Source organism: Ochotona curzoniae, unplaced genomic scaffold (genome assembly GCF_017591425.1).
Source record: "Ochotona curzoniae isolate NIBS_2020 unplaced genomic scaffold, NIBS_Ocur_1.0 contig_3037, whole genome shotgun sequence".
Classification (NCBI taxonomy): domain Eukaryota; kingdom Metazoa; phylum Chordata; class Mammalia; order Lagomorpha; family Ochotonidae; genus Ochotona; species Ochotona curzoniae.
In genome coordinates, this window is record NW_024465699.1 from 3,119,972 (window position 1) to 3,264,150 (window position 144,179).

General features: G+C 45.5%; 2 protein-coding genes across 2 annotated transcripts in view; one reads left to right on the top strand and one right to left on the bottom strand.

The window, feature by feature from the left end:
- LOC121155709 (5-hydroxytryptamine receptor 5B-like) overlaps positions 1-4,810 on the top strand; it is a 15,346-nt gene extending 10,536 nt beyond the window's left edge. The window contains exon 2 of the mRNA XM_040979170.1: positions 4,493-4,810. Coding sequence (XP_040835104.1) covers positions 4,493-4,810 — 318 coding nt within the window. The remainder of the gene's footprint in view (positions 1-4,492) is intronic.
- A 5,888-nt stretch (positions 4,811-10,698) lies between these two features.
- Positions 10,699-96,377, bottom strand: CCDC93 (coiled-coil domain containing 93). Its single transcript, XM_040979110.1, has 24 exons — positions 96,254-96,377; positions 90,274-90,387; positions 88,189-88,283; positions 81,065-81,176; positions 76,717-76,815; positions 75,587-75,643; positions 63,298-63,398; positions 55,270-55,306; positions 53,212-53,304; positions 52,978-53,028; positions 51,685-51,771; positions 39,057-39,173; positions 35,858-35,920; positions 32,840-32,913; positions 31,673-31,754; positions 30,730-30,795; positions 29,108-29,161; positions 27,724-27,786; positions 25,438-25,546; positions 23,743-23,825; positions 22,037-22,074; positions 20,757-20,841; positions 17,582-17,695; positions 10,699-13,614 (listed from the first exon to the last, which is right to left on the bottom strand). Exons 1-24 carry the CDS (start codon positions 96,293-96,295, stop codon positions 13,561-13,563), a joined length of 1,890 nt encoding a protein of 629 aa, XP_040835044.1. The 5' UTR covers positions 96,296-96,377; the 3' UTR covers positions 10,699-13,560.
- Between the last annotated feature and the right edge of the window lie 47,802 nt (positions 96,378-144,179).

Below are 144,179 nucleotides of genomic sequence, written 5' to 3' on the forward strand. Positions count from 1 at the left end.
ACAGGCAGGGAGCTGGAAGGGAAGCGGGGTTGCCAGGATTAGAACCGGCGCCCATATGGGATCCCGGGCATGCAAGGCGAGGACCTTAACCACTGTGCCACTGTGCCGGGCCCAATTTTTTTTCTTGCCTTATGTGTTTTGATGCTCTGATGTTAATAATATATACAATAGCAATTATTGAGTCTAAGCAAACTGGTAGCTTTATCATCATTCATTGTTCTTTACCCTTTATTCATTCATAAGCTTTCCTTAGGCTTTTTTTTTCCCAGAAATTGATCTAGTGCCTTTTTCTTTTTTATTGTGTGAGTATGGTATACCAACCTTCATTCCTTATTTTTTTCTTTTAGACTTTTTTTTTATTTATCAGAAATGTAGAGTTAGAGAGGGAGACAGGTAGATGAGAGATCCTCCATTTGGTGGTGCACTTTCCAAATGGTTGCAATGGCTAGGGCTGGAGCAGGCCACAGCCAGGAGTTTCAGCTGAGACTCCAGTGTGGATTCAGGAGCCCAAGCACTGAAACCGTCCTCCATTGCCTTCCCAGGCATGTTGGCAGGAAGGTGGATTAGAAGTTGAGTGGCCTGTGCTTGAGCAGGTGTCCACATGGAATGCTGACATGACAGGTGGTGGATTTCCCTGCTGTGCCACAGTGCCAGTCCTCATCCCGCTACTTTTAATTTTTTCGGGGGGCGGGGTGGTAGTGGTGGTGGTGGTAATTTATTCTTAATTTTTTAATTGTTGTTATTTTCCATGATACAGCTTTGCAGGTATAGGGATCCCTTCCACCCCGCCTCTTCCTTTCTCCTTGTATTCCCTTCCCACACATTTCGCCCGTGTTGTTACAGTTGTGTGGTCCTTTAGCAGCAGTTACAAGTGGAACATCCTGCTGTTTTAGTGTGTCCTGGAGTTGCAGTTACAGGCAATGGCGGAAAGTGGTTCCAGATGGTCAGAGTATATTTAACAGTCTCACCAGGAGTCCTTCTATCTGGGAGGGGAGATGCTTACTGAAGCGTAGCTTCACTGATACGCTGGTCTCCATGACACAGTTCATCTATGAGAATTTATATATATACTTGTTCACATGTATATCTGTTTTGCATTCTGCATAGCTGTCGCTTTGTATCAGAGAGAGTATATGGTATTTTTGTGTCCCTTCACTTTGAATCTCTGCGTGTCCTTAAGCTGACAGCGTATTTCTGGTAAACAGCATGTGGTTTGGTCTTGTTTTTGATACACTCTGACAGTCTCACTTAACTGGCATACTGAGCCCACCGGTATTCTGGGTGATTACATGGCATCGTTGCATTAACATCTACTGTGTTTATTATTTTCTATTCGCCTATCTTTATTTTCTTACACTTTTGGCCTTTTGTTTTGATAAGTTTATCATTATATTTTTCCTGTTGGGTATAATCCTTTAATTCAGAGAATATTCATGGGGAAGTGAGAGGAATGTAGAGAGAATATGAATGGGAAGGGACTCCTGGTCACTCCCCTAAAACAACAGTTGGGAAGCTGAAAGCTGGGCACGTGGTCTCGTTTGGCACGTGGGTGGCATCATCCAGCTACTTGTCCAATCAGCCCCACCCGCCTCCCCTGGATCTGCAGCAGGAAGGTGAAGTCAGGAGCTGGAGCCGGGGACTCCAATGGAGGATGCAGGTGTCTGAACTGGCTCATCTTCCAGGCCAAATGCCCATTTCTGTTTTCTTTAAAAAAAAAAAAATGTTTGGGCCCGGTGTGATAGCAAAGTGGTTAAAGTCCTCGCCTTGCATGTGCTGGGATCCCAAATGGGCGCTGTTTCTAATCCCAGCAGCTCTGCTTCCATCCAGCTCCCTGCTTGTGCCCTGGGAAAGCAGTCAAGGATGGCCCAAAGCCTTGGGACCCTGCACCCGCACAGGAGACCCAGAAGAGCTCCTGGCTCCTGGCTTCGGATTGGCTCAGTTCCGGCCGTTGTGGTCAATTGGGGAGTGAATCAGCGGACAGAAGATCTTCCTCTCTGTCTCTCCTCCTCTCTGTATATCTGCCTTTCCAATAAGAATAAATCTTTAAAAAGCATTTATTTTATTTGAAAGGCAGAATCAGAGAGGCCAAGACATAGATCTTTCATCCACTGGTTCACTCCCCAAAATGCCCCAACAGCTGAGGTGGCTATTCTGAAGCCAGGAGTTTCTTCCAGGTCTCCCACATGAGTGAAGGGGTCCAAGCCCTGGGTCATCTTCCTCTGCCTTCCCAGGAACATGAGCAGGGAGCCAAACCAGAAGTCGAGCAGCCAGGGGTTGCCCCAGTGTTCACACGGGATGCCAGCATCGCAGGCTGAGGCTTTACCTGCTGCGCCACAGCCTCCTGGTACCTGTTGTAATGCTTATATACAGTGCATTTAGAACTAATCTGAATCTACACTCAAATAACACTATACTTTGCATGGTGCTGAAGGTACCTTATAATAAAAAAAATTCTAATTTTTCTCACACTCCAATCTTTTATATCAGTGCTACCATTCTTTCTACTTATTTGTAAGGATTCCCAAGCACATACATATCATTAAATACATTCTTGCTGTAATTCATTTTGTATAAAATCATCCACAGATCAAGTTATAAAAAGGACTTATGCTGCCTATATCTGTTCATTCTCTGATCTTCCTCCTTTATGTAAATTTAAGTTTCTCACTTATGTCATTTCTTACTCAGCATCCTGCTGGCAATAAACTCTGTTTGAGAAAGTCTTCATTTCTTCTGAACTTTCAAAGGGTAATTTTGCACAGCATGGATCTTAGTTTTTTTTTTTTTTTTAACCATTAACTCAAAATATTCCAACTTACTTTTTTGTTTGTGTGGATTCTCGGGGGGGGGGGGGGAAATGGGTCTATTTCTTATCCTGTACTTCAATATATTTTTTCTCTTAATTTTCTGATGCGTAAATATGATATGCCTAGGGATAGGTTTTTGTTGATTTTCAACCTCTGTCCTCGGAGTTTTTGGGGTTCTTGGCTCTGTGGCTTGGTGGCTGGCATTAGCTGGGAGGCGATCTTCGGCATTTATTGTGTCTGTTCCTTTTGTGTTTTGGCTTCCCTTCTGGGGTTCTTCTTACTCGCAGCTTTCATAGGTCTTGGGCACTGCTTTCCTCTCTCGTCTTCTCTGTCTTTCAGCTTTGTGTCTGTTGTCATATCCTCTGCCCCAAGGATTCTGTCCAGTCAGCTAACGGGCCCAGCAGAGGCACCCTTCCTTTCTGTCGCAGGGATTTTGATTCCCAGCATTTCTTTATGGCTTTTAAGTTATCCTTTTCCATGCTAAACTTACTTGTCTGTTTCTGTAGGATATCTGTTTCCTCCACCAAAGCCCTTAGCGTATTCATGATAGTTTTTAAAAGAGATTTTTATTTATTAATTTTGATTGGAAATTCAGATTTACAGAAATAAGGAGCGACAGAGAGGAAGATCTTCCATCCACTGGTTCATTCCCCAAATGTCCGTAACGGCTGGAGCCAAACTGATCTGAAGCCAGGAGCTAGGAGCTGGCTATGTCTTTTCTCCCGGGGAACTAAAACTTCCACCTGATAAACACCTTAACAGGCTAGACTCTAGTGACCTAACTTCTCATGAAGACTTGTTAAGAGGAACAGAATGTTCTGGTGAATTTCCAAATGGATCCTCCTCACCTTCTCTCCATTTGCAGCTCTAGGAGTGTTTCTAAGTTCACTGTGAGGACCTGCTGGGGCTCCTGGAGGCAAGGGGAAAAAGGTGTGCACTTTACAGCTGTAGTTTGAACGTTATTTGGTTCCTGAAGTCATGCACACATTTTAAACTTCAAAGTCACAAGCTCATTGGGCCCGGGAGGAAGCTGTGGGCAGCTATGGGGCAGGCCCGTGGGTCAGCGGTGGTGTGGCCCCTCAGCAGGTAGTTCTCATGAAGCTGGTTATAAAGCCTGAGTTGGGTCTGGCCACTCTCCCTGGGTCTCGGCTCACGGGGTCTCGGCTCACGGGGTCTCGGCTCACGGGGTCTCGGCTCACCGGGTCTCCGCTCATGGGGTCATCCTTCGTCTGTGCTCTCCCCGATGCCACGTCAAAGGGATTGCCTGATGTAGGAAGTGAACTGCCAAGACGGGGAGCTAAATAAACTTTTTTCCCCCCCTTATAAAGTCAGCTGGCTCAAGTATTTCACTGTAATAATGAAGACTGGCTACCGCACTCTGAGGGGGGCATCCCGGTGACTGGGGGATGATCTCTGAGTGTTGCATCCTCGCGCCAGCCACACTGAGCCGCCCACAATCTGTCCAATCCAGTGTCAGCGTTCGCACCCCGACACCCGTATCTACTCTCATGTACACTGCGCTGCTTTGTGGTCCGTTTTTTTCTTCTCCCATTTTTTCCCCCCAAGCAGCATTTAGCCCTGTGACCTTACTGCGTGAGAGACACAGAGTGGTGGGGCTTTCAGCCTCTTTAGCCTTTTCCCTGTTGTGTTTCTTAATTGCTTTTCTGCTGTTTCGTTGTTCCAAGGTGAAGGAAGTGCCCAGGGAGGCCGAGGAGGTGTCGGCAGCCCGGGGCTGCAAAGCCAGGGCCTCGTGGCGGGAGCAGCAGGAGGAGCGGGCAGCCGTGATGGTGGGCATTCTGATTGGCGTGTTTGTGCTGTGCTGGACTCCCTTCTTTGCGGCGGAGCTCATCGGTCCCTTCTGTGCCTGCAGCCTCCCGCCCACCTGGAAAAGCGTTTTTCTGTGGCTCGGCTACTCCAACTCTTTCTTCAACCCTCTGATTTACACGGCTTTTAACAAGAACTACAATGATGCCTTCAAGAGCTTCTTTACCAAGCAGGAGTAAACACACGGGCTGGACAGACAAACTGGATGGCTGGGGTATGGTTAGGAGGAGGCAGGGAACTTGAGTGTCCCTTGTTCCTTAGCGTCCCTCCATTGTTGTCAAATGATGTTTTGAAGCCAGGCCATTGGGCCTGAACTTGGACAGCAGTGATGTCCCGACTCTCAGGAAAGACAGCAACTGTGTGGGTGGCTTGCAAACAAGTCTTTTCCCCATATTCATGCAGACACTGTGAAACAATCACGGCCCATTCCCCCTGCTATGTCTACGACTGCTAACGTGCTGGTTCCACTAACAGATTAGTGCTGACACATGAACTGAAGCTCAATTGCCTTCCTTTTGTTGACCAAAATGCCTCAGCGTGAGCCTGTCAGAGCAGGGACCCAGGGGTCGTTCCTGTGACCCAGTCAGGAAGTTGTCTCCTTTGCGAAAGAGCTCTCTCCAACCCCTTTCCCACTCAATTTAGCCTATTTTCTTCAGCCACTTTTGTCCCAGCAAGGTAGAGTGTTCCCAGAAAGTTTACCTGACATTTTTGAGAAAGCATTTAGTACAACCCAGACCTGTTCCCAAAGAAAAGGCTTGGTCATTCCTTTATATTTTCTGAACTGCTGAACGCTTAGATTTCTCTTTAAGTTGGCACTTTTGGGAGACAAGACCTTACCAAAACTTACTAGATGATTCCACTGTACAGATAGAGAATTCCCAGTGGGGTCTTAATGCAAGGGAGAGCAAGTGTAAAAATCTCCCATTACTTTCCCATACCGACTTGTATGTATAATAAACATTTTTGAGGTACTCATTTCTAGGCTCAGAACTGTCCTTGCTTGTGGTGCTTGCACAACTCTGCATGACCCCGAGATGGGGAAGACGATGCTTGTGGCAGGATTCATAAGTACCGACAGTCCCTCCCTCCCCAACAGCTACAGTGGTTCTTCCAGAAAATACTATGTGTGGCCTACATTTCGATATAAATCCAAGCATGTGGACGAGGGGAAACTGGAGTAAATCCAATCCTGAACTTGGAGCTGAAGTGGCTGCTCATCAATTGGGTTTTTAATTTGCACAAAAGTGTCCACTATGCTACTGGCTCATTTGATGTCTGACACATTCAACTGCGTACTTGTACCTTCAAACTAGAGGACCATGATACTCTTTATAAAACCTTTGTGACCAGATGGGTCTCAGAATCCAGAATTATAGTATTTGTTTTTAAATGTTAATTTAACTTACATGAAAACAAGGAGGTTAAGGGGAAAGTCAATAGAGATCTTCCATCTTCTGGATCACTCCTGAAATGGCCACAGTGGCCAGAGATGGGACGGTCTGAAGCCAAGAGTCAGGAGCTGCTTCTGTGTCTCCTACATGAGCATAGGAGGCTTTGGACCATCCTCTGCTGTTTCCCAGTCCATAAACAGGGAACTGGATCGGAAGTGGAAGAGTGGACATCTGCATCAGTATAAAGGACGCCAGCGCCATAAGGTAAAGGATTAGCCTGCTATGCCACTGTGTTGCCACCAGGTTCCAGACTCTATTTTAAGTTTTAGAAAGTTACTATGATGGATAGTCTGTAAGTCAAAGAACTACCTGGCCAAATCCAGGGCAGCAACCTGTAATGAATGCTTGAATGTTTTTGCAGTAAACGGCACCAATATGTGCAATGTGATAAATGGACTAAAAGTAGCTTCCCATCACTCAAGGTCATTTGGATGAAATCAATTTAATTGTAAAATGAGTTCCTACTAATGTTTGTTTCCTGAACTTTTCGTATTTCAGCTACAGTGATCAAGCGCCTGAAGACCAATACGACCTCAGACCATCCGCAGTCCCAACTTTGGCAGGGTGCAGCCTGGTAAGGAGAGGGGATCTGTAGAGTGGGAGAATACACAGTCCGATCCTCCCTTGCTGCCAGAGGTTCGGACACCAGGAGGGTTACCTGTTCCGTCCTTTGGACAGCTTGCCTCCTTGGGATTGTGGAATTTTGTTTTTCATTGACAGTGTGACAAGAGACAGGAAACTTAATATATTTCACATGCTATGTAGTCACAGTACACTCTTGGAAGGCATATTTTCTTATGATAGGATTTAAATTTCCATTTTTTTTATTAAGAGACACAAACACCCATGGTTCTGGATCAACACTGGAATCTGTAGGATTTTGTAATCTTATTTGGTATAGTGTCAAGCTAGCTAATAATTTCAAATTTTTATTTTATTTTTTTAAAGATTTATTTATTTTTATTGGAAAGCCAGATATACAGAGAGGAGGAGAGACAGGAAGATCTTCCGTCCGATGGTTCATTCCCCAAGCGGCTGCAAAGGCTGGAGCTGAGCTGGTCCGAAGCCAGGAGCCAGGAGCTCTTCCAGGTCTCTCGCATGGCTGCAGGGTCCCAAGGCTTTGGGCTGTCTTCGACTGCTTTCCCAGGCCACAAGCAGGGAACTGGATGGGAAGCAGGGTCGCCGGGATTAGAACCGGTGCCCATTTGGGATCCTAGCGTGTACAAGGCGAGGACTTTAACCACTACGCTATCACACCAGGCCCTAATTTCAAATTTTTAAAAGATTATTTGAAAGACAGAGTTAAGAGTCTTCATCTGCTGGTTCACTCCCTAAATGGCTGTAATAATTGGAAATAGACTGGTCTGAAACTAAGAGCCAGGAGCTCCTTCAGGGTCTCCCACACAGGAGCAGGGCCCAAGACTTGGGCCATCTTCTGCTACTTTCTGGGGGAACATTAGCAGGGATTTGGATTGGAAGTGCAGCAGCTGGGACTCGAACTGGTGTCTATGTCGGATGCTGGCACCACAGGTGGCAGCTTTACCTGCTATGCCTAATTACCAGGCCCAATAATTCCTATTTTTATTAAGTTTTTCCCTATTTCAGTGTTTCAGAGCCTATTTCTGTTTGACCATCTTCATTTTGCTTATGCCCTGCAGGCTACCTCAAGTCTTCCATGAACTACGGCAGGGCAGGGTGTACTAAGCAGATTGAAAACTCAGAAAAGGTGGAACAGGTAGGAATGGAATTACCCAGCAAATGGGAGCCTGACAGAATGTTGACGAGACTGCGTTTTGCCCTTGGTTTGCATTGTACAGCGTTAGGTCCTGCCTGCACGCATCCCTGCAGATGGTCCCCGGCAGATGGTCCCCGGCAGACGGTACCTGGCAGATGGTCCCTGGTAGACGGTACCCAGTGGGGTCTCTGGGATTATGCTGGCTTACACTCCAGGAAGAAGGCTTAGAGGAAGATAATCCAGGTATGTCTGCATGGAAACCTATGCAATTTGTTTGGTTCTTGCTATGAGAATGATTTTGTCGTTGTGTTTATTTGACCTGGGATAAGACTTAATAGAGTATCAGTGTGGAAGTATTCTAGGCAGATACTACTTAAGAGTCTTTCAGGGGCCCAGTGTGATAGCTTAGCGGCCAAAGTCCTCGCCTTGCACGTGCTGTGATCTCATATGGGTACTGGTTCTAATCCCAGCTGCTGTACTTCCCATCCAGCTCCCTGCTTGTGGCCTGGGAAAGCAGTCAAGGATGGCCCAAAGCCTTGGGATCCTGAACCCTTGTGGGAGACACACAAAGAAGCTTCTGGATCTTGGCTTTGGATTGGCGCAGCTCTGTTGTGGCTACTTGGGGAGTGAACCAGAGAATGGGAGATCTTCCTCTCTGTCTCTCCTCCTCTCTGTGTATCTGATATTCCCATAAAAAATAAATCATAAAGAAAAAAATAATCCTTCAAAACATGAAGTTGGTGGCCACTTCTGATGGATCTTTCAAACTTGAACCTTTCCTTCAGTTCCGAGGGCTCCCCTGAGCTCTCACTATCATGAAGAGATAGTGAGTTTCCAAAACAGATCTGCTCATGCCATCACTTTTTGCAAGAATGCACTGCGATTCTTTTTAATTCAACTGTAAGAGATAAAATTCTATTGGAGAAAATATTTTATCTACAACTAACACCCCAGGAACGGCATGGTAAATGCAGTATTTCTGCTCTGCTTCAAATACCTTTGCCTTCAGGAAATGATTAAGATTGGGTTGGGAGGCAGTAAGAATAATTCCTCTGCACTTTTTTTAAGAGGTCATGAAGGCTAATTTGCACGTAAATCCAATTCCACAAATTTTCAGGTCCACAGCATGGACATGGTTAACCTAAAATTTTACTAGTTTGATAGGCAGAGATGGAGAGGAGGACCCGTCATCCACTGGTTCACTTCCCAAATGGCCACAACGGGGCTAGGTCAGCTGGAGTCAGCAGCCTGGGAGGAGGGGCCCAAGTGCTTGAGCCTTCTTCTTTCAGCTAGAAGCTGGATCACAAGTATAGCAGTTAACAATTCAAATAGATGCTCTGATATGGGCTGCTGGCATCGTAGGCAGTGGCTTAACCCGCTGTGTCACAAGATCTCTCCCCCTTGACGTGAACTCTGGATTTGTTTAGGTGAGTCTGAAGGAAGTTTGATCCCATCATGATTTCTGTCCTTTGCGCACATCTATCCCACATGTGGGCACCACCCCCAGAAGCTTGTTCTGGCTCCTCAACCTAGTCCTTCCACACTAACGTGGGGTGGTATCCTGAGATGCCTTTTACACTTCAGGTTAGGACCCATCAAAGTCAGTCAGATTGTCTCAGCTTCATATTCAACCATCCTATGCAACCAAGTGCAACCTCCCCACCCATGATCTATAGCAATAAGCCTGTGTTTCTGGTTCAGATGCCAAGGAGGTGACTAGGATTTTATTTTCTCTTTGGCTCAGCAGGCTGTGTTCTTAGCAGGCCCAAGCACACAAATAGCTTCAAATGCCCATCCACTCACAGGCCAAAGCAAAATCCCATAGTCAAGGGATGGCGAGTTAGTCCTGTCGTGACAAAGCTATCTGCTTTAGGGGAGAGGCAACTGGAAACCACTAATGCAATGCTTAGTGTCTTAAGAATAGTAGTACAACACTGGGGTTGGGACGGGGAGGGGAGAGAGGCGGGGGGGGGGGGAGGGTGAGAGGGGGAGGGAGAAATTAGAGTGTGGTATTGACAGGGTTAAGTGTCATCAAGCTTACATCTTCATCGGGAATATTACAGTAATGTCAGCCAGCTTCCTGCCCTTGCCTCCCTGCAGTCATCCACACTGCTGAAATCCCATTGTATCACTTCATCTCTCTCTCCCCAGAACCCTTCAATGGCATGTCCCACAGGTCCCCTAGCTTCTTACCATAAAACTGCAACTGTCACCAACACAGCACCTCAGATATCTGAAACAGCTTCCTTACTTTAGTCAGTTATGTTGAAGCAATGTACAACTTACATTCCTATCTGGCTTTTGCTCCTGGGAAAGCTCTCTAGGAAAGCACGTTCTTTGGTCCCCTTTGTTCACTGCTGTAGTCCCAGGCCTGACACCTGATACAAGCTCAAGATATTTGTCATCTGAATGCAAACAATGACTCACTTTTCTCAGGGGACAAGAATAAGGAGGTAAGTGACCCCGGGTGCTCACAGCGCCTTGTGCCCCTTGGAGAACCTGGCTCTTTCCATCTCTTCAGTCCGCCAGGCCCAGTGTGTCAGACTCTGCCTTCTCATGGCCTCAAGGTGCTTGAAACTGCTCAGTGTTGTCTGTTCTTGACAACTTATCAGAAACAGTGCTTAGCGGTTTTATAACTGCCGTCTCCTGTTCCTAACAGCCCAGTAGGCCCACAGGGTCAGCCTCTTAGTGCCCCCTCTGCCCAGAGCTGTTCCGCCAGGAGACAGCTCCTCTCACACTGGCCCACAGCCTCCGCAGCCCAAGAAAAGGCTGGCGTCACTGCTTCTCACTCAAGGGTTTTGTCTTCCAGAGAAAATGCATCTGCTGAACCTGAATCTTTTTCCATCTTGGTTCTATTCGTTTTAAAGAAACATAAATCAGATTAAAATTTAAAAACTATTTATTTTTTTGAATAGATAGTACATGTACATGGTACAAAATTCAGAAGGTACAAAAGGTATACAATGAAAAGTCATTCCCGCCCCCGCGCAGAGGGGCAGCCGAGATGCCCGAGGCATGCGCAGGCAGCCCTGTGTCAGCCGCCCGGGTGGCGAAGTATGTACACATACACGTCAACCAACACACTTCGCTTCATTCCAAACACTTAGTGTCCTGCGAGCCTCCTCCCTTCGCATCCCCCCCGTCCCCGCAGCCAGCTGTGCATTTAGGGAGCATCTCACCGCTGTGCGCACACAGCGCAGCCCAATTCTTTAACATTTCTGCCAAATAGCCCACTATGTGGGGAGGTCATAACTGCTTTAGCCATTGCACTATGTGGGTAGTTTCCAGTATTTTTGCTATTACAAACAACGAACAATGCTCCAATAAAAGTCGTACACGGAGAGGTTTATGTATTTGCACTATGGATAGATCAAACAGGTGCAGTCCAGCTGCCCTCCAGGGAAGCTGTGCGGTCCGCACTTCTGCCGACACTGTCGCTTCCTCCCCCTGTGTGGGTGCATGTCGCAGTGTCACTCCTACCAGTTAAGTGATCCTTACGTTCATGACACATTTTGAGCCCAAACATATTCATGATCTTATCTCTAATGTTCGTATGCTCTCTCGCTCTCCTTTCCCCACCTCCGTACAGGAAGAAAAATCATCCTTTGAAAGGTTTGAAACCCACGACACCTTTTCCCATCCTGACCTTTCTGTCTAGACAATCACTGACAGCTGCCGACGCTACTGGACAGAAGCAGCTCCCTGCTCTCAGCCTGAGCTGCAGGAAAGAGGAAATGCCAATTGTGCTAATACAGGGACGTAAAGTGGCAATTTGGGGGAGGATGCTAAGGGTGCCATGGCTAGATGGGGAAGGCTCCTGCTGCTGTTGGCCCTCACTTTCCCTCGGGCAAGAGTGCGTGCAGGGGACAGACAGCAGGACAAGGGCAGAGTGAACAGGGCTGGAGGCATGTGAAGCTCAGGGCAAGCCATGACCCAGAGGCTGCGGCCTGTGCTCTGGGCACAGGGACCCCCGGGGCACGGTGTGAGGAGTGTGAGCTTTGTAAGTCTCCGGCATTGACTGAAAGCTGCCGAGGAGAACCAGCGGTTTCCCAGCTGCAATGCTGCAGGTCAGGGATGGAATCAGTCCCAGTGGTATCCCAGGGACTACGCCTACTGCCGGCAGAGGAAGGCTGCTGGGTCACTGCTCTTTATGTCTTGTTTTCAGCCTATCGCCATGTGTGGTGTGAAGGAATGTGCTGGACGTGGGGAAAGGACCACCATGGGTGGAGTCCTCACGATGCATCTGACAAGGTAGATCCCCCAGCAATACTCAAGCATAGACAACATCCCACAGGGCTTTGCGCCATACTGCTCTGTACACAGGGAGCACTCCTTCAGACACTGCTGCCCTGTCCAGGGCCGGGCACAGAGCTGAGTGCTGCTTGGTAACCTAGCATGGGAGGGTTTGGAAGTCTGTCTATGCCAGTCCCACATCACATTTATCAGGGAAACGGAAGAGAGCACAACACTTCTGTGACTTTAGAACGCCCACTCACCCGACACATTTGAGCCTCTGTGTCTTACGGTCCCAGCCTGCCCTGTGTTGTTGTGTACCCCACAGCATAAGCCTCCTGCTGGCTTCACCGAGTATGACTGAATTGCCAGACTCGGGGGGCCAGGAGAGGAGCCTCACACACCTGCTTTGGGCTCATTTCTAGAGGCAGAGTTCACCTCTCAGCTGTCCCGTGAGGCCTCCAGAGTCTGGTCCCGGCCTACCTTTCCAGCTTGGTCTCTGAATTTCAGTCACAGTGTACCTTTATCTAGCTTTCCTATCTATTTTTTCCCCAATATCCTTCAGGTCTAGCCCAAATGTTGCCTCTTCTCTGAAGTTTTCTGGGTCTCTACAAGCCCCATGGCTCCCTTGTCCTGATCCATGGCTCCTGCTCATTGTTTTTCCTTCTGCCCACTCTGGCTGCCATGGAGTCCACGTCTCTTTCCCTTTCACGGTGACCTGCTCTGCCTGGCCCATGTGCACCTGGACTGGGTCTTCAATGAGGGGGCTGTGCAAGCTTATCCGTACGTGCGCTCTGATTCAGTGACAACTTGGGCAGGGAAGGTGTCGTTTTTACTGAAGCATTCTCAGTAATGGGCCCAGGTTCAATTTTTCTGGTGCAGTCAACTTGTGTAGTATATGAAGATGAAATCAAAGCTTTCATGCCAGTCACCTGGCTGGCACCTTGCTGAGTCAGGAACAAAAGGCACCACAGGCAGGTGAAGAGTCCAAGTGACCAGCATTTACAAGGGCTGATCATTTGCAAACAACTTTCTATTCACTGAAGAAACAAAAAGTCTCAAGCTCTGGGCCAAGTGAGCTACATCTGTTCTCTGGCTACTAGGCGGATGCCTGAAGGGAAGGGACTGTGTGTCTTACGCTGCTCCGAGACTTGCTCGGTGGTTGTTCAGTTAAAAGAATTCTTCTTCATTCAAAGAGTCCATACACATACAGGTGCCTTCGTGAGTGCAACGTTACTGCAGAGTAAAAGCTGAATCAACACGCAGAGCAAGTACTGTCCACATTTCTTCCTAAGTCGATGGGTGTTATTCCAACCACAGTATTTACACTATTTGATGCCAGCAACAACCGACAGAGATGGAAGCAAACACAGAAAGAAAACATCCAGGGAGTTGAAATTGTTACACCTGCATCTCTCTGTTGTTTCATTCTGAACCACTCCAGGATTCTGTAGTTGGCATTTGGCGTTAAAAACACAATCCAATGACATACGGTAATGGCTAGGGATGTTCAGGACGCCTTGGCTCTCACCTTGGAAAGTAACACTTCATTCTTTCTTCCCTCCTAGGGAGGAAGAGTGTAGAGAGAGGGGAAAGTTACATGAGCTCCCCTGTGAGGCCCACACAGTCCCACTGCCTTTCCTGCAAGTCCTAGGGTAGACATTTTGATCAACATGGTTCCCAGCATGGTTCTACCATCAAGGACAAACTTCCTGCGACCTGTTGACCTTTAACACCACAGCAGCCTGGCGTCTCCAATTAAAGGAGATGCAGACCTGGTTTACACAGCAGGCAGGACACATGGAGCAGCTGCTGTTCTAACGGGAGAGAAGGCTGACAATTCTCAGCTTTAAGCAGCAAAGAAAACAGGGAGAGAGATCTGTCAAGATGTTCCCCGCCCCCTTAGGAATGGGGGCTGCCTGTGGTGAGGGCTGTTATGGAGGGAGACCACTGCTGCCTCAGGAATGCAGCCTTCCACGGAATGAGCCCCCTCTGCGAGAACCCCCATTCCCTCCTGTGGACAGCTTCAAAAGCTGCTCACCGTGCACCTTCCACTCCCCTTGTTGCCCTGGGCTCTGGCAAGCCACAGCATCTGTCTTCTCAAAGCCTCTAATTCCCACCATTCCCTTCCCTAGGCTGGGTCAGGACTCTGGCTGCCATACTTCGAGGAGAACTACTCATTGTGGGAGAAGAGTTTTTTCCTCTTGAGCCTTCTGAGTTCGAGCTTTCCCAAGCCAGTCGTTGCGCCTGCCTGTGTTGGTCGGGCCCAGGCCTTCCCAGCTCTCGGAGACGCTGTGTGCTTGTTGTGGCAGTGTCTAGGTGTAGGGCTGCAAGGACCTTGGCTTTACTAAGATGAATGCTGCTCATCTAGACGCCTGAGTCTGTCTTGCACTGGGGGAGTGAGAGGATGAAGTACGCTCCTGGCTTGGGGCAAGGACAGGCTCCTCTTTCAGGAGATCAGCCTGTTTTGATACTTTTTGAGCATATTTGGTTTTTGGAAGGGACGGCAGTTAATTTTTTCTGGAGTTGGAAAGAAAAGGTAAGCTTGGATTACATTTGTTCTATTGAAAAACTGAGGAAAATCAAAGTTTTTCGATTTGCTTGGGGGAGAAAATCTCCAGTCCAAAATGAGAGAAAAAGCACAGAGGGAGCTGGGCTGAAAGGAACAGGAAGTAGTGAAACTATACCACTCAGGTATTTTAAAAGATTTCAACAGTAAAAATGCCACATCAACTCCCTGCCCCTCTCCCCCCCCCCCCCCCCCCCCCCCCCCGCAATAAAAGACTAAGCACTTCCACTGTTACCTCACCTCTTACAGGAGGCAAACACAACTCAGAAACATTGGAACATTGCTGCTGTGCAGCCCTGGCTGTGGGTAATTCTGTAAACCACAGCACAAGGAAACACTGGGTGTTTCAGCAGATTGTCTCCTGTCACTCTGGAGTGAGTGAGCGCGGATTAAATTTCATGTAATCCACTGGAAGCCTTCTGAGAGCTTACAGGATGGTACTGTCTGTCTCTACATGCAAACAGAACCTCTTATGTATTTTTTTTTTTCTAGAAGGGGAAATGTCTCACCTTTTCCCTGCCAAGGACTGTATCCAGCCCACTACATGCCTGCTACAATACCTAGAGCAAGCCCGGGTCACACAAGTGTGCTACACGAAGCCAGCTCCACACACACACACGCAGAGCCGATGCTCAGCAGTGAGGGACTAGGGTTGAAGTTGTCTCCACGCCCTGGTAGAAAGCTGCGGCTGCCTGACAGGGTGCTGGTGTGAGCAAGGTGACCGCACAGGTATGCTGTTTCCCGGCGGACTTGCCTCTCAGCAGCTCTCCCAGGGGAAGAGGTGGAAGCCAATGAGATTTCAGAGGAAACCCAGTCTCTCTGAGCACTCTTTATCAGGAGCCTGGCATCTGAAGGTAAGGGTATGATTCTGTCCCTCAACTGGTGTCCCATCACCAGCACTCAATGAGGGGCAAACCAACCCCAGTAAAGGCAACTGCTAAGGTGAAAAATTATTCCATGCAGAATAATTACTGCTCAGTAGAAGCGTGGAGATGAGCATGGAGGGGAGACAGAGGATTCTGGGAGAAGAGTGCCTTTCTTCTGCTACAAAGTCAGTCTCACGTGGAACTGCAGTGTGTAAGGCAGAGCAAGGCAGAGTTACCGTGGGCCACCCCTTCACACCTCAGAGAAGCTGGAGCTTGTGGGAGAAAATTTTAAACACTTTAAGACTTTGGAATACCGAGATGTAGCTGTCAATTTAAAAATTTTGTCGAGGACTATCACCACTTTTTTTTTTGTAAGAGAAAGGCCATTTTAACATAAAAAAAAACCCACAAAACATGCTATTCTTTAAAATGATGAAATTATTTGGATGAAATATATAATATGAAAACCCCCTTTTTGCTATGCTTGTTTTGGACTGAAAAAACTTGGGCACAGGTAAGTATCTGGTCTAGGGGCCTTGTCTCTTGAGATGAGAGTAACTATGCCTATGGGGACGTGGGCATCTTAGCAGGACTGTCCTGGAAGAAACTGCTTCCTCCAGGGGTCACTTGGAGTGCCTGTGGTGCAGGTAGGAGCTTTGCCACTTCATTTTTTATTTGTTTTGATTTTTACAGCTTATGCTTTTTCTCCTCAACTTACTTGCTTTTTGTTTCTTTACTGTCAAAGGGCAGTTCTGGAGTGTCCAAGCAGCATTTTAAATGCTGATTCTTCTTGTTAGGGCCTGTTCTCTTTGGGAGTTACTCAGACTAGAGGGAGCAGTGGGATCCTGTGTTGCCTGCTAACTTACTCACTGGTGCTTCTCAAACTTCAGCTCATTGCAAAGGGTTCTGAGACGGCACCCTGCGCGGCCCCTGCCCATGCTGCCCATCCTCAGGGCCTTCCTGTGTGTGGCTCCATGGCCAAGTCCTACTCATTGTTCGGAAAACTTTCCTAACTGCACAATCTAAATAAGTCCCATCACATGAAAAGGTTCCAAGACTTGTTCACTAAGGATTCTGTTTGTCTCTTAGCTTGGTGTCTGTCTGCCCAACTACCATGCAAAGCCCTTGAAGAGAGCCAGTTCTTACAACCTGCTATGTGCCTGGGCCCGGGGAAGCCAGAACACCTGATAGCATGAAAGATTCAAGGCATGTGCTTCCCAAAAACTAAAACGGAAGGAGGAAGAAAAGCCTAAAAATACACAAGACCAAAATGACCGACCTGGAGGACTGCATTTTTCTATTCTGTAAATCAAACACGAGAAAACAACTGCCTTTAATACCTTTGAATGTTTGCCATTTTCTAAATCAGAATCCGTGAAAGCACATGGAGTTATGTTAGGACGAAGAGGGCATTTATGAAGGTGCAGAGACCTGGCAAGGGACAACATGAAGTCTCCTTTGCGGAGAATCTATTGAGAAAAGGGCACTTTTCTTTCTGGACCAACAGAGATTAACCCTGCCCAGACACAAGCAGAGAAAAAACCAGACAAAATATTTGGTGGAAAGTTGTATGTTATCAGGTGCCAGACATGATGCTTTCATCTGACCCAGCAGAAGCCACCTGATGAGAAAACTAAGCCTTGGGAGATTTACTTTGTGAAGTGCACAGTTGCCGAGTGGTAAGGGTAGCATTTGGACCCAGGCCTGCAACATGCTCCAAAGCTCTCCTTCCACCAATTTGATAAAGTCCCTGCTTATCCCAAGACGGGCAGAAAAAAGATTCTGTGTTTGCCCACTGCTGTGTCTGGGTGGTCCTTGATAAGGGTTGATGGTGCTAGATTCTGAGTTTAATGGGCTAACTATGTATTGGGAACAAGCACATAGAGCTGTGACATCTCTCAGAACATTTCATCAGAGCATCAGGGCAGCCTATGGAACAAGGCAATCTCCAAACACCTGCACGCCACACTAACAACCTGCAACTTCCCATCAGAAACGGGACGAAAGTAAAAAGTTGGTCTATTTTTTAAAGGCTCATTTTGAGATGCATATGCATGTCTTTAGCCTTAACTTGCTCTGCCCAAGCTTCCTCTTACCTCCTTGAACTCTTTCACAGTCTTAAAGTAGAGCCTCTGTTTTTCCAACAGTTCTAAGTACTGGTCATTCAACTGGTCTCTTCGCATTTTGTTCTCTTGTTTCTTCTTTTCCATCTGTTGAAACAATTTGGCAAATGGTGATCAAAGGGCATGTTCTGAGCAAGAGCTGCTGGCAATAGGTAAAAGACAACCATTCCTACAATTTTCATGAATTTCCTTTAGCAGGAATCAGGAACTGGAGGTGGGAATTTACCCTGGGCACTTTGACATCAGACACGGTATCTTAACTGCTAGGCGAATGATCTGCTTCCTACGCACCCTTCTGGTGATGGGTTTATTGGCATATTACATGGGAGGTTATATAACTGCAATGCTTCTATCGCTGGGCATAAACTGTTTCCATTTACGGTTACAGTTGGATGAGATTTTAGAACTAATAAGCACAAGTTACAGTTGAACTGGCTGTACTTTGTTTTCTGCACACAGCAACCCTTTGTTCACCTGATAGGTAAACTGCATCCTGGCATCCCCAGGCCTTATCCCAATGCTCTTTGGGGGAGTCTGCTCACTGTACATGGGGACTTATTTGCCTGGCTCAATCCTGACCTGTGTCTAGCTCCTGAGTCCTGACACTGTCTCCTCTTTACATAGGTCTGCATGCAGACTGTCCTGTGTCAGGAGTGTGGTAACCTGCCTGCGCCTGCGTTTCCCACAAGTGGGTAGCCCCTCCAGGAACATGCAGGTTCCTGCATTCAGGGTGCTGGGTTGGCAGCCTTGCCTTCTCCAGGCAGAATTCCTGCTGCCATCTTTCTGCATCTAACATCAGCTCACGGTCCCTGCCATAAGGATTCACCAAGCCACTGTAACTCCCACTGCTGTTCCATTTGGGGGTCCCCCTTGCCACAGCCACTGGAGACTTTCTCCTGAGCTACACAGTACCTCACACAGCCAGGGCCCTCCCTCTTAGCACAGCAGGCAGCTCTGCCACGGGCCTCTAGGGTGTGCAAAAGGATGTGGCCATGACTATGTCCCTAGTGATGCAGACTACAGGCTGATTTAGTTATGGACTTACCCAGGACCCACTCGAAGAGGCAGTGTGGCATGAGGCCACAGAGGCCTGGGTTCCAATCCTGGCTCTGCTTCCAAGGCAGAATGTGCACAGGCCACTCGCTGATTCTGAACGACAGCCCCTTGGCTGTTTCATAAGGCAGTATTGCCCACATCTCAGGTTGTGGTTTGAGGAATATTTGTGATGCCAAATGAAGGACACATCATTTGGCTCACATGAGCTACTAGGTAACAACAGCTTTCCTTGTTTTTGTTCAACACTCTGGAACAAATGAGGCAGTGACCAGGGCCCTGCTCACTCTCACAAGCTAGAGCTGACTAAGCTTCATCTTCACTCTGTTCTCAACATCCTTTCCCTACCCACACCATCCTGGGACAGCAGCTCTGGAAAGCTGCTGCCAAACACACACTCATGGAACTTCAGAGTCAAGGGCAGTGACGTCAAAGTCCTGCTAACATATAACTACCCCCCTGTACTCATAAACCTAGACAGGACAGACACGCATGCTACCACTATGCCCAAAGCTGGCAGTCCCGTGACACTCTGCCTCTGTCAGCTCTGGGGAATCTGCATGGGTGGCCACTGACGCCTCTGCTGTGTCCACGGAAGCAGTAGACAAATTCATCCAAATGAGCATTACGATGCAGACACACTGATGGCATGCAGGGTGCCAATCAGCCCTGTCTGGAAAACCCTTGGAATCTACTGCATGAATGCACTGATTTGACAAACAGTTGCTGAGCGCCTGTCCTGGGCCAGGGGCTCCAGTAACCGCTGGAGCTGTCCTGAGGAAGAGCCTACACTGCCCATCACTATCTAGTGGGTGGACAGGGACGAGCGACCTCCTTCACCTGCCTGCGCCAAGGCAGCAAGAGCATGAAGCCTGGGGCAGACTGGAGAGAACAGAGGGTTTAGGCCCATTTCTTCTCCCAAGAACGAGGAAGCCAAAGAGGACAGGATCCCAGTGAATCCTGTGGTTGTGTTCCCAAGGGTGAACACTGATGGGGGGCATTGTCCTGCACAAAGACTTGCACTGTGGAGCTGCGCTTCCCACCTCTCCCCCGCCTCACACCTCGGGGCAGAAAGGAGGGACTCCACCTGCTCTCCCCTGCCCTAGGTGAATGGACGTGCACCAGCTAAGCACCGGCATATGTTGGCTTTCATTTTTGAGGCTGAAAAAGAGAAATCACTTGTTGCTAGTGATACTTTCCAATTTTTTTTTTTTGGCTCCTCTGACATCCCGCTGAACTCTAGACATTAGGATCTGGAGCACTTCTATGCACGGCTCATCCCGTAAGATGAGGTTGTGGACAGTGTGAGGGTTCATTTAAGTGGGCCTTTTACAATGATGGGACCCTCAGGCAATTTATTCTTCAGTGTATTTATACTCTGGCCTCAGGCACTGGAGCAATTGGCCCTCCTGAGAAGAGACACTCCAGGGTCCCAGAAGACCGTATGGCTACATTCAAATACCACTCAAGAGTGGGATACATTCTGTTTTTTTTTTTTTTTTAACTGCAAGAGGTATTTGGAAATACTACTTAGGATTCTTCTAGGAATGGGTGCAGGAAATGGTAGTTGCAGCTCAGCCAGCCAGCAAAGTCACCTTCCTGCCTACAAAGGCCACAAGGGGGCGACACCCCTGCAGCCAGGTGTTTCTCTACAAAGATCTCTGTGCTGTCTCCCTGGTCTAGTCCCCTCTTTGGTGAGTTGTGTCCTCTCACAATGGCAGAACCCAGGGAATGTTTGCTTCTTCACAGCAGGTTTCTAAAAGCTAATGCTCTCAGGACTCTAAGGGGATGACCACCTCCTGGCAGAATGTCAAGAGCCACAAAGGGACACTGGGCAAGGTGGATGCCTGCTGAAGAGAGGCAGGCACCCCTATGGCCTGGGGTAGCGGCACTCAGGAGAACCTTCACGGATATTAGCACAGTGCTGGGCCTCTGAACTCCTGGGAGGAAGCCACAGGGCAGGCCCTGGCCGCTGCTGAGCAGACAGCAAAAGTGAGCATCTGAACTCTTGTGGTTCAGGAAGATGCCTCCCCCACACCTGCCCCATCTCCACCGGGGAAGCCTGGGTCACACTACCACACAGGAACCTGCTGACCTTCATTCTGCTTTGTTTGATTCCTTCTACAATCTGCTCCATCTGACGTAGAAACTGGTCCCGGGCAGCAGGTGAGGCCATGGCTCTGAAAGAAAAGGCAGCTGAGGTACAACCGGCACACAGCATCTGGGGAGGAGGAGACAACGCAGGAGCTGACGCCACACCCAGACTACAGCTCCACGAGGTGACGCCGTACCCAGACTACAGCTCCACGAGGTGACGCCGTACCCAGATTATTCCTCCACGAGGCTCTTGAGGATCCCAGGCCACTAAGAGCTCTAAACTCCCACGGAGAACATGGCAATCTAGTCCCTTGATACTCTGCCACAACTTGCTCGACTAACAGGTGTTTTCTTAAAGTAATATAAAAGTGACTAAAGCAAACAAAAACACTGCTTATGTTGATTTCAGCAAGTACTAAGAAATTGATTCCATATGGCTTTTTAAGAAAATACAGACTGGGAGCAGCTGCTCGTGACAACTAGACAAATTCTAATATGTACTGTTACATCTTCACACTCCGCTACCTCATATGCAAGGACTGTCTCAAGGAAAGGACCAAGAGGACAGCGCATCTCACCGCAACGCTCCACCTGCAGGCTCGCTCACCAGTTAGCCGTGTTAAAAGGCTCTAAGTCACTAACCCATTAAGTCTGAATTTTTGACAGGAACTATGGGAAGCTTGACATCTAGAGCCTGTAGTTCATTAAGATCTCAGTCTTCATGCTTCCCGTATCAGTGGTTTGTGTTAGACAACGGCTGCTGGGATGGGCTTCTGGGCGGCTGTGCTTGGGTCCAGCTGGGGCTTACCTCCAATAGTAAAACACATTCTGTCTGAACAAAGCAGTTTAAAGGATGCAAACAATCTGCCACAAGATGTATGTAATTTTTGAGATTAAAAAAATTTCTACATATAGAAGCATGTCTGCGTGTTCAAGGACAAGTAATATTAATCTCATTTTACCAAGAAAATATATATAGAAAAAAATATAGAAGAAATTAAGTAGGCATGGCTGAATGGTTTGAAGGTTTTTTGTTGTTGTCTTTTTCGTGAGCACCTCCTTGGTGTGTGTATATCAAGGATTCACTCCAGGAACTTGGGCAACAATGCAAAGCAGCATCCATGTCCACTGAGCAGAAGTGGTAAAATGGCAAGGGTCAGTGCCCAGCCATCACTCCATGCGCTCCTTTCCAGCCATGCTGCAGACAGAGCAGGTGGGCTGGATGGAAAGCACAGGGCAATAGGATCATTTATAGGACGGAAGGTGGGCAGCACTTACTGTGAGAAGTTCTCATGAATTGAGTTCAGCAGGCTAATCTGGAGAAGGAGAAAAACAACATAAAAACTTTAAGGAAAAGGCTGAGAGACCCCACACTGCCCCAAGTTTGGAATGCTGGCCTTGTCCCTGGACACTGCTTCAGAAGCAATGCATACCTTGCCTGTGGTGGCTAGGGTAACAGATGGAAAGACACAGAGTGATGGAGCCCACTGCTCACAGAACCCCGTTTCTAAACATGTCACCCCAGGAACACAGCAAGAGGGCTCTTTAGAGGGCTGAGAAGGTGCTCTGCCAACTCAGGGCTGTGGGCAAGCTGCTGCCATAGCCCCTTTCCATCTTGCCAAACACTGCATTTTCTCTTCAGGGCCATCAGCTCAGGGGAGTCACTCAGTGACGAGTCAGAAACGCAGCCCCCATCCTACTTCCCAAAGAATCTTCATCCCATGCAGCCAGCTCTGGGTGCCTTTCAGTCTCCCGTGGAAACTGCCTTAGCCCTGCAGCAGGACCCTCCCTCTGCCCCAGCGAGACAGTCCTGCGAAGGGCTGAGTGACAGTCCAGAAACCCGAGTCCTCTCTCTGGCTGTCATCTAATTTCTCAACCTGGGGCTGGGTGCCAAGCAATGGCCATCTCTGGACTTCAGGTTTATAGTCTGTAACATGGAAATGGCATTTTAACTCTTTAGTATGCCAAAGACGGGCTTTCAAGCTAAAATGCCACAGACACAAAATCATTAGGAATACACGGTGTATTTAATGCAGCGCTCTAACTGAAAATTAAAAGACTAGCCCCTCCCTCAACCTACTGTAATTCTAGTTATTACACAATGCTGAGGAAGGCAGGCCAATGGCATTTAAAGCCTTCTGACAAGAGTCTTGTCTGTTTCCAAGTTAGGGCTGGCAAGTCTTCCTCCTGTCAGGTAGGGAGGCAGCAAGGCCAGGGTGTGGGGTAGAGCTAACCCCCTCCCCGCTGACACAGATCCCACCACATGCACTCTAGACATCTAGGTTCCTGCTAGGTGCCGGACATCACGTAAGGCTCCGGATGGAAAGGAGAAAACAGCCCTTTCTCTAGGAGCGTTCTGCCCTCCAGGAGCACAGGGTTGCTTCTCCTTGGAGACAATAATGCAGAAGTTTTGATTTAGGCTCAGGCAGCACAGGCCACTGGTGATGATACGTATCCCCACTTTGTAGGTGACCAAAAAATGAAGTCAATGAGAATTCAAACCTGAGCTCTCTCTACTACACTGCACTACTGTCAAGACCAGGAGTGGTCTTCACCCCGTCCTGAATCCTGCCTGGCCTTGACCTGAGTTGAGTGATGAAGACAGGGGGGACCAGAGCCCATGGAAACCCTTTCTCACCCCACCTTGTGCTCAGCGGCCCCTTTGGGTCATGCCTGTGTCTGCCCTGATCATTAAACACCTACTTTTCTCCACACAGAGCCCACTGTCTTCCATCCCAGCTCTGGAGTTCACAGTGTTTCTCTTTATCACAGCATTTCTCTCTCAGGGCACTACTGTCAGTTTATCCCAGAGAAAAGGGAGCTCTCCAGGCATGCTGCACTTGGCATACAATAAAAAGGTATGTTTGCCATTTAAACCAAAGGCAACCATCCCAGACATCAAGTTCCTCTGCGCTTTCCAGAGTCCACTGTACTGCTAACTGTTCAGTTGATTAAGTTACTTTCTCTTATTTTTTTGTTGTTACCTCTTTTTCCAAATAGACTTTTTTGTCATCCAGGGTGTTATACAAAGTGAAGAACTGCTTGGTTTCTTTGTGCACTGCTGAAACTGTAAATGCACACACACAAAAAAGAGCACGTCAATAAGAATACATATCAAAGGACCTAGGTACCTTCCCCCGGACACACTACCAGGACTCTAGTCAGCCCAGATCTGGGTGCTTCCTTGCTATGGAAGCCCACAGTGTGTGATCACCTAGGCAGCTTTTGAACCTTCTCAAGACCAATTAAAAGGACATGTCTGTAGGTGGGACCCAGGAGATGACAAGGTGTGATCAAAGTTGAACATCACCATCATAAAGAAACCAGTCACCTCTCCACATCTGGCTTGAGAACTGAGCGGAGATTGAAGCTATTTGATAGTTAAAAAATGATGTATGCATTCTGATGCAACTGTCCAATGTATCCTGGGTGTAAAAATATCCTTTCCAAATGATTTTAGCATGTGGGAATTACTTCCCATAAAATACACTGATGGAAGATATTGCTAAAAGCTTTCAAGCAGGCAGGATAGAAAATTAAAATAAAAGATCTAGCCTAAGGCAGAAACTATTTTCTGGTCAAAATGGTCACTGTTGAGACCTGTGGTCATCGGATTTGAACACGAGGACTAACATCAAAGAGGTGGAACGCTGAGTGCTGGGGGCAAGGCAGGTGATGATGTGGTCCTGCCGAGTCCCCAGGACTCAGTACAGTGTGGCTGGGATTCTGAAGAGTAGATAACAAGGAGGTGTTGAGTCAAAGCTTTTAGAGCAAACATGTAAAATGGCCAAATTCACATGTGAGAATGCTATCTTGAGCAAGGGTAAAGAGCAGGCAAACGCAGAGAGGAGGCCACAACAGCAGCAGAGAGCCAGACGGGCAGCATAGGTCAGGCTCAGCTACAGGAAATGAGCTGGGGAGACCAAATCCAGCTTGGGACATTTTTTGGGACACGTGAGAGAGCCGAGAAGTGGGGCATTAGTTCCTGCACATGCAACAGCACATCAAGACTAGGATGCCAAGGCTATCAGGTGCATGTAAGCTGAATGAGGGTTCAGATCACGAAAGGGGCTGAGGCAGGCTATGGAGGCTGGGGAGAGTAAGGAGGCAGGGGCCTTCATCAGCAGGCCTGAGCAGCAACCAGCTGAAAGAAGTGATACAATCACAAGTAAGTGAGGCACTGGGAAGAGGCACCCCAGGCCAGCTGTGGCCATGCAGCTATGATGCAGTAAGAGCAGCGGGCAGGAGCTGGCAGCACAGCAACAACAGTCCTGTGGGCCAAGCTGAGATTACTGATTTAAGCAGAGCAAAACTGCTCATGGGTCCTGGATTCCTGGAGAAGTAAGAGGCTGCAAGGACACCAGCAAGAGTCTGCACAGAGGACGGAAGGCAGCTTCATGATGATGTTGCACGTAACAAGTGGAGCAGGAACTCAGAGGCAGGCCACACAGCTGACGAGGGGGAGGACTGGTTCAAGGCACTATTTGTAAGAGTTCATCTGGCTGAAGCAATTGGTGAGTGTATACCGCAGTGCTACAGGAAGAACTGCTCAGCAGACCTGATCAGGAAATGGATGTGGGAGTGACATTTGTGCAGTGTGCTCTGGTACAAGCTCTCCTAAAGTGGGATAGAACTCCTTGGCCCAGCCTTGAGAGCTCATGTGTGACTGATGCACCTACTCTGGCGGTAGAGTTCGATGAATCTCTTCTGATACTGTATTAGCTCGGCTCGGCTGGGCACTTCATCAATCTTCCGATGCAATATCGCGATTTCTCGATTTCTTCGAGCCTAAAGGCAAAAGGATAACACTATTTGGTAAAAGACCTCCTGTGCCTCTTGCGAACCACCTGGGCTCCTAATCCCACTCAAGCCCAACACCATGTCTTAGAAACTCAGGAGGAGAATTCTGTCATTGGCTTGAAGTCCCAATCTCAGCCACTGTCCAATATACGGGAGGAGGTGAAGCTGGGAGCTGAAGGCATTAGGTGAATGGACCAGGAAGGAAGGTTCTGGATGGGAAGAGAAGTCTGCAGCCAACCCAGCAGGCCCCAGAGAACTCTAGAGAAGCCAGCTTCCTCATTGCCAGGCAGGGACTGGGGAAATGCAGCATGCTTCTTAGCGTCTCTGCTGGTCCCGCACGATTACATTGCTGGGCACTCCTTGAATATCTTTCTAGCATCCGCCCCCTTCCATGGCCTGGAGAAATGGATCACTAACTCAATGCGGAAAAGCAAGCTTCCTAGGCCCAAACAGGGTCTCTGTAACTATCCCTAGAGGGAAAGCTGTATTCCTCCTTTAGGACAAGACTACACTCCCCACAGGTACTCATGCTTTAATTCCCGTCTCTTTCCAGTGAATCTCAATTTGCTCTTTTTACTGTATCTTTAACCTTCCCTATCTATGAGCTCCTTCTCATCAGTATGTGAGAATATTCAAATTCCTCACTCCTAAAACCCATCACCTTTCAGCAACTAGTTCTCTCACTCTCCCGTGGACAGCTGCCCCTCCACTCATCCCTCAGCCTGCTGTAGTCCGGCTTCTCCCCAGCGTCTCACCAAACTGCTCCTGCCAGAGTCACTGCTCAGGGTCACCTCTGGTGGGCAGTCCTCAGCTCCTGGTTCTCCTGACTTTCAGCAGCGTTCACCATCTGTTCCTGGAGGCCTCTGTTCTCATGCACACCGCCCTCCCAGCTGCTCATCCTCACTAAGGATTGCCTTTGTCTCTGCCCATTCTCACACACAAACTCACCAGGATTTAGGGCTTGGGCCGCCTAGACTTGTTTTGAGCCCCAGTCATCACTACACAGAGAGAACACACAAATCTCCAGCCCGAGCTATTCTGGGGGGTCAGCTCCAGCAACTACTCACTCCCTGGACATATGTGTTAGGCTGAGGACCCTAAGTTTTAAAAGCTTTAAAAGCTCCTAGTCATTTTTTTTTTGGGGGGGGGTGTTATCTTTTCTTCTTCAAGTAAATATCAAATACACATATTTGTGTCAGAGATCTATCACCTGTGATTCCTTTTTCTCATGGCTGACACTGAATTTCATTTCATAGCGCCAACACGTTTCTTCCTGTGCGCTGCCAGGCAGTACCTAAAACAAACCCTCAGCAAGCTACTGGTCTTACTCCAGCCTTGCCCCTCGGTCTGAAGCTGCTTGTAGTAGGTAATTTGTACATGCCTTCTGAGTAGTTCGATGTATCTGTACATATCCTGGTTCTCAGCCAGCCAGCTCTCAGAGCATGGGTCCTCCCCTTGCTATGCCAAGGGCTGACAAGCACCAAAATGATTGCATGATAAGCACCCAGTCTAACCGTTACCGAATACACAGCTGTACTGTCCTAATCTGGTTCCTATGTCTATGCCTGCTTCAAAATTACTACAATGTCCTCGCATTAAGATTTAGTTTGACTCATTTGAATTTAACCACACAGTTTAGCAAAGTAAGCAGGAGCTGTGAAGAAAGAAACAGGCTCTTAGTGGCCCTGACGCCCCAAGAATCGATACAAGGCTGGGCCAGAGTGTAACACAGGGCGACTGTAGGTTGCCAAGCTTTTACAATCATGAGATTTCAAAATGGGATTTTGACTCTACATGAATTTAGTTTCCTAGTGACTTTAAAGCCTATTCTTGAAGTCACTCTCATTCTGGTTATATGGGCAGTTCGTGTCAGAACACAAGAGCTAGATAAGGACACTGGAGCTTGGCTCTGGTTCTTACTCACTGCTTGACCTTAGGTAGTTACCTATCCTGATTCAGAAAAGGGAGGCCAGGAATGCATACTCTCCTCCTCGGTGCGGATCCAGTCACATGGCCAGTCGAGGTAGAACGCGGTATGTTATTACTGAAATCTTGAAGCACTAAGTTACACTTCAGGTAGAAGGAAGACTAGCAAATAGCAGGCCTGCCGGGCTTCCGTTCTTAAACGTGGAGATGTTCTGGATCTGTTGCGGGATATTACTCACCTGTAATAATCGGATCTTGTAGAGCTTCTCTTTCTCCATACTGTACTGCCTGTCTAGATCCTCCTAAGAATAGGGAAAGCCGCAATTAGCTAGGAATAGGAAACTTCGACTCTTTGACACAGTCTTTGGAACCGGAACGTATTTTTACCATAGATCTTCTACTACGAGCACTTAGATTTTTTTTTTCCCAAGTTCAGGGCCTGGGTCCCATCTCACATGAAGTCCTTTATACTTTCACATCATGTAGTAACTATCCTTTCTGGATCTAGACATTCAGATTTGTGTGCCATCTCCCCCTCTCACACACAGCACAACACCAACGCTAACATAACACCAACAAAAATAGATGACGTCCTGAGACTGTGTTCTTGGAGAGATGGTACTTTTCAATGTTTGTGTTTAAAGCTGCACCATCTAGTCACACAGCCACAAGCCACATGTACCTACTCAAATACTTTAAATAAAATTAAAACAAAATTCAGTTTTCTGGTTGCAATGGCAGGGTTTCAAATACTTGGTACCAACATGCAGCAAGTGGCTACCACACTGGGCAGTGCAGAGACACAGCATTGCCTCCACCGCGGGGAATCTGCTCCATTGCACTGCTGTGGAGAACAGCGAGACAGTACGCCAGCCTGAACTCAATGAGGTAATCACCATGCAGAGAGGTCAGAGGTACATATGTGCTCACATGCACACTTCCTCTCCCTTCCTTTCCCCATAGCTGAGCTCCCAGTCCGAGTCCAGAGCTCACTTCCCTGCTTCACAGGAAACGCAGGGAGGCAATCCTTGAGGAAGGCGTTGTGGAGAGTTTTCGTTTCTGCATCCTCTTCCTTTCCCACTTCGTCCCTTTTTAGGTTTGCTGGAATGCCGAGCGCAGGGGACAGCAAACGACAGCCTGTGATCTGTGCACTCTCTTTTTCTACATCAAGTTTTGATGGAACACAGCCACGTCAACTCATTTCCGTACTGACTATGAGAACTGCTGTAGAACTGGGGCACAAGGCTGAATAAATTTACTGCCTGGATCTTAAGCAAAAGAGTTTGCTGACTCTAGTGCACACCACAGGAGGCACCCTCCAACCCCTCAGAGCCTACGGGTTGTGAGCAGCAGTGAAGCCAATGCCAGTCCCACCTGCTTCCTCACCTTCTCAGCTTACACTCCATCAAGAACAAAATACCCACCAGGATGGTGACCTTCAGGGCCCAGCCTGTGAGACACGGCCTCTTAGGGGCCAGGAGAGTGAAGTGGGAAAGGGGACCTGAGCCCAGGTGAGGAGGTGGCTACAGAGAACCTCAGAAGCATGATACCCCACATGGGAGACAGCAAAGCTTACTGCCACACCTCAGAAGATACCACATGTGGAGATGGGCACGTACTTACATTGCGAGTCCTTGCGAGGTTTGCGGCACCAGGTGGCTCTCCATTGGATAGGGTCTGAAAAGATGCAGAAATAATAAACTCCTTTCCTGAGGCAAAGGCATACAGCAAAAAATATATCTGTGAATTTATATTAAGAAGTCGGCAGGCATGGGCGTGGCAGTGGATCTAAGAAATGCCTTAATGTTCACTGAGGACAGAAAGGGAGTGACGGTTACATGACCACTGCATTATATCTACCTACTTTTAAAATATTTTCCTTTGCTTAAAACAACAAAGAGAACAACAGAGACAGAGCTCTTTATTCTGCTGGTTCACTTTTCAAATGCCTACAAAAACAATGATAAGGCCAGGCCAAAACCAAGAGCCAGGAACTCAGTCTGGGTCTTCCATATGGTGGCAGGGAGCTCGGTACTTGAGCTATCTTCCGTTGCCTCCCGCGTGCACATTAGCTGGATGATAAGTGGATGCAGGACTGAAAGCTCAGCACTCAGACATCCCCTCCTGAGCCCCAGACTCTTAATATGTTTTAAAGTATTTATCAGCTGGCTTTGCTAAACTGTAGCTTCTTTTTGGAAAGTAAGAATCTTGGAGGCTAGCATGGTGGTGAACACAATGGCTAAAGCTGGCTGCTCGACTTCTGATCCAGCTCCCTGCTAATGGCCAAGGAAAGCAGCAGAGGATGGCCCAAGGCCTTGGGCCCCAGCATACACAAGGGAGATCCAGAAGAAACTTCTGGCTCCCAATTTTACACTAGCCCAGCTTTACCACTGTGACCATTTGGGGAGTGAACCAGCGGAAGGAAGCTCTTTCTCTGTCGTCCCAGGGCTCTGACTTCACATGATTTTCCTTTTTTTTAATGTTTGTTGCTAATGCCTTTTGGGAGTGGGACATGCCCTCAGGCTGGTGTGGAAGAAGCTGAAATGAGAGAACACAGGCAAAAGTTACACAGAAGATGAGTGGGAAACGAGGTCAGGTGTACCTAAAGGGAAGCAGAGGATAGGGTTAATGTCTCTGGCTGCTTTTACAGCACTTTCACCCCAACAAGAAGCCAAAGGACATGAATGAAAATCTAAGCAAGTTATGGGAGGAAAGCAGCCGAGAGGCAAATACTTGTATTTACAGGGCAGGTTAAGTAAGCTGGCCAGTCCCTGTGGGCCTGGGACGGCCTGCAGGCTGGTTCTCTAGGAACCCCTCGCTGGCCGGCCCACAGCAGCAGGGCACAGCCTGCAGGCTGGTTCTCCAGGAACCCCTCGTGGGCCGGCCCACAGCAGCAGGGCACAGCCTGCAGGCTGGCTGGTTCTCCAGGAACCCCCACTGCCTGGCTCACACCAGCACGGCACAGCCTGCAGGCTGGCTGGTTGTCCAGGAACCCCTCATTGCCTGGCTCACACCAGCAGGGTACAGCCTGCAGGGTGGCTGGTTCTCCAGGAACCCCTCACGGGCTGGCCCACAGCAGCAGGGCACAGCCTGCAGGCTGGCTGGCCGTCCAGGAACCCCTCACGGGCTGGCCCACAGCAGCAGGGCACAGCCTGCAGGCTGGCTGGTTGTCCAGGAACCCCTCACGGGCTGGCCCACAGCAGCAGGGCACAGCCTGCAGTCAGCTGTCAGCTCAGAGCTTTTACCTTTTCATCAGGTGCTCTCTCAGCTTTCAGGTTTTCAATTTCTTGCTGGAGTCGTGTCATCTCCTCCTTTAAAAGCAATAAAAGCATGTGCACAACTTGGACATGCAATGTGAATGTAGTCACTTAAATATTAGTTGGTCCAGAAGGCTTATTATTTCAATGAGTTTAATGCTAGCACAAAAAACCCCATCAGGAACTGCCTGTCTAGAACCCCAACCTTCATCCTGGGAACATCCTTTCTAGGAGTACCTATGCAGTTGTACCTGAATCTCTTCCGAAAGGATTGGGGAAGTGGGGAGTAATCACTGGGAAATAATATGAAGGAGGCATGTAGAGCTTTGTGCCAATCAGCCCCCCTGCCTCCTCATTTAAGTAGTCCTCAGCTCGCCTGGTGTCTCCTCTACCTTCCCGCCTGCCACACCCTTAAGATCCAGCTTCCTGATGGCTCCTGGTTGGGAGTGGCCTTCCCTTCCCAAAATGCACACAGAATTCCTGCCTGCTATGGCAGCTAACTCTGTCTGCATCACAACCAGGTGACTGGAGTCAGGGCTTGTACATGACACACAGGCATCCCAGGTTGTAGGACATCTCAGGCGTGGCGAGTTACCCTTTTCATAAAGGCCACCTGTCAACAAAATATGATGTGTTTTTCTTTAAAGCTCTGTGACGACTCCTTTCTCAAATACATTTGTTAAGTTAGAGAACGCTGCGTCTTAGTGTGCTCGCAACTTCAGGGTAGGTACATGACTACTCATCTAGCACATGCTGGTATCCTTGGAGGGCGCCAACCTTACCCCTCTGTCCACCTTCTACAGCCTATACACATCCACTTGGTTAACTAATCATGGACAGGATGCTATAAGACAACAAGGAAAGGGAGGGTGGGGCACCAGAAGGCTTTACAAAAGTCCTGGTTTGTCAGCCAGCACGAAAGAACACTTACTCGACAATGTGCCTTAAATTCCTGCTCCTGACTTTTCAAGTTTTCATTCATGGCCACGAGTGCTCTCAGGTTCTGCAGGATACTGAAAAGACCAAGGAAAAAAGACACAGGGCAGGCTGATAAGATTTTATGAATCACAGTTGAAAATGGACTTCCTTTTTAATTTCCTCTGTCTTCCTCCCAAGAGAGTCAAGTGAGTTCTCTGCAAATGATAATGACTTACATTCTACTGACATTTCAGTTTTCATTTATCTAAGTTCATTAAGCTGGATCCAAATAAACACACAGATCCCAGAGTAAAAGATCAAGGGCAAAACCAAACGTGAGTTCAGTGGCACCGGATGTATTTAGTGATGCCGATGACGCAACTAAATTTTAAGTTGTGCATATATAGTACTGACACTATTTTTAATACCCATTCTAAAAAAGGAAAAAGACTGTTTAAAGCCAGTAAAAACACTGTTTTGAGATAAAAATGACAGCACTTTGCTCCACACCATGATAAACAGGTTTCTAATTATAAAGGCAAGTGATTTGTGAGGACCTTTTTCTCGTTAAGAATGCCCATCAAACCAGAACTCCCTTGCCTGACACTCATTCTCTCTGCTAGGTAGCCCTGGTGGAGTCTACCAGCCAGTCTGCCACTAAAAAGTCAAGCATTAGTAAGTGCTTCTTCTGTTTTTTTGGGGGTTTTTTTTGTGTTTTTTTTTGTTGTTGTTTGGGTTTGTTTTTTTGGAGAGGGTTTCACATGGAAAACAAACAAAAACAAACAAAAAAAGCCCAAAAAACTAGACTACAGCCACTGTCTCACCCAAAAACAACAAAGACCATACCCTGATCCCAAAAACTCAAGGTTAAAAATTCGTGTGTTCTCAAAAACAGGTAAGGGAGCGAAGGAGTCCCTTCATCCAAAAGCCTTTTTGTATCATGAAAGCATGAAGAACACCTTCTGATTCTGCCCAGGAGGGAACCTGGGAGAATAGTGGCCCATGCAGCACGGCCCAATAGGAGCCTGAGAACAGCAGGCTTTCTGGGTGGGCGCCTGAATGCAGAGGACTTCCGTGGGACTGCAGAACCTGTGAATTTTGGCTGTTCAAATTAGATCACTAGACCTTGGCAGAGCGACTTTATTCAGAGGAAAAAGAAATACACCCTTAGTGCGCTCACCTTGGGTCAGCTTTGGATTCTACCTTCTCCAGGTCAGCTTGCTCTTGGTCCAGTTTCTCCCCGTAGGTTTTCAGCTGCAAGAGAGAACGAAGCATTGTTGCCAAAGACATGGCTGTACAGAAGAAAGAGCACTTGAATTTTCCTTCTGCTCGCACCTGAACCCCTCATCTGACAGGTGGCCCACACCCACTGGATTTGGCTGCTCCCTGAGAAAAGAGATGAAAATGGAAAAAGGGCATAGTAGTGGCCAGCAGAATAGAAAGGTCAAAGCCAGACCCTGTGGAAACTTTCTGCTGGCTAAACAAACCTCGGCAAGGGTGTCAAATCGCAAAGGTGAGTGTCTGAAAAGTTCAGAGTAATATTGATGGCAAGTGTCTTTTGGGAACAAGGGGCATCCAAGGAGAGTAGCCATGAAATACTTGTTATAGCTGTTAACAGGGGCAGGACTAAAACCTCTTAGCTTCTTGAATAAACTCTTTTTCTGAGGCAGAGACTGAGTTTTTTCTTTTTTCAAATAAGAAACTCTAAAGAAACTCGCATTTTAAAACATAAACTATGTAAAGTTATATAACACGGTAGAATCCTGAGATGCTGTTTTGAAAGAACATGATTCAAGCAGCTCTTGATTTTTAATACCTACTGTCAGGCGAAAAAAGAACAACCTACAAAACCATGAGTTATATAAAGAGATATATATCATATAGTACATATATAATCCATAAAACAATTTACATTTAACGTTTTGTATATCAGTAAAATACTTCTTAAAATGAGTCAAAAGAAATGAGTTAACACAGGTTGCTTCTGGGGAGGGTAACTGGACGGCTGGGGAGTGGGAATACATTCTTTCTATTTTTTGAATTTTCAACAAGGAGAATGTTGCTTGCTCCTTAAAAAAAAAAAAAAAAAAGGGTAAAGAAGTTCAAAGAATTCTAATTGAAAAAGGCAATGTCTGCTTGCTCCCAGTCCCAAAAGCAATGCAGACTGCTGTACCGGAACGCCAGAGCAGCAGGTTTCCTCGGGGTAAAGGTGGCCAGCAGACATGAAAGGGCTGGGAAGACTGCAGGGTGGGGTTGGCACAGATAGCAGGAACTGATTTGCAGCATTCCAACTGCCAGGCTGGCTAGGCAGTGAAGCTGGCATTCCTCCCGGTTCCCATTTATGTCTCCTACTTGTATCAGAAAGATGGCCCTGTGTGTCGGTGCCACTAGGTCATCCCGGAAGGGCCGAGGTTGCTAGAAAGCTAGGAGTCGGAAACCCTGGCATGAAGGGGGTCGGGGTACATATTTTGCTCAACCCTGGTCTGGAGTAGAGAAAGAGCCAGATCCAGAGGCTCACTTCTTCACAGGCCAAGCGAGTCAGCTCCTCTACATGGAAGTTACTCAGCATCACGTGCTGGACAGCTTCCTGTTTTTTTTTCTTGACGGGAACATGTCATTGCTCTCGAGAGAGGACTTAGCTGTCAGGCTGGCCTGCCTTTCTCTGGGGAAACAGGCTCCCTGCCTTGGTGCTCCCAGCTGCAGGAGGGGGCTGATGACGAGCTTGTAGTTGGAGGTGCCTGTGAGGAATTCCTGGACCAATACAAGCAACATGTGCAAAGCACACTCAACACTGGCTGCTGCTGTCACGACGAGGACAGAAAGCTAGATCACCGAGGTACTTCCCGCCCTCCACGTTTTCTAGTACAAGAAAAGGAGTCAAACATATTTTTAAATGTACAAAACACTTGATTTTGTATTTGATACAAAAAAAAAAAAAACCCAAAAATTTAAAAAACCCACAAAACAAAACAAACACCTCACTCTATTGGCACTGAGGTTCATATTCTAAGGCATACAAATGCCTTAGAAATTGACATAAAAATGTTTTGCATTTAACATCTTCCAGACTGTTACGCAAACACTGGTGCCTGACCTGGCAAACTTCATGGCATTAAAAGCAGCAGGGATTGACCCTAGGGAACCTACCACTTAGTCCCCAAGGAATGCAATCACAGAGCAATGTAAAGGAAACTGATCTGTTCAAAGGGAATGCAGGCATCCTCAGAGAAAGTGACAACAATATTTACTCTAATAGCTGTTCCAGTGTCTGCCTTTTGAAAAGCATTTTGATGACCCCTGAAAACACCAGCTCAAGTAGGAATGACCAGCCTATGTTAGTGTTACAACAAGGGAATAACTTAAGTACTATACACTGTTATAGGAACAGTCTGACACATGTCATGTGGCATTTTAGGAACTGAGGCACTGCTTTGGTTTCAGAGATGTCTTTGAAGATCTTGGCTTCAAAATGGCCCAGACTGTCTCAGAGCGAGGCCCTTGCAGAGAACAGCTGTAGCTGAAGACAAATGTAGCACAGAAACTCAAGGGAACCCTCCAAACGCTCCTGTCTTATAGGAGAAGGGGTGTGTGTGTGCCACACCTGGTTCCCCAGCCAACCCAAAGTGGGAGGTGGGCCTTCCTAGCATACTGAAATGTTGGCATACTTGCACCCTGTTCTAGAAAACAAACTGTACCATCAAATGTGCCCAAGCAGCCCTCTGCTTCAATCTCCTCCTGTAGGCCCCCCAACCCACACAGGAGATGGTAGTTGTGAACAAATGACATCACTCAGCTTCTCTCACCTTGCACAAGAAATGTTCTCTCTCAAAAGGAGCCCAGTGTTTTGGAGCTATTAACGAAGTGCAACCTGCTCCCTGAGGAGGAGGAGGAGGAGTGACCTTAGGGTTCTTCCTTGGGCCTGCCCTAACTCCCTGCCTGTTAGGCTGGCTTCGCTCGGCTTGCACAGGTACTTCCACTTCAATAGCTGACAGCTGTGTACATGGCAGTGTGGACAGTCTCAGGGCATGGGTCACACAGCACCCTGTGTGCACCATATACTCAACTGGACTGGTGTCTGAAGACAGAATTGCATCTCCCCCTAGACATCCCAAGAGCCTGATGACATGTGACATTCTGCTAGCGGCACTGGTCAAAACAATCCTGACAAAGGCCCACAAATAAGACCGGATCTGCTCACCTCAGTCAGCGTCTTCTTTGTGTCACTGTATCTGGACTGCAGGTTGGTACGATTTGCTTGCAGCTGTAAATTAAAGACAAATACATATGCTCCCATTTACTCCTTATAACCACAAGCATATGGACGGGATCCCCATTTAGAGATGTGAAAACTGACGCTTATTTTACAGATGAGGAAATAAAGCCCCAGAGCACTTAAATGACTGGCCTACATTCTCACAACTGACAATCGATGAAGCCCAGATTCCCATTCGGGTGTACCTGACTTTTCTGATTGGTTACAGTTAACCCAGGTTGCCTTTGCACGCACAGCACACAGACTACATTTCAGTACTCAGGACGCTATTCCAGAGTATGACTAGTTGGAAGATAACACTAGAGAGAAGAAAAGACTGAGGACTTCAACATTAACGGGAACAAAATGAATTACCTTAACTCTAAATGCACTTCTTTAAACTGCCGTTTCCCTCCCTGAAAATGCATGTCCTTATGTTGTCTGTGAACGCCTAGAAATTTGAAAACATTGCACTAAATGCTCAGAGTGTTTGTCTAAAGAGGAGAACTGGCAGAAAGCCACTATTAGATTCTTTCACCAGGGTCCACATTAACAATGCGCAATCCTAAGCTTCCTTTCAGTGATTACTTGTGTCACTCTTGAGTCCAGAAGTGTTGCGTCACTCTCACAAATTGTTTTTCCTAAATTATGCTTCCAGTCCCCAGTCTTCGTGAGTGAAGGCCTGATGTCAGGACGTGGTAAGAGAGAGGAAGCAGGCAGGCTGTGGCATCACCTTCACAGAGGATTTTGTTAACTACTTTGTGTACATGAAGGGACTTGTGTATGCATCAGGCTGGCCTTCCTAAGCCCACATGGGCTCCTCCACATGGATGCTGCACATGGGTCACACAGCACTGGGACATGAGAGAACTTTGCACGGAAGCAGTATTGGCCTTATCCCGTTGACCTGGCTACCTGGCCAGGGATTACTGCACATGCTGGTCATCCTTAATGACACTAACCAAGGCAACAGCCCTTTATTGAGAGATTCCGTGTGGTATGTCTGAGAAAAACTAGATGGTTGGTAAACACAGGTTCTGAACCAATAGCAAAAACAGACCTAAGAGTCAGGAGGATTGCCCACTGGCTGGACTAAGAGTGTGTGCCAGGACAGCCATTTGGAAGAAGACTTAACATGTGCTCCTGAGGCAGACGGAGGGTGGAAGTAAACAGGCACTTGTGCCGAGACCCTTGGGTCCTGCATCCTACAACAACCGCACACGATGAAGACATGATGGTAAAGAATTCCCAGCCTTGGTCATTGTTCATCCTGACTCTGTGATTATTATTATTTTTAAATTATTTGTCTATTTTATTTGTTCGAGGTACAGAGAGAAGAAGAGACTCAAGTTCACTCTTCTGTGCTGGTTTGCTCCTCAAATGCCTGCCATAGCTAGAGCTGGGCCACCTAGAGAGACGAACTGGGAACTGAATCCCAGCATCTGGCCCATCACCTGTTGCCTCTGAGGGTGTGCCTTAGCAGGAAGCAGGAATGGGCAGTGGAATCAGATCCTAAGCTCCAGACACTCTGATCTGGAATGCAGCCATCTGAAGTGGCGTTTTACTTAGGCCAAATACTCTGCTCTCAAGTGTTCTTCATGAGCTTTTCACTTCTATGTTTTTAATCACTGGCAAAGGCCAGGAACAGAGATGGCATTTTTGGAGTTTAAGACTTACTAAACTATCTATGCAACACTGGGCAAGAACCAAATCATATGCAATCTCTGTATCTTTTTTTTTTTTTTTAAACAAGACTTGTTTGTAACCAAAGCACTTCAATAAAATCAACCTGTTGTTTGTTCAGCTATGGTAGAACACTTTCTCACAGAACATATTCAAAGAAATGATTGGGCAGGATCTTTTTATATGCTATTATCTTTTGAATATGTGAAATTTGAAAGAATGAGAAATGTACAAATTTAAATGCCAACTAGCACCCATTTTTGGAAAAATTGGTCTTTGGAAAAATCAATATCATTGATTCGTCCTCCGGAAAGTCATATTCCTTCCATAACCTGTTATGTGTAGCTTTCTCATTAAAATGGATTACCAGCACAACTGAAGCATGCAACAACTCGTTACTGCCTAATGAATATTCCTGACTCAAACTCCTCCTCCTCTGGCACATCTACCTTCCAGGGCAAATACATAAGGTGTTTCCAAACAGCCCCATCCATCTCCAATGACTCTGAAATGCTATCTTCTACAGCTTCCTTTAAAGTGATCAATAGCTCAGGTCTGCACCACTGCATGAGGGTAACAGTTCTCCCTGAATCCTTTCTCATTCTTGTCCTACCTCATCCCACATTGAACAGGGTACAACCTGCAAATGTGATCATGCTCCTGAGCCCCTCCAGAGGCTTCCTGGATGGCCTTCTGAACTGAGCAGACTAACAATTAACCATCTCACACAGCACTCTACAGTCACAAAACAGAAACTGGCTAAGACTGTCCCTCTCTCTGGTTCTTGTTCACAGCGTTCCTCAAGTCCCCATCCTAGCCCTCCATGTACAGACTTCCTGCTCAACCAAAGCCCACTCGTGTTTCCGGTGTCAGTCCTCCATATCACCTCCCCTCTCAGCACCCCATGCGTCTTCTCAATCACTTGTCATGGCTCTCATTAAATGAAGATCTGTGCAATGTATTTGCTTAGTTGGCATTTCCCCCCTAACATCCTTGACAGCAAGGGTCACAGTTTGTTCTTCATCCCTTGTTTCAGTGCCTAGGACGCAGCATGCTCAGTAAATACTTGTAATAATGCTGTATTTGTCCTGTGAAATTTTTCTGTAACAAATGTTGGTGGACTTTTTTTGGAACGGGCCACACAGTACTTCTTGGGGTTTTGTAGATCATACCGTCTCTACTGCAAGTTCTCAACTGCCATTGTTGCTTGAAAGCAGCCACAAAAAAGTTAACAAATGGATATTCATACATTCTGCCCCCAAACCCCCAAAACAACTATGAGTAACTAGTGGTAACCGGCATGGTCTCAGGCCTGATGTACACCAATCCCTTTTCTAGAATCTCTTTTGATGAATCTACCACAGAGATCTTAATTCAGTTCATAAATTCTCCCTTTCCTGTGAAGAATTTACTTGAATAAAATTACTAAAAAGCAAAACAAACACAAAACCACACAACCAACCTCTTCCAGATGTTTGGTCTTCTGCAGAATCTGCTTGTTCAAGGAGATAACTTTTCGATGATGTAGCTGGGATGTTCCTAATGTTTCAGGACTTTCTTCCGCTGACAGCTCAGACTGCTGTGGGGAAAAAGGCAGGACAAACCGAAAGGATTTCAATTCGCTGGGGTGCATCTAACCCATCCCCACCCAGGGGACAGCAGTCGCAGGGTGCCAGGGCACCTACAGGGCCCTCCTCACACTGCTGCTCCTAAGGAGACTCCCCCAGAGTGACCACAAGCCTTCCGGAGTGTCCATGCTTATTGGCAGAGGGAATAATGAGCCTGGAAGTCTGGCAGTTACCCAGGGATAAAACAGATGGGAAAGTGAGGACGACAAAATGACATGGTTATGACCAACATTTGTTTTAGTTAAGGATTCCTCTGAATAATTCAACATTATTCATGGATGACGAGCTTTTGCTGCTTAACAACTCTGGAAATAAAAAACTTCCAGCAGGATGTGGCTGGATAAAATGGCAAAGATTATGATTTTTTTTACCTTGTGGGTTGGTAGCCCATTAGAGAAATTTAAAAAAATTAAGTATTAGGTATAATAGCATGTCCAGCTTTAAACTTGAGACTTTGGAAAATGCCAAAATTAGCCTGTCAGGGTTTCCAGCAATTAGGCTTACTTTTAAAAATTAATTTTGGACATATTGAGATATTAATAATCTGGGGCTGGGCTGTGGCAAAGCAAGCGAGGCTTTTTCCTGTAGCATCATCATCCCATTTAGATGCTAGTTTAAGTCTTTGCTGCTCCACTTCTTTCCTAGCTTCCTGCTGGTGGCCTGGGAAAGCAGCAGAGAATTCCCCAAGTCCTTGGGCCTCTGCACCCATTTGGGAGACCTGGAAGGCTTGGGTCTCAGCTTCAGTCTAGCCCAGTTCTGGCCATTGTAGCCATCTCGGGAGAGAGTTAGTGAATGAATGCCAATCTCTCTCCGTCTCTCTCCCCTTTCCCTCTGTAACGATGCCTTTCAAATAAGCAAACCTTGTAAAATTTATTAATAATCTGTAGTCTGTGGAAGGAGAAACTGTTTAGGAAGATTATTTTTGAGGTATTAAAAGTGGGAGGGTAAAAGAACATGATCTAGTTCCAAAATATTTGTCAGAAGTAATAGAATTAATAATATTGTTGGCTCACCCTGAGCTCTGCTGCTGGGTTAGCCACTTCTGTATACTATACAGAGGTTAACAGCTTTTCTCTTACAGTCCATTTCAGCTTTTTATTTTATATCCCACTTAGATTCCTTGACACTGACTTACACTCTCAGACCATTTTACCTTACTAGCAGAATTATATAAACCTTTTAATTCATGACTTATTGACACCCCAAATTGGATTAATTTCCTATTCCCTAGAAAAACCCTACATAGTAGTTTTCAATGTTTGATGTTAACATCTTTAAAAAAAATTTTTTTTTATTTGGGGCTCAGTGTGGTACCCTAGCAGCTAAATACTGGGATCCCATTTGGGTGCTTGCACATACTGGGATCCCATTTGGGTGCTTGTTCTAATCCCAGTGGTTCCACTTCCCACCCAGCTCCTTGCTTGTAGCCTGGGAAAGCAGTCAAGGATGGCCCAAAGCCTTGGGACCCTACACCCATGTGGGAGACCCAGAGGAAGCTCCTAATTCCTGGTTCCTGGCTTTGGATCGGCTCAGCTTTGGCTGTGGCTTTTGCAGTGGCTTCAGGAATAAATAATCAGACGGAAGATCACCCTCTCTGTCTCTCCTCTTCTCTGTATATCTGACTTTCCAATAAAAATAAATCTTTACAATAAATATTTACTTATTTGAAAGGTGGTGTTATAGAGGCACAGAGATTGAGAGAGCATGTTCTATCCACTGGTTCACTTTCCCAAATGGAACCCCATGCACATCTCTCATGTGGATATCAAGGGCCCAAGCAGTCAGGTGATCTTTGGCTGCTTTCCTGGCCACATTAGCAGTGAGCTGGAGTGGAAACACAGTAGCTGGGATGCTTACTAGCATTCCTAAGGTATGCTTGCATCTCAGGAGACGGCGTAACTTGTAACACCACAATGCCAGACCTGCTTTTCTGCTTGTTTTTAAACACTTATTTGAAAAGCAGAGTTATACAGAGAGACTAAACCAGAGATGGGGGCAGGGAGAAAGTGGTAGGGAAGAGAGAGATTGATTATTCTTGGATATCCTGACCTCCTTTAGCTATCACTCTGATTTCCAGAATAAGATCCACTGAAGCAGGTAGGTCCAACCTCTATGGGTGTCATCAACCCACAGACCCCTCTGGTCACAGTGGCTGAGCACATACTGATTCATTTCTGTCTCCAAGTCTTAACAGATTTTATGTTGATGAACTGCTCTTTAAACTAAACCCAAGAAAATAAAAAAAAATTAACTCCCTATCAATCACAAATTCATTTTTTAAAAAAAGATTCATGTTTATTTATTTGGAAGAATTACAGAGAGAGAGAGAGAGAGATCAATCTTCTACCTGCTGGTTCATTCCCCAGATGCCCACATGGGCCAGGGCTGGGCCAAGCTGAAGCCAGGAGTCTGAAACTTCTTTCAGATTTCATATATAACTGCAGGAGCCCAACCACTTGGGCCCTCTTCTGCTGCTTTCCTTGGCACATTAGCAGGGAAGTGGTGCAGCTGAGACTTAAACTAGCAATTGTATGGGGTTCTGGTATCACAAATGGGCAGCTTTACCCACTATGCCACAATGCCAAACTCCTACCAGTGAATGGCACACACATACAACCTTACTTTAAAACTACGACCTACAAACTTCACTTATAAGGACTCTTAAAAGAACTCTTACAGCAGGAAGACCAGTAACCCTCTTGACTTCTGAAATGAAAATTTCCAAACTGGCTAGCCAGCTATCTAGCTAGATCTGAATTTTGAGCACCATGAGTCCCGCAAGACTCCTTTGTAGACCTAACTGACTGGGCCACTCAAATTTCACGTCATATGAACAGAAAGTATTTCCTCATTCCCCCCTTTTACTGTTCAGGTGATCTGGATAACCACACAGAGAGAAAATGTTTGCAGTACTAAAAAAGAACCCTGAAGTCTCTATACAAATCTCCATCTGCATGATAGCCTGAGGGCACTTCAAAAAGCTCACTGAAAAACAGAATTAAAAGATCAGTTGTATTTGTTAATAAAATTTCACAATACACATTTTCCATGCATTTATTTTAGATAGTTAACTAATTATCTGATTTATTCTGTTTCACTTTTTTAACTAGTGGTTTTCAAAGTCAATCTGATCTGTAGATAACGATTCTCAGAATAACAGTATCCATGATCTTTTAAAAGACTCCCTAGTATGCAGAGTTCTCAAAAAATTTTGATAGCAAAATACACTTATCTTTTAATTCCACCTTCAACTTTTCAAAGAACCTTCATATGTGTTCCAAATGAATACTGCTTTCAAAATGCTTTCTTTTATTGCTTGGTAACAATCCTGTTTTATGGCGTTCCTTAAATTTGGACTTATCCAGAAAGCATAAATGCACACTCATATCAGGACATGACACGCCACTTCCCTGAGAATTCTCCAGTCCATCAAATGAACTCATTAAGACGAGTAAGATGCACACATACAGGTCTCAAGTACAGATTAAATTGGAGAGTTCTCTCATTTACCCGTAAGCCTAGAAATTGTTCTATAACAGAAAAGTTCACAGGCTTCACAGAAAGTTATTTTTGGACAGAGATGATTTCTTGTAAGGCTGAACTGAAGAGAGTTCTTAATCTAGTCAATGAAAAGGTGACTGTTCATTTCAAACACACTTTCCATCAACTGATCTAAGATTCTTGTTCAGATACTCTCTTCAAATCCAAGAGAACGCAGACTGATGAAGACAGAAACAGGTTCTTAACGCAGCAAGGTTCATTAACCATTGTTCACTGGGGGTTACAATGGGAAAGAGAGCTGAGGAGTTCCAAATTAGACCTTGATCAATGATACCAAGTTGGACAGATGGAGAAAGAGAGTACCTTTATGCTAAATCCCTGACAGTAAAAATTCAACCCTTGGGCACCTTAACTGATTTCTACTTACGAAATGCACTGTTTGTCAAAGAACACCAAATATTTGAATTGTGTTTACATTGGAGTGAGGGCTAAAGGGCCAATCTAATTTTGATCCACAATTCTAGATTAAGAACGTGCTTTCAAAGCCACAGTGTGGATTAAGATGACTTTAGTATGAATCCAATATTTTCTAATAGCTGACAGATATTTGCAACTCCTGTTTTTAAGGACGACAGATTTAAATGTCACTCAATATTAAACCAGTTCAACATGGTAAACTCTCAAGAGAAACAAAAAATGATTACTTTAGCTGAAACTATGTATTTTTATAATTGAAAGAGACCTAAAAGGTTATTCACATACCAACACACCATACAGGGATCTCTCCCTACCCTCCTCCTTCACCCAAGTGTGGCCACCATGTTAAGCTGACAGTTACAAACAATCCCTACCTCTTGAGCCTCTCCACAAAAGTAAACAGAGACTTAAGCTTCTAGTACTTTGTTGGATTTTCCAGTTGAAAACATTAAATGGACTATGCAAAATATTATTTGTTATTGTTAAATACAGCATCTAGAAAGAATGTTAAGAAATTCTATTAGGCCACAAAGCAAGAGACAATGTGAAGGACATATACTCAGAGAACTCAGCTTTTGTTCTGAGGGTATTCATTCAAACCAGAGATCTCAAGAAATAACATTTCTCATTCAGTAACAAGTAACCTGTGTGAACTTTGATACAGGAGTAAGAGAGAAAACATTTGCAGAGAGATTGCTAACAGCCTAACCCTGCTGCAGTTCTGTACCTAAATTCACTTACCCACAAGGTTTAAAAACCCTGCAAGTCTGTACAATGAGCCTGGACAGGCATGACTCTGGGTGCTTGGCAGAAACAAAAACATTCTCCCTAGAACACCACGTCAACGCCAGGCCTCAAAACATTTCCACAGATAAATCTACAAAGAACAAGAGGTCCAAGAATGAAACCAACAGCAAAAAAAGGAGTCAAAGTATCATGGACAAAAGCTAGAAAAAACAGCAGAATGAGATGAGTCAAGACTCAATGAGGAGAAGCGGACCTGAGTCAGTCTAGTCAGTCTAGCTCCTGGCACTTAGGGTGTTAGCTCTTCCACGCTCCCTCCAATGCCTAAGTTGTGCCATGGAGGAAAACCACTGTGAAAACTCTTCTTGTTCCTTCTTTCTTCCCTCAACAAACATTTGTGGAAAACCTCTTTACGCCAACACTAGGGATTCACAATGAAAACTAGAAAATCTCTAGCCCTCAAAGAACAGAAAAAGTCTAGGTCTGAGAGTTAGGCAAAGAGACAAGCGTACAGCCCACCATTGGTAGGTGTCTACAAGGAGTTATCCTCCACAATGTCACAGAAGAGCCTACTTTATGAAAAGCAATCGACATTAATGGCTGTTCGGTATGTCTTCAGAGTCAAGGTTAAAAACAGAGTCTGTTAAAAACCACTGAAAATTTATTATGCATCAGGCAACAGGGATACAGTGATGAAAGATGAACTCTGGGCACTTTGAGAGCTTACAGATGTGGAAAATTATGCCTCTAATACCTGTCACAGTATGTGCATGGAGTATAGAATGAAGTTTAAAATCTACCGTACATCCATACCTGACATGATCTCACCCTGGGGCTTTCTCGGTGGGCACGAGTAGAAGGTTCCCAAGAGGCAACCCCTCCCTGTTCTCCCCCAGCTCCACATGCCACCAATCCCTGCAAGTGGTACACCTGTTTTCTGAGCTGGGGCAGCTCACCAGAAGTCACAGGGGTTCCAGCTCAGGCTGAATTCACTAACAAAGATGCTCCCAGACGCTGAGCTTCGTGTGACCCTCTGTGGTTATCTGCATTCAGGCTCCAGTCTCCCATTTTCCAATCCTACCTCATCTACCTACAAAATGTTTCAGTTCTCCCCAGCTATAGGTAACTGGGACTGGAAACCAGCCTGGTAGCTGAACTTTGGGAACTCACCTGTGAGGCTGCAGCTCCCACTAGTGAGTGTGAGAACTACGGCTGTGGATGGACCGGGCTGGGTAAGGCTGTAACATCCACGGGCATATGTGTAGGCCAAGACTGGGGGTGGACGAGCCTGAGCTTTAGCTTCAGCACCCACGGATGTGCACTAGAGCCAAATGGAAGGCAGGATTGGCCAAGCTAGGCTGCAGCACATGTTGGCATATGCAGAAACTGGGAATGGGAGTGAGTCTGATGGGAGTTATTTGGAGTGACCCTGACTAGCCTGGCATGCATGAAGACTGGGACTGTGGTGGGATAGGGGGGCTGAGCTAGGCTATAGTAACTGTCAGTTCACAGGAGAGAGGGGGCTTGCAGTAGAACTGACCAGGCAGTTGCATGCACAGGTATATGTGTCAGAACTCACAAATCACTCAAGTAGCACCTGGGAACGTTCACCCCACAGGGGGTGTCTAGGGCATTATCAAGTGACTGTCCCCACACTCAGGTGCTGATGCAGTTTTACAGCAAGCAGCTGTCCCCCTACCTTCCTCTCAGCAGACCAGGAGAATAAAATAAGAAAACTAAAACACTTGTCTCACCCACCTTCCTCCATACCTTAATCCTCCCCACAACCTAATCCAGAGGCCTGCATGGGTGTGCAGCCCTCTCAACTACGTAAGCAATACTAACAAATTAAATTTAAAAATTTATCAGTTCTATCTAATTATTGCCAGGGAAAAGGGTTCAATATCACTTATGTTGATCACTTTTCTCCAGGCAGACAGTGACATTTTCAAATACCAACACAAAACAGGTAGCTAGTAGCATCCAGTATGAAAATATTCTAATTGTGCCACTTTAGTTTATCTGTTTACTGGTTGATCCTGATGGGGACATCCCTAGTGGCACCCTCACTTATAACCCCACCCCTGTCCCTTATACCTACACTGCCTATGCATAGGATGTACTTGGTAGGCATTTGCTGAAAAATAAAAATCAAACCCATTGAGGGAGTTGATTCTGCAAGCTCTTTGGCACACACACAAAACAACAACAAAAACAAAAATAAAAACAAACACAAACACTTCAAACTTGGGTTTTAAAATATTCCCAAAATTGTTGTATGAAGTTTAAGCTTTCATATGCTAACCAGAAGTTGTGAAAGAGCTACAAAATCACAGCAGATGTGAGCACTGAGACTAGTGGTTAAGGCATGGGCAGGAGTGACTGCTTCCCACACTGGATGTGTCTGGAACTGCATCTCAGCTCCACTCCAGATTCCAACTTTTGCTAAGGCAGATCCCTAAGGCAGGAAGTGGGACCCTGACACTAGGGGAAAGACCTGGAATGAGCTTCCAATTTTCAGGCATTTGGGGTGTGGTAGAGTTTTCTTACGTTCTTTGCTCTGTGATTCTTTTTTTTTTTTTTAATCATGCGAGGAAAAAAAACATAAAGGACACTACCTTAAGAGGAAACAATATATTAACAGAAGGTTATTTTAGGCCAATTCCATCGAATGTAATTAGATGAATTTCCTTGAGGCCAAAACAAGGGAGCTGCTCAGTGCTGTGTGTGCCCAGCATACTTAGGTTTAGTAACAGCAACCACTTCCTTTGGAGGAATCATGTTCTCCCATTAATCCCTAGTTCAAAGAAGCTGCCAATCTCAGGGCACAACTCCTGGCCACAACCAGCCTGGGAGCAGCATGTGGACCAAGGCATGGTAAAAAAGAAGAGTGCTTCCTTAGGAAAATACATGAAGGCAAGAGGAGGGAGCTTTAAGGCTTTTATAGTCTGTAGAAAGCCTTTAAGGCAACAACCACGAAGAGAAAAGGATGACAAAAAAAAAAAAAAAAAAAAGGCAGAGGGATGTGCTAAGGCTGCTGCAGCCCCTACAACTCCTAGTGCTGAAGGCTGATAAAGGCAATCTACACATCCTACTGGACAGAGGTCCTCTCATTATAAGACACTGCCCAGGCTATACTGAGTGACAGAAGTGAAGAGACAGTCCCTGCCAGTTGCATCACAAAGCAGAGTAAAAAGTAACGTGTTCTGGTCAAATGTCATCGTCTGCCTTCTCAGCTCTGGCTTTCGCACATACAACCTTGCCCACGCGTAGGCTCTAAATACCTGATGAGACTTCTCCCAATTTAACTTCCAACATAAAAAGCGGCTAACTGCCAGAGCAGGGTTCTCTGAGTGAAAAGGTCAGAAGCAGCACTGCCAGTATTTCATAATTGCTGGATAGGTAATTTTCCAAAATCTACTGGGGAAAAAAAATATTCCTTCCAGAAATAAGTCCGTTGATGACCTAAATGCATGTCACTCTGGAAGGGAAGACGACGCCGCGGGCTTTCGGTTAGAGAGCTGAATGAGAACACTGGGATGTGCACCTCCGCCGACACGAAGCCACCCAGACACTCTGGAAGCATTCTGCCATTTTCAGCAGCACAGCTGTGGCTGTGAGTGCCAGGACTGCATCACTTCCACTTCTCCTTGTTTCTGTGGTTGGTTGCCAGGATGCCCCGGCCTATGTCACATGGCCCAGGATGGGCACTCAGATAGTGGCAGAGTCTAAAGGAGGCACGGTCACTGCAAAGCCTGGAAGGCGGACATTAAGGATGAAAATGGAGGCTATTCCTGCTTCTCCCTAAGTAGCTTCCAACCTGGCCAAAGAAAACTGCTTTCAAAGACATTCCTGGAACCAGACGGGCAGCTTTCTTGCTGTATGGTATTGAACAAGTTACTAAACCTCTTTAACCTGTAATTCCAGGTGTTTTTTTTTTTTTTTTTTTTCCTTATGTGCAACGTGGAAAAAAACATTTCTGCGAGCCTGGCAGGTGCTTGTTGAGGCTCTGAGGTTACAGAGTATAGGTAAATGGGACTCACATTCGCTTAAGCAGAAAGCTTCAAACGCGCACGGGTAGTGTGATAATGAAGACCTGAAGAGGAAGATGCCACGCAAGGGGGCAGCACACTGTTTCGAGAACTGAATGACACAATGCTTTACACAGTGCCAAAAGAGAAAGCTCTCTGATTCCCCAAGGCAGATCTGTGTCTCTAGCTCCACAAAATGCTCTAAAAGCCTGTCTTAGGGAGATGGTAGCTGAGCAATGAATTAACAGCTAGGCAAATATTAAAGTAGTTAAAATGGTCATTTATGACATCAGAGGCAGACCCTCCCTGCCCTGCAGGCTCCTAAAGGCTTAGGTGACAGAGGACAGAGCATTTTTCATGCAATCAGGCTTCCGGTATTCTGCAAATATTAATACTAGATTCTTCTTCCCTGTACAAATGAAGGCCATGATGCAGTAAGAATATCAGACATCAACACCAAAAAGCACAACAGTGCCTAATTAGGCCCATTCTGGGAAGGGTGCTACCCTTGGAATCAGAGGGAGATGCAGCTACTTGGCCCAGAGCCTATGAAATCTGTATCTGGAAGCTTCTTCACCTTCCTCTTCGCTGTTTTCACAGGAACCAAAATAAATTGAGTTACATATGTCAGAGGCATGCTCTGATACATGGATTAATTATCACATGAACTTGGGAACGTTACAAATGAAAGCAGTCTGCACTTTTTTTTAACCTAATTTTTATATCCCAAGGCCTGCTGACTTTCCAAACACTTGTACTAAGCAGCCTGCTTAATTTACTCTTTGGTCACAAAATCATTTTCACACTTTATCCTCCAAAAATTATCTTGTCCCTTTTCTTCATTAGTCAGAAATAGATGTTCCAAATCAGCATGAGGTAGTTAGTTACAGAAGATGTGATAATCTGCATCATTCAGCAAATCTTTAAGATCAAAGGTTGGAAATCTTTAAGAGGGTAATGAAACAGAACAGTTAGGTAGCTAGTTTAGGGTCATGAGTGGGAAGCCACACCTCCCCCACTTTATGTAATCCCAATCAACTACCTGTCAGTCAAAAAACCCCTGCCCCCTGACCTGAAGGTGGTATCATGTAACCACTTCCCTTCCTAGCCCGACAGTAGAGAGAACAATCTCTTTCTCCTACACCCAAGGTGGAAGGTAGAAACATTTCTCTCTCATCTTTCTTCACCTGGACCATTCTATCCCTCAACACTGCCCGTGTCTATCTGTAATTTCCTCACCTTTTGGATAAACCTTAGAAGGAAAAACCAATAAAATATGGAGTTATTTAACCATTTAGTAATAATAAGGTATCCCAAAATGAGTATAACTTGCTTGATAAATGGTTACAAGATTAAAAAAACCTGATTTGCACTTTAGACTAAATAAACTCTACATAGGTTAAAGAATTAAAGATGAGTAAAAGATAATGGACTACTTTATCAGATGCATAGAAAAACAACAAAGAAAAAGATGGACCAATTTACATACAAATGCTTTGCATGTAATGGGAAAAAAAATGAAGCACCTGAGAAATTTTGGCATCTCTGTGGTAAATATGTAAATATAGAATGCTGGTTTAACTTATACAAAAAAAATACCACAGTCTAAGCTAAAAGGCTAATGTCTGGAACAGACAACTTGCAGGTAAAATGGAGTAAATAGAAAAATGAAATCATCAGTTCTCTTGGTGGTCCGAAGAGCTACAGTTACTACAGCAGTGGGTTAGACAGCCAGTGATCAAAGCTTGAACTGCTGGGTCATGCTGGACTAACAGCATTAGCTTATTTGAAAGCCACGAGCCTGAGTGTGTGGACACATAACACACAGATATGAAGAGTCCCGTCTGCTAGTGCACTGCAAACAAAAGCAACATTACCCTCACTTTGTGATGGCGACACCAGAGCACAGGCAGTTTAAATGACCAGCATCGTCTCAGAGCTGGGAAGTAGAGGGACAGATGGCAGTCAGGGCACCACTGAAAAGGCTGTGCTATCCTACTGTCTTCTAGCCACCTGCTAGATTTACAACCGACTGTAAGATAACATGTAAATATACAGTAATTGGGATACAGAAATGGGTTTAAAGATAACTTAGTTTAAAAGCCATCAGCTTTAACACTACATAGCTCATGCAGTGAAAACGCAAACAACTCAGCACTGAGTGGGAGAGCTCCAGTTCGCTATGAGTTTAACTACTTCTGTTTTTAGGAAATTTGACATTGCTGCCAGTCAAAATTCTAACTTTACTCTTATCTGGAAGGGTAGGGTGGAGACAGAGACTAGTACAGGGTGGACAGTAAAATCCAGCCATAAGAACTGGGCAGAGGTTACTGTACAAGGGTGAGAAAGAGAAAGTTCAGAAGCTATGCAGGCAAAGTGGACATGCAAAATGCAGAATCAGGACCTGGGGCAGGGAGAGGGTTGAGAAGGAACCTGCCTGCTGATTTGCGCTCAGTACCTCTGTGTTTAATAATTTAAGCTTCTATCTGCTTTCAGTGGGCAAGTCCAAAAACAAAACACAAGGACCCTACAGAAACAGCAATGCATAGTCACACTAGAGTGCAAACTCTAGAGGGCTGAGCAGTGCTGTGGCAACTCAAGGGCAGGAAAAGACCCACACACTTGCCATTCAGGTGTGTGCTGAGCACTGACTTAGTCTGTCTTCCTACAACTGCGCCTTCAAGCCTTTCAAGTGCATCTGCACCTCAGGATAACTTAATTTCCTTTCCGGTCAAGTCTGAAATGCTATTTCGATTGGTGTCGTAATTCTCAGGTGGGCACTCTGGATTCTGCAAGAGTGGGTTTGAAAGCCCACACTGAGAAGTGTCTCCAGGCGGGTAAGGAAACAAAGGAACATCCAGACATGTCTGAGGAAGACGGAAGACCCTGGTGTGGTGGGAGATGCCAGCCTGCCGTGCCTACAGTACATCATCCCTCTGGATTCCAGGTGACGCTCTTCGGCCATCACTTCAGAATACTGCACAGAGGGTCAGGGCAGAACTAATCAGTTGTTGAGGCTTCTCAGAAGAGGAAAGGTGGAAGTTTCAACCGGCATCAACACTTTAAGTGGGCGGACTGAGTATGGTAGGAGAAAGAGCGATGTGAAACAACGCTCTGTAAATCTGACTTCACTGATACTTAACATCTCAGCCAGACCAGAATCAGTTATGTGCAGATGACTGATGACTGCCTCCTGGAAACAGTCAAGGTCCTTTTGCCTATTCTTAGGATGGAAGGAAAAAGCTAATGCTGAAATATGACTTTCAGGCTTCTGTTCCTGAAAGTCCTTTTAATAAAGAATAGTAATTTCTGCCTTGGACTTGGTTGAGTTATGGGATTTATCCACTATATGGCAAAAAAACTACATTCCTCAGTCCCATTGCTGCAATGAGCCTGACTTGTAAGAAGCCGAAAAGAAGGAAAAATGCTTGTGACACATCTCAGGCTTCAAGGCTATCAGATGTGACAACTGTCCCTAGTCAAGTTTTCTCTTAATACTCATACAAACATGGGCACTGCAGAAGAAAGTTAATTCAGCTATGGACAAATCCTACTGTCTGTGTGGCGGCCAGTGCATGTACCCTGTGGGCTAACATGCTGATGAATTATAAGCAGACTCCTTCCTTGCTAGGCGAAGGGGATGGGAAGTTCGAGAACCAATCCTTGGGACATTCCTTGAGGCACACACTGTAGTGCTGGGGTCACCTACCTTCTCTGCATACTCGGACACAATTTGCTTGATCTCAGCAGAGCAGAGGCCCACGATCTGGCCCACGGAGCTGGCAGTCAGACGGCTCTGCAATCACACAGAAGGTGTGCTGTCAAGGCCTTGTCTTTCTTTTTTTTATTATTATTATTTATTTTTTTAACAATCTTACTTAGTTGATTAGGGTACAAAGGGTCAAGGGCTACAGGAAAGTGGGTAATAAACCATTGTTTCCACACTAACATCATCATTTTTTCCCCTGTATCTGGGATCAGGGGAGAAACAAAAGAAAAAAAACCCACCCAGCCTCCCACCCATCCCAGGTCCCCAATGTGAGGCGCACTCCGAGGGTCCTGCTCAAGCAGTTTTGATAGTCTAACAGTTCTGAATTGCTGCTAATCTCGCTGTTCCAATCGCGATGAAATCTATTCAGAATCTACTGGCTGACATAGTCTCTTCATGGTTGGGGTTCTGAGATCAGCAGTTCAGTTAGAGGGATCTCCAAGGGGTCTTGTCTTTCATAGCACAAGAAAAGCTGAATGAGCTGCGCTCTGTCACACTGTGGATGACACTCTCAGAATTAAACACTAACTTGGAGTCTGTCCACGTTTTCATCAACAAGGAAGCAATAAGCCTTAGAACAAATGCCTCATGCTGCTTCTTCCCAAGTTATTCCTGTGACTGTACTAGATGCTCCACATGCCTGCTTCCTCCTGGCAAACCATTCTGTATCCTCAGGACCCCATCCCCATCACTCCTCCTGTGGGTCAACTAAGGAGAGCCTGCAGGGGCCTTGGGGGGTGCTAGGACTTTGGTACAAAACAGCAAATGAGACACAACAAGCAATCTCAGAAGCCCCAACTAATCCTGATTATCTGGTCCTTTTCCACCTTCAAAAGGAGCAATCCCTTCACAACATGTGGCTAATCCCCTACACAGGGCTTGAGCTGTAGAAGGAGCAACCATAAATACAGTATTTCACTTCCCTCCACAGCAGCGTGGGAAGGAAGCAGTGGCAACGGCTCCTTTGGCATGGGTTATGGTGACCCCAGGTGCTCCACCCCTAGGAGTCATCCCTGTAGGGAGACCCTCATGCTGGAGGTCCCTGTGGACAGCAGCACTATATACTTAGAAAGGCTTCCTGGAGACAGACCCTAAGCACCAGGAGCCCTGGGTGTTGAGGACAGCAGCATGAAGAAGATGGGCGCTGAGGCAGAAGGTCCCTCAAAACAGAGCCAGATGTTGCTGGTGTCAAGTACTACCTGGCCCCTTCCCCAACAGTGGCTGCCCTCTCACCTCCTCATTTGCCATGGCGGTCATTGTGGTCATCAGTGACTGGATACGCTGCTGAAAGAGGAATGGGGAGAGGCAGCAGTGAGCATTCTGGCCACAGCGCTGGAGCAGCGGGTATACATGGGTCTTGCGGGTGAAACTCAATAGTTATTTTCCACATCTCCACACTCCCACCCCAGCCTCCCAGCAGCAAATGACTTAAACGGAAACCTCAGAGAGCCTCTATCAACCATGCACCTCTTCAGCTGCTCGAAGCTCTTCTTCCTCATGGGCATCCGCTTTCTCTGCAGCTGACAGACCTGCAGGAAGCGTAGCTTTCTTGTCCTCAGCCTGGAAGGGAAGATATAAAGAGCTGAGCACTGGAGTTAGAGCCATGGGAAAGGACAACAGGATATTCTACTTGCATCATCCCAACTCTAGGATGCTTTTCTACAGTCTCCCACTGACCATGAAACATCCTCAGACCTTAGCTGCTGGACAGAGCTGCAGAGGACAGCCTTTCAACTCAAGTGTGCCATCTGGGCCCGGCACAGTGGCCTAGCGGCTGAAGTCCTTGCCTTGAACACGCCAGGTCCCATATGGGCACCAGTTCTAATCCCAGCAGCTCCACTTCCCATCCAGCTCCCTGCTTGTGGCCTGAGAAAGCAGTCAAGGATGGCCCAATGCTTTGGGACCCTGCATCCATGTGGGAGACCTAGAAGAGGTTCCTGGTTCCCGGCTTCAGATCAGTGCAGCACCGGCCATTGTGGTCACTTGAGGAGTGAATCATCGGACAGAAGATCTTCCTCTCTGTCTCTCCTCCTCTCTGTATGTCTGACTTTCCAATAAAAATAAATAAATCTTCAAGTGTGCCATCTAACATGACAAGCCCAACTGGAACACTATTTATGGGCATCTCATGGTTTTTCCTGCCATAACCAAAATGCATTATTTCAGAGTATAGTCACATACACCTTCTTTTCAGACTTAAATTATATATCAAATTAAACTGTATACATCAAACTATTGCATGTCATAATCAGATATAGAAAATCCTGCTCTGGAGGAAATGATTATATAGTTGAATGAAAAGGCAAAAGTGAAAACAACAAGAAAATCAAAAATGATCATATCACAATCAATATGTAGCTGACTGCCAATGAACTCATACAGATAATACATAATGCTTATTAAATTCTTATTACACATTGGATAATTCTAAATCTTTTACATTTTAATTTTCACAAAACTTCTTCCAGGTAGGTACAATGAATGCCCCCATTTACTAGATGCTATGAAGTAAGACACAACTAAATTATTAAAGTCACAGAGTGGAGGGGAGGTTCAGTCAGCCTAGCTTTAGAACATGACTCTGGTTACAGAGGCTGCCCGGCAAGGACTGGGACAGCAACCACCACGGGAAGCACAGAGGGACTGAGGAGCCGGAAATGCAGGAATGTGTCCTATTCAACGAAATCTGGGGACTGGCAGGAACAGGAGCAGAGCTTATGAACAGATCTCAAGCTGTAGGACTCTACCCGACCAATGACCACTGTGGCTGGCACTGGGTGTTTACCACAATGGTCATGAGCACAGACTTTGCAGTCAGGTGGACTGGAGCTCAATTCTTATTTTGGCTCCTTAAGGCTATGTGACCTTGGATGAATCACGGAGACTCTCCCAGTAGTTTTCTGACCCAAAGAACAGAAATGAGTCCCTTCTACATGGAGGGAAGTAAATGAAAAAAAAAAAAAAAATCCATGGAGAGCCTTAATCAGAGGCCTGGAATATAGTAAGGGTTTGACACAGTAAGATTTAAGTGCTTGCATTACTGCCAGCAGTTAAGACCACTAACAAACACAAAAATGAGTAACTCCTACAAGCCCCCACTGTGGTCACCCGGTTCTATCTTGCTGCCTGTCCACAGTCTCTCACCAGATCGGGCAGGCTCTGGGACCCTGAGAGTAAAGATTTCATTGTGACATTTTCTAAACTGCAGGTCTGACCTTGGTAGACCCTAGGCACATGACCTGCCATGGCCACTGATTTCTAGTCCCAGGATGAATCCCTGGCTTTGGTACCCAGTCTGTGGAGGCAGCAGGATGGAGATGCAGGGGCCTGGCACATCCTTCTCACTCAGGAATGGCCAGGGACCAGGGCCGGGTGACCCTTAGCCCTGCCCTGACATCGTGCTCCTGCGGGGCTTCCAGGGAGCTGCTGTGCAGCTTATCAAGCTCAGAACAGGTAGAAGTGGGGAAAGTTTGCCACTGCCTTTGAATGTCATGTATTCTCTCCCAGTATCTATGCCTTTCTTACCTTCCCTGCTTTGCTTTGGCGGTTAAATCCATATCTCCTGCAGGTCACAAAAAAAAGGGGAGAAATTCAATTACTTTTAAAAACCACATAAGTTCAATCAAATTTTGGTTGAGTTTTTATGCAAAAACAAATAAAACAAAAACAATTTAGTCTACTTGGCGATTAGAGAAAATGTTGCAAATGCCTAATCACACACATGATGCACTGTTTTTCTGAATGAAGGGCCAGCAATTTCCTTTACTCTATGAATTCTACAAATGGGAACGTTACAAAGTACACATTACTTGATTCCTTATGTGCAATCATTACTGTTTGAATCAAGAATTTTATTCCAGAATCACAAGTTAAGAGCCTTAGAAATACTGGCATAACCAAATGCAAAAGCTTCTCCTGAAGTAAAGTAGTACACTACTGGCAACCTCAATAATCTTGAGTCCAGCACAATTTTGATTGTCAACAAATGTAACTCAAGCGTAATGCCATTAACTCTGTGTGCTCATCCCAGGCAGCCTTAGCTGAAAAACATCAATACACCTCAATTTAAATGACGTTTTGGCTCTAATTATGCTTTTTTTTTTTAAAGCAAATAATACAAAAACCATTCAGCCCAAAACAAGAAGCATAATGTAAAACACCCAGTTTCACATGCCTTCAAGTGATTTGCAAGGAAATCATGTTATATGCAACCCTTTGAGAAAAACCAATAGAGGACTCCACTGTGCCCCAGCTCAGGCACTGCCTCAAGGGCTCTGAGGCCTCTGCTTCACTCCCCTCCCACTGCTCCAGCCCATTCCTTATCCAACATCTCATTGGCCGGATGTATGTTTATTAATATAGCCTCTCCGTCCTGAGAAGACAGGACTTCTTCCTCAGCAGCTTCACAGAAGTTTCTCTTGTTCAACATCTGTTCAGCCTCACTTCCAGCAGCTCACGCTCCTTATTCCGTCCCATGCATGAACACAGCACTTTGTACATGCCGATCTGTGTCCTCTCACCCTCTATTTGTCCTTTGCCACCCCCCTCAGCTCTTAAACTGCCTCCTCTCTGAAATACTCTACACACACACACACACACACACACACACACACACACACACACATGGTCCTGGTCTGTCCATTCCATGTCTTCCTTCCCCTGTTTGCCAGATGCCAATTAGGTTCAACTGTCTGGTTGTATTTCCTTAAGGCCAATACTTTGACTTTTATATTTTGCATCTCCAATACTTGTTAAGTGAATACACTCGACATAAGTGAAAAATTCAGAAATCAATGAGTTGAAAGAATTGGTTGGCTTTGCAATAACTTGTCATGAATCTGGAGACACCAAGAAGTCACTGCTGGGCGGTGTGCTCCCCTCCCCCACCAGGCAACCATCTATAGGCCTAATATGTGGCAGATCTAGCACAAAATTAAATTTTGGGTCTCCACACAAATTTCATAAAGGATCTAATGGAAGATTCTGCTTACCTGGTTCATTGCTATTGCTCTCTGCATTTTGCAGGGGCTGGGAAATTACCAGCCTCATACCCTCTTTCACCTAAGCTCCTGCAGCATCTGCTGGAGGTTGGAGTTGAGGCACTTTAACTGGGGAAAGAGACAGCATGAAGGACACACTGCTGGTGGAGAGTCGCAGCAGGAGCAGCCTGCCTCCAGGGTAAACAGCTGTCACAGGGGGTTCCCAGTTTTGCAGCAGGAGCTTCCTAATTCTGGCAGAAGCAGTGTGGTTCCCTGTCAGCAGCTACAGCCCATAGGATTTCTAATTCTCTGAGTTCCTGACTGTGGCAGCAAAGCCAGCTCCGGCCCAGTGCCGGAGCCAACTCTGTACCAGCCTAGTTATCAGTGGCTTCTACTGGTCCTAGGGGGAGGTTGTTTTTCCTCATCCGGGGGACCCTGACCAGTACACAGACTTTTAAACCTGTGGGGTTTAACCTAGGACTTTAACCTGTGTAGATCCTTAGCAGAATAACCTCATCCCTAAAGCCCAGGGACCTTGAATAGAGAGTAAGCAATTAAACCTGAGTAGCTCAACCCCAGATCCCATCTACTTCTAAATGACAGAAAACAACTCTGGGAAGACTTGTCTGTAAGATTTATTTATGTGAGTCAGAGTTACAGAGGGAGAGACAAAGAGATATCTCCCTTCTGGTTTACTTCCCAGATGGTATCAAACCCAGTAGGTACACCCAGTTCTCCCACATGGGTAGCAGGGTCCCAACCACCTGGGTCATCTTCTGTTGTTTTCCCAAGTGCATATGCACGGTGTTGTAAGAGAAATGGAATAACTGGAAATCAAATAAGCACTTTTATCGGATTCCAGCATGCCGGGTAGGAGCTTTATTTGCAATGCCACAACGCTGGTCCCAGGAAGACCCTGATCATACAAAAAGAAGTTAAGCTCTCCAACTGCATGCTTCTGGGTTTATACTACCAGTGTACTGATCGGGTGGTATTCACTAACTACCTGTAATGTATAAATCTCAGGGCCTGTTTGTCCAGTTCCTCAAGAGAGAAAATGTGCTTTGACCCCTTTTAGTTCTAACACTTAAAACTGAGGTATAATACAAACAACACAGGTGTGTACCTCAGTGGTTTTCAGTGTATTCACTGTGTGTGTGACATAACCATCATATCTACAACCAGAAGAGTTCTACCACCCAGAAAAGAAGTTCCACAGCTATTAGCAGCTGGTTCCACCTCCCCCTTTCCCCAGACTGTGGCTACCACTGATGTACTTTCTAGCTCCACGGTTTACCTATTTTGGACATTTTATATAACTGAAATTGTTCAATATGCGGTCTTTTGCATCTGGCTTCTTTTACTGAGCATATTTTCCAGGTTCATCCATACCATGTTTCATTCCTCTTTAATGGCTAAAAAAAAAAAAAAAATATCCTACTTCTCAAGAAAAAACACATTTTGCTAATTCATCAGTTGACTTGTGCATTTTCTGGCTGTTATGAATAATGCTGCTCTGAACCTTTCTTGTCCAGTTTCACTGGTTTCTGAAGCCCCACTGTCTACGTCAGTGTGTGCCGGGCACTCAATAAATGCTTGCTGAATCAATGAAGAGTCCAGGTGAGTTCGTATAGCCTCCTTCAATACATGACATGTAATACAAGAACAACTGTTCTCAGTCTTCCAGTCACACACGTCTCACAGTGCTATCTGGTCCTGGTGGCTCTGAGAGCTGCATCTGCACCAGGAGAGCAGGGTAGTCCCCCACCATCTTTCACAGGAACAGAAGCATGCATCTCTTTCATCCCTCCCAGTCCTGTTATGCTATAATAAAATCTGCCTTTCCCCTTGTCCCTTCTGCTCTGCTCCCTTCTCCCAAGCAGCAGCTTGGACATGCAGGCCTCACGCCTCCACACTTTCTGATTCTTTAGCTAATACTGTCAACACCAACAGCCCTCTGGCCTCCACTTCACTCAGCTCATTTTCTCTGACCCTAGGCCTAGAATTTGGTCTTTAAATCAAGGATGTACATCTCTTAGAACAGGATACTTCAAAATACAATGAGAATCACATAGAAAATATTTTTTAAATATTTATTTATTTTTATTGCAAAGTCAGATATACAGAGAGGAGAGACAGAGAGGTAGATCTTCTATCCGCTGATTAACTCCCCAGATGGCCGCAATGGCCAGAGCTGAGCCAATCCAAAGCCAGGAGCCAGGAGTTTGTTTCAGGTCTCCAACATGCATGCAGGAACCCAAGGCTCTGGGCCGTGCTCTACTGCTTTCCCAGGCCACTAGCAGGGGGCTGGATGGGAAGTGGGGCCACAGGGACTAGAACCGGCACCCATATGGGATCCTGGGCATTCAAGGCGAGGATTTTAGTCACTAAGTCACCGCACCGGACCCAGGAATTGCATACAAAATTTTTAATGTACATTCATACACCCAAGTTGCTACAAACATTACTTGAACATTTTCTAATACCTAAACATCTTAAAATCTGGAGGCCACAGCAGAAATATTTCAGTTGTTCAAAAGCTACAGAGGGGCCCGGCACGGTGGTGCAAGTGGATAAGGTCCTCACCTTGCATGCCCGGGATCCCATATGGGCGCCGGTTCTATCCTGGCAGCCCCGCTTCCCTTCCAGCTTCCTGCCTGTGGCCTGGGAAAGCAGTTGAGGACGGCCCAAAGCTTTGGGACCATGCACCCGCGTGGGAGACCCGGAAGAGGCTCCTGGCTTCGGATCGGCATAGTATCGGCCGTTGCGCTCACTTGGGGAGTGAATCATCGGACGGAAAATTTCCTCTCTATCTCTCCTCTCTGTATATCCACCTTTCCAACGAGAAAATAATAAAAATAAATCTAAAAAAAAAAAAAAGCTACAGATAGCTAATGGCTACCACACTGGACATCACGGTTCTAGAAAACTAACCTTTAAATGTTCCAGGGCCTGGTGTGGTATCCCAGTGGCTAAAGTCCTAGCCTTGCATACACCAAGACCCCTTATGGGCACCAGTTCTAATCCTGGCAGCCCTGCTTCCCATCCAGCTCCATGTCTGTGACCTGGGAGGGCAATACAGGAAGGGCCCAAAGCCTTGGGACCATGCACCTGTGCGGGAGACCTAGAAGAAGCTCCTGGCTTCCGACTGGCTCAGCTCCAGCCATTGTGGCCATTTGGGGAGTGAACTGGCAGACGAAAGATCTTCCTCTCTGTTTCTCCTCCTCTCTGTGTACCTGACTTTCTAATAATAATAATAATAATAATAATAATAATAATAATAATAACTTATAAAAAGTGCCCCAGGCACTTACAATTAAGACAATTATGTAACTATGTGAAATGCAGAACAAGACAGAAGCATAAAAAATATTTAAATACCAAGGACTGTAAACTATTCTTTTTCCCCAAATTGACTAACACCCACCAAGAACGTGTCATAGGTTTTTGCATCATTCAGAACACAAACAGGATAGGAGACACACTATATTTGTCTTTCTAGTTAAAGAATGACTTCAAGGCAACTCAAAATTAAGCCTCTAATTACTGCAGAATATGCCAAAAATAGCTTTTTAGTAGCTGTGCTCCAAAATTCCACTTGCAAGTGAAATATACAGTGCTTAAAATGCATTTACCCATGATAGCAGTTTCATAGCTTAGGCAAGTGTTAAAGTTAGCCTCTATAGTCAGATTGGACCCCAAACAAAATAGAGAGAATACAGGGTTACAGTTGTGTTTTAAGTGTTCCGTCAGAATGATGAGTCATGTTTTTCTAAATCATAACATTTAGAAAAATACAATCAAGCATGCTTTCAGCAGATACCTAGCCCTTAAGGCCTTCCACATGACCCCGAGACCCAAGCATTCATCTCTGAGCAACTGAGCGTCAATAAAGGCTGAAGCTGGAATGCACACTTCACAGCAGGAAGCATTAAAGCTGGCTAGTGACCTCCAACTTCAAAGAAAGTTTTTGGCCTTATTGTTCTAGAATTCAAAATATTACTGCTCTTCCAACCAAGAGGTGAAGCAAAGTGGAAAGTACTGACAACAGATGGGGGATCGAGACTCCTAAAGCTCTGGTGCCATGGAGGTGGGAAGTGAAATTCTTCCAGAGTTACCCCAGCATAGAGGGATTGGAAGGACGGAGGGTCAGCCTTGTAGCATGGAGAAGGAGCAAGGGGTTGGCCTTCCAACACACATGCTAGAGGAAAGGCTGGTGTTCCTCTTGAGGCATCCACAGGTACAAGAACTGGATGGGCAGGTGTAGGTTAGAACCCTGATGTGAACCTGAAAGGTGTACGCAAGGGTGTTTTAGTACTGAAAACTCTGCTGGTGATAGTACCGGTAAGCACAACGAAGTGACAGCTAACAGTAACCCAGTCCCCAATGCCTTCCACAGGGGACACACTGTTCCAAATGTCTTTACCTTACACATACATTTCATACATAATCCTCATTTAATGGGAAAGATCGTCATATAGGCAAAAACACTGACTAGAATCCGCCCCCACCAAAAAGTCAGATGGCCAAACAGAGTGGAAGGAGTGGAAAGGCCCAAAATACAGATTGGCCAAGTTCTATGCGATATGCAGTTTGCTCTGTTCATTTTAACACAAGTCTTTTCTTGTTTAATCTCAGATCAGACAACAAAGATGAGGACTATCTTCCTAAAATCAAGAGCCTAAAAAGCCACTCTCCCCAGAAACACAAACAATGCAGATAATGTAATAGCATGGACTCAAGGCCCAGTCTGAGCTTCTTAATGACCTTGGGTAAGGCTTGTTGTTGTTGTTGTTATTATTATTGTTGTGGATTTTCTAAACAGTGTCATTATAATTCTCAGAGAGGAGAATGAGCTAAGTCACAGAAAACCCTAACTATTCACCATCCCACCTTCCATAATTCATCCTTCCCCTGTCACAATATCCAAAACAATAACATAATAACCCTTATTCTAACACAAAAACCACAAAAAAGCTGTAATCTGCATCCAAAATCTAACTGAGGCTTAGAAATCAGAAGTTAGGATGCCCTCACCAGCTAGAAGAACGACTGACAGGACACTCTGCTCTCTATGACACAGAGAACTTGACAAGTCTCAAATAAAACCTGCCTTGCCCCTATGTCTACAGAAAGCCTGGCCATATGCTGGCCTCATACAACAACACGCACCCCTGAGGATGTGCAGCCATGCTCTGAACCACCTTAGCCTTCACACAGTAAAAGTGACCACCATTTACAGCACATGTGAAACTGAGAATGACAAAACCAAAGTATTCAGACATTATGAATACAACCTCAGTGAGGCTAGCAAACTGACTCTTTCTCCAGCAATAGCTGATTTTCCATGCAAATGGAAAAAACTGAGGCACAAGCAGTACAAAGTAAGACCTTCCACATTCCGCCAGTTTCTACCTGGTCCTGAGACCTGTGTCATTCAGAGGGGTCCGGTTTCCCCCTTGCCCATTTGAAGATGAGGCCTGGAACAGACTCCAACTCACCACCATCACCACCATGGTGCCTGGGGTTGGCTTCGTACACATGTGACCTGTTCAGCTACACAGGGTTCCGAACTTAAGAAAGTTCTGCATTTGATTGCTGTTGATGCCTTAATATTCTCAGTAAATAACTGGCACCAATAATTCTTAACATTCTTCTTGAATTTTCATTTCTACTGGGCTCACTAAAACAGATCTCCAGTCCTGGTGATAACTGACTCAGAGCAGAAGTCATCACACTTGTCTAGGGACCAAAACAATTCAACTTCCTTCAAACACACCAGTCATTATTCTTAGGTAGGACAGACTTTGCCCTACTGTGTCACCAAAAGACAAATGTAATCGCCTTTCCTTCGGAAGCTCTAATAATGGAAATCTAATTTCCTTCCGATCCCCTCCAGTTCTCCAGAGAGGGAAGATATCATCAGATGCTACCGAACAGGGCAGTTAGTGGGGCAGTGAGGCAGAGCAGCACACGGCAGTCTCCCCGAGCACAAGGAGTACTCACGTGAAGGAATCAGTCACCCTGAGCGGAGGACACGCAAACACCGAGGTTAATACCTCGGGCCGACCAGAAATTCCCAAGGAGAGAAACACATCCTTGTGAGGTTTACTAAAGTACAAACTGGAGTTATAAAATAAGGGTTTGGGATTTTTTTTTTAAACTTGAGATGTTCTTAAGATGTGACAAAACTTCTAAATTTTCCACTTTCCTAGCCAACATGTCATGTGCACAGGAAAGTAAAGTTATAATTCTGATTAAAACTGTTGTGATTTATTTCATCCTTCTAAGAAGAGAGGCAGAAAAGCCCCAGCTTCTGCAAATGTCCCATACAGGGCAGGGCTCAGTGCACACTTACACGCACACATCCAGAAAGGAACTGGAGCATCACGTGTGACCTCGGGTCAATCAACACCACAGAGGAAAACACCTGATGCTAGAAATCTCATGCCTGCGGACAGTAAACTCAATCGGATAGATGCCAACAAAGCTAACCGAAAGGAAGCCTCTTAAATCAGTGTTTCCCTTAAGTGTTTTTATGAAACTGACACCGAGACTGGGTCCCACTTACTACCTTCCATATTCCAAGAGTGTAGCATGGATTCGAGATTCTTCATCCAGCAGCTCCTCTGCTCCCTGCTGGCGTTTGTACTTCCGTCGGGGCTTGTAAACATCCTGAGTGGAAAAGACAGCCAAGTTACTAAGTGTGAGAAGATCGCTGGTCAGGGGGAAGGGGCCTTTTCCTTGTCACTGCCTGGCCCTCCAGGTCCTGCTGCAGGAACAGAGAGGGCAGGCAGGGTGGCTGCCTTCTTGGACTGAAGGCCCAGAGGCAGGTGTCCAAATGCTCTGGGTGACATCATGAGCTGAACCTCTGGGTCCCTGAGATGGTGCACATCTCCTTGCTGTGAAACAGAAATGGAAACGCTCCTCCCCTAAGGAGGTAAACAGGCTCGGGAACAATAGAGGGCCCAGAGTCTTTTGCTCTTCACTTTTAAGTTATCAGAGTAATCGGCATTCATTGAAAGAAAAAAGTTTTTGTAAACATTCAGAGGACTCACTCCATTGATAAGGCAGTGAGTGCTCTTGGGGCTGGTTGGCATCCCTTCTTTGGGGACAGCCACTGTCTTTCTGGTAAGTAAAAATAATGAACTTCTAACAACTTTTGAAAGTAATATGGTTCTCTCAGTTTCTCATTTGATTTTATACACATTTGCTTTAAAGTTTAATTTCATAATACAAATAATGGAAATCTCAAGGGTTTTCAGAAAGGCAGAATTTTAAGAAGTTTGGCCTCACCCATCATTTTCCAGAGGAACCTGTGTCAGTTTGCTAAGTGTGCATTTTTCCAAACATTTGCCTGGGTGTGTACATATGTTACAACTACACGACAAACATATACCTTAAAGCAGACAGCACAGGGGTTCTTATTACATGAAAGAATGGATTCTACATGTTACAGGCCAGGTTTTTTTGTTGGTTTTTTTTTTTTTTTGCTTTTGCTTAACAGTACAGATTTCCATGAAATAAAGTTGCACAAAACTCCACTTAGTTCTTTTTAACCAGATGTAATATTCCTTAGTGCTTCCCACTTCATTTGGCATTTGACTGAGATACATGCAGGTTATTTCCAAGTTCTTACAAACAATGCTTACATATGGATTAATGGGATATAACCTAGAAGTGAAATCAGGGAAACAACTTGAACCAAAAAATCAACACAAAGCTAAAAACTGTGATTCATGTGCCCAGCTACTTGTTTTCCACTTCTCTGGCAACAATAAATAACAAAAATGTGTTAAACCTTACACATTCATCAGTATACAAAACACTTCGTTGTTTTAATTTGACTTCCCAAATTGTTACTGAGGCTGGAGATCTTTTTGTTTCCCTGGCATTTATCTTGTTCAGACCCTTTGACTATTTTCTGCCAATCAATGTATCATTTTCTTACTCATTTCTAAAACTACTGCATAATATAAATACCAATCCTCTTTTAGATACATAGAAAATACTTTCAACCAACCTACTCTCACTTAACTGCATTTCGATTTGGTAGTTTTTTTTTCCTTTAATGCTTATCTTAAGCATTAAAGGAAAAAAAATAAATCAAATGTACTGACAACTTTTCCTAAAATATTTCCAGATTTTATATTTTACTTCTTAGCCTAGGGATTATAAAACAAAAATTCTATGTTGTTTTATAATTTATAATTACCCTATAATTAGCCTTTAATATTTAATCATTTTTGTTGAGTAAAACATTAATGGAAAATTAATACTCCCAACAGTAACAGTTTATCCATCCCTCTCTGATATGAGCTCTATCTAGGCTAGATTCCACATGACACCCCCAAGTCTCATCGCCTTCCTTACTATTACTTGATGTTTGTCCATCGTCTCTGTTCCTATAATTTTCCTGGGTGTTCTTACACATTTTCTCTTCCAAATGAATTTTAGTGTAAGTTCATTATAGAAAACTGATCTTCGTTAGCATCATGCTAAGTCTGTAGAATGCTTTGGAAAGAATGGACACCTTTACATTGGTGTATTTTTAATGAGATGTTATCTATTTATTTGAAAGACAGAGCATTGTAGGAAGGAAGAGACCAAGGCTCTTCAACCTTCCTCAAAGAGCCAGCCCTGGGCCAGACGGAAGGCAGCCAAGACCTCCTTCTGGGTCTCCCACATGGGTGGCTGGGACCCAGGCGTCTCAGACGCATTAGCAGGAAGCATGACAGGCACACAGCAGTCAGGACTGCCCTCATAGGGGCTGGCAGGGTCAGAACTGGGGGCTTAACCCCTGGTGCCACAATGTCGACCACTACGATAGTACATTCCAGCACCAATAAGCAAGATATGTGCCTCTACTTAAGTCTTTTTCTAAATTATTATTGTTATTATTTTTGAAGACAAGTTTTCAAGTAGACAGTCACGACATAAGCTGACCCACCTGTCACTTAAGGCCACAATCCACTTCACCAATCAGATACAAATCTGTCAGATATACATACGATTTTAAGCAATACTGTGTTGGTTGAGGTTTGTCCTTACTATAATTTATAAAAACATAAATGCACTATAAAAACGACTTTAAAGTTACATATATAGAAGTAAAATGTATCTATTTTATACAGCATGATACATGCTAAAATTTATGGATGTCTCTCTCCTAAAGGAAGTACAATACATACAGCAGGTGCTCAGTCACTGGAGGGCTTCACCCTCGAGTGGACCTGGTTTGAGATCTGACTCCAGCCGCTAGCCAAGTGAAGCCATATGACCTCAGTGACTCGGGCTCAGGAGGGCAAGCAGGCAGCTGTGGCACCAGCAGAATATTCCAGTTGTTCAGCCCTGACCTTTTCATCTCTCCTGCCAGAGTTGCCTACACAAAAACCTCAGCCAGGACAACTCAACGACAAGTATTACGATCAGGTTTCTCCAGGTAGTGGTATTCTACTGCAATTAGAATTGCTCTCTCTTGATAATTCTGATAACCTCCATTATTACTCTATTTTATTATGAAAAGTTTTAGAGACAGAAAAAAAATACTTCTTTTGCAACTCTCATTACAGAACTTCAACAATTTTGTGGAGAAGGAGATGTGGGAGGGTCTGAGCTAACTGCAACCACGAACATTCCCTAACTTGCTGCTGGTGCCAACATGAATAGGAAGCTATAAATGAAAAAGCTACAGGAAAACTAAAACTGGAATGAGCCGCATGACGTCAGTTTGTATGACTCAACTTCACTGAACTCTACTGTTCCCACAGCACTTCATAACTGAGCTTAATCGAATATTTCTTAGATACTATACAAAGAACTGATGACCCAAGCCAGGAAATTGGAATATTAAATAAAAAACAAACAAAAAAACCTGACTGACTTCAAAACAACAGTACACTGAAACTAGCAGCTAAAAGGACCTTTTCTGCGGGGTTGGGGGGTGGGCAAATCGCAACACTGATTTCTGTGCATTATTCCTTACACTTCAAGCATAAACGTGCACATACACCTCACATTTCACATTCATAACCAGGGCATTTTATTATTTTCTTCTACTGAGGAAGAAGCCATCAAAGAATTTGTTCAAGATTTCCAGGATACTATCAGGTCTGGCTATAAGTACCTCGGAGCTTCTAATTCCAAGGCTTTTCTACTACACAGACTTGCTCCTGGTGGGCTTTGAGTCATCCTCCAGCCACTGCTGCCAGCACTCCCTCAAGGCTCCACACACTGATCAACTGTAGCCAAGTCACCCTTTAAAGCGCAGGAGCCAGGAAAACTAGGCCGAGTCCTCTCCTCACTGAGAAACTGCCAGGACTTTCTCTCCATTCTTTTATCTGTAATAGGAGCTAAGACTAACAGATCTTGAAGGATACTTCATCTCTCATTTTTCTTTCTTTTTTTTTTTTAAAAAACCCTATTAAGATAATGACTTGAGTCTTTTTCCAGTCCCTGTGGCTTCGGCAGCTGCATGTTACAATGCAGACACGGCCAAGTTCAAGAAGCATTATCAGTCCCAAATGGCATCAAGAAGCCCCAATTACAGCGACAAATCTGTTAAAGGGTAGACTCCAAGTTCCTGAGGAACAAGAACAAGAAGGGCCTGAAGATGATGCAGGCCAATGATGCTAGCTAGGGCCATGAGTGCACAGGCAAGGGACATCAAGGCCATGGTCAAACCCAAGGGAGTGAAACCTACCATCCCCCAAGGGAGTCAGCTGAAAGCTCAACTGAGTAGCCTACATCATCCACCCCAAGCTCAGGAAGCATGCTCATGCCTGCATGATCGAGGGTCTCAGGCTGGCCCAGTGAAAGGCCAAGGCAATACTGAGCCTCAGATCAATGGCAAGGTCAATCCCCAACCAAGCCCAAGGCCTAGACTCAGGACTCAAGCTGCCCTACAGCTACAGCACCAGCCACCTCCCAAAGGTGCTCAGACCCCCACGAAGGTTACCTAGTGACAGCCTTTACCAGTCACTGTGAGGACAGAGGACCGGTGTGACCCAGATTGCTGTCCTCCTGTGCTGTCTGCACAAATAAACCTGAGATGGCGTGGGTTGGGGGGACGAGGATGGGGATGGGGAAGACTTGGCAGGGCTGGTGTGGTAGCACTGCCTATTAAGCCTCCACCCTGCGGCACCAACATCCCATATGTGCTCTGGTTCATGTCCTGGCTTCTCCACTTCCCATCCAACTCCCTGCTTGTGACATGAGAAAGCAACAGAAGATGATCCATGCCCTTGGGACCCTGCACCCACATGAGAGACCCAGAAGTAGCCCCTGGCTCCGAGCTTTGGATCAGCTCAGCTCTGGCTGCTGCAGCCATTCGGGAAGTAAAGCAGAGGAGTAAGACTCTTTTCTACCTCTGCTTCTCTCTATATATAAAATCTGCCTTTCAAATGAAAACAAATCTTTACAAACAAAACAAATTTTAAAAATTACTAACTTGCTAGCGTAATTCCATCAAAAATTTGAAGTTTTATTAATTAAAAAGCTAACATACTATACATGATTATGCTTTACAAAAGGTATGTAAAACCACCTTCATCTTTTTCCCTCCTTTAATATAGTGCTGGCAAGGGTAACAGTCTATCATGTTTTGGATGGCAGGTATGAGAAAGGCACATGCGTACTAAGTATGTACTGTCCACTGGCACCTCACATCCATGAGGGATATTATCTTTGTTTTCTGTTTACAGATGATGGGTCAGACATGGACAAAGATTAAGCATCTCACCCCAGAGCCTGGCACCATGGCATAGCACACTAAGCCGCCACCTGTGGTGCTACATGGGATGCTGGCATCACAAGTGGGGGCTTTACCCTATATTCTGTAACTGTGACCTCAAGATATCCAATGACCCAATAGGCAGATTTTTTAAAAGCTTGTCAGAGCCTACCTATTTTGCCTATCTTCAAACACACACCCTTTGGAACTATCAGAATTTGCTAACCTAAGATCTGAAGCCACGCTACCCTTCAGAGGCCCAATGAGCTGCTGAGCAAGCAGGCGTCTAGACAAGGGAACCTCCTCCAGGATCCTCTGGGAGGGTCCCCTAGCCTAGTCCCCCAGCTACTGTGGCTCCTGCATGGAAGCCTCTCATGCTGTGAGGGACTCCTCCACTCCACAAACCAACCTCTCAAAGTACTACCTGAACAAAGTCTGTACGCACTGTTGCCTCCCTCCCCCTCCAGTCAAGAACTGTCTTTCCTGTGAGCCCCCAAATCCCTCAAGCACCTTACAAATTGCCATATCACTGGTCATTCCTTAGTGCCTATAGGGTGATCCAGCACACAGTCAGGATTCGGTTATACCACTGAATGAATACATGGAGTCAGCCCAGGATTTCAGTCCATGCTCTACTGCTCACAATCTCTCTGATTGGGGCAGCTTACACATTAACCTTTACAGTTGTCCACCTGTAAAACATTGGTATGTTTTAAAAAGGTCTGGCTCCCAGCTCACAGACATTTAGATCTCGAAATCATGAACTGACGGTGCTGAAAGGCGGGGTCCTTTGGGAGGTGACTGGATTGGACTGGGGCACTAGTTGAGTCATAATGGCCTTCAAAGGAGAAACCCCATCGTGAGCATGCACCCTATGTCTCTGCTTCCTGGCTCCCAGGTGATCAAAGGCGTGGTCGTTGCCAGCCTCCACCAAGGTGGACCTTGAGCTGTGAATCTCCAACACCAGGAGCTGAACTAAACCTCCTTTCTTCATAGGTAACTCGCCTTAGGCGTTTAGTTAGAGTAACAAAACGTTACAGAGCTGCCATGAAGATTAAATCAGTGTGTTGAACAGTAACAGATACCTAGTAAGACCTAAGATACATATGGTGGATGGAAAGGCCTTCTTCACAGCATTACGTGATTCTCTAGAATCACACACCAGAGCAGTATGTTTATATGACATTGCCAATGGTCTTTTAAATGATCCAAAGTTCAGCAATAACAATTCCTTCCCACTGGCCTGGAAGCTCTAAGTCTTCTTCTGTCCCTTTTACCCTCCTAAAAATTCCTAACACTACCCAATATCCCCATAAGCAGTAAACGCATCTTCTGAGGACCTACAACTGCTGTGGCCACCCTTTCCTCAGATTTCAGAGGAAGTGAGACCTCACTGCAACACAGAGATGCTCCAATGATATGGAGGGCAGCTGGCTCAAAGGAGCAGAAGGTAGCTGTTGAGTGGCACTCGGTGGGACAATCAGCCAATTACAATTAGGAGGCAAAAGTAGAAAGCTTAGGAAAGGGAAGACCTGTCCTGGGGTGCCAATGGTTTATGCTGTCTTGATTTTTGAAAATGTCACCTCCTTTCATGCTGGCCTTTATCAAAGCAATCAGCTACTCTAAAATGGAGGTCGGTGTTTGGGGGGGGGGGTAAAAATAAAAAAGGAAAGTAACATATCTCAAATACAAAAAGCAGAACTGCTGGAAATAACCCCTAGGAAGAAGAAAACTGAGGCAAGACTAAGAGAGAACACCTCAAAATGATGAGCTGACACTGAGGTTCTTGATAACCTCCTTGCCTGGCCTTCTGATAAGAGATGCTAAAATCTTTAAGCATATCTTGACCCAATTTCACATTAAGGGATGTTGTCTAAGTAAACCAAGACAAAAGAAAGCAACCTGCTATTACTCTGTGCTACACAATGACCAAAAAAAAAAAAAAAAAAAAAGCTAAGCTTACATAAATTAGTCCTACACAATAATCTGCAAGCAATACCTAAAAATATTTATTGGCAAGGAAAGCAAATCTCAATATGTTGTTGAACAAAATGAGCAAATAGTAGCACAGAATTTATATGGAATGCCTTTTAAATTTTTTTTTTCATATTCACATTCATTAAGTATATCTTCTACTTGGAATACCAATAGTCACGCCCTACTGGTAACATCATGGATAATTTAGTCTTTGTAATGTTTCTCTATTTTTACTTTTATTACCACAGTATTAGCATACAAGAAACAATTTTTAAAAGAAATTGGGCATCAACCATTCAGTGGATGGATGGATGTGTGGGTGGGTGAATGGGGGAGTGGGCAGGTGGTTTATATGCCCAAGAACAAATGAAAAAGACCAGAAAAATCTTTGGATGTGTAAAGCCAAGGAAAAGCTAAATACTTAATATCTAAAAGTTTAGTATTTATTTTTAAACAGAGGTTCAGTATGAGCAAGAAGAACTACAGTCCGTTGAGGCACAATGGCATCATGCTGACAAACGGAGAAAGAAAACAGCAGAGCAATTTCACCTGGCATCCATTTGTCCCAGGTCTATGGATAAGAGAGGTGACAGACAATGTCCCCTTGAGACACAGGAGGGATGGGGGGTGGGAGGGGAGTGAGAGGCAGAGGACCCAGCCACTCTGGATGCATCTGAGTCTCTGTGACCTGATGAATAATATCCCAGAGTCTGGACATAGGCCAGCAAATTCCTGCTAGGACTACAAGGGCAAGAGTCCAGAGTGAACAAATTGGGAAAGACCGACACCGTTGCGTTGCACCGGATCTAAAATTTATGCATAGCTGGCTGTGTAGCTACTCAATGAGTTCCTTTGTAACCTTTCTAAGTATTAATTTCCTGATTCTTAAAATGGAAAGGATAATAAATAACCCCGTCAGTGCCAATGAGGGGTAAATGCCTAATTAGGTGCTTGGCACTCAGAAAATAACACAAGGCAAGGTTCCCACATTTCAAAAAATGCTAAGTTTAGAAACCAGGCACATGCCTGTGTGACCTCATATTCTAGGCCCTCAAGGAGCAGGGAAAGCTGTTTGAAAGGCAAAATTGGGAAAAAGCTGGTAGAAAATAAAACACCCCCTACTCACACAGAGCCAGAACATCTGGCTACTTGGAAAAGATTTCTTCCCTTTATCAAAGAAGCAGGGAGTGTTTCCCTGGGGAGAACGACAAAAAAAAAAAGAAATGGCAATCTGTTCCATTTCTCATCCCAATTCACTAGAATGAGCCAAGGAAATGTAGCGCAGTCCTGGACTCTCCCAGCGGATTCTGGGATGGTTACTTCAGGCTACCTAAGGAAACACCAGTTGAACGTTCCTAACGTGACAATCTGAAATGCTGGAAATTTTAGGGATGTGGATTAGTGATACTTAAATGACACCATCTAAATAAAAACCTTTGAAATTAAATAGTTCCAATCCCAAGCACCTTGGTATAAAGAATATTCAGCTTATTCTTGCAAAAGTGGTGGGAAGAAAGCAACAATGTTTAAGGTATTGACGTTTAATTAAGAAGTGGTTTTTGCAAGTGAGAAGTGTGTTTTTGCAAGTTTTCAGCAGAGCTATGAGGAAACAAACAAAACCCAAGACAGCCTCTGGCCACCCAATGGAAAACTCTTTATCATTTCTGGTGAAACTCTATTGCCAGTCATCTGAGGATTAGGTTTATACTTAAACAACAAAATAAACAATACAATGTATCAAAGGGGCAATGCAATGTATCCTTTCTCCTTCATCTTACTATTGTTTCCTAAGGAGCTACAAGCACTGTTTCACCTAGAGGCTCACAGCACAGTGCTGACACGCTAGGCTTGAACTCTGACTCCATCTTTCACAACAGGACCCTGGGCATCTTAAACAAGAGGAAAATAAAAGTGCCATTACTACTTCATAGGGTGGTTGTGAAGCTGAGACGATCTATAAACACTCAGAACAGTGTTTTGGCACGACTTCCTTAATTTCTATACAGTCACATTATAAAACTTAAATGGGTTTTTGAAAAAAAAATCTTCATTATAAGTGAGAAGAAGAAATAAATATGTGTCTTTGAAGACCTGAACTACTCCATGGATACAGAGAGGAGGCCAGGTCCAGTTTTACTGACAGCATGATCAACAACTATGCTGGCTTTTTTTTTTTTTTTTCATTTTGTATTAACACAGCCAAAAACCTTATCATTTTCTCATTCTTGACCCATGGCTCAGAGTGAGATTTATACGTAGAGCTATTCATTTAACCATTAAAAGGAATGTTACCTTGTACTTACTGTTTTTAAATAGGCAATACACAGACTCAGTATAAAGCTCAAATAGTGCAATATAAATAGGGAAATGACATTTTCCTCCCCTTCCTGCTACAAGCACCTGTTCCCTGCCTCAGAAATAACGCTGTCACCTGGCTTTTATCTTCCCAGAAATGGTATATACTTAAAACAGGAGAAAACACAGCATATGCAACCGTTTACTGCCATAAGACATGTTGTAAGAAGAAATACTAATAGCACACAACAAATTCCATACTTGAAAGTAAAAAAAAAAAATTCCATTTCAAATATGACTCTAATTTTAAAATGTATATTAGTAACAGGAGAAAAATGCTCAATAATTAAATGTGGCTATTTTTGTGCTGCTGTGACATCAAGGGTGATTTTCATTTCCTATATCTATCAACTTTTTTTTTTTAAGATTTATTTCTTTTTATTGGGAACACAGATTTACAAAGAGGAGATAAACATCTTCCATCTGCTAGTACACTCCCCAGTGACAACAACCGCTAGAGCTGAGCCAATCTGAAGCCAGCAGCTTCTTTTGGGTCTCCTATGTGGGTGCAGCGTCCTTAGGCTTTAGCCACCCTCTGTTGCTTTCCCAGGCCACAAGCAGAGAGCTAGAAGGGAAGTAGAGCCGCTGAGACATGAGCCAGCACCCAAATGATATCTGGGCAGATTCCAGGCGAGGATTTAGCCAGCAGGCTACTGCACCCAGCCCTCTATCGACCTTTCTGGTCACTGTGATACAGTGACATCCTACATGGGTTCAAGTCCCAGCTACTCCGCTTTTGATTCACCTGTATGTCAAATGGATGGGAAAGCAGCAGAAGGCGGCATGAGTGCTTGGCCTCTGCTCCTCGCTCTCGGCTTTGGTTTCACCCAGCTGCCAAATGCGGCTATTTGGGGAGTGAACCAGCAGATAGAATATCACTCTCTCTCTTTCTCTGTGCGTGTGGTGTCTCACTCCCTCTGTAACTGCACCTTTCAAATAAACAAACCTTTAAAAAAAATCTTAAGGATTCTTTAAGCTGAATGTGTATTTCATAATTAAAAATAAAAACTATTATGTCATTTTTCTTATTATTTAACACTGTCAAATATGAAAATCATATCTGCCTTTGAAACACCATCTTTCTTTTTTTTAAAGATTTATTTACTTATTGGAAAGTCAGATATACAGAGAGGAGGAGAGACAGAGAGGAAGATTTTCCGTCCGGTGATTCACTCCCCAAGTGAGCGCAACGGCCAATGTTATGCCAATCAGAAGCCAGGATCCAGGAACTTCTTCCGGGTATCCCACATGGGTGCAGGGTCCCAAGGCTTTGGGGCATCCTCAACTGCTTTCCCAGGCCACAAGCAGGGAGCTGGATGGGAAGTGGAGCTGCTGGGATTAGAACCAGCGCCCATTTGGGATCCCGGGCGTGTTCAAGGTGAGGACTTCAGCCGCTAGGCCACTGTGCCGCCAGGCCCTGAAATACCATCTTAAAAATACCCATTACTGGGCCCGGTGCGGTGGCACAAGTGGTTAAGGTCCTCGCCTTGCAAGCCCGGGATCCCATATGGGCGCCGGTTCTAATCCCGGCAGCCCCGCTTTCCTTCCAGCTCCCTGCCTGTGGCCCGGGAAAGCAGTCGAGGATGGCCTAAAGCATTGGGACCCTGCACCTGTGTGGGACACCCAGAAGAGTCCTGGCTTTGGATCGGCATGGCATCGAGCCGTTGCGCTCACTTGGGAAGTAAATCATCGGACAGAAGATCTTCCTCTCTGTCTCTCCTCTCTGTATATCCGCCTTTCCAGTAAAAAAAATAATAAAAAAAATAAATCTTTAAAAAACAAACAAACAAAAAAATACCCATTACTAAGATGGAACTGAGAAAAATATCTAATAATTATAAACTAGCCAAGTCTTTTTTGTTTTACACGAGCTATTCATGTCTTTCATCATGAAATAACTGTTATTCGTTTCAGAGTAATAACATTGTTAGCTGACACATTTTCTCCTGAGCCAGTTTAGAATTCTTTTTCTAGAAAAATTCCACAGCCACTTTACAAAGCTATACAAGCCAAACAACCTCAACCTTTGCAACTACACAATATAAATCAAAGAATTGCATAAAAAGCCCAAAAAGCACCTCTGATGCAAAAGCTGGGTTTGTTAATTCAACTGACTTTACAACTGTCAAAATCAACAACAGCTTCAGGTATCAGCATACTTACAGCTCACAAACAGGGGTGACCAAAATGCTTAGTGTGATTTGAGTCAGAGAGCAGGAAAGGTGCGAAGGAAGACTGGGTAGCCTTTGGGAGAGAGTGTGCACATAAGTTCATTGAGGCGCTGCTCTCCTAAGCTCAGGTGGGGAGTCTGTGGGCTGCAGGGCCACTGGCTCTGCCTCAGTGCTTAGCAAAGGAACAGCAAAGCTCTCAGCTGCTCCTCATGTTCAGGAGAAGGCACGTCCGTGTGAACCCTCAGGGATTAAGGTGTATGGTGACAAAGGACATCCAAGAATCCCCTGCGCAAAGTTCAGAAGCTGCTCTACCTCTCCAGCTCTCAGTAAGGTCCAGCCCACATTTCTAGTTCATCGTGGGCTCTTTGAAGCTATTAAAGTTTACACGTGTCATGGGATAAATGAGCAAGAGCTCTGCATTTGGAAATTTAATCTTTAAAACTGGAACTGAACAGCACACCAGGCAGTGCCTGTGGCAGATTCTACCTGTGAGGCCAGGGTCCTGGCAAGGGCCAGGAGTCCCCTTGCTCGACCATCTGGAAACCCCAGAAGGCACCACTGTTTTACACCACCAGCTGCAGGAGGGCTGTGCAGTGCTAGGGCAGAAACACACGGGCAGGGAAACTCACAGAGAGGTCGGCGACGGTCTTGATGGCCTTTTCTTTTCTCTTGACGAACTCATCGTCCTGTAAGATAAAACAAGCAGGGATTAAATCAATCCCGGGGGGAGAGTGACACTCGCCTGGATTGCTCAGTAAGACCCCTTATAAATGTCCTTCTCATTCCTACACTGCCTGAGGAGCTCTTAGTGTTTTAACAATCAGAAATGTATACTCCCTGGGAAAAGGTCAGGACGTCAGCACAGATCCCTGCAACCACTATGGGGCTGAGAGAACAGAGGGGTTGTGGTTAAGGCAAAAGTTCTATTTTAAATCCTTAGGAGCTCTGAGATTTTAGTCACCTAACGTCGGCATCTCAGTTGCCCCAAATGGAACGCAGGGATCTGAACATGTTTCAGGAGGCAGTCTCGAAACAAGGCTTACAGAAGAAAAGGCATGTGATAGTGGATATGCTGGAATCAGCCTGTGGCAAGCATTTCACAGCTACTAACTACTGTTCTTATTCTACAATTGTTACCCATCGTTACAATTACACATTGTTACAACAGTAACGTCCTAAGCAATTGGTCTCTCAAAAACATCTTTTATCAATACACACTCTTCTGATAACTTAGTAAAAATTCTAGATTAAGTATCCACTCTGTAGCCTTTCTTTAAAAAAAAAATTTTTTTTTGAAAGAGAGTTATGGTGAGAAAAGAGAGAATCTTTGCACCCTAAAAGGTTACAATGGCCAGAGCTGGGCCAGTTAGAACCTGGATGCTTCTTCCTAGGTCTTTCACATGGATACAGGAATCCAGGCACTTGGGGCATCCTCTGCTGCTTTCCCAGGCCACTATCAGGAAGCAGGTAGAGCATCCAGGACTAGAACCGGTGTTCACATGACATGCCGGTGCCACAGGTGGGAGGTTTAACCTGTATACCATGGTGCTGGCCCCCTTTGTGAACTGTCTCTTAAAGAGGCAGTCCTAATAACCAGAAGGTCCAGGTTCAATGTTGTGCAAGGTGAAGGAGATGCAGATGTGCCAAACAGCGACAGAGAGAGCAGCAAATTCTGAAGTTATTCCGGTCCTTCCTCGGAAGTCCCTAAGTGTGCATTTGTGTCTTCAAACAAGGGGAAATAAAGATAGCCAATACTGACCTCGGGAAGGCTGTAGTTTTTCTGGAACTGGGATATGGAGTAGGAGCGGATATAGTCGCCCATCTCTTCTTTTGTTTCTATGGCTCGTTTCACCAGCCACTGAGGAAGAAAGTGAGGAATGTGGGTCAACAGGGATGAAATCCCACTGCAGTGAAGGCTAATTCAGAGGTGGCCCGATTCATGAACTCAAGTCAGCAAAGCTGGACTGGCCAGGTGATAACAAACTACCACCAACATTTGCTGTTTGGCAGGCAAAGCAACTGACTGGGCATGCCAGATGCCAGGACTCAGTGGGACCCAGTGCTGCATGGTGGCGCAGGGACTCAGGCCTCAGTCTGCCCTTCTTAGTATTTTGATATTCTTGGTACCACAGAGCTGCAGTGGAAGCAAATGAAATCACAGGTACTGGACTGCTCGGTGAATAGTTAGATCAGAAGATAAATATAGCTATCCTTCCTCCCCAACTCCCCAGGCCCAGGGACAGGTGTTAATGGAAAGCCCTCTCCTCTGTGCTTACACCACAGACCAAGCAAAGGTGAGAGAACACCTCCTACAACTCCTCACTGGACAGACTAAGAAAGGCCCCAAAGACGTGAGTACTCAGTACACTGGTTACGGTGACAGGCTACCTTATAGAACATTTTCTCTTCCTCCTTCGGACAACACCAGATAGCTGATGATGGCTGAGTTTTAAAGAAACTGAGGTGCAAAGACCACGAAATTTGCCCTTTGGTCTGTGGCTGACCTGCTGTGAAGCTGGAAGTGACACCCCTGAGGTTTTTCCATTCCTCATGTTTCCAGCTCTGTTAAACTGACAATCCCGCGTGCTCTTTTATTTCTCCCAACTTAAACCCTCAATGATCTCTTTCTCTCACACATATATACACACCACACATACACACACACACACACACACACACACACACACACACACACACACAGAGAGAGAGATTCTGGAAGATCAAATCTGAGTACTTTGAGACTAAGAGATTGAAAAGCAGAAAGTGCCTGGCTCCCCATGCGAGCCCACCCTTTGAGTGGAGACTACGCGGAGGAGAGGCTGCTTCTCGGGATTGTTCCTGCCTCTTCGGAGAGGGCTGCTACATTCCAGAAGCAACTTCTGCCAAGAGCACTGCACACTTGGACAGGGCCAGTTACACAGGAAAACTGACACGTGACACACGGCATGGAATTCCAGGCACTCCTGCAACAGGAGGATAGACAGCTCAAGAAATGGACACAGTTCAGAAGAAACTGCCTAGTACAGGAATGGCCAGAAGTAACTTTGACAAATACCCCTTGCTAGTAATTTCCATCACCTTTCCACCCCCAGCCTCCAAACAATGACCTCAGTTCCAAACGAAAGTTCCAAAGCAAGTGCAGAAAATCAGAAAGCACTGAGACGCACTGTGGCCCCTCATTTGCACTCGCACCCCAGGACCACTATCCAGGACAGTAGAGCTGCCTCTTGGCTCGATGCACTTTAGCTTGGCAGACCCAGTGTCTGGTCTTCAGTGCGTGCTGCCTGTCAGATCTGCACCATTAACCTGCAGTCTTCTCTGAGGGACTACTGGACTGGCTCCTGCAGAGCATGACAAGGGAGGGTCCAGCACAACCGCTCAGTGACTAAATCCTCACCTCATAAGCACCAGCATCCCATATGGGTGCTGGTTTGTACACCAGCTGCTCTATTTCAGATCAAGCTCTCTGCCTGTGGCCTGGAAAAGCAGCAGATGCCCTAATGCCTTGGGATCTTGCACCTGTCCTCTACTGCTTTCCCAGGCCACAATCAAGGAGCTGGATGGGAAGTGGAGCAGCTGGGACATGATCTGGTGCTCAGTTTGGATCCCAGCGCATGCAAGGTGAAGACTTCAGCTGCTAGGCTACTGTGCTGGGTCCATTATTGTTCTTTCATAGGTCCACAGAAAAACAGGCAAAAATTACAAGAAAAATGTGGTGAGTGTTTGTATTCAACTTGAAAGACTATCTTTTCTTCCTGAATGGAAATCAAATGGTTATTCCTTTAGGAAATGATAGAAAAAACAAAACAAATAAACACACACACACACAAACCCAAAAACAAGATGGTGGTCACTTTCAAAAACCTGCTTGACTGGCAAAGCATAGAAGTTAACCCTAGGCCAGTCTCCATTTTTGCCCAAAAGATCCACGAAACCCGGTAGGCACAGCCTAGACCCTCCTACTCAAACAGGAAATCCTCCAGAATTCCACTCACACCTGACCAGGCACACACTCAAATGCCCAAACCGACTACAGAATATCACTTCCTGATCTTCCTCTCCTAAAAGGATTAGGATTTAAGCATCTCGTCTCTAGAAAAACAACATCACAGGGTAAGCCTTCGGATATCATCAATACCGACTATCCATTTTCATACAAAATGATGAAATTATCACCCCCTGTATCAGACAGAAAGTCTAATAAACATGCTAATCAAAATCCAAGTTAAACTAATAGTCTAATTTAGTATTTTTTTTTTTTGCTGTTAAATTTTTACCTTGAAAATTTGAATTTTATGTTATAATTTTGTAGAGTCTGGGAATCCCCCCCTCCCAAACTCCCACCCCTGACAGATTTTCCCCACGTTGTTACAACAGTATAGTCCTTCATAAGGAGTCAGGATTCCAACAGTCTGTTCTTTAGGTGTGCCCCAATACTGCTGCTACAGACAGTGTCAGACAGTCCAGCATCCCATTGTCTAGACAATTCCAACAATATCGTTGGGAGTTCATCTTTGATTTGGAAGTAGGGATGCAGATTGCATTGTATCCCTACATCTGGATATGGTAGTCTCTATTACTTCATCACTATACATTGCCATAGATGAGATATTACTTTTATGGCATTTAAAGTCAAATGTGGGAAAAGATCCAATATCGATAGTACTAATAAGAGAAACACCTACATAACCCCTATAAAGTACATATTGAAACATGCTATCCTTTCAAATAAGTGATTTATACATATTAACTTGCTTAATTCTCATCCTATCAGGCAGTGGCCCTTAGTATTTCTGCTTAAGAGATGAGAAGTCTTTGCATACAGCCTCTATAGCCAGCACATGGCACAGCAGAGATTTGAACGAGGACGTCTTCAGAGTCCATGCTGTTAATCCCATGCTACATAACCTAGAAGACCTTTCTGGCAAGGGCTGTGCAGCTCCCCTGCCCTGTGGCTGTGTGAATTAATGATGTGGGGGAAGCACGAGGCTTGACAGCAGTAAGTTCAGACCGGAACCTCTGCTTATCCACTCACTAGTGTTCTATGCAAAAGCAACTGATCGCCCTCTGATTCTCACTGTCCTCAACAGTAAAGCTGGAACTGTTCACAAATGTCTCAAGGAACTATATTAGGATCTCATTCAAAACGTTCACACAGCAGGCCACAGATGCCAGTCTCTTTTCTGGGTTACCCAAGAGGAAGCCCAGACTGACACACTGCACAGAATCTAGGGAGCTGTCAAGTCAATTAATCATACAGCCCTGGGAAGAAGCCAAGGTGCAGAGAAGCCACTGAGCCCGTCAATAAAAGCAGACATCTACGAATGATCAGACCTTCTGGTAGGTAACAGAGACAAGCCAGGGAGCAAGACAGCCATGGTGCCGCTGTGCTTGAGGCTTACAGTCTGCTGGGGACAGACACGTGATCAGACACATGGTTACACACTGTAGGAAGGTTCCTGTGAAGGGACTACAGTCACACGAATGGACAGTGAAAGCAATCTGCTCTTGATTAGGGGGAATAAGCAAAGATTTCTTGAAGAGATTTGGTGAGACTGGAGAGCAAGAGGAATATGAATTAACAGTAAGACGACAGGAAAAGCATTTCTAGCCCAAGGAATCAGCACACACAATGACCTTGTAACAGGAGGATTTGTAACAAGTCCAGTCCTGGGAAATCTAAAAGAGAGTCAGAAGGACTAGAACAAAAGGGACAAAGAAAAGCAGGGGCCAAAATCAAGCTTAAAAAGCTGAAGGAGCCAAAGCATACAGGGCTCTGCAATTCTCTTCCCCCCCCCCCACCCCTTCCACCACCCATCCCTCAAGAGGCTTATGTGCTTTCATTTAACAGGTCAACCAAAGCACATGACTCCTTTTTCTGCTCTGGGCAAATCAAGCAGGAGCAGCAACCCCAAGAGGGCTCTGCAATTCACACTTTATCAAAATGGCAATGAAAAGCCACTGATGGGAACATTCAGAGATTATAACAGGGGACACCACATCCCCCACTGTTCTGAGGATTGCCACAGCTAACATCATCATGCTCCACTGGGTACTGACTCTCAAGCACCTATCCAGGACCCACCGTGGATGTCCCAAGCTCTCACCTGCACCACAGGAAATATGTGGATAAAATCCATCCCCTGGATCTGGTGGGGCTCCAGCTGGTGAGGACATTTCATTCTCGGCAGGACTGAGACAATTTTTTCTGACAGGGCACTGTTTGACAGGGGAGGAAAAAAGGCAGCAAAAAAGAATGTGAACAGGTTGAATGATCCAAAAGACACTCCACAAGAATGCTGGGGCCCTCAAAACCAGGCCGGTGCCAGAATGTGCTCAAGTCCTCCTGGCTGGCCACAAAATGAGAAAAATTAGCACTGCATAGATACTTGCATAGGTGCGTGCAACCACATAGAAATCCCTGTATCTTTTACTCCAAGATGGTATTATTCCTACTTTTCTGACCTTAACATATTTATCTTTTTTTATAAAACGAAGGTGATGTGAGAGTAAGTCAGTATTATGTTAACAATCTTGTATGATTAAATAAAGCCATCACTGTCCCAGGTTCCTTCACATTTAACTTATAGTTTAGCATTTTCCCTAAACATCATCCAGGCAGCTAACAATCCTCTGACCCTGCGTCAGGTGTCCAGGATACTAAGACACACTTGGGGGTAATTCTCAAAGGAAACAGGAGGGCTGGCATTGCTGCACAGTGGGTTGAACCTCTACCTGCAATTTAGAACTCCACATGGGATTGCTTCATTTCCCAGCTGCCCAATCCAGCTCCTGGTCATTGCCTGGGAAAAGCACTGGAAGAAGGTTCATGTGCTTGGGCTCCCACTATACACACGAGAGACCAGCACAGAGTTCCTGGCTCCTGGGTACAGCCTGACCAGCCCCAGCCATTGTTCCCAGCTGGAGAGTGAACCAGTAGATGGAAGATCCCTGTTTGTGTCTCTCCCTTTCTCTGTAACTTTTTCAAAATAAATAAATTAAAATCTTAGGGGCCCAGTGTGATGGCTCAATTGATCAATCCTCTTCCTACAAGTGTGGGGATCCCATGGGTACCAGTTGATGCCCTGGCTGCTCCACCTCCCTTCCAGCTTCCTGCCTCAGGCCTGGAAAAGCAGCAGAGGATGGCACAAAGCTTGAGACCCTACAAAAGTCCTGGCTCCTGGCTTTGGATTGGCTCAGCTCTGGTGATTGAGGCTAATTGGGGGAACAAACCAATGGATGGAAAATCTTTCTCTCCGTCTCTTCTTCTCTCTATAAATCTGACTTTCCAAAATCAATCAATCAATCTTATAAAAATAAATGGAATTCTCTATACTTGTATAAAGACTTTAAAATAGTAACCGTAACCATTGTTTTATACTTAAAAAAACATCAATAATAAATTTAGAAGAGCTGTGTATCCTCCACCTTACTTCAACAGAGGAGAAATGTCTGCACTTCTCATGAGAGACAATCTGACTCCTCCTCTATGGAGTGGCTAGCAGAAGAGGCACCAGCAGCCCCAAACAGAGCATTTTCTGGCTAGATCAAGACAAGCCATCTGTTCCTGATGGTTAAGTTTCCAGCCCAGCCTGGGAGGGAAAACTTTATTTAAAGATTTATTTATCTTTATTGATTGATCGCTTTGAAACAGAGTGACAAAGAAAAAGATAAAGAGTCTGCTAGAGCCCAGAATAGGCCAGGCTGAAGTCCAGAGGCAGGAACTGCATCTGACTCCCATACAGGTGGTAAGAACCCTGGTTGCTGCTGGAAGCTGGTACACTGGCAGGAAGCTGGACTGCAAGCGAGGAGCAGCTGGTACTACACCCAGGGACTTTGATACAGGATGCAAATGTCCCAAGGGGTGGTTTTACTCGCTGCTTCTACAAATCCCTATTGCCTCTGACTATTAGATTTGTTATCCCCAAAGCCACAGTATAAACTGCAAACCTTGAGAAAGTCACCAAGCATGGCCTTGTGTGCCCACAGGCAGAAATGTGGGCTTCTGAATCAGTCCAAATGAGCAGTTTAGCTTTTATTTTTCTGTAAGAGCCTATTGAAAACAACTGTAGCCGGTCATAACAGCTCCTGTGGACACGTTGACAAATGCAGGACTATGTTTTAAGAGAGGCAGGCGGTGGTGAAAAAGGGTTCACTGAGGTCTTACTGGGCAGATGCCTCAAATCCAGCCAACTCTAGAGTCTACCAAAAGTGTCTTTTGTTTAAAGGAATCTTACCCACCCTCCTGTTTTCTTTAGGTCAATAATTGTTACCAGGAGACAGACATCCTGAAGACCAGCATCTAGCTCAGCCTGATGGAAGCTATTCCTGCTCACCTACAGTCCCTGAAGGTCTCAGATGCTGTACAGGAACTAAAAGACTCACGGGTCTCAAGGTGAAAGGCAGTCCAGGGAATGGTCCCTGTAGAACACACTAGGAAATGGCGTCTGGTATCCAAACAGTAGCTTCCTCTGCTGAGGACCATGGTTACAGCCCATGTGCTGGTTATCAGGTCAGAGGTCAAGAAAAGTACAAGCAGGGCCTGGCACAGTGGCCTAGCGGCTAAAGTCCTCACCTTGCACGCCTGGGATCCCATATGGGCGCCGGATCTAATCCCGGCAACTCCACTTCCCATCCAGCTCCCTGCTTGTGGCCTGGGAAAACAGTCGAGGATGGCCCAAAGCTTTGGGATCCTGCACCCATGTGGGATACCCGGAAGAAGTTCCTGGATCCTGGTTTCGGATTGGCATAGCATCGGCTGTTGCGCTCATTTGGGGAGTGAATCATCAGACGGAAGATCTTCCTCTCTGTCTCTCCTCCTCTCTGTATATCTGACTTTCCAATAAATAAATAAACCTTTTAAAAAAAAAAAAAGGTACAAGCATTTGGTGCCCAGAGCATATGGGAGAACAGCGGCCTTCTCCGCAGAAGGGGAAGTAGGTGATTTAGTGAAAAGGTCTGGCAGGGAGAAGTGATCGTGACATGGCTCCGAGCTGCTGGGGCCCCTCCTTGCTGAGTGGCCTGTGACACATGGTCCTCTGTGCCGTGAGGTGTAGCCTGCCCTGCAGGGGAAGCCTTTGGTAGGCCAGGCCTCTGGTCATGCAAGTGGGGAAATCTGGTAGGGAAGCTTCAACAAGCTTTTTGGTGCTTTGCTCTCCATCAAGTTCCCATGCCTTGTTTTTGAATTTCTCTGATTCTGTTAGGGCAAGAGATGAATATATCATTGAGCTCTGTTACCCAAACTCCAGACTCAGCAAACAAAGATAAGGACCAAACTTTGGGTTTAAAAACATTTTTTAATTAATTTATTTTCATTTTTATTTGAGAAGGGAATACAATATCTTTGATCCAGAGGTTTAATCCTTCGCTCTCCAAATGCCCTGAACAGCTGGAACTGGGCCAGGCCTGAGCCAGGAACCTGAACTCCATCTGGGTCTCCCCTGTGGCACCTACACAGACTTCTACTCAGTGGCCTCCCACCTGGTTTTGTGTCTTTGTTCTGTGTTGATCTTAGCTACTCACATGCATATGATCAACAAGCTTGCTTGTTGCAGGCTAAGGAGTTAATTAGCCCCTCTTAAGCTGAGCAGTAACAGGAAATGGGCTAGTGGCTAAAAACACCCAGACTAATTGGACTCAGGGGCATCCTACTGTTTGGGTAAAGGACTTGGGAGGAAGGGTATAAAAGGAGTAATACAGAGAGACTTCTACCATCACTGGTCTCCTGTGGGTGTTTCATCCCCAGACCCTCTCCCTGTCCAGGTTACTGCTCTGCTGGTCGGAGCGCTTGGCTGCACTTTGGTTTGACAGGTGGAGCGCTCCCCCTAGTGGCTATAGAATTAACAATATTTGAATAGTATTACCAATTATCTAGAAACACTATGCCCAACCCTTTCCTGCACAACCTCCTACCCTCAGACAGTTCACCTTGGCCACACCTCTGAGCCTGCCTGCCTGGCTAATTCACAAAGGCCCGTAGGGAAGGACACGGGGGTCACCTCAGGGTTTACAACCCTCTTAAACCAGCCTTCCAGGAATGGCTGCCAAGTCTGAGCAGCACACGCAAGTGGCTGAAAGCACCAATACTGGTGTGGCTGTGGGAGGAACCGCAGCCAGACTGGCGGCAGGGGAAGAAGCCAGGGAGACTTGCAGAATCTCACCATGCTCTCTGTTCAGCTTTTCCTACAGTTTAGGGTGAGTCTATGTCTTTGCAAAAAATCAGTGCAACTGGCAACTACAAGAGGTCACCAGGCAGATGGCCTAGTCTAAGATTTTTAAATGACTGATTGATACATCTTATTTGAAAGTCAAAGTGAGAAAGAGACAAAGAGGGCTTCCATCTGCTTCTTCACTTCCGGAATGCCTACAACAGCCAGAGCTGATCCACAAGCAAGCCGACAGCCGTAAGTTTGAGTACCGGAACCATCACCTGCCGTTCCGCAGGAGACACATTAGTAGGAAACTGGACTTGGGAGCTGAGACAGTTCTTGAACTGAGGCACCCAGACAAAAGATACAGACGTTCCAGGCCGGAGCTTCACTGCTAACTCAAGGCCCACACACTCACCTAGCATTTTAACACCCTGACTTGTCAATAATTTGACTCCTGTAGTTTTGGTTTTTCATGAGTGTTTAGTGCACTGTTTCCTCCTCACAGCAGTTTGAAAGAGAATGAGCTGAAAATCAGCACCTAAATTCCAGCTCCACCGCCTACTCTGAGACATCTGGTAAGTCATCCAGTCTCTCTGGTCCAATAGTGTCACCCAAACTGAAGAACAGTGCTCGCCTTGTCGATTCAGACAGCTGTGAAGGGTAGATCCTAAGACACAGGTGCCAGTGCTGGCACAGGCTCCCTTCCCACAAGTCTCAGCTCCAGCACCATCTTCTCCAAGAGAACTGTAATGACGTCCTACTTAAACCATCAGCGGGCTCCCACCCAAACTTCTCTCATCACATATTTCTCAGCATTAACTTCTTTCTTTAGCACAGATTTTCCTTTATATATATAATTTACTTATTTATTTAATTCTGTTATGGTCTGTCTCCCCTCAAAACACTAAGCCCAAGGAGGGCCACTGTATCCCAAGTACTCAGAATAATGCCTTATCTATAGTATGGTCTCAATAAATATTTGTTGAGTGAGTATCAGGGGAGGGGAAACTTTTTTTCTGTGAAGCACTATTTGCATATTCATAACATCACTTGCAAACCAAATAAAATTGTCAAATTATTAATAAATCTATTACAGAGTTCTTAAAGTCCTACATGTGGCTGCCTTTGCGGGGCCAGACCAAATGACTCGTGAGCCTTAGACAGCCTGAGGTTTGCATGTTCCCTCTCAGAATAAATCAAAAGGGATCCCTTTGACTGAAACTTTAACTTTTCTTTAAGCAACACATTATGCTCCAGAGGATCTCATTGTCCTCTGGGTCCATCACAATGCTTAGTTCTTAGAGTTTACCTCTAAATGACAATTTTTATTTTACAACAAACTTTTAATATGTTTTTGCTATTAAAATAAAAGTAATGTTATGGAAGATTGAGGTTCAAGAGAGGAATAAAAGCAAGATAATAAGATGCATACTCTGCAACAGAGGTGAGGACACCCAAATTAACAGTCTTTGAAAAGCAGTCATTAGAAACTTTGATAAAGAAAAAAAGACTGTAAACGGCCTGAATACCCTGGCTTCTCTCAGCCTGTTTCATTGGTAAAATCAGAATAACACATGTTGTGATGAAAATTCAAATACATAAAGAATCCAGCACAACTTGGGGCACACAGAAGCTCAGTTCACCCAGCTGTGCTCATTCAGCTTTACAGTGTCAATTGCTACTTGCACACTCCACCAGCAGAGCTGAGCAGCTTGTAACACAGGCCATACATATTATCACCAAGTCTAAAACGCTTACTGTCGGGCTCTTCACAGAAAAACAGTCTGTTAACCCTAGTAGAAGGATCAACAAAACTTCTAGTGAACTTTACAGGGCAGGTGAAGATAGACACACGGCAGGCAGAGTGTGAGGGGAGAAAGAACTGTACTGCCGGGGCTGTGTGGGGGCTTCGTGTGCTATCCTCGCCTGTAGCGTGGGCATCTCACATGGGCACTGCGTTTTTCAGCTTCTCCATTTCTGATCTAGCTCCTGGCTTATGGCCTGGAAGAGAGGGATGGCCCAAGTTCTTGAGCCCATGCAAAATACGAGAGACCCGGAGAAAACTCCTGGTTTCGGATTGGCTCAGCGCTGGCCATTGCGGCTGTCTGGAGAATGAAACAGCCAATGGAAAATCACTCTCCCTGTCTCTCCTTCTCCCTACAAATCTGAGTTTCACATAAAATATATCTTTTTTTCTTTAAGAGCTATAGTGTTTATTGTTACTCTTATACTGAATGTGAAGCAGTATAATAATACTCAAAGATGGGCAGACAAATTAGAAAGGCACATTGCAAATCCTAATGCAACAACTGATTTTTTAAAAGAGCATAAATAACAAGCCAATAATGAAGATAGAGTCACAGAACAAGAATTTAGAAGGAAATAAAAAAGAGAAAAACAACAAAGAAAAACAACATAATATTAAGAAACAGACTTAAGCTCATATGCACATTAAACAGCTTAAAAACAGTACCAACAGGTTGATTTTAAAAAAGCTAGAATCAACTGGTCTAAAAGACTCTTAAAATGATGAAAAAAATGAAAGCGTAAGAATACAAATATTATACTATCAAAAGCCAATCAAAAAAGCAGGAACAGCTATGCTAATACAAGACACAGTAGATTTTGGAACAAGAAATATTACAAAAGAAAAAAACGAGTTCTATTTGCTTGCTCTCCTCTGAATGACACTGTGACAAAGATGCCACTAGCTATTTGTTTTGAAAAAATCAGGCATGGTTTTGGAGCACATTTATGAATACTTTCTGTGGGATATTATGATTCAGTTATATGTTGCTTAGTTTAATACCTTTAACTTTTATTATGTAAATAATTAGAAATTGAATTTTTTTAAGACAAAATAAAACATACTAAAATCATAATGAGTTGACTAAGGGCTAACAAAGTTTGAGGTAACCCATTCATAATATTTAAGAGTTGTTGCTAAGAACAAATATAAACACTGTAGTATACAAAATGAAAACAGAATGTGAGTATAAACCGATCATTAACAACAACAACAAAGCCATTTTAAGACTGCTCTTTTCTCACCTCTCTGGTAGAAAACATCACTAACTTACATTTTTTGACCTATTGTAGAGTTTTCTTGAAAGAGCAAGTCAACGTCTACATCAAAGTTGCAAGTGGTAATGCACCAAGTCATTCCTCCTACCACCTGCAAAACAAAGAAAATGTGCTGGGAAAGGAGATGTAGAAGCTCGATTAACTACTAAGTAAGCAAAAACCACAGATCCTTACACAGAAGGAGAGCGCCTCCTCACCGCTCACTCCTGTAACAGAGCACTGCTGAACGGAACTCTGCAGGGGCGGAGACGCTCAGGACCTGCACTGTGCATGCCACTCCTAGTCACATGTGGCTACTAAGTGCCAAGTGTGGCCAGTGTGACTGAGAAACCGACTTTAATTATGAAACAGACACATGTGTGCAGGGGGAAGACACTCATTTTCAGCTGAAAGGAGTCTTCACTCAGTTTAGCCAAGTCCCAGATTCCAGAAGAATCCTGTGTTTTATAGGTCAGATACATGGGCAGCAACACCAGTATTTTGGGGCTGCTGTCGTACCCCATCATGAGAAGCTCCTGCAAGCAATGCCAGAATCCTGCATGGCTCACTAGTGCCAGGTCTGCTACTCTGCTTCTGATCCAACTCCCTGCGAATGTTCCCGGGAAGGCAGCAGGGGACACCCTCAGTGCTCGGGCCGCTGGCTCTCCTGCCACCCATGTGGAGTTCTACCACGTCGGAGTTACAGGCTCCTGGTTTCAGCTCGATCCAGGAGTGAAGCCATTTAGGGGATGAACCACCTGATGAAATAGCTGTTTCTGTCACTCTGCCTTTCAATGAAATAAAATCTTTTTTAAAAAGACAATTTGTGATTACTGCTTAACATACTCATTTTACTCATCTATGGGATTTCTCAAAAATGCAAATGAGACTAAAGCTAAAAACCCACTTTATGTGTTTTTATTATCAGATTTACTTATTTTTATTTGAAAGTCAGATTTAAAGAGGAGAGACACAGAGAGGGAAATCTTCTATTTGCTGGTTCATTCCCCAAAGGGCCATAATGGCCAGAGCAGGGATGGTCCAAAGGCAGGAGCCAGGATCCAGGGGCCTCTTTCAGGTCTCCTACATGGGTGCAGGGTCGCAAGGGCTTGGCCCTTACCCCACTGCTTTCCAGGCCTTGAGCAAGGAGCCAGATGGGAAGTGGAGCAGCCAGGACATGAACCAGCACCCATATGGGACGCTGGTGATTGCAGGAAGAGGGCTAGCCTGTTATACCACTGCACCGGCCCCCTAAACCCACTTAAAACAAAATCCTTTTCACACACAGCTTGGTGTAAGAAGAAACATCAGTGGAATGGATCCTTGTTGTCCTGTAGACTCCCATGAGATGACCAATAAATGTACACATTCCAGGGCCCCAGCCCGGGTGCAGTTCCAGTGGGTGAAACCTGGACATGCGCACCATAAAACCCACCCAGGACGACTGTGGTAAGCACCTCCACGAGCACACAGAGTTGAACTGCCCAGGCTTTCCTGATGCACCCTGTTGTCCATGAGTACTTCCCCTCTGAGTGCAGCACTCGGCAGGACTGGCTTCCCTGTGCCATTCACCCTGTGCATGCTGCTTTACTTGTCTCTGTGCCCCACTCTAACAGAAGATGTGGGAAACTGTCTCTGTCCTCAAAACTGCCTTGCGCGTAACTGTGCAAGGTTCTCCCTCCCTTTGGGACTGCAGCCCACAGTAATGTCGCCTTGCTTCAAGCAGAGCCTTCATCCACAGAGCATCCGTCACCTGCCAGTGAGCGAGGCGGGCTTGGGATAACTCAGCATTCATTCGGATTAATTTATTTTACACAAACTATAATCGCTACACAAACTCTTAAAGTCCTTGACTAGAGGAACTGTTTCTTTGCCATTTTCTACATTTAGTACAACTGCATGTTCAGAACAGGAATTTGCATCAGCTGGTATGTCATTTTCTTTGAACAGGAAATCTGAATATCTCCACAATGAATCAGAACTAGGGAGAAGGAAACACATGGAGGAAAAAGTAAGAACACAATCTCTTTTCTCTCAGCCATGGTGAGGCGTGCGGTCCTGAGGAGAAGCCACAGCTAGTGGTTAGGGAGGCTTCCTCTTACCTTATCAAAAGGTGATAAGCCTTTAATTCTTGCCCTGAAGTATCCAGCTGCCACTAAAAGCTCCAGAATTTCAGCCAACTTGACATTTTGCTCTTCATCTTCTCTCGTTTCCACCTACAACACAAGGCACGCGTTAGGCTGGTACAAGCTATCCCGCATAAAGGACATACGCCTGGATGCTGCAGTCCCATCGCCAAGCAGCAAGCAACGCTGACTCGGTCACCAGGATCTCTGAAAATGCAGCACAGACCAAAAAGCAGAAGAGGAAGAGTGTTGTCAGAATCAGAAAATCACTCTCCATCCTTCAATGAGCTGCTACGCATCTCCTCCTCAAACACATGGTTTACTTGCCAGGCTTCTCAAATACAGGTTACGTTTCCTACAGACAAAAACAAAGCTGTTGTTTTATTAACTGTATACTCATCTGTCTCCCAGGAGTAACTGAATAGGGTAAGAACAAACAGGGAAATTCGAACCCCACAGTGCCTTAAGACATTTTTAGGGAAGATCACGTGATTTGTGATCCGACCTTGGAATGCGTGTATCAGGATGGGGCCTCCTGGATTGACGATGCCTGTGCAGTGGACGGCACGCCCAGGTGCATAAGGGGGACATGACGGACAGCTGATTCGGGCCTACAGAGAACGTCAAATGCCATGTAAGAAGACGGAGAGCACAAGAGGTTGGACAACTCTCCCTGCCAGGGTTTGCCGCAAGTGTCTGGATGAGTGGCTGCACTAAGGTGTAAGGTGGACTCCATCAGCCAAAGGACCTTGGAAAGATTTTCCTCAACTTGGAGCAGTGACACCAACAGCATCTCAGAACTCTCAAAGCACACAAGCAACTCCACTGGAACATTCTCCATGTCAGAGCTTCTAAGATGACATCATGTGGACATCCTCAATCCCAGGTATGGAGCAGTTTGGCAGCTGGGAGCAGCCCCCCACCTCCTTTGTCCCCACCCCGATACAGGAGAAAAGGGAAGAAAAGGAAGATTGGAAGCATTTGCCCCACCCACCTTCCCCCTTACCTCAACCCTCCCCACCCCACTCGATGATCATCATGAGCCTGAGTCCTTGCAATCATCATCAAAAACAAAATGAAATGAAAAAATTGCAGGAAATGAGAAAGATATATCTATTTTGGTGCAAAAAGATTCTCAGGGGCCAGCACAATACCCTAGAGGCTAAAATCCTCGCCTTGCAAGCTCCTGGATTCCATATGGGCACTGGTTTGTGTCCTGGCAGCCCCGCTTCCCTCACTCAACCACGCCCTCCTTCACTGTCAGTCTCCCATGCAGCATCCTTTCCGTTCTTTCACACTTCACATCATGACTACTGAAGTTGCCCTCAGTCTTTGTTCCCCATTCCTCTTTCTCACTCCTTCCTAAAGTTTTACACGGTCCTTCTTGACCTCACTACCCAGCCTTAGTCATAGATCAACACACAGATCTACTCCAGACTTTTGTGCTTAGTTGTCAGATCTTCCACCTCCACCCATCTTTTCTGCTGCAACTTCATTTATTTATTTATTTTTAAAATTGCTTTATTTTGACATTCTTTACATAGTTGATTAGGGCACTAAGGGTCAAGGGCTACAGGAAAGTGGGTAAGACTATTGTTTCCACATTGTTGCTTTTTTTTTTTTTCTTTATCTAGGGTAAAAGGGGAGATAAAAGGAAGAAGCCCCACCCAGCCTCCCACCCATACCAGGTTCCTGATGTGGGGCATGCTCCAAGGGTCCTGCTCAAGTGGTTTTAATAATTCAAAAGTTCTGAATTGCTGCCAATCTTGCCGTTCAAGCACGATGAAATCACTGCAGGATCCACTGATTGACATTAATCCACCTTAGAGTTTCTGCTTGCCCAGATTTTCACTACCAACACATGGCTGGGGTAGTTGATTGATTTGTTCTGTCCTCCATCATCTGTTGTGGTACCAGGTGTCCTCTGCAGGTTCCGATGGACTGGGATTCCCATATCCTCCATGTGCACCTGGGTATGCTGTCCACTGTTCTGTCTGAACCTCTGAGGAGACTCAGTTTTGACGCTAGCACTCCATGGCAGACCATGGAACCTGCACTTCTCTTCATGGTTTGGGTTCTGAGTCCGGCAGTTCTATTGGGGATATCCCCAAAGAAACTTTCTCTGAGGTGATCCCAGACCAGATTCTTGTGTGTGCTTGCCAGTACAGGGCTTGGCATAGTCCATCGCTCCCATTAGCTGGTGGTTGCAATTGCTGGATCAGTTCTGTTCCCAGTCCTGTCTTCCACATGATTCAATAGGTGTTGCAGTCCAGCCTGATTCTGCCCAGCACACACTTGGCCCTCACATAAACCAGTGGGAGCTGCAGCCTAATCAGAGTGACCCACAATAACCACCACCAGGCCCGCCCTCTGCCCTGGTTCCCGTGTTTGCCAGTATGTACCACAGACTTGTAGTCTGTCTCACATCCCATTCAGCTCTCCTACATGTCAACAGGCATTAAAGCCTAGTTCAACCCAACCAGGCCCACTATCCAGCCCATGCACATGCTGGTGGGTGCCATTCTGTCCACCCAGGTCTGCCCTGTCCTGGTTTTCATGCTCTCCAGTGGGAGTGATAACCCAAGAGGGAGGTGCCCACTATTTCCCTCCTGGGTCCACTCACGGATCATGCATTTTCCAAGTGGTTCTGCAGTTTAACTTGACAGACTCAGTCCCTCAGTACCAGCATATACTAGCTCTGTGGCAAAGCCCAACCAACCCTCACCCATTCTGATTTATGCTTGCACCAGTAGAGACAGTCAACTAAGGCTGGCTCTTCCCTGATCTGGCTCACATGAGGCCCACAGGTGTTGTAGCCCTGTCAGCTGCAACTTTAATCTTCCCCCCAAAGCATTTCAGACATAGTTCTGGCCAATCCAGTAAACCAGCACTCACTCTGATGTCTTCACTGTTCACACCACTGCCCTTCTTTTCTCTACCCAACCAGAAGGCACCTTCAAATTCTGGCTTCTACCTGATGCCGTCCCTCGCAAATTCAGGCAGAGTGGTCATTCCTCTGCATTTCTCTTTTACTTCCAGCCTATGCCATCCATAAAGCAGCAACCCTTTCTAAGTGGCATGTCTGTTATTATATAAAAAAACTGTCTTTCCAAATGGAGTGCTAGCTAGGCCGGGAGAGGACCTATACACAACGCATATCTATGTTTGCTCCTTTGTACCAAAACAGCATCTGGCACCAAGCATACACTGATTCAATATGTAATGGCATTTTAAGCGAAGTGCATGACTTAAACCAGATCATGTTGTAACAAAATGTTTTCATAATCATGATGATGGAAAGGCAATATTTATTTGGCAGCACAAACTGCTAGGAAATGGAGGGCACCTATTAACACATGTCCAGCTGAACACGGAATCATTAAACTGAACAATAATCCTTTAGGACTGACTGGGTAGGAGGCTGATGGGGACCGGTGATGGCTCTGATCAACTGCTCACCTGCCTCTGCCCCTGTCCCTCAAATAGCCCTGGGGAGCCTACCAAAAACTCTAAAGCCCAGCACCCTCTGGTTCTCGGTAAGACCTACAAAAGTAACAATGATTCCACCTTCTCTTCCTTCCTTCAGCAAAAGACCTGGCATGGTTAAGGAACATCTACAGGTGGAAGATGCAGACACCAGAAAAATAGCAATTCCAGTCCATTCAGACGGAGAAGACGAAGGAAATGAGATGGCATACATATCTTACAACTCTTGGGATGTGAAACAGGAAACCTTTATTCAACCATCACATATGAAAACACTGCCTGGAGACAGTGCAGCACAGGGGGACTCCTGCCCCCACACCTATCTGATGAGCAGCCCCAGGCCAGTCCCAGCAGACGCCTGGCCAATGCTTCCTGTCCACCACAGCCAGAATGCAGAAATGCTCTCCTGCCACACAGCTTGCGAAATAACTTTTTAGCACAATGTGGTGAATAGGGACATTTGAGTCTAAATTCACTTATGCAAAAGATTAGCACTGGAAACCAAAAGACAAAAAAAGGGAAGGAAAAGGGTCTCTGGCTCTCTTTCTTACACACACACACACACACACACACACACACACACGGAATACAGGGAATGAAAGAATACACTCTTGAAGCCATAAAAATCCACCAGGCCAGTTAATATCTCCAGTTGTTAAAACCAAACTTCTCATAAAGATGAATGACTGTGAACTCTTAAACCAGGCCCAATAAATTTTTCAACTACTGTGCACTGTTCACGCAACCTGGAAGATTAGACCAAGTCTAGTTATCTTCCTTTTTCACACACCAGCGGTATTCAAAAATTTTATGGAAAATGTGCATTGTGGGGGAAAAGAAAATCTATGCATGGACTTCAAAGGTTTTTCTACCAAATAAGCTTCTTGTAATTCTAGCTGACATTAACTTTCTGAAGTTCCTTTATTATGCAGTAAGTGGTCAAAAAACTAAATTAAGTTAAATGGGCTCATGGTAACAATTTGATTATAATCACCTTCACTTTCTCTAGTGGCCAGGAACTGTTAGACTTTCAGAAAGCAAATTAGACCCAGTTTCTTAGAGGTCAATGAAGGATTAAACAAAGAGCACACAGGAGCAAGTTCCTATAGCACCCTGAACGCGCCGGATCTCGTCTGATCTCGGGAGCAAGTTCCTTTTCATTCTAGAAAGTCTCCTACAGGGTTCTGTGGAACCTTGAATTGGAAAGTATAGGCACAACCTGGGAGTGCAAAGGCTGTTGCAACAACAGGCCAGGTGAAAACCTTAACGAAGCAGCAGCTAAAAAGATCCTGCAACTATCCCAGCAGCGATTCTGCTCTCACCACCCAGTTTCAAACAACCAGCACCAGAAAGTCTGACACATCACACTACAAGGATCTCTTACCACAAACACAGAGTAGGCTTGCATTTTGGCAACACCCACTGTCCCCAGCCTCCAAGTACAGAGCATAGAGATTGCTCGGTTAGGGGGGTCCCCCTCTCCTGGTGAGACATCCTGGATGGGGCACAGCGACGTGGGAAGGGCCCTCTCTGCAAGTCAAGTCACCCTGCCAAATGTCTGCTCCGGGACTTTAGGGAGGGAGGGAGGGAGGGACAGGCGTGCAGCGTGCATTCCATTACTCTGCAGGATCTGAGGAATTAGACAACAAACTGGAAAGGAAGGCAGGGGCAAGGCTCCCAGCTCAGTGCTGTTTGCAACCAAAGGAAGTTGAGCGCACTTCTGAAGCCTTTATCCCTAGCCAATGTGAAAATCCGGAGACCACTGATGCGTCTGTCCCTGAGAGTTCGCGAGTACTACAAACACGTCTGGAAAGGCTCTCGTTATCCTCCCGAGAGGCAGCCGCGTTTCGGTCTCGGGGTGCTGCGTCCGCACCCCGAATCCCACAGCGCGCGGACCTGGAACGGGACACAGCCTCGGTGCCCTCACAGTTCCACCACTTCCTCCTGCTGCCGGGGTCAACTAGGGAAGGGAGGCATTAGCAGCACCCCCTCTGCCCTACACACACACAAACACACGCGCGCACACCCACCCCTCCACCAACAGGCACAGCAGGGGCCCCAAGGTCACCGCCCGAGCCTGGACAGTCCGGCGCGCGCGTCTCGTGACCCGGGAGCGCTGCAAGCCTCGGCCCTGGGGACTCGACCCCGCGGCGCCCGGGGCCGGGGACACCCACGGGGGGCACGGCGGGAAAGGAGGGACCCCGCGGGGCGTGGGGGGCTGCGGCAGAGCAGGTGACGCCCGGCGAAAGGCCACCTCCGCCCCCAGGACACCCCGGAGCGGCTCGAGCGGGTCCTCCACCCACCCGCAGCGGGCCCCGCCGCCGGACACGCCTGGGGACGCGAGCCAGGGGTCCCCCACGTCCCCCCAAGGCGGCTCGGCCGGTCCTTCAGCGTCCGCAGCCCTCGCCGGCTCGGCCACCGCCCCCGAAGCCCCGACGTGTCACGGGGCGGGGAGTGAGGGGGTCCTTACCTCGGGGAGACCTTGGCCTTCCGGCCCCTTGGGCAGCCCCATGGTGCGGCCAGGCCCCACAGCGAGTCCGGAGGAGGCTGTCCCCGCGACCAAGCTGCTACCGGGGTGGAGAGCGAAACGGAAACTTCCTCCGTCGCCGGCCCGGGAGCGCCGCGGCCCGGCGGAGCATGCGCGCCGGGGCAGGAGCGCGGCGCCTGTGCGCCTGCGCGCAGGCAGCCCGGGGCCAGGCTGGGGCGGCTCTGGACACCGGGGACCCGTCCAGCCAGGGCCCTGGTCGCCTCGCCCGGCCTCTGAGGAGCACTCCGAGGCGCTTCAGCGAACAGGCTGTTCCTGCAGTCCGGGCCCAGTCCTCTCCACAAGCCGCACGGAAGTCCACCTCGCTCCCGGGTCAGAGTCTGATCCCAGAGGGCCAGGACCCCCGGGTTGACAAACACTTCCTCGGTGTGCCGACTGGGGGGACACAGGGTCCTGCAGAAGAGCTTCTTCAGGGCCGCATTTTTTCCCAGCAACCAGCGAGTGGGATCTTTTTCCTGGGGAATCTCTCTTGGGATTCCAGGTGTCTCCCTGGGGAACAACATCTCTAAGATGGGGCCTCATCCAGCTGCTTCGTTCCTTATAGGATGTACCCCAGTCCCAGCCTGTCCCAGAAGTGGCAGCTGTATCAAAAGAACCTCTCTAGCCACACGACCCCCTGTACCTCCTGCATAAGGGCTTCCACCAATTTTTGGCTCAAAGGGATAAAGACAGTGGATTTAGGTGAAAACATTTTGTGGTGGAAAAGCTTTTTTTCCTGCGTTCGTATGGGCGCTGGGCAGAGAGAATGACACAAAAAGCTCCTTGGGCTCAGAGAAGTTTTGTATTTTATTTTTTCCCCCCATTTGAGAGACAGCTCTTCAAAACATTTAAAAGTAGGCATTTGGTACATATTTGTCTTTGAGGGAATTCTTTGTACTTTTTTGTACCTCTTGTAGTTTTGATAAGATAGAAGTTAGAAGGACCCCAAGAATGCCATTTCATTCCTCAGCGTATAGGTGGTAAATATTGCACAAAGCCTCCTAGCCCAGTTCCCAAGAACTTGGGAAATCTGAATACACATGCTAAGTTACTGAGATGACAGCCCTCCTTCCTGTGTTGTGTGCCATCTGCCTCACCACCACTGTGGATCCATAAGACTCACTTTCCACGGGACTCGTGCTCCTGCGTCCCAGGCGTGTCATTCGTGTAGCTGTCAGCTTTTACTGGAAAGGTAGAGGCTGAGGTTAAGGGGCATGGAGAGGGAGCGTTGGCTGCCTGGTGTCTAGAAACAGCTAGCAACTTCCAACAGCAGGTCTCAATAGCTGCTTATAAAACAGCCAGGGATTAGGGATGGAGTCGGGTTCTGGTGGGCTGCACCACAGGTCCCCTGCTGTACAGAAACAGGAGCTGTACCTAAACAGCTCTACAGCTCCCCAGTAGGAAACTGCCCTGTAATATCAGAATCGGATTAGCAGCATGCTTTTTCCTTTTTTCTTTTACCCCTGTTTTTCTCTTAAGATCTTAGCAAACAGCATTGAGAGTAATCAAGAAAGTTTAAGCAGAACACATTGGAGGGGGAATTGACTACCCAGCCTTGATGAAGACCTTAAACAGTGGCAGTGGGAGCCTGGTGCGATGGCTCAGATCCTCACCTTGCAAGTGTCAAGTTCCCACGTGGGTGCCGGTTCATGTCCCGGCTGCTCCATTTCCCATCTGGCTCTGTGCTTGGGATCTGGAAAAACAGTGGAAGCAGCCCAGAGTCTTGGGACCCTGCACCTGCATGGGAGAGCAGTAGAGGCCCCTGGCTCCCGGCTCCTGGCTCAGATCGACTCAGTTCTAGCCATTGTGGCTATTTGGGGAGTGAACCAGTGGATGGAAAAATCTGTCTCTCCTTCTATTCGTAACTCTGCCTTTCCAATAAAAAAGAAATAAATCTTTTTTTTTAAGATTTATTTTTATTTTTTTTATTGGAAAGGTGGATATACAGAGAGGAGAGACAGAGAGGAAGATCATCCATCTGATGATTCACTCCCCAAGTGGCCACAACAGCCTGTGCTGTGCCAATCCCAAGCCAGGAGCCAGGAGCTTCTTCCAGGTCTCCCATGCAGGTGCAGGGTCCCAAGGTTGTGGGCCGTCCTCGACTGCTTTCCCAGGCCACAGGCAGGGAGCTGGAAGGGAAGCGGGGCTGCTGGGATAGAACCGGCGCCCATATGGGATGCCGGGCGTGCAAGGCGAGGACCTTAACCACTTGCACCACCGCACCGGGCCCAAGAAATAAATCTTTTAAAGAACTGAACAGTGACAGTGGAGAGATATGTGTGCTGTCTCGCAGGCCCATGCATCCCTCTCTTCCTGCCCCAGTGGGTCACTAAGTTGCCCAGAGTCTCCATGGACAAAACCAGGGGAGGTGTTCCAAAGAGAAGGAGCAGCTGAGGTGTTCTAACCAGCTTCCCTGTGCCTTGCACCCCTGCTCCTGGCTTGCTCTCCTGGCTTGCTGCTGTGCAGAGCAGACCAACAAGGCCCTAGTCTGAGGATCAGAGGTGTGGGTCTTGGCAAAGAGAAGCTTAGGTGACCAGAGCAGTGGCATAGTAGTCTAAGCCTCTGTCTGCAGTGCCAGCATCCTATATGGGCACAGGTTCTAGTCTCAGCCCCTCCACTGCAAATGGCCTGGGAAAGAAACAAAGGTTGGGCCAAGTCTTTGGGCACCTGATCCCACATGGGAAAAACTGGGAGAAGTTTTCCCAGCTTCAGAGCAGATCTAGTTTGGTTGTGTCCAGCCATTAAGGGAGTAAACCAATGGATGGAAGATTTCTCTCCTTCTCTCCCTCTCTGTCTCTCCTCCTCTCTGTATATCTGACTTTGCAATAAAAATAAACAAATCTTTAAAAAAAAAAAAAGCTAAAATGAGGTATCTTTTAATGGAAGAAACCATGACTCTTTTAAGGACATTAGTGCCAATAACACTCCTTAATCATGAATATGTTCTCACAGATGTTCTGAAGGATAATTTGGCAAAATTAATTGTTTGTGGATGATTCCTTCAGGGTCCAATGTGTGCCTAAAAAAGGGTTCTCGGTAGGGATGGTGGAACGACTCAACACCCAAAGTGCACAAGGAATTTTTCTTAGTTGTTCAGGCTGCTGTAATACAATCCCCCAAATGGGAGGTTTATAAACGACAGGTAACTCTTTCCTCCCACAGACTAAGGAAACTCAAGGTCATGGTAGGACCAGACTCACCATTTGATGAGGACGCACTTCTGTAGGCTTTGGTCACGATGACCTCACACGATGGAGTGAGGAGGGACCAGCAACTTAGGGGCTAGGATTTCCACACCTGGATTTGGCTCCAGCAAGGGTGGGGTGGGAGTGGGGGTGTATACAGTACAATTATTCAGAACACAATAGAAGTATTTAGCACCCACAACTATTATAGCTGTTAAGTTTCCGTCATTGACTTTGGGTCATAACAATTTCTTTGACCAGAAACCTGTGGGTAGATATTGTGTGTGCTCTAGAATTTTCTAGATTAGGAAATTCTGTATACCCCGAGCTTCTTACACTCCCCACCTAGAGAAAATAACCAGGTAACCACTGATCCCTCCACATGGACCCTTGGTTGAGAAACAGGTGGAAAAAGGAGAAGGGCGTCAACCTGAAACTTAAGCTCCTCCAAGCCCCAGATCTGTGATGGAGAGATGAGTGCTGTGAGCCCTGGGACTTGGAAGCTGGTTGTTAAACATCGTTTTATTACAGCCAACCTCATATGCCAAAGAAATGACCCCTCAATGCCATCAGCAGCCCCTAGTCTTGGCCTGAAAAACGCTGAACACAGTAAGGGAGCAAAATGGACCTCCGTAAATAAACACATGGATAAAGTACTGTTAGTGACAAGTCGGGAGGAGGGAGGAAGACTTGACAGGAATGATCTGGGCAGTCAGCAGCCATTTTCTCTGAGGGCAAGTGGGACGCAGAGTGGGAGCTGAGTAAATGCACCGATGGAACAGAGCAGGGCACGAGCACCAGGCCTCCCCCTGCAGAGTCTGCCATGTTGAACCTTGAGGGCAACCAGAGTGGTTCTGATTTTGTCTAAGCACCATGAACATCATCAGTGACCTTATTACTGGTTGGCTGGTCAGTTGTTACAATCAAAATTTATTTTTGCAACACATCGATCTTTGTATGAGGTTTTTTTTTTTTTTTTTTTTATCTATGATTTGAAAGGCAGAGCTAGAGAGAGAGAGAGAGAGAATCTTCCAACTGCTGTTTCCTTCCCCAAATGGCCAGAGCTGGGCTGAAGCCAGGAGCCAGGAGCCAGGAGCTTCTTCCAAGGCTCCCATGCAGGTGCAGGTCCCAAGGCTGTTACACTACAGCACTAAACCCCCAACATGTTAGGCATGTTTGGCTTATCATCAGTGCAATTTAGCTTTGAGTCTATAGAAATGGAATTTAAGTTCCAAATGTCTTTGGTAATGGTAAGATTACTTGTAAAAATTCCTACTCCTGCTTATGTTATGGGAACTGAGTTTACAGCAATAACTGAAGTATAATGAACTGAAAAATGAAATAATAAATGAAAAGTGAAATTAAAGGTGAGTTAGTTTTGGCACAAAAAATATTTGAAATTCATGCACACTCATCCTTGACTCAGGAAATTCACTTGTAAGCGGACCATACTTTTATGTAATATTATTTTTGGAACTGCAATTCTATCAGCATTCCAACTGAAACTGAGTGAGAGGAAATCCAAAGTTGTTTAGGAGAGAAATGAAAAACTCTTTTTTTTTTTTCTGAATTAACCCGAGAGCCATTGTAAATAACAATGCAAACATGATATCCTTTCACTGCCAAAATCAAGTAAGGCAGAAACCCCTGGGATGGTGCTGTGGCGCAATGCTGCGTGATCGCCTGCAGCAGCCCATGTGGGTGCTGGCTCCCTGGCTGCTTGAGTTCCATCCAGCTCCTGCCTGTGGCCCGGGAAAGAGGCAGAAGACGGCTCAAGTCCTTGGGACTCTGCAGCCACATGGGGGACCTGGAAAAAGCTCCTAGCTCCTGGCTTCAATCTGTCCCAGCCCTGGCTATTGCATCCATCTGGGGAGTAAGTTCATAGATCGATCTCTCTCTCTCTCTCTCTCTCTCTCTCTCCCTCCCATCTCTCTTTATAACTGCCTTTAAATAAATAAATCTGTGTGTGTGTGTGTTCTCTAAAAAAAAAAAAAATACATATCTCTACTCAGACACTCCACATTTTTGATAGCAGATTATATGGGGCTGTTTCCTGCACACCCACCAAGCAACTCTTCCGACGAGACCAACTGAAGGTACTCCCGCTCAGCATTCCCCACCCCGGAGATTGCCTCATCGACCACAGTTGGCAGACTGGGTCCCACAAGACTGCCTGCCTCTCTTGAGGAGCCGGGAGTAAGGACAGGTTGTACACTGCACTTCTGACCAGCCAATTAGAGACTGAGACATTCAAGCCTCTTTCTTTTTATAAGATGTTTTATTTATTTGAAAGATAATGTTGAAACAGAGAATGGAAGATCTTCTGTCTACTGGTTCACTCCCCAAATGGCCACAACAACTAAGGACTGGGCCAGGCTAAAGCCAGGAGCTTGATTTGGGGTTCCCACATGTGTGCCAGGGCCCAAGCCCTCAGGCTGTCTTCCGCTGCTTTTCCGGGTACATTAACAGGAAGCTGAATTGAAAGTGGAGCAGCGGGATCTCTAATCGGTGCCCGTATCAGATGCCAGCACAGCAGGCTGAAGTTTAACATGCTATGGCACAGTGCTGGACCCCCAAGACCTCTTTGTTGATTTCACTAAAATACTTGCATTTGTGAAAACATTATAAGAAAGATATTTCCAATGATAATATGAAGAGTCAGATGGAAAGCCAGTGTTACAAAGGGGCTCAGAACCCCTACACCCTCTGATGGAAGCACCAATCTCTGGGAATCTCCATGTATATAGCTCCCTGGAAGCTTCCCAAGCCCTGTTCATTTGGGCCATCATTGGGCCTGTATTACACGGCATGATGAACTACACCATTGGTCATTGGTAATCAGTTCAACTGTCACCTCTCCTTTGCCCCTGTATGTCCCCAGAAATTGGGGTAGTAGAGCTTAGAGTTCCAAACCCTGAGTCCTTCCTTGATCTTTCAAGTCACCAGGTTCCCCCTGCACCCTAACCCTGAAGCTTTCTTGGGGTCTCCAGCCATTAATTGTCTTATCACTCTAGTTATTCAAGAAATTTATATTGATGTATGTCAGCCAAATATATATTACACAGTATCACCACATTCTATAGATTTATACAGTATCATCCTGAAAATTTTTATATTTCTTGGCAATGATATAAATTTCATCAGTGTTCCTGGATTATTTTCTTGGGTTGTGAAACAACAAAATATAATTACCTGCAAATAGAGCATCATGGATATAGATATGATTCATGGTTTTTTTTTTTTTTTGGCTTCTGTTTTTGTTTTTAATTTTATTTTTGGTAATGTTTACATAGTTGTTTAGGGTGGGAAGGGTGGAGGATTAGAGGAAAGTGGGTGAGGTCATTATTTTCGTATTGTTTTTCTTCCTGTTTCTGGAAAAAGGGAGAGATAAGGACAAAAGCCACACCCAGCCTCCCAACTGCCTCAGCACCCGGAGATGGGGAATGGCCACCCAGTGTCATCCCAGGGTCCCCCGTGTGGAGCATGCTCTGAGGGTTCTGTTTAAGTGGTTTCGGTAGTTCTGACATGCTGTTCATCTCGCCAATCCAAGGGTGAGGAAATTCTCCCATGGTCCATTGGCTGACACCTTAGAGTCTCCATTTGCCCAGAAATTTGCTGTCAAGTTTTGCTGGAGGTAGTTGACCAATTTGCCCTGCCCTCCTTCCTCTATTACGGTACCAGGTGTCCTCTGCAGGCGCCAATGGACTGCCATATCTTCCATGTGCATCTGGGTATGCTGGCCACTGCTCCATCTATGCCACTGAGGAGGCCCAGTTCTGACACATGCATTCCATTGTCAGATCATAGGTCCTGTCACTCTCCCCATAGTTGGAGCTATGAGGCCAACACGTTGGTTGGGGAAATCTCGTCTGAGGCAATGCCAGACTGACTCCTCTGTGTGCCTAGCAGTATGGGGTCTGGCTCATTCCGTCAACTACGTCAGCCTGCACATACACTGAGAGTTGCCATTGCTGGGTTAGATCTGTCTCCAACCTTGTCTCTTATGCAAAGCAATGGATGCCGTGGCCCCGACAAACCCTGCCCACCACATACCCAGCCATCATGTACACCGTCAGGAGCTGTGGTCCAGTCGGAGTGGCTCCCAAAAGCCCCCACTGGGCTGGCCCCCAGCCCTGGGTTCTGTACCTGCAAGTATGTACGATGGGCTAGTCTGGTCTGTCCCACCTCGCATTCTACTCTCTTATACATCATTGGGCACTGGAGTCTGGTTCAACCCAATCAACTCTACCCTCCACCCCTCGCTCATTCTGGCAGGTGTCACAACCTGTTTAGTCAAGCCCACCTCCAGCCCTGGTTCCCATGCTCATCAGTGGGAGCTGTAGCCCATCAGAGAAGTACCCATAGTTTCTTTACTGGACTCATTCCCAGACCCTGATCTAGCACTCTCCAGGTGATTCTGCAGTCTAGCTCATCAGGACTTACAACCAGTCCCAGCACTTGCCAGTTGATGCTATGGCAAAGCCCGACCAGTCTGCTCTTACTCTGGCTCATGCCTGCACCAGTGGATACAGTCTGTTAGCCCTGCCTGATTCTCCCCCTAACCCAGTTCACATGTGAACAGGTGTTTTAGCCCTGCCCAGTCTGGTCTGCCCCCAGCCCCAGCTCTTATACTCATCATCAGCAGCAGTGGCCCAGAAGGCTTTAGTAGGTGCTGAGAACTAACCCAGCCCATTCTACACCTATCCTGGCTCTCACAAGCACCAGTGGGTACCAGAGTCAAACCCAGCCTCACACACCCCAGACCCAGTCCACACCAAAATCATGGGACACTGCAGCCATGCCCAGCCAAGATCATTGCCTCGATTCTGGCTGTCATGCTCACCAGTGGAAACCCCAACTGAGGTGGGGCATCCCCTTAGCTCTTCAATCACGCCTGTTCCCAGCCACTGATCTTGCACTTGTTACTCAGACCTAGCTCAGCATAGCCCTTCTCCTGTCAGCCTTTGCCAGCAGACGCTACAGCCTAGCCTGACCCGACCCACCCTTGTCTCAACTTGTGTTGGCAGGTGCTGCAGCCTAGCCCTGCCCAGTCTGCTCCCATCCCTGACTCTTGCAGACTGGTAGGTATGATAGCCTAGTCTGGCATGACCCTAATTCTAGTCTGGCTCCCACACTTGCCAGTGAACTAAGGTTTGGTTGACCCTGCCTGGTCTGCCCCCCTCTAGAACCAACCCACACACCTGCCAACAAGTGAAGACACCTGTCGAGCCTGGCATCCGGGCATGAATCAATGCTCACTGCCCACCAGGGGAGTTTCCCAAGTGCCCCCACCAGGCCTACTCCCAGACCCAGATCTCGCATGGCCTGGGCTGTGCCAGCAGATTCTAGGCCCTTACCCGGCATGGTCTGCCCACTATGCCCACTATGTCCTAGCTGGTGGATGCTGTGTCCCGGCCTGCCCCACACCCTATTCTTGGGTGGAGCTGTGGACCAGAAAGACCTCTATCCAACCCCAGTATCAGTGAGTGTTGGACGGTTCCACGGTCATGCCTAGCTTAGCCCATCTCCACCCCCAGCTCTTAAGTAAACCAGCGGAAATTGCAGTTCCACGGGGCGGGCCCTCACAACCCTGCACTCAGTCTGCCCCCACCTGATTTTCTCACATGCTGGTTAGCATCATGGTCCAGCCTAATGCTATCTGTCCCCTGTTCTGACTCTCACTGGTAGATACTGGGATCTAGCCCTGCCAGGCAGGTTCCCAGCAATAGCTCTAGTTAGTGCGCACCAGTGAGTGGTATTCAGTGGTAGTCTGAGGTTATGTAGCCCAGTTCAGGTTTCCCATGTGCGTTGATGCTTCGGTCTGATCCTTAAAAGTCCTGCTGCTTCCGCAACTGAACTGCTTGGTCTTGGTTCCCTTACTTACCTGTAAGTACAGTGACCTTGTCGATGGAAGTTCCTCAGAATTCATTCCTCTCCTGGAACACGCGCCATTAGATCCCCAAATATCTACCCTGTGCCATCCGCAAGATTCCCAGCAAGCCCTCACCCGAGTCCCCAGAGCCCACCACCAGGTGTGCCCCATCAGGCCTCCCTGCAGCCGGGGTCAAGCCACCTGGCTGCCTGCCCTCGTGGTGGCTGAAAAAGTGACTGATTTGTCATAACATTGCCAAATCATCTAAAATTAAAACATGACCCTAAAATTTATATTCTAACAAAATTGTTACTTTCATTAGAAAGGCACACTTACAAAGAGGAGAGATACAGAGAAAGATGTTCCATCCGCTGGGTCACTCCCCAGGCAGTCGCAGTGGCTAGAGCTGAACCGATCCGAGGCCAGGAGCCAGGAGCTTGCTCCAGGATTTTGGTGCAGGGTCCCAAGGTTTTGGGCTGTACTCTACTGCTTTCCCAGGCCATAAGCCAGGAGCTAAATGGGAAATGCAACATCTGTGACACTAACCAGTGCCCATATGGGATGCCGGTGCTTCAAAGAAGAGAATTAGCCAACTGAACAATTGCCCCAGACCCTCAAACAAACTTTTACATGAACCATTGTGGGGGTCCTTGAATCACACCAAGGCAAACCTTTGTTTTGTTTCTCTCGTTACCAAAGTACTTTGTTTGCTCTTATGTATTGCTGGTTTTATTTCTATTAATTGATAATGCACTGGCTTAGAAATAGAAGATTATTTGATCATAATTTTAGAGTGTTATTTCCTAATTTTAGATTTTTTTTTTAAGTCATATATACAGAGAGGAGGAGAGACAGAAAGGAAGATCCTCTGTTTGTTGATTCACTCCCAAAGTGTCTGCAATAGCTGGAGCTCAGCTGATTCAAAACCAGGAGCCAGGAGCCTCTTCCAGGTCTCTCATGCAGGTGCAGGGTCCCAAGGCTTTGGCCCTTCCTGTATTGCCCTCCCAGGCCACAAGCTGGGAGCTGGATGGGAAGCAGGGCTTCTGAGATTAGAACCAGTGCCCATATGGAATCCCGGACGGTGCAAGATGAGGAATTTAGCTGCTAGGCTATTGCGCCAGGCCCTAGATTATTTTTCAATGTCGGGGTTTTGTCTGAGGAAGGAGGTGGAGAAGGAACAGGAAGGGAACAGGAAGGAAGACCAGAGAACCTCTGTGACATTTTATTTCTTAGAGAAAAAGGAACTAAAGAAGATGTGACATAATGTCAATATTTGATCAAAAGAGGTGATGAATACATGATTGATTATATGAAGATATTTCAGAAAATTGACAGCCAGGGCTGCGCATAGAGCGTTCAGCTGCCTGCGATGCCATTATGCCATACAGGAGTGTGAGTTCGAGGCCCAGGTGCTCTACTTTCAATCCGTCTCTTTGCTAAAGTGTGTAGGAACGTGGCGGAAGCTGGTCCAAGGCCTTGAGCTCCTGCCACCCACGTGGGAGACCCAAAGGGCACCCCGGGTTCCTGGTTTCAGTCTGGCCCAGCTGGGGCTGTTCCAGCTATTTAGGGGTGAGCCAACAGGTGGAAGAGCTCTCTCCCTCTCTCTATCTCTTTATCTTTCAAAGACATAAATAAATATTTTTTAAAAATCAGTTGACAAATAGAATTTAAGTTTTGGTGGGAAAAAAAATCCTTGAAACCCCTGCATAGTTTTTTCATCATATGTGTTTCCATAAACTTTTGAAAGAGCTCTCATACTTGGATTTTGTGTATTCTAATTCTTTTATACTAAAATATACTTTAAAAAGAATAAGAACCACGAATGCGAGCTGGAGGCAAGAAAGACAGCAGGGGGTATGGACTCCTTTTTGGAGAACTTGGCTATGAATAGAAAGAAGGAAGTACGGCTAGGGGTACCAAGAGAGTTATTTTGGCTTTTCTTTCTCATTGATGTTGTGGTCCTAGGCAGTTAGTTCAGGGTCACAAGCTTGGAAGTCACGCCTCCCCGTGCACGCGATGCTTCCTGCCCACCTGAGATGCTCACCTCTCACCCCTGGAACCCCAGATGAGGCGGTATTGCGTTGCTGCGTAACCACTCCCCTGCCCAGCCCCCACAGAGGCGCATGATAGGGAGGGGCTCTCTCTTTCTAGGTCACGTGCTTCTGTCGCTCTGACACTCCAACTCTCGGCCTCCCCAGGGCCCATATGGGATGCCAGCACCTGGAGGTGGAGGATTAGCCAGCTGAGCCATTGTGCCGGCTCCCTTCCTCTCCTTGCCTGCTCTCCGGCCTCCCGCGTACAGACAGGGACAGGCAGCCCCGAGCACGGCCCCTGTGTCTGTATCCCTCTGCCTCTGCTTGGACGAGTCAGTGAAGATGTTAATGCTAAGACACTTCGTATTTCTAATTTGTGTTCTGGGAGAGGTGAGGCCTAACAGTAATGGAATGTGTCCAAGTTGTTCACGGCACGACTACCAGGATAATTTGTATAGCTGGGGGAGCTGGAACACAGGTCTTCAGTCCAACGGACGCACTTCACGGTAATGATTGTTTGCTCTCCTCGGGCTTTCCATTCAGACTGGATTGTCACATGGGCTTGTCATTTGCTAATTTCTAGTGGGCCCCGCCATCACCAAGCTTGGTTAATCACTCCTTAATGCATCCTAGACTTGTCTGGCATGCTCTCTCTTGCACTCCGCAACATTTAAGATGGCAAAGATTTAATTCTCATTTATTAAAGTGCATAGAAGAAGCCAATTGAGATTTTGAAGCACAAATGCAGATCTTAGGAGCTTAGCTTTTCCAAACCTACCTTAAGAAAAAGAACAAAAGCATTTTCTCTTCATTAGACTGTCCATTCCTGTAGGAAAGAAGAAGGGCTTTGTGTGTTTTTATCTGCTTGCCTAAGCCCGCCCTGAGCAAAGTGCACCACTGATGGGAGGGAGGGTGGGCAGGTGAACCGGTGAATGAGGGTGGGACTTCGAGAAGAGGCGGTCTGCAGTCTTAAGTACCATTAGCAATGGTGTATGCATCCGAATGGCCACCAGGTGGCAGATGTGAGTCAGGAAGGAGTCCGGATGGAGTTCCAGGACAATGGGCCACACAAGTGGAACATGCCGAAAACCTAAGTATATATTTAGGGCTCTTCTGTTCTCTAATGATTTCTTGGTTTTCCTGGATGGCAAATTAAAAGGGCAAAAATTGCGTTGGCTCACAGTTTAAGAAAAAGTGACTGAATACCTGTGTGTGTTTTTACTTCTAAAATTCCTTCGGAATGTTGACACAAAAGCATGTTACCACAAGGACAAAGAGAATGGAAATCATAAAATCCATTATAATCAGTGTCTAAAATAGATTATAATTGACAGAGCCCAAGCAGGAAATTATCTGGTTTTCTTCCCATCCACTTTTTTTTTTTTTGCCCTATACGATTTGTTTAGTTTTATTGGAAAGGCAGATTTATATAGGGACAGAGAGAAAGATCTTTTTTATCTGTTGATTCACTCTCCAAATGTCTGGAGCTGAGCTGATCCAAAACAAGAAGCCAGGAGCCTCTTCCAGGTCTCCCACATCAGTACAGGGTCCTAACACGTTGGGCTATCCTTCATTTCTCTCCCAGGCCACACAAGCAGGGAGCTGGATGGCAAGTGAAGCAGCTGGGACATGAACCAGTGCCCATATGGGATGCCAGCACCTGGAGGTGGAGGATTAGCCAGTTGAGCCATTGTGCGGGCTCCCTTCCTCTCCGTATTTAAAGAGGCTCTGTCAAAATTTGTCACAGCCCTCCCCCCAAACCCACTACCTACACTACACACACACACACCCACACACACAATCTGTTACATCCTGTAAAGATAGCAACGTGTTTCTGGGCACTGCTGAAGTTGGAATTACCTGATCTTTAGACACTGAAAAGTCCGGTTGAACCACTTCAAGCCTCCTCAGTCCGTTCTTTCTTCCCCTTTGTGGCTTGCATCTTACTCCGAATTCTGTCAAGGGGAAGCGAAGTTGCATGGCACGTTCTGTTTGCTTCTCTTTCAGCCACTCGCTGCCCAGTGCTTCTGTACCAGCTCCAGTGTCCTGCCGGAGGGCTGCAGGATCTAGTGACAAGAGGGAAACCGTGTTGAGTTGAGCTGTGACCTTGACCTCTCTGACGGAGGTTCTTCTGCACGCTTCTTGTTTGCTTACTGCCTGTTCTCTTGCGAGACATTAGACCACTGCTGTTTTTAATCACTGGGTGAAGCCCTTTGTAGCTGAGGTCTCCTGAGGGTCCCCCCAATTCTCCTTTGAGAAGCTGTGGATGCGGACTCATCCTGTTGAGCCGGCGCCCTGCAGTGAGGGCCCTTTCATGCCGGCTCCCACTTTCCTGGTGACTCACTTAGCTTTTGGGAAACCTCACAGGCGTCTATAAAACTCAGTCGTGGAAGTTGAGCTGACCTTCGCTGCAGGCGCCTTGGGGATGCTCCACAGCTAAAGGCTCCAGGAGCTAAAGGCTCTGCCAGTCCCCCTGCGTCCTTGAAACCTGACCCCTAATTCTACAGGCACGGACACTCATCCCCCTTCCTCTGCCCAGGTGTGAAGCAGGCCCGTGGGTTTCCTGCAGGTCAACAGCTGTGGCTGCTGTGTGTGTGTGTGTGTGTGTGTGTGTGTGTGTGTGTGTGTGTGCGCGCGCGCGCGCGCGCGCTGAAGCGATGTCTCCCCTTCTAGCAGATAAACCCAGGGCACCGTGAGGTCTCTCCTCGCTCGTTCCCGGGGCCACAGAGGAAATGTTCCCACTGCCACGTCTAACTCTCTTCAAAAGTGTCCCGAATCTCCCCGAAGCGTTTGCGACCTCTTTACAGCCATGTGCCACCACAGGATGATGTCTCAGTTAAAGGCGGATCTCACACGCGAGCAGAAGATTGTAAGGGAGATGAACGGCTGCCTGAGGATGTCCCGCCCATCGGAATGTCAGGGCACGGCCGGAACTCACGCGCGTGGCGATGCTGTTGCAGCCAAACCCACTGCACTGCCGGCTGTGTGAAAGGGCAGCTGGGCAGTTACGGATTGGATAACGGAAAGAAGCGACAGCGTGACTGGCTTGTCTTCATTACAGTTTTAATTACTGGGTTTTTGTTTTGTTTTTTAAGCTTTATTTCTTTGAAAGGCACAGTTACAGAGAGAGGGAGGGACAGAGATCTTTCATCCACTGCTTTACTTCCCAAATGGCCACATGGCTGCAGTTGGGCTAATGGGTCTCCTGCATGGACACACAGGCCCAACAACTTGGGAAGCCCCCCACTGTTTTCCCAAGGTCACTAGCAGGGAGCTGGATCCAAGAGGAGCAGGTGGGACTTGACCTGACATCCATATGGCATGCTGCCACTGCAGGTGGGCACGTCATCTGCCATGCCACAGCATTGGACCCTTAGTCACTATTCCCAAACATACTCTTTCTTCCTATTTATTTAAAGATTTATTTATTTATTTATTTATTTATTTATTTTATTGAAAAGGCAGATTTACACAGAGAAAGATGATCTGCCACTGGTTTACTTCCCAAATGACCGCAATGGCTAGAGCTGAGCTGATCCAAAGCCAGGAACCAGGAGCCAGGAGCTTCTTCCAGGTCTCCCACATGGGTTGCAGGGTCCCAAGGCTTTGGACCATCCTTGACTGCTTTCCAAGGCTACAAATGGAGCTGGATTGGAAGTGGAGCAGCCAGGATACAAACCGGTGCTGCTATGGGATTCCAGCACATGCAAGACAAGAATTTAACCACTAGACTACAGCACCAGGCCCTCTTTTTTTTTTTTTTTTTATTTACCACAGTATACTCTGTTACAGCAGGAGCAGCGCCCTGCCTCAAGTTTACCAAGTGTTGACTGCACCACTTTCTCCTGACTGAATTTTGTGCTGTTCCTCAGAGCCCCTTGGCGTTTGTCTGATATTCAAACAACATCAGATAAATGTATGTGTTTATTTGTGGATCTTCATATATACAGGCTAGAGAAAGGAGAAGGGCTAAGGGCCAGACCTGGCGACACGTCTGTGTGTATGCCAGCATCTGCCTTTGGAATATATGGGGACATGCCCTTCCAGGCCTTGGGCCTCAGTCCAAACTCCAAATTTATTTGTAAAAACCCTACTTTTTACAAACTATTCACATAGTTATAGATAATTACTAATAAAACTAGACAAAAAGATTTTTTGAGGGCCAGGTGCGATGCCTTAGTGACTAAATGACTAAATGCTTGTCTTGCTTCCTCCAGGATCCCATATGGGCGCTGATGTGTGTCTCCACTGCTCCGCTTCCCATCCAGCTCCCTGCTTGTGGTCTGGGAAAGCAGTCGAGGACGGCCCAAAGCCCTGAGACCTTGCATACATATGGGAGACCTGGAAGAAGCTCCTGGCTCCTGGCTTCAGATCAGCTCAGCTCTGGCCTTTGTGGCCACTTGAAGAGTGAACCAGCAGACAGAGATCTTTTTCCCTGTCTCTCCTCCTCTCTGTGAATTTGCCTTTCCAAATAAAAAGTCTTTAAAAATTTCTGAAATTAAAAAAAGAAATGTTAAAATGCAATGTAAGAATTGCAAGCTAGAATTGATCAAGTGTTCAGAAGGGCAGATGTCTAACAGAGGATACTAGGGGAGGAGATTTTCCAAGAACCTAGAAAGAAATACCACAACTGAGAAGACCTCCCAGTGGAGAGCTGGCCTGGTCTGAAGCCAGGAGCCTGGAGCTTATTTCTAGTCTCTCGCATGTCCAGGGGCCCAAGGCCTTGGGCCATCCTCTGCTGCTTTCCCAGGTCACAAACAGGGAGCTGGATGGGAAGTGGAGAGGCCAGGACTTGAACTGGTGCTCACATGGGATTCCAACACCTCAAGCAGAGGGTTACCTTACTACACCACGGCACCAGCCCCTCCCTTTGTCTCCTTTGTAGCAAAAGCTGAGTGTGAAAGATGCTCAACTAGTACACGTCCATGCTTTTAGGGAGCCTGGGCTCCGCGTGTGGCCCACTGCTGGGCAATGACCTCAAGCGGGTGCTTCATGGGAAAGACCCTTAGAGGGTGCAAGGTCCAGCACGCACGTTTGTTCCTTTGTTCTCATCTTCCTGCGTGGCACTGGTAGGACATTCAAGTGGGAGCAGCATCTCCCCCCACCCCCAATTTTATCACAAGCCATAAGCATTATTCTCGTTTCCATGACTTTCTGTTTTCTAGTGCTATCCTTGAAGCTTTTCCCAAGGCGATACACTCCTCCCTGGTTCAAGGCCGTGGATGTGATGTGTGTTACTGGGGTCCTGGGAGAGGTTCCCATTACAGGTTCTCGAGCAAACATCGGCCTCATTTATCACGTTCCAGACAGCATGGTTTCTATCTAGGCTTCTGCACTTGCTTCATAATGTTGGGTTTTTTTTCCCCCCTCACTATCTTGTTTTCACAAGCTCTGCCCTTCAATGGCCACGGAGATCCTTCTAACGCTTCGATCTCAAAGTGCCTTTGCATCTCTTCCAAGGATGCGTTAAATGACCCTCACATCCTGTCTTCCTCTTTCTCAGTTTTTTTTTTTTTTAGATTTATTTATTTTCATTGGAAAGTCAGATATACAGAGAGAAGAAGAGGAGAGACAGAGAGGAAGATCTTCTGTCTGATGATTCACTCCCCAAGTAGCCACAATGGGCAGGAGCTGAGTTGATCCGAAGCCAGGAGCCAGGAGCCACTTCCTGGTCTCCCCCGTGGGTGCAGGGTCCCAAGGCTTTGGGCTTTCCCAGGCCACAAGCTGGGAGCTGGATGGGAAGTGGGGCAGCTTGGACACGAACTAGCGTCCATATGAGATCCGGGTGCGTGCAAGGTGAGGGCCTTAGCCACTAGGCTATCGTGCTGGGCCCCCTCTTTCACAGTTTTGCAGGATTTTTTGTTGCTGTTGTTGCTATTGTCTGCTGGGATGGTACCTTCCAGTTATCCCTTCTCCCCCCCCCCCCCCCCGATACCATGACACTGCCATTAGATTTATCTGCATAACACAGATCATTGGCTGAAAATCTCATTTACTAAGCATTTTTATGGACTTTTAAATCCTCCCTTCACAATCTGGTCCCAGGGTACCTTCCTCTCTTAAGCTCCCATAGCCACTCCAGTCTTCTCAAACCTACTTGGAATTTTCCTAGTTCTTGGCATTTGTTGCTATTCTTTGCTCTGCCCTGAATCGCACACTCATTCCTGCTAACCCACATCCTTTCAAATCAGGCAATTGAAATTGTACCCATTATCCCTAGGACCGATTCTAACGCTACTTTTTTCCATGCAGCAGTCCCTGGGGCCTCTTTATTGCAAATATACTTTGTGACTGTGTCAATTGTTGGCATTGAATGCGGTTCACACATGGCACCCTGCCCAGGGACATTCACAGAGATTCCTCTCGTGCAGTAAACCTTCACAGACCTAGCCACAGTACCTGGCGCATTACACGAGCTCCAAAATTGTTAAATGTATTCATTCGAGATTTAAGGAATTATCCCTGCTATAGTTTAAGTTCAATGTCTGTGGAAACAGGAAAGTCGATGCAATACATATCTATTCCCTTAGGAGGGCTGCTTCATAATGATTTCGAAAAGTTTTCTATTTTATCAAAGAGTCTTAGAGACTGCTCCCTTTCCAAGCTTCGCCGAAGTATTATTTTCCTAATTAATTACGGTAGCGGGATAACTATTGGCATGAATCAATTCCCAACTTCGTTTATCGTGATCATTAATGAAATAGATTGGAGAACTGGAGCCCCAAAGAGAATGTTTTCAGATGAATAATATATTTTATTTGTCAGCAGTCCTCAGGCTCAATTTATGGTGAAATTAACTGAAAGTGGATTGCAAATAATTGTCAGTCTCATTGTCAGTCTGCATTTCCAAGGCCCTGAATAGATAGAATGACGAAAGGTAATTTCGTTTTTCTTCGTAATTGCTTCTGGATAAGAGCAGAGCTTTTGAAAGAAGAGTGTGAGGCTGTGCATTCTGAAAATCGCAAAGAAAAGGCACTGCTTGGCCTGAATATCAAAACACTCTCGCTAGGGCAGGTGCAGCACAATGCACTTTCTAGGGCTCTTCCCAGTCTGTTCCAGTACAAACATCCGCAAGAGAAAGCATGATTTTGGACTTAGGATATGAAAGACACTGTTTGATGTGTCAATTGCGATCGGGTGGAAATCTGAGTCCAGTTAGCTTCATTATGATTGCTGAAAGAGACTGGAAAGTAGAATTCCTCTCAAACGCTAAGAGGCATCGGGAAAAGCCTTTTGTAGCTACTTAAAGTTAGCAGGAGAGACGAACCCATAGACTCCAGAGATAGACGAGGTTCTGCAGGACAGATGGATAGTGGCGAAGAAAAGCAAGACTGTGAAAGATCACAACGAGAAGCAGCCTTTGCTTGCTGCGGCTTATTTACCTGAAAACGAATGGAGATAACGCAGATCACCACCACGATACTGTCACAGACCCCCCACTGCTAGGCAGCACCCACGCAGTGCTGACAGACCTCAGGTCAGCCATTCCCAACATGTATTTTGCTTTGCTTATGCTGTCCACCCCATGAAAGAGCTTGTGGTTCAAATAAATTTGGGAATGTTGCATATTATTGCCCCACCTTGAGAATCATAAACTCCCAGGTAAGACCTGAAATAGAATTGTAGCTTTGGCCAGCTGCAGATGCCAATGAATGCCGCAGGGGGCGCTGTCTGAGCAACGGTGCTACTAGATGAGCAGGTTGGCTGGTCCTGCCGAGGGGCCTTGCACTGTACAATTAGGCTATAGCGCTTCCTCTGAGTTATGTCTCAGAGCAATGCGCCTGCACAGAACGGAGTGCGTGTCAGACGCCGACTCAGCGGCATGTCTGCCTTATGCCAAAGAGGCAAAGTAAGGTCCCTACTACCTGAGCATACACCCTAAATACACATCGGAAAACAACATACAGGTGCTAACTTAGCTACTACGAGAAGTACTTGGATGGACACGTACGATGCTGCCTGCTTGGAATCCCTGCCATAGGTCCAAGAAACGAGTACAATGCCCTCACTGTGGGTGAGAGCGGTTGCCTGGCATGGGCCAAGCTCACCTTCCCGTGTAGGTCTCGCCTCACTGCCGCTCATCGCTCGCTGTTCCCAAGCATGTTGAGAACCTTCAGATAGTCTCATCTCAGACCTTGCCCTTTCATGGGACACACATTTTTTTTCTTGGTAACACTCATTGCAAACAATTAATTATATGGGAATATTTGCTAAGATCCCATTGAGGTATAACCTACACCCAGAAAGTGTCTAATTTTGAAAAAAAAATACATATATATATGTACACATAAATCTGATGAAACTCCACCCAAGTCAGGCTCTATAACCTTTCCAATGCCCCGGAACTCCTTTACTCTGTAAGCGATTTTCATCTGAAACTTTTATCACCGCAGGCTGGTCTTTCAGTTCTTCAATTTCTTCTAGCTGTTTACGCTGCGGAAGTGAGAGGCAGCCCCACGGTGTGCTTATCCATATTTATTTATTATTTTTATTGCTGTTAGTGTTTCGTCATAGGAATGTACTATAATTTATTTGTTCTGAGGGTGTGTGACTCATTCCCGCTAGACTATAAACTTCACGTAACTGCAGAGAACGGCGCCTGTCTCACAGCCTGGAATTTCTGTGGGGCCTGCACAGTGCCAGGCCTGGAGGAGCAACCAGACTTGGAAAAACGTTGTGTTGAAAAATGGAGTGTTCTGTTATGGATGGTGTCGGCATCGACCTCTGGAATAAGCGAATACAAACATCTCATTTTATGGATGAGAATCAAGGCCAGAAACACAAAGAAATGAGAGAATTGTGAAAGGCGGTCCTTGAGCCCAACAATACTGTAACTGTTGTGGAGTCTCCTGCCCTGGCAGTGCCGACTGCTGGCCCATCACGAGAAACGAGGAAGAGGCGTGGCGAGCTCTGCTGGAGACTTCGCAAGTGCGTGGCCTCACCGATACCTTCGCTGGACTCTTGCCCTCCAGTCCATGGTGACGTGTCTGGGACCTTTCCGTGGGACCTTTTCCGTTCAGGGCATAGTGGAGGCTGCTTCTCTTTTCTGCTTTCCAAACTTCACAGACATGCCGCTCCTCATTCTAACCCAGAACCACTGGGGGGAAGAGGCGATGCAATGTACCATCTGCCCAACTTGCCGTGGTGCAAACCACCTCAAGGGACTGTTCCTAGAGACGTGGCCCTCTCGCTGTCTTGCATGGATGTGTATGTTCAGTTCCTGGTGCCTTGATAAAAGGAAGGCTAAGAACTCTAGTCATCCATTTCTTCAGTTTGGGGCAGGGAACTTCATGCATGACCCTGACTTCATGAAGGTATTCTACAGGGTCAGGATTCTGGCTCTTTCCATGGTCTCCAGACACCAATTCTTTCACTTCTTGAGCATATTAGGGAGTTGATGATGAAAAGATTGGAAATCTTAGAGAAGAGTCCAGCTACTCTAATGGAGGATTTCCAACAACCTCGCTGTTTCCCACCTTGAGTCTTACACCTGCTCTCCAAGCTACCTGTGACTCAGCCCTGAGATTGTCGGGGTTCTCCCCAGCATGGCCCGAAGCAGACTTCAAGGTCTGCTTTTACAAAGCCATCAGTTTATCCCTCTAAACTTTGGGGAGGCACTTTTCATTTGCTGCTCAATTTTTTTTTATACATTATGCTCTTGTCTTTTCCTTTTGTCAGCTTTGTAAGTCAAGAATCTTAAAATCATTTTCCTCTTGTTCCAGTTGTATCTCCAGAAGAAGTAGGTACCCCACGGGTCCTGGCAGAGGGGATGCAAGGCTGCTGATCACCTGATGGCTATGGGGTGGAAAATGACCAATGGGGTCAACAAAGGAAATGTGAGTTGAACACAGTGTGGGGAGGGAGGGAAGCTACTGCCTTCATTTTTATGTGTTTCATTTGATTGGCACTGGTTCATGACCTGGCTGCTCCACTTCCTGATCCAACTGCCTACTTAGGACCTGGGAAAGTAATGGAGGATGGCTCAAGTCCTTCGGACCCTACACCCACGTGGGAGACCTGGAAGAAGCTGGCTCCTGGATCCGTATGAGCTCAGCTCTGTCCATTTGAGGGAGTGAACCAGCAGATGGAATAACTCTTCTATTTTCCATCCCTCTCTCCAAAATGTGCCTTTCAAAAGAAAAGAAATAAATATTTTGAAAAGAGAGAAAGAAAATTGTTATTCCATTTTATTTACATCTTCCATAATCATCAGTAAGCAAAGATCAACGCTGTGGGTAGAACGCATTCATTCCAAGTAAAATAAAGTTTGTAGGCTTTGATTTGTGTAGCATTTCTATTGTTCTGATGAGAGTGAAATGCAAAAGCATGGACAAGCCACAAACGTATCAGTGTATCCAGGAAAATCTCCCCTCTCTCTCTCTCTCTTACAATAACCAAGTTAAGAATCCTCAAGTTGGCATGGACAATGCAGCCCTGAACAGATGGCACTTTCTTTCTCCAGTTCTCCTGCGTCTATTACAGAAGTGTACCTTGCTCAGCAGCAGGTGAACGTGGCCTTGGGTCAGGAAGCCTTCCTTCATGGGGAAGCCTTGTTACTTCCACCTCTGATCTGGACCGCGTAGCCCTCCCACTTTTCACCCAGAGCATCAGCAGCGGTTTCTGTGGCCAAGCGCTTCGCACAGGAAGTACGAAGTTTACTCTCCTCTTGCACTTGGATGAGTTCTTAGCACCAGTGGCTGAGAAGGGGATATTTCCGAAGCAGCTGATCCCCTGAAAGGCGCCCGGAAAGGAGGCTGGATTGTCTCATCTTCAATCTCCTTCTGTGATGACTCTGTGTGAACCTAACTCGGTGGGTAAATCCTTCCACACTCCTCCTGTTTTAGAGTAAAGAGAATGCAGGCAGAAGTCTAAGTGTCCACAAGTTCAGCATCTACTGATTCAAATAATCTTGGATGGAAAATATTCAATAAAAAATGTGCAGATTTCTCCTTAAACCCTATAGCATGATAACTATTTATAAAACATTTATGTTACCATAGGAATCAAAGGTAATCTAGACATTAAAGTATATGGGATGCAGGATTGCATATATGGAAATAGAGACATGAACTGTCAAGAATTTTCATATCTGGGGGGAGTCCTGTAAATAGTTCTCCCAAAGATAGTGAGCGCTGGCTGCATTTCACTGTAGTTTTATTAATGGACCCACTTAATTTACTCCTTAGATGATGCCATTCAAATGAGCCAGCAGAATACTTTAGGTAGCCACTAGCAGGAAAAAAAAAGTCAAGAAAAATGTTTCAGGAAGAAAATACTGCAGATCAGATTTTCCAATTCCAAATAAAAGCCGAGTTGGGGGGTAAGCTATTGTTTCCCTGAAGAAGCCGAGAAAGAACATTTTCTACTCACTAACAATAGATGGCGCTGTAGCTAAGCAAATGCACAACATTGTTCCTTGTGGCAGTAATTCTGACACCAAGAATGAGGAAGCCAAACTATAAACAACATATGGAAAACAATGAATATTTTAATTAGGTGTTAATAACTGAATATTGAATTCTTGTCTTCCACTAACTCACAGCAGTGTTATGACAGCTAATTAATAAGTGATTGTAAAGGAAATGATTAATTATTTACAGTAATAATTAGAATAGCTTACATGCCTGTAATCATAAAATGATTTTCTGAAATAGATGGATGCAAAGTGGGCTATCGTGGTGCTGTTGCAGGAGAACATTGCAGCGCCTGATTCGGGATGATTTCTATTATCATTCCATATTGTCTGCATTTACTAAACAGGCACCACCAGGCATTTGTTCCATCAAGTCTGATTCCAGCCATGGAACAGAAAATCATGTATGTGTATTTTTTAAAAAGGATTTGCTGTCAGACTCGTTTGAAATTATGTCCATAAGAGTCAATGTGAAAGGCTGTTCGTCTAGGGGGGAGCTTTTTGGAAAAATACCAACCACAAAAACAAACCAAAACAAAACCCTGGACCAGAAGAATAAAGTCTCCGCCTCGAGTCTCGGTCGCTAGCGTCTGATTCTCATCTATAAAAACAGCAACCACTATCACAAAACCTAAACAGCAAGTGCATCATCGCAAACTTCTCCTCCTCCTCATTCCATATTTCAAACCTCTTTGAACTGCCTCCTGTCTTCAGGATGTAATGAAATCCCTTGCTCTGGAAGGAAGCCATGACAGATAGATTTCAAGACCCCTTCCCTTTCCTGCTGCTGATAGCAGAGCTAATGCAGTTTACTTATTAGATGAGTCGCCATGGATACTGATACTCAAGCCAAGTCTACCCTACTGAGGGGAATTGGAGGATTGAGGCAATTAGCTCCATAATTTAAATAAACAAGGACCCCCTCGTTTTTGTTTCGGTTACCTGAATTTTTCAAGCCATGGTCTCATTTCGGTTTTGAATGATGGGAGGTGGCTGTTGTCTCCACTGTCTTGGTCGATCAGTAAGCGGAGACCGGGGCTGTTTCGCAGCCATGTGCTTTAAGAATGTGTTGTCAAGGCAAATGTATGCCTGTGCTCTTCATTTTATCATCCTGAGGATTTCTACTTGACATTTGGAGAAAACAACGTGAATAGCTCAAGTTCAGGATGAAACATTTCTAGAAGGGGGATAACATCCAGCTCTGGAAAGGGTTGCTTCAGGGGACTAGATATTTTCAATCTGACCAAGACATTTAGAATACCACATCCAGGTCCTTCCTGACAATACAGCTCCCATCATGTGTTTTCCCCACTGGTCCCAGGCCGGGCAGCCATGGTACCGGCTCTTCCAGTTGGAATTTGGCTGCAGATCCTGGTGTCTCTTCAGCGCCCATCGTTCCACTTGGGTCATGTCCCCTTCTTGCCCATGGGAATTTCCCATCTTATTGCCCTTGACTTACAACCAATGAGCATTCTGGACTGTCCGAGGAGCTTTGCATGTGCCTGTTATTGCCAAGTCATAAGACATCCTGTTGCTATTTCAGATGCCTGTTCAACACTCCAGTTTTTCCTCACCTTGTGTCTCTGGCCGAAAGCTGGCTATGGTGCTGAACTATGGTATGAGTGTAAGGTGACTGTTATCATTTACTGACAGCTCACACCGCTGCCCAAGTTGCATCTTCTGCGCCATCTGACTCAGTCTTGAGGGACTCTCTGACCACCTTCTCTCTTAACTTCTCACCAGTCCTCTCTGTGCGTCCAGAGGTTAGGTACCTGTGTGGTAGGACAGCATGCCGAAGGGCTCTATAACAGACATGATTATCCGATTGCCAGTGGATACATCTGGGTTTGAATTCCGGGCTTTCATTCCAGTGATGAGAAGTAATTCCAACCTCCCCTGCACTGCAGTTCGTGCTTCTGTGCGACAGGGATGAAGACGCTTCTGTGGCAGAAGAGTGATAAGAACGAACTCACGCAGAGAGCTTTGCAAGAGATGGACGTGTCACAATGGCCATCCTCATCGGAGCTGCTCGTCCTGCAACAGCAGTGTAGAAATATTTATTTTGCTGTTCCCTTCTTCACCTTAGCAGGACCGCATCTTCAGTACTTACTTCTTAAACACCTAAGGTGATCTTAACAATAATGGGAATACGAATGACCTGTGTTATCACAACTCCAACTTCAATGACTTGCGTTCCTGTGAAGAGACTACAATATGGGCACATGTCACAGAGGAAATAATAATAATAGTAAAGATAACAGTAACGGATTTTGATGAAGAATTTTCCCTTGTGGCGTTCCTCGTGTCAGACACAAATGGAATCTTGTTCATCAGCCTGATAATCCAGTAAACACACACTATGACTGTCACCCCTCTTGTACAGGAGAGCTCAGTAGTGAGAGTCATTGAGGTTGGGAGACTTGGCCAAGGTCATCTGACGAGAGACCCTGAGCCCCCGAACCCCTGTACTTCATCATTCTTACAAGCAGTTGGAAGGACACACATCAAAAGTTGCCAATTGTTGGAATCTGGAGACACCACTGCAGGGAGAAATCCTGGGGAGGATTTTAAAGAGTGAACGCACCTCTACCCGAGTCTCACACAGCCGGAAAGACAATGGTTAGTGGGAAGATAGGACCATCCCAGGGAGGTGAATGAGAAGTACCCCAGGAAGCCACATGCCTGTCACTTCTGGGTTTGGGTTTATGCCAGGTTCCTGATTCTTCCTAAGTAACTCAAGGCTGCTTAAGCTGTTCCCTGCATCTTGCAGTCTCATTTCACTGACATCCATCACCTGGGCCTCATCGATTAAAGAGTCAAGAGATCGTTGTGGCAGAAGGGATTCTAAGAGTCTCCCGGTGTGCTCCAGAGACAGCAAGTGAGGTGTCCAATGTGACCAGGCCACCCTAGTCCTTTTCTGTCTTGGCCACACTGGATCTTTGGTCATTGAAGGGATCTCCAGGATCTAGATTGCATGAAAATTCTGCCCCGTCTGTTTTGAGTGGTTAGTGTATGTCATCGTTCAGTACTCATCTTCTCAGATCACACTTCTCCTTCTCATGCAGTAATTCTGGTCAGCCTTCATCTCCTTCATCACAATGCTGCTCTGTTGTCTTACTTGGAACCAAACACAATGAACCCAGGGCCCTGTAGCTCCTGCTAAGTCATGTGCTCTCACTCACACTGCACCCTGCAGATTCGAAGCTGAGTATGTCCCAAACTCTAAATCCTGAGGGTCTGATTCCATTTTGTAGTTGGCCATGGACTCTTATCCTGCCACCTAGTAGAGTGGCTCTTTAGCTGGAGACTTCTTTGTTTTGAATTCATGTCTTTATTTAAAACAAAACAAAAATAAAATGCAGAGTTCATTTAGACAGATGTGTAAACACATCTCCAACTCAGGGGGACTTCTTTGAAGAGGCAGCCTCTCACTCGCGGTAGGCACCCCCCCCCCCCCCGGAGTTGTCTGATGCATTCACTGCATTTCCTGTTACTTAATGTGGCTTAGGTACCTGCCAATACATCTAAAATGCAGGTCACAGAATATGTATTTCAAGGAATTCCATAAAAGTAGTTGAGGGAGGCTTCGCTAACTGCATTGGATGGCCAAGAGCTGAAGTCATTTCCTCTTGCTAAATATGTAGAGCTTCATACGTTATTTTTTATCACCTCCAGAGTCCAGCAAACAGTTTTGCACAGATGCCAAAGGGGGTTCATATCTTTTCTCTCTGTCTCTTTAAGCTGAAAACATCTTTCCCGAGTGTTTCCCAAAATGAGTGTGCTCCTTCCATCCCTCCTGCTTTCCCGCCGGCACTGTGAATATCCTAGTAGAATGTGTGTACAGCCAGGAACGTCAGCACGGTTGTGCCTGGCCGAGGTCTCCAGTGCAAAACGACACACACAGCAGAACTCAGGAGAGGTTTCTGACCTTGCTTTAATTACTCTCCGTGATGGGGAGTTGACATTGTCTCCTAGAAGACATTTATTATTGTTTTTTTTAGAAGATGTTAGGTATGCAGCGACGGCAAAAATGAGCAAGCGAACATTCAGTGGAGAACTTTATAGAAAACACTACTGAATTAACTTACAGTACATTTGTTAAACATGAGCACCTCTAATAATGACATTTCATTTAACAATGCCCTTTGTCTTTTCAGTTCATCAGTTACCTATTTCAGTAATGAACTGCAGTCATACCACTCTGATTTTCTCCTAATGCAAAGGCTCAGCTCACTTCACCGCCAGTGAAGCATGATGCTATTATTCAGTTCCTGGCTTAGGAAAAAAAGCTATAGAATATATCATGATTCTAATTGGCTAGTAAATATGAGGCCCTATGATTGTTAAGGGCACCCAGTGATTCTGTTTAGTTTTTGATGGGAATAAGTAAAATAAAGAAAGGGAGATGGTTTGAAGGGCCCAGAGCGCAATGGGGAAGCGGGGGGTGAGGGTGGGGGGTGGGTGTAAAAGCAAGGTTGGCATGTATATTTTATGAGCAGTAACCCAAGTATCCATTGAAAGAATATGAGCACACATTATATTTAACAGCTCAAATGTTATCTTAATTCTTTATCAACAGTTCATGCAGATAGCTTCATACAAAATATTTTAGTTAGGATTAACAACCTGTGAAACAGAAGGATCGGCAAACGAGAGATGGAATTTGTTCTACCTGCAGCTGCAAGCGGAGGCGAGTGTAAGCTACTGGAAGGGATGCGTCATGCATGAGACATTCTTTCTTCAGCCAAGTAAATGCAGGCAGATTTGGAAAATATTATGTCTCTCGTAGCCCTGATTTATACTTCCTGGGGAAGGTAATGAAGCCCGTGTCCAAACTTATTTTTGTCCCTTTTGTGGAGCTTCCCTTGGAATGAAAGATGGGGAGCTGCTCTCCCTCTTCCATGCGACAGAATCCACTAAAACATCTCCAAACCCCCCAGCGCCCCCACCCCTTTTGAATCCACCAAAACATCTCATTAGTAAAGGCAGGATTCACTCACCAGCATCTTTTCCCCAGCTGAGGCAAAACTGCACAATTTACAATAGATCTTTGGAAAACTGCTTTTTACCAAGTGCTGCGCCTCTATAGATCTCTCTCAATTACCCACAGTAAATTTAGGCATTGTACAAGAGCAAATTTTACAGTCCATGAAGAGATGAAGTGAAATCTAGATGAAATTCATTGTGACAGATTCCCAGTTAGCGCTCTGATGTGTCTGTATTCCAGAAGATAGACATTCTATTAGCATGGAAGCTCCCATAATGGACTGTGAATCATCTCAGGTAATAGAGATGCCAAGCAGAATGACTGAAAAGCACTATTGAATTCCATTAGAGCTCTTTGTTTTTAAATCAGTCATTTCTTGTGAATAACCAACTATACACTTCTTGACCCTATCTCCAAGTGATAATTGTAGCCTAATATTACAAGACATTAATCTGAGTTACAGTGCAATTAGCATTTCTGCTGCAGGCTGATTTTGGTTTCCTAAATGCAAGGGCCCACTCCCCTGGAAGCTGGGGGTTTATGGTAGTACCAACGTGTAGTTTCACAAATGGGCTCTTCCATCATGCCAGTTTCCGTTCTGTTTCAACATCCCTGGAATTGTTCTTTGGTGATCCTGTTTACTGAAATTTTGCACAGTCATTTTGTGACCTTTTGGCCTTTTTCCTTTAATGATCCGCAACCCCTACGCCAGGTAGGACGACAGAGCAAAATAATTACTTCAAAGACACAACCCTAAGAAAACCATTTGAAATGAGACAAGTCAGCACCTATTTTTATTTTTCATCTTAAATGGGTGGCTAATCATTAGGAAAATAAAGAATATCAGATTCTGCTGCATAAGCAACCCCCTCCACCATCAACACCAAATCAAGCAAAGAAACATGATTGATCCGACATAGTGGATATCTAATGAATGCAAGATGTGGGTTTGCAAAGAATGCTGAAGGCTTTGGGATACCTGCATAATTACCACTGTACAGCAGACCGAGCTACGTGAATTCTTCTGTTCAAGTATAATATAAACATGAAGCACTCAGAAGGGACAACCTGAACCAGCACATGTATCTTAATCCACTACGTGTGACACAAATGCAGTCGCTTGACACGAGGCAAAGCTGTGCTTGGTTGGAAGCTCTGACGTGAGTGCATATACATTCCAAAAAAAAAAAAAAGAGGAAGAACAAATCTTTGCTTGTGCCTTCCACCTGATTTACACTGCAGGAGAGAGGTAATTTTGAAAAGGAGTGTGGCATCCAAAGCGCAGCGACTCGGGTTGAATCACTTCAATATTCTCCCCATAAATCCCCCGGGAACAACTTTAAAAAGAGTCGACTTTACATCTTCTGTCTACGATCATCTATTTTCACATCAGGATGAACAACATTATCCTCATCTGCGAGAGGATCTGAGACCGGGGCCTCAACGCGAGGCTTTCTCCTTAATGTTGTAATGACAGGTGTAAGATTAACTTTGTTAGGTGTCTAGCCACTCATGCAAACTAAATTAAATTAATGGAACAAATTTCTCTCATAATTAAGATAAAAATTCATGTCAGCTGTAACCTTGCTGTACACTAATTATATACAAATGATTTATCATCTGCTTCGCCCAGAATATTAATCCTTACCTCATTGATAACTGCAGCCAGTGTTAAGAGATGAGAGTTGATTAACTATGACAGATTGGGCAACCACAGCCCTCAGTGCAGGCGCTACCAGTGAAACCAATAGCACTCAAGTAGCTCTCTGTGTTGCAAATGCATTCCCATGGAAACAGATGCATGCTTAATGAAGGATACTGAGATTATTTTCAATAATGACTGATATTGGAACAGTGGGCAGAGCTGATCAATAACAATTAACCACTTAGTCTTCTAAAGACATGGTTAGAGAAAGCAGGTTATTTACACATTAGTGGAACCTTATTCCAAGACGGGTAGCTCCGGAATGTGTCTGTGCTACACCGATTCTCTTTTCTCCTGCCTGGGAGGGGTTCCACGGTGGGGAGATGGTATTGTGCCAAGCGCCCTCCTGTCGCCTCTTAGCGCCTGCTTATGAAATGAGTGATTGATGTTGCCAGCGGTTCTTTGGATGCTCTCAAGATAGCTGCCAAGTGTATCAAGGAAAGTCCAAAAGCAACTGTGACCATGAAACTAATATTGCTTTGTAGGGATTTGGTTTGGTGGAAAACTTTACTGCCAAGGCGTAACTCAATTGTACAGAAAATTCTTTTGATCTCACATTGTATGCTCTTTTATTTAATTTTAAAGAATCCAAGATGAGTCATGCAGATATTTAACCAAACCGTCTGCGTTGGACTCCTGTCATAGTGGCTGGAAAGGGCTTTAATAACGCAAATTTAATAATAGATATGGCTTTCAAAGCTATTTGGAAATTTGCACTTTTATTTTGTATTAATTTGAATCACCCCAGGAGTCGAGATCTTGTAATGCTAATTACTAATATAGACTCCCAGAATCCCTGCCCTGACAGGCAGCTTGGAGAAATCCCATCTCCCTGGGCCAAAAAGTGTTAATAAAAAGTGATTAGCTACTTAGGCCAAGTCATATTATAATAATGCATTATATTCCCCTTGAATGGGTGATGTGCATTTTCATTTCTCTGAATGGGGAAAATGGTTGAGGGAGATGAAAACTCAGGCATTTTTAACTGGTATTGTTACTACAAGAATTGAGCCTTAAGGAAAAAAAAAAACAGAAAAATGCTTCTGTTTTAACACTTCTTAGATTCTCAGACTCTGATCTGAAAATGCAAATAAACAGAAACATATTCTGTATACTTATCAGTCTAGCCATCTTTTTTTTTTTCTCTCTGTTTTGTAAACCTATATGTGCACTGATGCAAGTGGCTAATGTCAACCCTAATACAATCCATGTGGATCACAAGTTTTATGCTTAAGTACAGAAAAGACTCCATCGGATTTCTTCCTTTAGTCAGGTTGGGCAGATGCTCTCTGCTGAAATCATCAACCAGAGGGTATCTGGGGCTGGGAATCTGCGTAGCTGACAGTGAATTTGGAACATTTACGTGGTTGAACATAAGTGGATCCCAAACACCCCAAGTCAAGTGCAGCAAAGAAGAAATCGGCCAACACATTTCTATCAGGAAGGCAACCAGAATGTCAAACCCTTGAATGATACTGGGTGATCTCAGCTCCCTTTTGTCATCTCAGTGAAGAAATCTAGAGATGATAAACAACCATAAATATTTGTAAAGAATGCTTTGTAAAAATCAAATGCCACACGCACCCCTCCTCCCCCGTGACCCTCCCACATTCACCATCCCAGGCGCTCCTGGGAAAACTACACACAGACACTGAAAACCTCAAAGCCTAACCTTTTCTAAATTTGCAAAAGGATAAGAATTATACATTTGGCACGAAAGGAGAGCTAACATTGTGTTTTCTACCAGCAGGGACTCGAGTGTGAGAAGGAAATAAAGCAATGTCTTCAGGTTGGAAACTCATTAGTTTACGTCCTGGACCTTGTTGGGGATCTGTTTACCTTGTTGGAAAACACCAGGATCTTCCACCAAAGCAGCAGACTGGGGTTTGTACTAGAACGAAGCCAGCTACACCCCCTCCACCCTGGCTGGAAATGCAGTCGAGGCAATTACCCTTTCCCTCTCGTCTGAACAACACAATTATTGGGAAGATAATAAGATTATCCAGGCTTTTGCTTCTTAAAATTATACTGAAAGAACACCAGCCTAATACCGCTTCTTATGCATTCGTCTTTGAAACAAATAAGGGAAGTAAAAATGTGCCTCTAAGCTAATGAGGGCCGTGAGTCAGAGCCTTAGATAGGTTTTCTCACTTGCCTAATGAGCAAAGTGACAGACAGTGCAACAGTTCACACTTGAGTAATTCTCCAGTCATCAGCAAGTGCAGTGGGGCCCCTCCTGCTAGGGTTGGGGGAGGGGAGAGGCTGGGAGACGTAATAAATAGACCTTGACTCTGCTGGCCAGAATAAGTTATCACAAAGAGAGAGGTCTTGGGGTACACTCCCCTAGGAAATTTAACCAGACGGTTAAAGGGGGGTGGGGGAGACACTGAAGCTATCTCCAGCCATACATTCAATTAGAATTAAAATTGAAGCAACGGGAGAAAAGGAATCACCTCCTCCACTTCATCAAGCCCATGGCTCAGAGCGGAGAGGGTGGCCAGGAATCCGGAAGACAAGGACCCCCTCCCTCACCCCACTACTGTTCTTCTTGATTTTTACAGTACCGGGGACTTTGTTGACACTGTACAACAAAGTAAGGGGCCTCTAAAACCCCTCCTTTTCGCAGAGGTCCGGGATGGAAACTGCAAGGAGAGAGCGGCTCAGTGTCCAGCACTCTGGGTAGGGATGGCCGGGGACCTCTCTCTCCCCCTGATACGCTCTCTGGGGCGTGTGGTCCAGAGACTCCCACGCCTTGGAAGCCATGCGGATTGTAAGGTCCATCTTTGTGCTGCCCATGAACGCTTCGTTTGTGAGTGAGAGAGAGAGAGAGAGAGTGCTTGCCTTCCCTGGTTCGCTCTCTAGATGCCCACATTGGAATCCAGGAGTTGGGAATTCAATCCAGGTCTCCCCCACAGATGGCAGGGACTCTGCCACTGGAAGCGTCATTGCTGCCCCGCAGGGTGTACGTTAGCATGAAGTTGGAAGCAGCAATCAGAGGTGATATAAGGTGCCAGCCTCTAAATCACTAGGACAAAGACCCATCCCTTAAAATGAGATGTTTCTTGTTCATTGCCAACAATTTGTGCCTGGGTACTGGCAAGCAGGTCTGACTCAAAGAACAAAGCTCAATACCATGGCTCTTGGAACATGAAAAATCCAGTACTCTCAGGCTTCAGCATTTGTCTCGATGTCCCTTAAACTCTCGTACATATGAACTAAAAGCACTGCTTAAAATAAATCGCACACTCTGTATCTTTTTATCTTTAGTGTTTTAATCACCGGAGTATCTCCCAGACTCCAGTGGTCTGATTCCAGCACTTAGAATAGGAGCCAGTTTAACACAGCCAGTACTCCATCTTAGAGAGCTTCTTTACTTTATTCAAATTACTAATCATTTAGAACATCACTAAAAGTCTTTCTCCCTGGCTCCCCATGCATGTTTAACCTAATTAACTATAAATGAGGAGAACGCTATCCACATTAAAAGAAAATGTTAACCTATAAATTATCCCACTCTGGTGTGGCTAAGGATTTCTTTCTTTAAAGAGTTCAACTGTGAGGAAAGATTCTCGCTTTGTATCAGGGTACTTCAAAAAGTTTGGGGAAAATGGAATTAGATGACACATATTTTTTTTCTAGTACAAAATCTCAAAAATTTTTAAGACTTGAAGAAGTCTTTTTAAAAGTTCCTGAATAAATAAATAAATAAATAAACCTATGCAGAGTCCATTTTTTTTTTGCACTAAAATCAATTTTATTTTAATCTCATTTTCCCACGAATCTTTTATAGTATCCTCACAAACATCAATGCCTCCCCTTATTGGAAAATGCCACAGACCCCCCTTCATATGGAATCCCCTTCTCTATATTTATTGCAAGAACATGCATATTTTCTTAAAGTGATTCCCTTTATGTTTGCATAAATGTCCTCAGGACACAATGATAAATTGGGAAGACTATAAATTGCTCTTCGGAGCCCGGTGGTGTGGAAATATACAGAATAATATCCTGAATGTGTGCCTCAGTGGGAGAAGTTCCAATCCTCACCCCTCACTACCAACTGGGACATTTACCCAACGGTCTTGATAGGCTCCGTTCACAGACACCAAAGTATTCTCTCTCTAGCTAATTTCACCCGATTTTGCTCCATGATACCTTCCTGATGAGCTGTTAGATGAGCCAATGAAAATGGGGCAACTTGTCTTGAAATCTCCTTAGAAGAAGTATGTATTGGTGTGGACTTTTGACCTGGTTAATTCAGAAGCCCACATCTCATATCAAAGTACCTGAGTTCGACCTGAGCCCTTAACTCTGACTTCCTGCTAATGCAGCCCCTAGGAGGTAGCAGTAACTGTTCAAATTGGCTGGGTTCCCCAGAATTCATGTGGGAGATCCGGCTGCCATGCAGGAGTTCTTGACTCCTAAATTCTAACGTAGGAATCTGAGTGAGTGAAGCAATGTGTGGGAGTATGTTCTCTCTCTCTTAAATACATACAATTTGTTTTTCAAAAAGAGCTAATGAATACATTCATCTGGAAGCCCATATACATTTGTCAAATTCTAGATGTGATATTTGGATGCTGAGGACAGGCCTCTGATAGAGCAGAGTATAGAACAGAGGGAATTGGTTATGGAACAGAAGGAGAGCCTGGGGATGTGGATCATCCCAGGGAAGCTGTTGAGGGGAGACCTTGAGCAGCCAATGGGCTCAAGTGAGAAGGCCAAGTGACAGGAACAAAGAGGTGAACACAAAAGACAGTTATGCTCAAAGCAGAAGTTCCAACTCTTCAGCTTTGCTTACAGTTGGCTGTGCTTTTAATACATGTCATGTATTAGAATAGTCTTCCAAAGATGTTGTAACCAAGATAATGCAACTGTATTGTTTATAATCCCCAACCATGCCCCTGCCCTACCCACTGCTAACCCCAGTTAATATTTACTTGGGTTGCAGAGTTTATAACAAATCCCAGTTAATTTCTATAGCTCTGGGGCAAACTCTAATCATTGGAGATAACAATCAAAGGCCACTGACTCCTAACCTAGAACTTCTATTCCCACCCTAGGTTGTGTGGTGCGGAGTAGTGAAAACTTTGATCAGACTTGGAAGGAATGCTTGAGTCCAAGCAGGCTTAACACACACATGAACAGTCAACGCATCACTGTTCACACTAATAGTCTGTGACTCAGACCCAGGTAATCCCAAACAATGGATAATCCAAGAGAAATTTCTCTTTGATTTTTGTAAAATATTCCGAGTTTTCCAACTACAGGTCTCCTCTCTAACTTATACTTTCCTTGGTTGGGTATTAAGAGTCATTTATGTTCCTTTAGTTGGACACTTGATCTGAGCAATGGCTTGAAGTCAGTTTTAGATTGAAAATTTGCCTACTATGTAGACAAATGATTCCCTTGCAGGCAGTTGAATTTGACAGTCTCATATATTGCATAAAGAATCATCTGTCCAGGCTGGTATTGTTAATACATTCATTCATTCACCCGTTCAACACACAGGGATGGAGTTCCTACTGTGTTCTTGGACTGTATGGAGAGTTAGAGCTGTGGAGATCAATGACTGAGCACCAGCTCCAGTTGGCGGTGAACAGGGGTGCTATCCTCCACTAGGGCTGAGTTGAATAGATTTTAGTATCTTCCTGTGGACCTGCAAGTTCTCACTGAATATTCATTTGTCATTCCTATTTTCAGCTCCTTTTGTTTGAAAATTTTCAGTGTTTTGGAGAAGTGACTGTAGGTAGTTGCAAGTTGGGCAATGTTTTCTAGGGATAGAAAGAACCAAGATCGCTTCTGTTTTTGAGGATCCAGAGATATTAAAAATAGAAGAGATGCCCAGAGAGGGATACACATATATGGTAGGTTAAAACCATTTACATTTAAAACACTTAAAATGTATAGTGTTGTTGTAGCTTCATTTGAACAAAATGTTAAAAGCCTAAATGTCATACCCTTCCTGGGGGTGGGCTCTGGTATCCCACCTTCCCCTTCCTTATTCACACTCAACTTCTGCCAAGGCAAGCCCTGGTTGTGTGGACAAATATCTCAGTGGGGTTTCATGGGGAATGATTTTAATGCTTGGAGGCGCTCTACAGATGTGACATATGCTTGGCTCATGGCTCTTTGGTCTGGGAATTCTTTCAGCAACGCAGATACAACTGAAAGCACTGGCTTAAAAGGGCATTCAGCAAATACATTTCTACAAAGTTGACTTGCTCCACTGCATCCAAAGGATCTTGGTTGGGCACCTGGACACCACTCTTCTAAACCCACACCTTTCTACTCTCACCATTCATTCCATCCCCACCACTACACATACTAATATGAATCCTCAGTGTTCTTTTTGAAAAGCCCATGGAAGAACAGGGATGTCTGAACCAGAAACAGAATCAACCACTTTATGGAACATGCAAGCTCAGGTATGTTGTACAGTAACACAAAGCCAGCTAAGATACTTGGCTATGAGAGAGATAATTCAAATATAGCAAATCAGCCATGAGGTAGCTCATGGCCCTTTCTCTCCCACAGATTCAAAATTGCTCTGCATTTATGGGTCACTGGAGTTGATTCTGTTCATGGTTCTGGAGGTTCAAGAGCTGGACACTGGCCAGGACGGTCCCAGAACAGATGGCGTCACTATGGTGAGAGAACCTGTGGAAGAGACCCCAGGATGGGAGACAACCTACTCTCTTAGGAACACATCTGCTTCTGGAAGAAGCAAGATGGCATTAACCCATTCGTGAATAGAAAGGTGTTGTGCTGGGATCTGATGACCATGCACTAGGCCACCACAGTTTAAAGGTGTCCCCACTCTTCAACACTTTTCTCACCGCTGAAGACCACATATCCAGCATAGAAACTTTGGGTAGAAGCCACGTCCAAACAAAAACTCTGGTCTTCACTTTGTTCATGAACCTATATATAAACTCCACAGCGGTGCCCTTTGCAGAATTAGACACTGCCTTTTCAAAAATTTGCTTCATAAATATCCTGATTCTTTGTTAATTTCTACTTTATTTTGTTCTTTTCTATTTACAGTTTCAAGTTTCTCTCTCTCTCTCTCCCTCTCTCTCTCTCTCTCTCTCTCTCCTACTAATTGTTTCATCAGGAATGACTCCCACAGCAAACATTTCCATGGGGAGAACCTGTGGTTTAGCACATACTCTTGTCCAGTGAACTGTGTGTGTGCGTCTGTGACTGTGTGATGGCTCGCAGATCAAGTGGAGCGCTGAAGGTTGGAAGCCACAAGAATCCTGGCAGGAACAGAGTGGGGTGCAGTTGTGAAGAAGCAGAAGGTGAGACAAATCTCCTCTGTCTCACAAGATGCGAGGGATGAAGTATGCAAATACTCACAAGGTCAAAATCAAGGTCATAATTTCAAGAAGGTGAAGATTTTCCATCTATTGATGAACAAATGATGGTTTAAATGAAAATTATCATCTAGCAAGAATTTACAGTGGTAAAAAATACATCTCTCTCCATCTTGACATCATGTCTGTGAACAGGAACTTAAAAAAACCCTTGCTCTTCAAAGCCAGGGGGAATGTGCCTTGGTTCAACATGACTCTAGAGAGTTTGATCCCAGTAAGGATTAGCTGGAAGTGGATGTTCCAGGCTTGTTCCTTAAATCTCCTACAGAAACTTGCCTCACTACTGCAGTCTGTTCAGACACACATTGTTGGGCAACCAACCATTGCAAAAATTTACCCTTGTACAGTAGCTCAAGATTTCGCAGTTTAGAATTTATGTAAGACTTGGCTGGACAATTGTGTTATCTTTAACTTAGGACATCCACTGAACTGAAGCTCCAAGAAAGCCTCCACTGCATGTCTGTTCCTTGCAGGAGGTGAATGAGAGGGTCAGTTGTTGAGACTTGATCACAACCTAGTGTCTCAAGATGACTCAATATCTTATACTCCAGCTTGGGGCTTCCATAGGGGTGATTCCAAGATACAGAAAATGGAAGCTGGCAATATGTTAGGTCCTGAGCTCAAAGTTCTCACAGAATAACTCAGAGCGTTCTCAAGCAGACTGAGACTGCGATTTGAACCTGGGATTTGACTCTGACTAACCCTTATTCATACACATCCTATTTTCTCCCCATTTTCTGGTTCCTGTTCCCACCAGCCTTCTAAAATTGCCCCCGTTCGGTCATCATTATCATCAGACTTGAAGAAAGGTCTTTTGCTGTTCATGTGCTTTGTAATTTCTCTGATAGAATTGACTTCAGCATTTTGTTTCTTGAAACTCTGCTCTTCCTGTTCTCCACACCAGCTTCTCTTTCTCTGCTCTCCTCTCACTTATTGTTGGGGACCTCAGAGTTTAACCCGTTGGACTCTGACTTTTCTTTTCTACCACTTTCTCAAACAGGAACAATTGTGTCCCCCAGGTATGTTTGGCACTATGCAGTCCTTAAAAATTATTTTAATTTATTTGAATGGAGGGGGGTTGCAGAGAGAAGGAGATAGAGACTTCCTATCCATTGGTTTACTTTCCAAATGCTTGCACCTGCCAGGACTGAGGAAGCCAAAACCAGAGGCACTGAAACTCAGTTTGAGTCTCAGATATGGATGAAGATGACTAAAGCATTTGAGCCAATACTTGCTGCCTCCCAGTGAGTGCATAAGTAGGAAGCAACAATTGGGAGTGGAATTGGGACTTGAATTCAAACAACTCTGATATTGTATGAATGTGTCCCAAGTTGCATGTCAAAGCTTGACTCTGCAGAGATGCTTTCTGGTCATTACTACTAGCATCTAAAGGATAAAACTTCAAAATATTGTTAAGTATCCCATAATGCACAGGGCAGCATTAAGTGCTAAAGGACTGAGATTTATCAAGTCTGCTGTGTTTTTAAAACAAAGGGTGCTGGAGACAGGGTGGATCTTGGCACAATGGAAACTCACTAACAGTAGAATTTGTGGCCTCTTTAGGGCACTATCTTCGAAGGAGGGTTTCCTTCTGGGGAATAATATGGTATAATAGAAGGGTAAGAACTCCGAGGTCAATGGATCCAGGTTCAAATTCCATCTTTCCTAATGTTTAAATAACGATTTTCATTTATTATTGTTTTCACTTTTACTCAAAAGGCAGAGTGGAGAGAGAATTTGTCTTCTATCACTGGTTTACTCTTCAAATGCTCATCATAGTCAGGGCTGGGCCAGGTTGAAGCCAGGAGCTTAGAACTCCATCTGGGTCTCATGTGGGTCGCAGGGACCCAAGTATATGAGCCATCACCTGCTGCTTCCCAGGATGTACACGGTGAGCCGGAAGCTGGACATGAACCAGATGCCTCTGATATGGGATTGGGCACTGCGAGTGAAGACTTCGCTGCTATGCCAAATGCCTGCCTCCCAGCAGTTGTAGTCATTTGGATAGTATCTGTCTGCTCTTCAAACATGTAAACAAATAATTTCTACCTGATGGAGTCACATTGGTGGCCAGACCCTATCATCTGTTTAAGGTATGATTACACTACACAGCAAGGGCACAAATGTCAGCTCTCCCCTTTATACACACAACACAGCAGATGTCTTCCTCAAGACTTGGCTTAGTAAGTACTTTATTTAACACTCTGGCTGATATGAGATCAAGGTTGAACACACATGTGTAGGATGAACTTTGAATAAACTCATCACTTTACCTTCTTAAAAGGTTGGCTGCTATAAGGTCTCTTGGGTCAGAGGTGTTGTTTCCTGGCCCCCAAAATCCATAGTAACTGTCAGAGGAATGATTTGATGACTGGTGTGGGTGGGGGTTAGGGCTGGTCTGTCTTACTCTTTGCTTCTCTGGGGCCTATGATGAAAGCATCAGCTGACTTTTATTTTCCTCTGATTCAAAGAAAGAATCATCATGGAGACATGAAATTTTATGTATTGCAAATCACTGGCATTTAATTTCATTCTGACTTACTCTACTTGCCACTACCCCTTACTTCCTATTAAATTTAGGATTAAAAAAAAATGTCAGAGGGCCCAACGTGGTGGCCTAGCCACTAAAGTACTTGCTTTGACCACCGTGTCTGGATCTCATATGGACACCGGTTCTAATCCTGGCAGCCCCGTTTCCCAACCAGCTCCCTGCTTGTAGCCTGTGGAAGCAGTGGAGGACAGCCAAAGCCTTGGGATCCTACATCCATGTGGGAGACCTGGAGGAAGTTCCTAGCTTTAGATCGGCATAGCACTGGCTGTTGTGGTCATTTGGGGAGTGAATCATCAGATGGAAGATTTTCCTCTCTGTCTCCTCTCTATATATCTAATTTTGCAATTCAAATGAATAAATCTTAAAAAAAAATTGTCAGAACCTGTGATCAGGCCTCTCCTTCCCTGGTGCTTCCTGCCTCAAACTTTTCATCTCTTTCCTCATGTCCTCAGCATAGTTGCAAAGCTATTCATTAGTTAGTAAACTTTCTTATCAACACTTTGGTTTAAGCTGGCTGGGGTCACATGTCTTTCAGCTCTCCATAGCCTGCTCTGAACTTTGAAGTTAATAACTGCTCAGTAAGTACTTCTTAAATACATAATGGTAGCTAATGAGTCAGTCTCACTTCCCCACTTCAGCCTAGGGCCTAAACAAAACTCACTTCTGTCAAATTATGGGACTACTCTTTCTATATCAATGAAGATATGAGCTAGCGATTGAGCACATTTTTTATTATTATTGCTCATGATAAGTATGACAACATGGGCATTATTTATTTCATATCTATTTAGTAATTTCTATGTGTTGGGCATTATGTCAGGTGATGAATCAGACTTGGCACCTGATTCATGTGTAACCTCATTTAGTAGGTCTGTTAATTTGGTACAATAGTTTTCCATTGTATGGAAGAGAAATTGTGTTATTGGAAGCTTAAACAAATTCTTCCTGATTATATTTCCAGTAAGCGCATTACAGAGCAGTAATTTAAAGACAGACATGACACCCAAATTACTAACCATTACATTCTTATTTCACCAGAAAAGAGATTAAGTTGGCTTAGTGTGTTGCCCTAAGATATGAATCTGTTGGTGAGTGTTTCTGATACTAACCACACAATAGCACCCACAATGAATTGGGCCAGACATTGTTTAGAGTGCTACATGGATGCTTTCTCTAGTCTAAAGGAATTCTCTTGGTTGGTACAATCTTTTTAGTAAGCCTCAGGTAGGAAGCAGAGGCCAGGAAGAAGGGAGAGGCAGATGGGACACTCGAAAACTTCCTACCTCCTAAAGGTTTCACAGTGTAACTTTTAAAAGGTATTTTAAAGGCAAGAAAAGTTTTTGAATTCAGATTCAATAAATCCAGAATTGGCAATATTGAGGCACTGAATCATAGGTTTATGGCTGAAAGAGACATGAAAGATCACCTAGTATAAGCTCTTCATGGAGCTTCTGATTGAGTATAAAACTGGATAAATCTTAGGTTGCTCAAAACCTTCACCTTAGTTTTTAAAATCATGCTATAATTGACAAGCTAATGGAAAATGATCATTCCAAACAACCTCCTTAATTTAAATGAATTCGTCACCACTTCATTTCGTGTAGAGCTTCATTTGTAAGAAAATAATTTTATGAATGTTTTACATTTGGGTTACTTACTAATTCAGAAACGTGTTTCTCAACAAGATCCCTCTTAAGGAGGAATGAGATATGATTGAAATTTTACGATACAAAGACATATCAGAACCTGAGTTGAATGCATATTCCAGAGTGGAAAAGCACATTCCCAAAGTAAGAGAAAAGTCCTTTCTTCTTTCTTACCCTCTCCTTCTTGGCCTTGTCCCTTTCTCTCTCTTACTTCTTTTAATTCCCTGTCATTCTACTGCTGTGGGCTAGTGAGGACAGAGTCACTGAAATCTGTCATCCTTTGGTCATCCATAGGACCTAGGCTGCCTCTGGCTCCCCGGATGGAATAACTTTGGGTTGAAAATATGATGTGAGTGGTGATATAAAAGGTACACCCAACTTTCCTTTAGCGGGCGGGGGAGAGGGGGTGTGTGGAAACATGACTCCCCAGGGGAAAATGTCAGCAAAGATATCATTGGGAGCTCAGAGGAAAATATTATGTTCTAACCTTTTAAAAATTAATCCAACTATTACCAGAGATCCCAACTGTATTTCATTCAAGCCATACTCTGAGAGGTACGATGATTAAACCAAGACAAATGTAGTGTCATAAGCAAATGTCACGCCATAGATTTACCTACCAACAAGACATTGGCATGGTTCAGGTCAGAGGTTAATTAAAGACATTGAAAGGTCATTCTGTGATTAGGTGAAAGCAGAGTTTTAATAGGGCATCAGTCTGACCCACAGTGACAGAAGATTTATGCCAGCCATGATGACATCGCCACGAATCCTGCTGATAACAAGGGCTTCAATATTGGACTGAACAGAATGATGAATGGAGCACACGTCTCCTCACACTTCCCATTACAAGCTCTTTCACTCCTGGTGGCACTTAGCGGCGTTTATTTACTGGGGTTTGAAGGTGTGGGATAGCAGCACAGTATATCTAATACTTTTCAATGTAGACTGGTGATATAAAAATGAAACAAGAGATAAGATTAGGTCTCTGAATAATTGCACAGGTTTTCTTTCAAGATTATATGCACTAGTACTAACAATATTCTCGCTACCCTGTGTCTTCCAGTGCTTGAGCAGTTCAAGAAAATTAATTGTCTGAGGCAGAGGTCAGAGGGAAAAAAAATTACTGATAAGCATTAAACACGCTGTAAAAGAGTACCTCTCCACATTCTGCCTTCCCTCGAACTCCACATGTGAACAAAAGATAATGTGAAGAAAGGATATACACATTGCTCTTTATGCCATATTTAGAGTTGCTTAAGTGTTGTGCTTATTTGGATCACATGAGACCCAGGATCTAGAAAGAAAGTCCAAGAAATGAAAAATAAAGAGAAATGAAACAAACCACTTGCAGTATTGCTCAACTGAAAGCAAGCACAAGAGAAACGAGAACGCTGATGAATAATGTTTGTTTTTTCATAAAACCCCTTTTCGGCATGTTATATATTTATCAAACCACTAGAGTGTAAAGTCTGCGAATAAGTCTTATCCTCTCAACCTGTAGACACTGTAAAAAATTATAACTTCAGAAAATTGTGAGATTATAAAAGGCGATTTTTAAAAATAGATTTTGAACATAGCTTCCATTATTTCACAATAGGGGAAAAAAAATCCTGCTCAGGTCATCCACTAAAGTCAGGATGGGAGAGGGTCACATCACATCCAACTCCAATTCAAGGTTCATATTCATTTGGAAACAAGGATGAGTCAGCTGCCAGGGGCCCCGAAGCTAGGGCCTGCTGCAGAGAGCTCTACCAATATCGTCTTTCCTTTATTGAAGTAATTGCATCGATGAGCAGGACAAATGGTGGGAGGATTTGCACAAGCCTATGATTCAGCCACTCTTGGAGCCATGAAAACGCAGATGTGCATGAACCAACCACACACACAACATTAGGACCTGTTCCTTGGCACTGAATAAATTAAATAAGCATTTTGAGTAACAGACTTAAACCCAAAGCGTGAGTTTATGAGACTACTAATAAAGAGGAGGGTTTCCTGCCAGCTTTTAGCAAAGAGGTTTCGTTCAGCACTTTTAACTGATGATTTTCATTTCTGGTGACAAATATTCGCTGGGGAGGTCGTCAGAATAGATGCTATCACCTTGCAAAAAGCTTCTTCTCCCACCTAATCTGATGCATGGAAGGGAGGGGGTGGTGGTTCACTTATGTAAGCAGCTTCCAGTATTGAAACAATAGGTCACTGCAGAACATTCCTGCCTGGGACATCAGCTCTCTACCACCCTATTCCTTCCACCCAGATGCACAGAGCTGGAGAGGGGCTCTGAGTGGCCATTAAGAGGAGTGACATGATGGCCATTGGAGAACCTTATCAATCGATGTTTCCAATTTCCATTCTGTCTGCTAGCATACACAGAACCCTCCAAAAAAATATGTGTGAACAGTGGTGTGGGGGAAGGATGGGATAGAGACAGAAATTGCTTTCGGTCAGTTAGAAGTGGTATGAAATCCAAGGGTACTTCAAATAGCTTTGAAGAAAGTGAAGTTAAAAGACAAGTTTATTTTGGTGCCCAAAACTTTTGAAATCCATGCATAGACTTTTTCATAATTTACATCTTAGATAAACTTTTTTTTAAAAAGATTTATTTTTGTTATTTTTTTATTGGAAAGGCGGATATACAGAGAGGAGAGACAGAGAGGAAGATCTTCCATCCGATGATTCACTCCCCAAGTGAGCGCAATGGGCCGATGCTATGCCGATCTGAAGCCAGGAGCCTCTTCTGGGTGTCCCACGCGGGTGCAGGGTCCCAAAGCTTTGGGCCGTCCTCAACTGCTTTCCCAGGCCACAGGCAGGGAGCTGGAAGGGAAGCGGGGCTGCCGGGATTAGAACCGGCGCCCATATGGGATCCCGGGCGTGCAAGGTGAGGACCTTAACCACTAGCGCCACTGCGCCGGGCCCTTAGATAAACTTTTGAAGATATCTCATACCCATAGATTTAAAGCTTTTTTTCTTTGTGTGTGTATGTGTGTGTGTGTGTGCACGCACAAGAATAACCATACCTTTAAATTCTGTTTTCCATAAAAAGTTTGTGGAGGGCCCAGTGCGGTGGTCTAGTGGCTAAAGTCCTCATCTTACGCGCACCAGGATCCAATATGGTCGCTGGTTCTAATTCCGGCTACCCTGCTTCCCATCTAGCTTCCTGCTTGTGGCCTGGGAAAGCAGTCGAGGACGGCCCAAAGCCTTGGGACCCTGCACCCGCATGGGAGACCCAGAAGAGCTCCTGGCTCCCAGCTTTGGATTGGCGCAGAACTAGCCATTATGCTCACTTGGGGAGTGAATCATCAGATGGAAGATCTTTCTCTCTGTCTCTCCTTCTCTCTGTACACCTGACTTTGCAATAAAAATAAATAAATCTTTTTTTAAAAGTTTGTGGAAATAAATCATTCATTTTATAGCTAGATACATCTTTATGTACTTGAAAAAGCAGAGTTAGAGAGAGCTGATTCTCTAACCCAAAGTACCACAACAAAGTTGGCCGAGTTCTTGGGCTCTTCCTGGTAGACTCAGGTGTTATTCTGGTACCTGGCTTCAGTCTGACCCAGTGCTGAAGGTTGCAACCATTTGGGGAGTGAACCAGCAGATGGAAGATCTCTTTTTCTCTCTGCCTTTCTAGTTCTGCTTTCCAATAAAATAATATTAAAACAAAATCAGTTTGTTGACAACCTCTTCTGTGTTAGATGTTACAAAGCATTGTCATTGTAGTGAAACACACAGCCCTTGGACTCTATAAAATCATATGGATCAACTAGTTGCAACAAAATTGTATTTTCACAAATAGGTGGCAAGCTGGATTTGACTGGAGGGTCGTATTTTTTGTTGACTCTGCTATAGACATTCAGTACCATGGAGGTTCAGAAAATTGAGTGGGAAGGGAAGACTCCACACAGTAGCAAGAGATTGAAGGTTATGTAGGATTTAGATGGAGAGAGGCCACTGTTGGTGGGAACACAGCATGAGCCCATGCTACATTTAATAGAGAGGCAGTATCTGGGGTAGCTGGGGGTGGAAATAGAAGAAATGTGCTTGGGTTTTAAAAAACTTTCTTTAAAGATTTATTTATTTTTATTACAAAGTCAGATACACAGAGAGGAGAGACAGAAAGGCCACAATAGCTGGAGCTGCACCGCTCTGAAGCCAGGAGCCTGGATCCTCTTCCAGTTCTCCCACACATGTACAGGGTCCCAAGGCTTTGAGCCACCCTCGACTACTTTCCCAGGCCACAAAGCAGGGAGCTGGATGGGAAGCGGGGCTGCCAGGATTAGAACTGGCACCCGTATGGGATCCCAGTGCGTGTAAGGTGAGGACTTTAGCTGCTAGGGCACCACGCTGGACCTGAAACTTGCTTCTCTACGAAATGTCCAGCAACACCTGAGGAATCACATGCCCAGGGCAGGCTCTGTGCTGCTTGGGTATGTTCCTGAAGCCACAGTGCCACATTCGGGATCTTTCCCCCATACTGTTTATCTAGCTTATCTTGCTCTACAGGATGAGTGTTCTAGGCTCCAGGGTACAGAGATGTCAACCACGGGTCACACACACACACACAAAAAAAACCCCAAAATTAGAGCTGTATGAGAATTTGGGAGGGTTTGTTTGTGATGCCGTGTTGAACGCCAATACAAGGGACAAGGTAAGCCTGCATGTCCCTGTCTCTGAGGACAGGTACGCCCAGTTTAAGACAAAAGGATGGAATTTACTAAAGTGTGTTAGTGCAGAGTAGTACTAATCTGTGCAGATGACATCAGAGAAAAGTTTCAGTAGTGCAAACCATGCTTCCTGTTGGACATTGAAAAGGCATCTTGGTAAATTAAAGGACATGTAAAGACCTATTGCAAAGAAATCTTTCAACTTGTATAGTCACTAATTTCTCTACAGTTTGACCACAAAACCTTTTCTTCCTTGTAGGATCCATGAATATCTTGAGGAACTTGTTTTGGGAAACAGTGATTTAGAGAAACAGGGTAAGAAATATTGCCAACAGTCAGTAGTTGTAGCTTCAAATTAACATGAAAGACAAACACAAACACGTGGGGAATGAGAAAGCAAGTGGGAAACTCAAATGGACCGTAGCTGATGTAAGCCAAGAGGATGGCTAAGTTTTCCTGTTGTACCCCCTAAAGTCTACCTACTCTACACACATTTAATGTGCCAAACAATTGCAGTGAACAGGAGTAATAGAATACTGATTGGCTAGAAAAGAAGAAAAGGGGGGATAGCTGAATATTTTCCTCTTCTTTTTCTTTGTTATTGTCTATGCTAAACTACTTTGTTTTTCCTTCGTCCATATCGTTCTTGAATCTTTGAGAGCGTGAAAATGATTGTCATCTTGAATCATTCTTGGCAGGCAAGATTGAGCTTAGAGGGAAAACAAATGTGTGATTAGTAAGTACACAAACATCCCTCACCAGGGCTGATGTCCCTCCTCTGCAGAGCGGGGGAAGAGCTGTGCAGAGGAGCGAAGCAACCACAGATTCTGTTGAAGTGTCAGGGGAGTTCATTGGGCAATTCTGGGAGAATTGTCACAAACAAGTCAGACATTACAATCTAATTAAATAAAATCGTTGGTTGGAGAGGTAAGTTAGTGTCTCACAGCATTTTCTTTTTGCTCTGTGTACTCCGAAGGACATGTTATTTATATGCTCTTTATGTGATCCTATTAACACATTACTTAATGAAAATAATGAGAATTTTTTTTTTACTCATGCTCATGCAATCTGGTAATCTGAGATCCTAGTAAGGACCAGCCCAGTAGGGCTGAGAACTCTTTGAATGGTCAAACTTTCTAACTGAATGTTTCCTTCCTCATTGTTCCTGCTATTGAGTGCCTTTCTATGTGGATATTCTCATTTTCTTACTTCAGATTAAGTGGGCACTTGCATTCCTTAAGGTATTTGGCTTTGTGGAAAGTGGGTCTGCCTTTGTGTTGTGTGTGTGTGTAGTGGAGATTAGCATCTAGTCTTTAGTTTTGATTGAATGAGTTTTTTAATGTGGCTTCTGAGACACCAAACTTCTCTCATGAGCTTCCTGAGGTGGAAATTCAGAACACTGCTGACCCACCAGAGATGAACAGTGACAGTGCCTGCCTCAGCAAAAGGACCAAGAAAGCTGGAAAATTCTTTCTACCCTGCACCTAAAAGTGCAAATTCCCTTCCCTGTCCCCTCTCCCTGCCCTAGCCCAACTGCATACATATTAGGATAGAAGATACTCGAGTGTCTCAACCCTTAGCACATTCATTTTTAAGATTTAAGGATGCAAGATGATGAGCAATGGAAGAAGGAGTTTGTTCAGCAACTATTGAAAAGGTTAAGGGCCAAGCACATACTGCCTGCTATCTATTCTACCCACCATGGTCATCACCCAGGCACAGAAGACAGTGAAAAATCTCTCTAGGATCTATGCTTCTACCTGCAGCCATATGGCCACTGGAACCAACAAGCTCGCCATACATATGTCCACGGATGCTACCAACCTCTCGAGAGCAAGGGTATTATGACAAGCTGTAAAGTCATGTGTCACTTAACAACCAGGTCAAGTTCTGAGAAATGTGTTATTAGTTGACTGTCCCTGTACAAAGATCGCGGTGGTAGTAACACAAGCCTAGACGGTGTGGGTCAATCACTTGATGTGGTTTTTAGCTACCATCAAGTGATGCTGTACAAATGAGATATAAGAGCAGGCCACTGTGAACATAACACGGCCAACTATTTTTACAAAGATTTTTTTCTTTTAAATATGTAAAATGACATACGCTAAAGCAAAATTAGATACAGTACAGTAGATACATAAACCAGTAATGTGGTTGTTTATTATCCTTACTAAGTGTGATATATTGCACATAATTGTTACGTGTGCTAATTTTATTTGACCACATCATGGTGGGTTTGTTTACATTAGTATCACCAAACATGTGAGTAATGTGTTATGCCAAGATACTTGCAATGGCTATGATGTCACCTGGCAATGGGACCACTGTTGTACACGGCTTATTATTGACCAAAACACTACTATGCAGTGTGTCAACGTATTATTTGCTGATCAGGTGGTGAGAGGTCAGAGAAGGTTAGCTGAGGCAAAAAGAC

Bases quoted from the DNA above. Each gene is read 5' to 3' on its own strand.
- CCDC93 (XM_040979110.1), bottom strand. From the start codon at position 96,295: ATGGGGCTGCCCAAGGGGCCGGAAGGCCAAGGTCTCCCCGAG. The intron at 35,921-39,056 runs GTTGGTTGTGTG...TTTAATTTACAG, and splicing joins AGACCAAACATCTGGAAGAG to CTGCAAGCAAATCGTACCAA. The intron at 29,162-30,729 runs GTAAAAGCTCTG...GCATCTTTTCAG, and splicing joins AGAGAGCACCTGATGAAAAG to ACCCTATCCAATGGAGAGCC.